Consider the following 144,179-nt stretch of genomic DNA (forward strand, 5'->3'; position numbering starts at 1 on the left):
ATTTGGATGCGAGCATAAGAGGTACAGTTAGTAAGTTTGCAGATGACACCAAAATTGGAGGTGTAGTGGACAGCGAAGACGGTTACCTCAGATTACAACAGGATCTGGACCAGATGGACTGAGAAGTGAGAGTTGGATTTTAATTCAGATAAATGCGAGGTGCTGTATTTTGGGAAAGCAAATCTTAGCAGGACTTATACACTTAATGGTAAGGTCCTAGGGAGTGTTGCTGAACAAAGGGACCTTGGAGTGCAGGTTCATAGCTCCTTGAAAGTGGAGTCGCAGGTAGATAGGATAATGAAGAAGGTATTTGGTATGCTTTCCTTTATTGGTCAGAGTATTGAGTACAGGAGTTTGGAGGTCATGTTGTGGCTGTACAGGACATTGGTTAGGCCATTGTTGGAATATTGCGTGTAATTCTGGTCTCCTTCCTATCGGAAAGATGCTGTGAAACTTGAAAGGGTTCAGAAAAGATTTACAAGGATGTTGCCAGGGTTGGAGGATTTGAGCTATAGTGAGAGGCTGAACAGGCTGGAGCTGTTTTCCCTGGAGCGTCGGAGGCTGAGGGATGACCTTATAGAGATTTACAAAATTATGAGGGGCATGGTCAGGATAAATAGACAAAGTCTTTTCCCTGGGGTCAGGGAGTCCAGAACTAGAAGGCATAGGTTTAGGGTGAGAGGGGAAAGATATAAAAGAGACCTAAGGGGCAACATTTTCACACAGAGGGTGGTCCGTGTATGGAATGAGCTTCCAGAGGATGTGGTGGAGGCTGGTACAATTGCAACATTTAAGAGGCATTTGGATGGGGACATGAATAGGAAGGGTTTGGAGGGATATGGGCTGGGTGGTGCCAGTTGGGACTAGATTGGGTTGGGATATCTGGTCGGCATGGACGGGTTGGACCAAAGGGTCTGTTGCCATGCTGTACATCTCTATGACTATCTACAGAGATACAGCGAAAAGCTCTGTCTTTGAGCAATACTGGCAGATCACATAGTTAAGTAGCATAGATAGTAAATAATAGGTAAACAGCAGCAAAAACAAAAACACAGGTAGAGGCAAATGTTAACAGTTTGAGAGTCCATTCAGTATTCTAACAACAGGAGGGTAGAAACTGTTGCAAAACTGACTGGTACATGTGTTCAGGCTTCTGTACCTTCTCCCCAATGGTAGAGGTTGTAGAAAAGCATTGCCAGAGTGGAATGGATCTTTAAAAATGCTGACGGCCTTTCCTTGACAGCGGGACTGGCAGATGGATTCTACAGATGGGAGGTTGGCCTTTGTGATTATCCGGGCTGAGTTCACTACTCTCTGTAACCGTCTCCGATCTTGAATGGTACATTTGTCATACCAGGTAGTGATACATCCAGACAGAATGCTCTCGATGACGCACCTATAAAGGTTGGCAAGGGTAGTTGTCATCATGCCAAATTTCCTCAGCTGCCTTAGGAAGGAGAGACATTGTTGGGCCTTTGTAACCAGTATGTCCACATGAAAAATCCAAGAAAGTTTGTTGTGGATGACCACTCCCAGGAGTTTGACATGCTCCACTTGTTCCACTTTGATGCTGTTAATGCATAGGGGACATGAGTAACATCCTGCCAAAAGTCAATAATGCGTTCCATCGTTTTCCTGGCATTGAGGGCACCATTTTTCCAGGTTTTGCCACCTCCCATCTATCGTCTGTTTTGTCACCATCTGAGATTCGACCGACTATGGTGGTGTCATCAGCAAACTTGTAAGTGGCATTAATCAGGTATTTGGCAATGTAGTCACCTTTGCTTGCTGCAGCCACCGTCATGCGGTTTCTTGTATCAGCACTAATTTATCTGAATAACTGCAAATATTAAGTAGCAATAATAATTTTACCCTTCGGTGTTTTACTTTTCTTCTGATCCACCATCAACCTTTGGTTCTCCAGGGGTTCCCTTTGGATACTTTCCATCCTTCAGCATTTTGAATCTTTTTTAAAACTGTTGTTCCACTATAAATCTGTTGATGGAGCGCACCAACCATCCCCCTCACCCTATCGCCGTGGCTTTTCCCTGTTCCATCAGCTCATCTAACTCTGACAGGAGCGATTTATTTTGCCTAGTTGTGCTGTCCTGCCTTTCTGATCAGCGTAGCTATTCCATTAGTGGATCTTGAGGGGTCTGACCTCTCTATGTAGAATTCTAGCCACTCGTCTAACATTTTTCCATCCCATTAGTGCAGTTCTGCCTGCTAACCCAGTGCCTATTGTCCTGAGTTTTCCTTCAGATTCTTTGGATTTTGTCCATCTCTATCCAGTTCAGCTCTCTGCTCTAACTACAGCTAGTAAATTAAAGCATACTTACCCAAATGCAGTGCTGTCCTGGAAGAGTGGCACAAGATCTGGCCAACTAAGCAAGACTATTATAAAAATGCTTGACAAATTGATAGAACCCTCCAAGATCGTTTGTACTATGAATGCATGGCGATCGAGCTTTGACGCAGATTAAAGCTTCTCTCCAACTATATGTTCTCCTGGAATGCTCTATCATTTGTCAAGTATCCCTACAACAACCTGGAATTTTATCATGATTCCTTCAGTCACTGGGACATCACCTTGGAATTTCCTCCATATCAACACAGCACTCATACCTGCATTACATAGAGCCATAGAGAAGTTCAGCACAGAAGCAGACCCTTTTGTCCAATTTGTCCATGCTGCCCAGATATCCCAAACTAATCTAGTCCCATGTGCCAGCACTTGGCCCATATCTCTTTAAACCCTTTCTATTCATATACCCATCCAAATGCCTTTTAAATGCTGTAGTTGTCCCAGCCTCCACCTCCTCTGGCAGCTCATTCCATACAGCACCAACCTCTGCGTGAAAAGGTTGGCCTTTAGGTCCCTTTTATATCTTTCCCCTCTCACCCTAAACCTATGCCCTCTAGTTCTGCACTCCACCACCCCGTGGAAAAGACTTTGTCTATTTAACCTATCCATGGCCCTCATGATGCATGGGACGAGGACATCAATGGCTGGACTAGCATTTATTACCCATCCCTAATTATCCAGTGGGCAGTTAATAGTCAACCACATTGCTGTGGGTCTGGAGTCACATGTAGGTCAGACCAGATTAGGATGGCAGTTTCCTTCCCTAAAGGACATTAGTGAACCAGGTGGGTTTTTCCAAAATCAACAATGGTTCATGGTCATCATTAGATTCTGAATTCTAGAGTTTATTTTCAATTGAAGTCAAATTCGACAATTTCCCGTTGTGCAATTTCAACCTAAGTTCCCAGAACATTATCTGAGTCTTTTGATTAACAGTCAAAAAGGGTGGTGCTGGAAAAGCACAGCAGGTCAGGCAGCATCCGAGGAACAGGAAATTTGATGTTTCGTGCATAAGCCCTTCATCAGGAATGAGGAAAGTGTGTCCAGCAGGCTAAGATAAAAGGTAGGGAGGAGGGACTTGGGGGAGGGGCGATGGAGATGTGATAGGTGGAAGGAGGTCAAGGTGAGGGTGATAGGCCGGAGTGGGGTGGGGGTGGAGAGGTCAGGAAGAAGATTGCAGGTTAGGAGGCCGGTGCTGAGTTTGAGGGAATCGACTGAGACAAGGTGGGGGGGAGGAGAAATGAGGAAACTGGAGAAATCTGAGTTCATCCCTTGTGGTTGGAGGGTTCCCAGGCAGAAGATGAGGTGCTCTTCCTCCAACCGTCGTGTTGTTATGTTCTGGTGATGGAGGAGTCCAAGGACCTGCATGTCCTTGGTGGAGTGGGAGGGGGAGTTAAAGTGTTGAGCCACGGGGTGGTTGGTCCGGGTGTCCCAGAGGTGTTCTCTGAAGCATTCCGCAAGTAGGAGGCCTGTCTCCCCAATATAGAGGAGGCCACATTGGGTGCAGCGGATGCAATAGATGATGTGTGTGGAGGTGCAGGTGAATTTGTGGTGGATATGGAAGGATCCCTTGGGGCTTTGGAGAGAAGCAAGGGAGGAGGTGTGGGCGCAAGTTTTGCATTTCTTGCGGTTGCAGAGGAAGGTGCCGGGAGTGGAGGTTGGGTTGGTGGGGGGTGTGGACCTCACGAGGGAGTCACGGAGGGAGTGGTCTTTTCGGAACGCTGATAGGGGAGGGGAGGGAAATATATCCCTGGTGGTGGGGTCCGTTTGGAGGTGGCGGAAATGACGGCGGATGATACACTGTATACGGAGGTTGGTGGGGGGGTAGGTGAGAACCAGTGGGGTTCTGTCCTGGTGGCGGTTGGAGGGGCGGGGCTCAAGAGCGGAGGAGCGGAAAGTGGAGGAGATGCGGTGGAGGGCATCGTCGATCACGTCTGGAGGGAATCTGTGGTCCTTGAAGAAGGAGGCCATCTGGGCTGTACGGTATTGGAACTGGTCCTCCTGGGAGCAGATGTTGCTGCCTGACCTGCTGTGCTTTTCCAGCAACACATTTTCAGCTCTGATCTCCAGCATCTGCAGACCTCACTTTCTCCTTGAAGACTACACTTTTTGAATCTAATCTCCAGTTTCTGCAGTCCTCACCTTCTCTTCTTTGGATTAACCGTTCAGTGTGAAAACTACTGGGCCATCACCTTCCCATTTCAGCTGTTCAAAAGATAGCTCACTACTAAAATCTTCTCAAAGACAATTAGGGATGGTAATAAATACTAGCCTAGCCAGTTACACGCACATCCAGTGAATGAATTAATTCAAGTTCCCCAGTAAGTGAGCCCATTGTTATTACATTCTCTCAATTTGACTTAAGTCAGCCTGTTTCAGCCAACTTTGACTGAAAATGTTCAGGTTCAGATCAGCTCTCACCAGCTGTGACATCAGTTCAAAGTTGGCACCTTACCACAAACCAGAATTTAAACCAGACATTATGATGCTAGGCAGACAGTCTATTAAAAGTGGCATTAACTAAAGAAGCTTTTTCAAAATTTGTGCAGTACAAGCAGTGTGTGGCTATGGTTTCAAGTGAATAGCATATTATTTTTGTCAAAGTCAGATATCAGTGTATCTAGGTAAAATCAGGCTCACTGCCTTTATTCCTGATGAAGGGCTTTTGCCAAAACATCGATTTCGCTGCACTTTGGATGCTGCCTGAACTGTTGTGCTCTTCCAGCACCACTAATCCAGATATCAGTGTATCTATCCTACAGTCATTCAGTGAGTTATTGCAATTCTATCACTTATAATACATATATTTTACATATACAGTTGTCAGAAAGTTAGCATTAATTGTTAACAGAATCAAAACATAAAATGCTGGAGAAACTCTTCAGGTGTGACAGCATGAGGTTAATGGTTCTGGATCAGTGGTGCTGGAAGAGCACAGCAGTTCAGGCAGCATCCAACGAGCAGCAAAATCGACATTTCCAGCAAAAGCCCTTCATCGAAGTTAATGTTCGAGTCCGACATGACTCTGCTTCAGAACTTTGAGAGCTTCTCCAGCGTGTTCTCTTTTTATCTCAGATGCAGGATTTGCAGTGCAGACGTAATTTTCGAAATTGAAACCATGTTGTTTGATGTGATGTATTTATCATTAAGTGTACCTAAGTACAGTGAAAACCTTTGTGTGCGAGCACTGCAGACTGACCATCGTAAGCAAGGACATACAGATCACCAGCCCGGCCCCGGGTAAATGTATGGGCTGAACTCACAGACCAAGTCCGACAAGTGACCACGACAGCACTCACTCACTCTATCAGCCTGTGCATCTTTCTGGGGTCTGCTCCACCTTCCTCCATGATGGCCCCAGCGCCTTGAGGCCGTCTCCATGGAGACCGCCGCCTGCACCACGTGGGCCTGCCGGTCACGTGCCGCTAGGGTCAAAGGGCGATCGCCTGTCATTACTGTGGTTTTGTACAAAATAAACAGAAACTGAGGTGCGTTCTGCCTCATTAATCCTCCAGAGACAGAAACAGAGTTAATGTTTCCAGTCGTGACCAGAAACATTAACTTTATTTCTCTCTTTGCTGAGTCTTTCCAACTCTTTCTGTTTGAGTTTCTGATTTCCAGCATGCGCAGTTCTTTCTTTATTTTTGTTTATTTTGATTGCACTGCCCCGCCCCTCACTTTAATATTCAGAAATAGCCCCGCCCCTCATTTATATTCGCTAGATTCCCCGCCCATTTATTAACATACAAGGGAACCCCACCGTTATGAATATTCATGATACCGCGCCCCCCCGGTGACGTGTCCCCGCCACCGCTTGAAGTACCCACGTGCCCCCCCCGCTTGACCATACACAACTGGCCCCTCCCCGATAATGAGCGCAACGTCCCGCCCCCTGCGTGTCACGTTTCACAAGTGGCCGACTGATGACGAAACCCGATGGGCCGCCTCCTGTGTGACGCGAGTTGACGTCCTCCTGAGGACGAAAGTCGGAGGCCCCGCCCTCGTGAGAACGATTCACAAGTGGCTCCACTTTCTTCATGACGATGCTCAGAGGTCACGCCCTCTCGATTATGACCGGTGGTTCCGTGGCGACACGCAGGGGGCTCCGCCCACTAGCTCATGAATATTCAGTGACTCCCTCTCGCTTCTCTCGGTGTCATGGCCGCGGCTGCCCCATGGCGGTTGCTCACTGTGGGAAGAGGCGCCTTATGGCGGCCGATAGCCTGGTCTCCTGTTGTGGGTGAGTTGATGACGGTTCCTGGGGTCGGGCTCCCGGTGCTAATCCGGCTGTGGGAGGGAACAGGATTGGTTTGAGGTCTGAGCAAGGGGGTGTGGAGGGTGAGGGTGAGGGTGAGGGGGTGTGGAGGGTGAGGGGGTGTGGAGGGTGAGGGTGAGGGGGTGTGGAGGGTGAGGGTGAGGGGGTGTGGAGGGTGAGGGTGAGGGGGTGTGGAGGGTGAGGGTGAGGGGGTGTGGAGGGGGAGGGTGAGGGTGAGGGTGAGGGTGAGGGTGAGGGAGTGAGAGGGTGAGAGGGAGAGGGTAGGGGGGAGGTGAGGTGAGGGTGAGGGTAGGGGTGAGGTGAGGTGGGGGGGAAGGGGGAGGTGGGAGGTTGGGGATGGGGTGGGGGGGAGGAGAAGGTGTGTCCATCCAGTGAGAGGGGGTGGGGGAGGTAGCTGAGAGTGTGAGGGGAGGATGGAGATGGGATTAATGGCGATAGGTCAGAGAGGAGAGTGGAGTGGATAGGTGGGAAGGAAGATGGACAGGTGGGGCAGTTTCATGAGGACAGTGCTGAGCTGGAAGGTTGGAACTGTGATGAGATGGGGGGGAGAGGGGAGATGAGGAAACTGGTGAAATCCACATTGCAAACACATTGGATCAGAGTCCCAAGGCAGAGGATGTGGTGTTGGAGATGGCCCAGGACATGCATGTCCTTGGTGGAGTTGGAAGGGGAGTAGAAGTGTTTAGGCATGGGGTAGTGGGGTTGGTTAGTGCTGAGCATAGTCAGGGCCATATTAGTCACTGGAGTGCCATGAGGGGCTGACATCCTGTCTGTATCTTTCCATATTTTAGCCAAGTGTCAATATCAATGTTTTGTGAAAAGATGCACTCTGTGAGCCCTGCTGCCTTTGTCACAAAGTCTTGTGTTGCTCCCCTTGTTCATTATGCAACTAGACTCTATGCCAATATCTGGTTGAATCTGGTGCTTATTGTGATGGTAGTGCCACCTCTGTCAGCACCTTCTACTGCTCACACTGTGCACCATTTTAAACACTGGATGCCAGGAACTAGCTTTGGAAGTCTATTGTGACATGATTTTTTTCGAAGTAAATGGCCAAGCATCGGATGTTGGCACCTTGCTTTGTGGACATTCTGGTAGAGAAGGATGACTGTCCTCTTTCCTCAGGTGTTGTACCATATAAGCAGAGTGGGAACAGCAGTCTGGGTCAGAATGGCCTAGAGCAATGCTGCAAGGTTGGTAGTCACTCCTGTGCTCTGCAAGAGAAAGTGACAAAAAAAACTGTAGATGCTGGAATCCAAGGTAGATGAGCAGGAGGTTGGTAGAACAAAGCAAGCCAGGCAGCATCAGGAGCTGAGGAGGTCAATGTTTCAGGTGTAACCCTTTTTCAGGACCTGAAATGTTGACTTCTCCACCTCCTGATGCTGCCTGGCTTGCTGTGTTCTTCCAGCCTCTTATCTGAAATAGTAAGTGACACTATCTTCTCTCTGTTACCTTAGGTTTATTTTAAGTCAGCTATTGCACACCTCCCACAAAGGCTAATGGTCTAATTGCCACTATTATAGATAGCATCTTACTTTAGCGGCTCCCGACCCCATCACCCTCCTAAACTATGAAGATTTAGATTAGATTTACAGCGTGGAAACAGGCCCTTCGGCCCAACAAGTCCACACCGACCCGCCGAAGCGAAACCCACCCGTACCCCTACATTTACCCCTTACCTAACACTATGGGCAATTTAGCATGGCCAATTCACCTGACCCGCACATCTTTGGACTGTGGGAGGAAACCGGAGCACCCGGAGGAAACCCACGCTGACACGGGGAGAACGTGCAAACTCCACACAGCCAGTCGCCTGAGTCGGGAATTGAATCCGGGTCTCAGGCGCTGTGAGGCAGCAGTGCTAAGTTTGGGAGAAGATTTGTAGCTCGGGTGCTCGTTGTTGTGGTTCTGTTCGCCGAGCTGGGAATTTGTGTTGCAGACGTTTCGTCCCCTGTCTAGGTGACACCCTCAGTGCTTGGGAGCCTCCTGTGAAGCGCTTCTGTGATCTTTCCTCCGGCATTTGTAGTGGTTAGAATCTGCCACTTCCGGTTGTTAGTTCCAGCTGAGCGCTGCAGTGGCCAATATATTGGGTCCAGGTCGATGTGCTTATTGATTGAATCTGTGGATGAGTGCCATGCCTCTAGGAATTCCCTGGCTGTTCTCTGTTTGGCTTGTCCTATAATAGTAGTATAGTGCCAGTCGAATTCATGTTGCTTGTCATCCACGTGTGTGTGCTACTAAGGATAGCTGGTCGTGTCGTTTCGTGGCTAGTTGGTGTTCATGGGTGCGGATCGTTAGCTGTCTTCCTGTTTGTCCTATGTAGTGTTTTGTGCAGTCCTTGCATGGGATTTTGTACATGGTTTTGCTCATGCTGGGTATCGGGTCCTTCGTTCTGGTGAGTTGTTATCTGAGAGTGGCTGTTGGTTTGTGTGCTGTTATGAGTCCTAGTGGTCGCAGTAGTCTGGCTGTCAGTTCGGAAATGCTCCTGATGTATGGTAGTGTAGCTAGTCCTTTGGGTTGCGGCATGTCCTCGTTCCGTTGTCTTTCCCTTAGGCATCTGTTGATGAAATTGCGCGGGTATCCGTTTTTGGCGAATACATTGTAGAAGTGTTCTTCTTCCTCTTTTTGCAGTTCTGGTGTGCTGCAGTGTGTTGTGGCCCTTTTAAATAGTGTCTTGATGCAACTTCGTATGTGTGTGTTGGGGTGGTTGCTTTCATAGTTCAGGACTTGGTCTGTGTGTGTGGCTTTCCTGTATACCTTCGTGCTGAATTCTCCATTCAGTGTTCTCTGTACCATCACGTCTAGGAATGGGAGTTGGTTGTCCTTTTCTTCTTCTCTCGTGAATCGGATTCCTGTGAGTGTGGCGTTGATGATCCGGTGTGCGTTCTCTATTTCTGTGTTTTTAATGATTACAAAGGTGTCATCCACATATCTGACCCAGAGTTTGGGTTGAATTTGCAGTAAGACTGTTTGTTCTAATATTTGCATTACTGCTTCTGCTATGAGTCCAGAGATGGGTGAGCCCATGGATGTGCCGTTGATTTGTTCGTATATTTGGTTGTTGAATGTGAAGTGTGTTGTGAGGCACAGGTCCAGTAGTTTAAGTATGCCTTTTTTTTTGATAGGTTCAACGTCCTGTTGTCTGTTCTGTATGTCCAGCAGGTTGGCTATTGTCTCTCTGGCTAGGGTTTTGTCGGTAGAGGTGAACAGTGCCGTTACATCGAATGAGACCATGGTTTCTTCCTTGTCTATGAGTATATTTCTGATGATGTCCAAGAATTCCTGTGTTGATTGTATAGTGTCTGGATCCGCTGATCAGGTGGTTCAGTTTCTGCTGTAGTTCTTTAGCCAGTTTGTGTGATGGTGTCCCTGGTAGTGATACTATGGGTCTGAGTGAGATGTTTGGTTTGTGCACTTTAGGTAGTCCATAGAATCTGGGGGTGTTGTTGCTTTCAGGTTTCATTCTTTGTAGGTCAAACCTTGTTATCTATCTGTCTTTTTTTTTGTAGATTCCTCAGTGTGTTGTTTATCCTATTGGTGAGCTGTGGTGTGGGGTCAAACTCCCTCTTTTGGTAGGTGTTGGTGTCTGCAAGTAGTTGTTGTGCTTTTTGGATGTACTCTGCTTTGTCCAGGATGACCATCATTCTGCCTTTGTCTGCTAGTAGTATGATTTATGTTCTTATCGTTTCTTAATGATTTTAGTGCTTCCCTCTCCTTGGTGTTGAAGTTGTGTTTGTATTTTCCTTGTTATCAGAGGTACGATACTTTGTCTCACTGTTTGTTGTGTCCTTCTGTCAGTCCATTGTTTCTGAGTGTGCATTCTAGCACTGGTAGGAAGTCTGCTGTCTTGGCGTCCCTGTGGTTGTAGTTGAGTCCCTTGGCCAGTATTGTTCTTTCCGTGTCTGTGAGCTGTCTGTGGGATAGGTTTCTAACCCAGGTGTGTGTTGTGGTGTCCTCTTTGTTGTGTGTTAGTTTGGCCATTGTTTCTTTTCGTGACTTTTTTTTGTGGTGTGTGGTGCTGTTCTGTCCTATGGTGACGGCCTGTTCTATGGTCCGGGTCCATTCCTGATTGGTTTTTGAAATTAACAATTTTTGGCGTGCAATTTCTTACCTGTATTTGTGAAGTCTGTTGTGAGCATCTGTAATCATTACCCAGATCATCCTGAATCCGTTCTGTCTGGCTGTGTCCCTGGCTTGTGGATTGTTGACTGGTGGTCTGTATCTGACACATTAGATTAGATTACTTACAGTGTGGAAACAGGCCCTTTGGCCCAACAAGTCCACACCGACCCGCCGAAGCGCAACCCACCCATACCCCTACATATACCCCTTACCTAACACTACGGGCAATTTAGCATGGCCAATTCACCTGACCCGCACATCTTTGGACTGTGGGAGGAAACCGGAGCACCCGGAGGAAACCCACGCAGACACGGGGAGAACGTGCAAACTCCACACAGTCAGTCGCCTGAGGTGGGAATTGAACCCAGGTCCCTGGCGCTGTGAGGCAGCAGTGCTAACCACTGTGCCACCGTGCCGCCCATGATGGAAGGGTTCGATTCTTTCGGCATTCATGCAGGACCCAGAGTTGTTCGTATGTGGCGCTTAGGCAGTTGGCACAGGATTCCCACTTCCTGGATTGGCTTAGCGTCTCTTGCCCGTAGGTGTTCAAAGTTTGGGAGAAGATTTGTAGCTTGGGTGCTCGTTGTGGTTCTGTTCGTCGAGCTGGGAATTTGTGTTGCAGACGTTTCGTCCCCTGTCTAGGTGACATCCTCAGTGCTTGGGACCCTCCTGTGAAGCACTTCTGTGATCTTTCCTCCGGCATTTGTAGTGGTTTGAATCTGCCGCTTCCGGTTGTCAGTTCCGCAGATGACAAGCAACATGAATTCGACTGGGACAATGCTACTATTATAGGACAAGCCAAACAGAGAACAGCCAGGGGATTCCTAGAGGCATGACACTCATCCACAGATTCAATCGATAAGCACATCGACCTGGACCCAATATACTGACCACTGCAGCGGACAGCTGGAACTGACAACCTTAAGCGGCAGATTCAAACCACTACAAATGCCGGAGGAATGATGACAGGAGGCTCCCAAGCACTGAGGATGTCACCTAGACAGGGGACGAAACGTCTGCAACACAAATTCTCAGCTCGGCGAACAGAACCACAATATTTCCTGACCCATTTGCTCATTTGAACATCAGTAACAGCTCTTTTTTGTATATCCTGCCCTGGATATCTCATTTAAGACCTAATTCCTTATAATATGGTCAGGTGGTTGAGTGACTGACATTCATCTCCTTACCCCACATAAGCAGAATATAATTGAGTCAGTGGAAGAAAGTCAAGACTGCCAGTATACCTGGCACAGATCTCTAATATGTGGTAACATTGATCGCAGGTGAAATGGACCTTAATCTCGTGAACCATTTTCTACCCATGAATTTATCTAGGTCATAAAATGATGTTAAAAGTTTCAGTTTAAAGGGCCTTTACAGGGAAAAGAGATGAAATGATGAGATTTTGCACAATTTGGATTGGTAATATCCTTGATTATTTTTTGTGTGATGAGGTCTGGGAGATGCCATGCAGATTCTCAATTAAAGCTTGGAATGAGCCAGTCACACAAATGTTAAACATCAATCATTGGGATGGGATCAATGATTCTGCTTCAAATGATATCTGTTCTCCTCTGGGATCTTAGGACATCGAATGTGTTGATACACTGTGCTTATGTCATTTGGAGAAAATAACAGTTTAGCTGTATGTTCTTGGCCTTTTCATCCACCTCTACATCCTAAGGGGTACTTCTGTTGCTTTTTCATGCATCCACTAGGAGGTATTAAGGTGCACTTCTGAGTGAGTTTCAAGCTCTGGCTAAAAGTTAAGACTTTTTTTTGCTTTTAAGTCTTGTTAAAGCTGTGCAGTGGGGCACACTGAGATGGGAATAATGATTTGTTTGATTTGGATTAATGGCATCAATAACTGAGCTGACAGAGCAGACAAGCAGGTTGACACCATCAGAGCTATCATGGTGGCTGGGGAACCAACAGAATCAAAGTCTGAAAGGTTAGAGAAAGCATTATGAAGAACTAACACTAGTGCTTTTTCTTTTGTGTGGTGAGGGCGATCCGAATAAAATCAGGGAGAGGGTTGATATTAAATAAGGAGATAAGGAAGAATTCAAATGGTGCTTTATCAGTGATTAAAGATCCATAGGACCCCTGGAAGATAACCAAAACTTATGCTCGGAGAGTGAAGGATGGGATTAAGAAGAACGGGAGAGTGGTGAACTCTGAGGATAGCTGCCTAGTAGAATTGAGGTGTACGTTTTAATCAGAGGAAGAGTGGACGAAGAACATTTTGGGAAAGAAGTTGGCATTTGAAAACAATAAACTGATTTTGAATAATACATGATGGAAGAAAAAGGGTAAGCTGCAAAAGTGGGGTGAGGGGACTGGTGGTGAGGTATAGTGATAACATAAAGTAGTGAAGGCTTTTTAACAAAACCAGATTTGTGGGCATCGATTTTTAACTTTGGACGTGGCTCAGCTTTCATATCAAGGTTGACTGGGTTGTGACGTCACATAGCCAAGATCACTGCTTTTACCTCACGTTCCAAATGTTTCCATGAAGAAAAATATCAATGAAAGATGTTAGTCAGGCCAGGTCCAAAGACATCAGCCATGGAAATTTCCACTAGTTTCATTTAACTTAGATGAACCTCCCAGAACTGGGGTTTCTTGTAGGTTAGCCAATTCCCCGTGGTTAATGGTGAAAGACTTGTGTGGAATCTACAAAATTCCAAACCTGGGCAGTACAAATATATTTGCAGCTTCAGCTAGTATTTGTGTTCATCTGGATTGTGGCTTGGTACAGTAGTGAAGAATGATACTCTTAACAGTTTCCTCCCTCCCTCAAAGGATCTGTTTCTGTGCTGTATGATTCTGTGGCTCCCTTATCTGTCCAAGTAATGTAGGCAACTTCATATATCATATTCTTCTTGGACATTTGGTGAGTGGAGGAAGGTGTGCAGGGCACATCAGCAGTGTTGAGGGTGTTTTGGAGATGTGTGGGGAATGCCAATGATGATTCATTGAGGTGAGTGGAATTTTTGATTCTCCTTCAAGATGTCAGAATATGGATTTCTAGTCCTGTAAAATTGACCATAATTTACATGCTTGAGTAACCTATGAAATATGAATGTTGACTGCCACCATAGTACTCTTTCTCTGGTTTTGAGGTAGTAATTGCTATCATTTCTAATATGACTTGTTCATCAAAACACTTATCCAACAGAATTTTAATTCATGTCGATGATAAATTGCCATTCTCTCAACATTTTAATGTATTCTTCTGCTTTATCTGAATTTACACTGAAAATGATGATGTAGTTGCACATGTTTATTATTGTTTATACTTCATAAGCCTTGTTGCTTTGCTTCAAGCATTTCTGTGCTGTAATGAGCAAGATTGGCTGACAGAGAGTTTTGTTAACCAGCCAATTTTCATTAACTGCCAACCAGGTAATTCTGCAAATACTCAAGGTTGCCCTGTAGATGTCAAGACCAGAGTCCTAAGGTTATGAAGGATTTTTTTTTCCCTTGGAATCTGCAGCTTTTTGATTCATGTGTCACTGAGCAGCTAAGGACATAATTTAGTCTGACCTTTCAGTGCAATAATGAAGTCTGTATTGTCAGTTTCTGGTTTCAGATGGGACATAATACCAAGCTTCCATCTTTTGGCAGTTGTTGATACAACACTGACCCATTACCATTACTGGGAAAAGTGAGAGTAGCATTGTCATGATCTTTACCTATAGCAAGTCCTACAGCCATGGTAATAGATCACTTCCTTGCATGGTCTTCTCATTGCCTTGCGGTTTCCTTGCTCTTGTACTTCATAATGTCTATTCAATTTAACCCATCGTCCCAAACCTGATCTCTTCCCCGTGGTTTACTTTAAAGCCTTCTGTATTCGCTCCCTCCCTTCAGTCTGATTGGCTCAGCAGCCTACCTGCTTGTTTCCTTATTGCTAGATGCTGAAGGTAATGCCAGATTCAATGGCACTTTGGAGTAGAGGAAATTTACATGTTAGAACCCACTAAATTTTTATTAGAGCTTTCCTGATTCTATATTATGCACTGTCCATTGTCAGCTGACTGTTCCTTCTTCTTTTACACACAGGCTTAGGTTTTACAATGGTTAGTCACCTGTTGGAAGGGGGAAAGTATGTAGTAGAAGTTGGAGATGAGCACTCTAAGAACAATGTGAAAAAGTGAAAGAAAGACAGGGAGAAGTGAAACTTAGGTGCAAACAAAACTCAGTAAAAAGGAGACGTTATGGGCGGCACCGTGGCACAATGGTTAGCACTGCTGCCTCACAGCGCCTGAGACCCAGGTTCAATTCCCGACTCAGGCGACTGACTGTGTGGAGTTTGCACGTTCTCCCCGTGTCTGCGTGGGTTTCCTCCGGGTGCTCCGGTTTCCTCCCACAGTCCAAAGATGTGCAGGTCAGGTGAATTGGCCATGCTAAATTGCCCGTAGTGTTAGGTAGGGGTAAATGTAGGGGTATGGGTGGGTTGCGCTTCAGCGGGTCAGTGTGGACTTGTTGGGCCGAAGGGCCTGTTTCCACACTGTAAGTCTAATCTAATCTAATCTAATCTAATCTAATCTAATCTAATCTAATCTAATTGTAAGTCTAATCTAAACATAAAGGGAAAAATGTATTTCGAATGTCATATGCTATCAGGTAACAAATGTGCAAAATTCTCCATTGATGGGGAAGGCTGTTTTTGTAAGAGTTATCGAACATATGAAATTCCCTAAAGCCCTCTTCAAATAGCTCGATGAGTGAGTGCATCGGAGAGACCCCCAGGTGACCCTCCCCTCCTAGCTAAATACCTACCAGAGCTGGAGTGAGTTCACCCTCAATATTTTCCTACCTGTTAGTGGGGACCCCCGAACTTCCAGTTGAATTCAACCCTACGTTGCTTATCAATGTATTTCAGTAGACTTTTATTTAACCACTGCAAAGATTGACTGCCAATGTTGATCCATGTTTTTTGGTGTTCTAGGCTGCTGTAAGAAATCAACCAAATACCTAGCTCGTCCAGGTCAACCTAAATTAGCATATAAGAGGCTAAAAGGTAGAAGCCCGGGAGTCATTTTCCTGCCTGGATTTGCCTCTACTATGAAGGCACAGAAAGGAGTGGAACTTGAGGATTTCTGCAGATCACTTGGGCATTCATTTATAAGGTCTGTATGGAAAAAGTTACAGTTGAATCACATTGTAGGTTGTTTTTCTGAAGTGATATTTTGTTATATTAAATGTATTTTACAAATGAATGTTTGACCAATCTCCAATTTACTGTTCAGGTATGATATAGTTTCCCCACAAGGATTCATCTTTTCACTGTTGCAATGATTTAAATTAGAACTAATGTCTCATGTGAAATAAAGTCAATGTTGTACAATATAGTTGTGATTTCATTTGTAATTTATTTTCTCAACTCAACTGTGTTCCAGGACAGTGGAAAGGCAGCAAGCTGTGAGTTGTTCCATTTTTCATTTCTGAACAATTTGAGATTTTCTTTTCCAATCCCGGTCCAAAAAAATCATTTGATAGTTATTGAAATTAAATATATACAAGGCAATTTCCTGCATATGTCTAAAGTATTTTCTTCTTTTGTTCAGGATAGTGAGTGATTTTAGTAATGGAAATGCTGTTGAATGTGAAAGGGTGATGGTCAGATTATCTCCCTTGTTTGAGGTCATTATCTGACCAGTGTAATTATTTTATTTGTCACTTACCAGCCTAAACTTGAATGTTGTACCAGGTCATGCTTGTGTATCTGAGGATTTGCATGTTCTGTGAATCTTGGACATTGGGTAATCATCAGCAACCATTCTGCTTCTAATTTAATGATGGAATGAATGTTGTTGCTCAAGCAACTGAAGATGATTAGGCCTAAGACACCACCCTGAGGACTTCCTGAGCAATCTCCTGAGAATGAAGTGATTAATTTCCAACAACCCAGCCATCCTCCTTTGTCTTGGATATTCTCCAACCACCTGAGAGCTTTCTTTTTTGTGATTCTCATTAACTTTGGCTGTTTAATGCCACCATTGGTCAAATGCTGCCTTGACATGTTTCTCGCTCTCACTCTCTCTCCTTCTCCCAGTCTGTATGGAGCAGGCCAAATCAGGAGGAGAGTAACCCAGGCTGAACATCAGGAAACAGGCTTTTGATGTGTAAATAAGACCATAAGGCACAGGAACAGAAATTAGGCCATTCAGCCCATTGAGACTGTACTGCCATTTAATCATGGCTGATAGGTTTTTCACCCCAATTTTCCCACTTTCTCTTCGTAATGTTTAATCTCCTTCTCAATCAAGAACTTCCCTATCTTTTTTAAATATACTCAGTGACCTGGCATTCACAACCTTCTATAGCAATGAATTCCACAGGTTAACCACTCTAGCTAAAGATGTTTCTCCTTATTTTCAATCTAAAGGTCTTAACTTTACTGTAAAGCTGTACCTCTAACGGTCCTTGACTCTCCTGCAAATGGAAACATTGGGAAAATGTCCACTCTGTCCAGTTTGCTCAGTATTGTAAGTGATGGTCAGATTCCACCACCCGCGCCCCCCCCCCCCCCTGCGCCTCATCCTTCTAAACTCCATTGACTACAGTCCCAGATTCCTCATATGTTAAGCATTTCATTTCTGGGATCATTCTCGTGAACATCTTCTGGACGCATTCTAGGGCCAATACATCCTTCCTGAGGTATTTGGCCCAAAATTGCTCACAATACTCCTAAAAGTAGTCTGACCAGAGCTGTATAAAACCTCAGAAATATATTCCTGTATTTATATTCTAGTCCTCTTGAGATAAATGACAACATTGTATTTGCCTTCCTGACTATGGACTCAACCTGTAAATTTACTTTAAAAGAAACCTGGACTAGGGCGCCAAAGTATCTTTGCTCTTAAGACTTCAGAATTTTCTTCTCATTTAGAAAATAGTCCATGCCTCTCCTTCTACCAAAGTCTGTGATCTCACACTTTGCCACATTTGTATTTCATCTGCCACTTCTTTGTGCACTGTCCTAACCTGTCTAAATCCTTCTGCAGCCTCCCTTCCTCCTCAGTGCCACCTGCCCACCACCTATCTTTATGTCATCTGCAAACTTTGCTAGAATGCCCTCCGTTTCTTCGTAGAGATTGTTAATGTATGAAGTAAAAGGTTGTGGTCCCAACACTGACCCTTATGGAACACCACTAGTCACTGGCTTCCACCTTGAGGGATCATTTTATCCCCACTCTCTGCCCTCTCCCAGACAGCCAGTCTTCTATCCATGCTGTACCTTGCCTCTAACACTACAGGCACTTATTTTACTCAGCAGTCTTATCAAAAGCCTTCAGGAAATTCAGGGAGATAACATCCATTGGCTTTGCTTGATCTAACCTGCTCATTATCTCCGCAAAGAATTCTAACAGATTTGTCAGGCATTACCTCCCCATGATGAAACCATGTGGACTTGGTCCTATTTTAGTATCCACTTCCAAGTATTCTGAAATTTCATCTTCACAATGGACTCCCAAATCTTATGAATGACTGAGGCCATGTTAATCTGCCTATAATTTCCTGTATTTTGCATTGCTCCCTAAAACAGGGGGGTTACATTAGCGATTTTCCAGTTCTCTGAGACCCTCCCTAACTCTAGTGATACCTGAAAGATCTCTACTAAACCCTCCACTATCTTTTCAGCTATCTCCTTCAGAACTGAAGGATGTAGCCAATCTGGTCCGGGTGACATGTCCATATGTACAGCACGGAAACAGACCCTTCAGTCCAACTTGTCAATGCCAACCAGAGATCCCAACCTAATCTAGTCCCACCTGCCAGCACTGGCTTATATCTCTCAAAACCCTTCCTATTCATATACCCATCCAGATACCTTTTTAAATGCTGCAATTGGACAAGCCTCCACCACTTCCTGTGGCAGCTCATTCCACACATGCACCACCTTCTGCTTGAAAAAGTTGCCCCTTAGCTCTCTTTTATAATCTTCCCCTCTCACCCTAAATGTATGCCCTCTAGTTCTGGACTCTTCCACCCCAGGGAAAAGACCTTGTCTATTTACCCTATCCATACCCCTCATTATTTTATAAACCTCTACAAGGTCACCCCTCAGCCTCCAAAGCTCCAGGAAAACAGGCCTAGCCTATTCAACTTCTCCCTATAGCGCAAACCCTCCAACCCTGGCAACATCCCTGTAAATCTTGTCTGAACCATTTCAAGTTTCACAACATCCTTCTGATAAGGAGACCAGAATTGCATGCAATATTCCAACAGTGGCCTAACAAATGTCCTGTACAGCTGCAACATGACCTCCCAACTTCTGTACTCAATACTCTGAGAGAGAATGCCAAATGCCTCCTTGACTATCCTATCCACCTGTGACTACTTTCAAGGAGCTATGAACCTGCTCTCCAAGGTTTCTGAGCAACACTCCCTAGGAGACCTTACCATTAAGTGTATAAGTCCTGCTAAGATTTGCTTTCCCAAAATGCAGCAGTTCGCATTTATCTCCATCTGCCACTCCTCAGCCCATTGAGTCATCTGATCAAGATTCTGTTGTAATCCGAGGTAACCTTCTTCACTGTCCACTGTACCTCCCAATTTTGGTGTCATCTGCAAACTTACTAACTAAGCTCACATCCAAATCATTTATATAAATGACGAAAAGTACTGGACCCAGCATCGATCCTTGTGGCATTCCACTGGTAACAACACTCCATTCTGAAAAACAATCTTCCACCATCACCCTCTGTCTTTTACCTTTGAGCCAGTTCAAATGCCTGACTGAATTCCATATAGATTACACCTGTCACTCTGCCCTCATCAATCCTCTTTGTTGCTTCAAAAAAACTCAATCTTTGTGAGGCATGATTTTCCACGCACAAAGCCATGTTGACTATCCCAAACAGTCATCGAGTCATAGAGATGTACAGCATGGAAACAGACCCTTCGGCCAATCCGTCCATGCCGACCAGATATCCCAACCCAATCGAGTCCCACCTATCAGCCCCCAGCCCATATCCCTCCAAACCCTTCCTATTCATATACCCATCCAAATGCCTCTTAAATGTTGCAATTGTACCAGCCTCTACCACCTCCGCTGGCAGCTTATTCCATACACGTACCATTCTCTCTGTGAAAACGTTGCCCCTTAGGTCTCTTTTATATCTTACCCCTCTTACCCTAAACCTATGCCCTCTAGTTCTGGACTCCCCGACCCCAGGGAAAAGACTTTGTCTATTTATCCTATCCATACCCCTCATAATTTTGTAAACCCCCTATAAGGTGTTAGGATGGAGCTACCGTCCCTGTATTCGTTTGAAGGAGAGAGACACTGGATCTGATTCAAAATATAAGCTTTTACTGAGAGAGAGACGTACGCAATACAGTGAGATATTTACTGCTCACTGGAGAAAGCGCCTTCTGAAATCTTTTCAAAAACCCCTGTTTGATATATTGTTTGCTAAGCTAACGCTACGTAATCGCTCACACACATGATCTCTCACAGACAAAGGCCTCCTGTGAACAGGCCTTGGCCTTGGCAGGTATCCACGAGATGGTCTGTCTTGTAAACAAGGTTTCCGAGTAAAGGCTGCCATTGTATTGGTCTGACCTTGGTAGTCCAGCTGCACAGGCGGTTTCGGTAAACAGTCCAAACAGCAGTTCCGCAGCACCCCCCGATTTCCCAAGCAGCAACTACAGGTCTACCCTCCCTCGGCGTATAGATATACATCCCAACAAAGGTCACCCCTCAGCCTCCGATGTGCCAGGGCAAACAGCCCCAGCCTGTTCAGCCTCTCCCTATAGCTTAAATCCTCCAACCCTGGCAACATCCTTATAAATCTTTTCTGAACAGTTTCTAGTTTCACAACATCTTTCCGATAGGAAGGAGACCAGAATTGCACGCAATATTCCAACAGTGGCCTGACCAATGTCCTGTACAGCTGCTACATGACCTCCCAACTCTGGTACTCAATACTCTGACCAATAAAGGAAAGCATACCAAACATAGCTGAGCAATTTTCTAGTGTCTGATAGATACTAAAAGAGAAGATAGTATAGGCAATAAGAGGGACTGAAATAGAAAGCAGATAGTATCGGCAATGGGGAGGAAAATAAACAGTGTAGGTTTTTTGTAATCACAATTGATGTCCCAGCAATTAGAAGACTCACTAACTACTAGAAGATGTGAACATCTGGTTAATAGGCTAATATAATCATGTGGATTAGTTCAAAAATGATTGGTTAGTAGAGTCATATACATTAGTTTGAACATGTTTGGATGATATGGTCATGTTTAGTAACTTGGAATATGACCTATGCAAATATGATTGGGTGGAGATAGGAATGAGTAAATGTGTAACCTTTTGGGAATTATTACCTGTAAGAGTAGTCAATGGAAGCTTGTCTGTAACAAATAGTATAAAATCCTAGTTCTGGCATTAAAATTTGAAGAGCAAGCCATTTTTGGATATGTGCATCTTCCATGCATGCTTGAATAAATGTTTTAATAAGGAAACCGAAATCTCATCTGGTCGATGCAAACAAAGTGTTAAACTCGCCCTTTCAGGGCCAGTATTGTCGTTATATTGGAACAGCTTAGAAAGGAGAGCATAAAGATCTGAAGCACACAACTTCACTACCATTGCCAGAATATTGTCAAGGCCCATAGTCTTCAGAAATAATAAAGCTGAAGGACTGGTTACTGTTGATGGGCTGAATGTGACCATGTGAATGTTGGGTACATTAGTGACCTGAGATTCAGTGCTATGTGGCCAAGGTGTTGAGTTTCCAGACTTAGTACAGTACTGGTGTTAAATTTCTTTAAGGGGAGTCAGAATTTACAGATACCTATAGGAATCCAATCTAGTACACAATGGCTGGAATCTTTATTAGGCTTAAATAAAAGCTGAAAAAGAATGGGTGCAGTCAATATTGAAGCAATGTCAGCAAGCTGACAAGGATAGGAGTAGATTAATTATGTTGGGAAGAAGAAAATGGAAAATAGGATTGTACACAAATCATGAGAGCTGTTTAACCAGGATATGATTAGGAAATGAAGTTTACCTCAGTACAACTAACAGAGATACATAAATGCTTTGATTAACATATTCTTGCATGCTATACACGTGGAAGTAAAATCTGATAAATGCATATACGCCCCTACATGTAACAGAAAACAGTAAAAGAGCATTAACAGAAGTACTTAAACATGGCCAAAATTAAGATTTATTGTCCAATTCATATAAATATGGTAGTGATCTAGCTAATAGAATAATACAAATCAATTAATGAATGATTTTTTTTTAAAAGCCTTCTCCCCTCTGTCATTTAAAGAGCAAAATACTGAGACTGCTGGAAATCTAAAAAGCAGAACATTCTGGATGGACTTAACAGAATTGACCCTGTTTGTGGAGAGAGGAAGAGAGTTGCTATCTCAGTCTGTGACCTTTCACCACAGTGTCTGATGAATGATTACAGACCTGAAATGTTATTTCTGTTTCTGTCTCCACAGTGCTGCCAGATCTGAATATTTCCAGCACTTTCTGTTTTATTCCTATCCTCTCTTAGCCTGTTGTCCAGCAGTTATCGGGTCTGAAATCTGCATACAGTGAATTTTGTTTCTGGTTCATTGGCTTCTAACAAGAAAATGTGACACTTATCCCCTTCTTTTGTGGGGCCCTGTTCAAACATTGATATAACAGGTAGGACTTATTTGACTTTATCTTGGTGAAACATTTTGGATTAATGTAAATTTTGAGTTCTGGTCTTTAAGAATTAAGCTGCTGTTACAGTTTAGAAATCAATAGTTAGTCAATGTTTTGGGGGAGTGAAGCAATTTATGAATTTTTTTTATTTCTCAGTTCGGCTTATCAGCCATGTGGCAGTAATTTTGGCATCTCTCTGGATATAATTTTCCATAAATTTGTCTTTAAAACTGATTTAAACTGTAAGTTTGTCTTGTGTTTCACAACATTTTGGTTTTGCCACTACAAGGTTTGATTATTCGGGATGTGGAGCTTCTGGAGGAACATTCAGTGAGAGTACAATAGGACAGTGGAAGAAGGATGTTTTGGCTGTGCTTGATGAACTCTCAGAAGGACCACAAGTAAGATTTTACGGCCAAACTATTGGGAACTATTGAATTTACTGGAAGGCAATGGTACATGGTGAGAATTACCATTGGCTGTAACTGTTAAAGGCAAGTGTTCATATTCCCAGTTGCAGTCTAATTGGGTATATAGAAGAAAGAAATATGGGTTAACTTATACTTTTTTGAGGTGATAACTAGCTAAACTGGAAAACAAATTGTCAGGAAAAATTGGCTGTCTGATAAATTGTTGTCATCACTCTAGTTCATAGATGAAGCATTTCTGTACCATAAGTTGGACAGATGTTCTTCTCAATTTTGAAAGTAGATCATTTGTAACTTGATGTCAAATTCAATCCCTCCCCAAGCTGCATTTTTTTGACCTACGTTTCTGTCCATAATACCTTTTCACCTTGTTTTAGAGTTTCAGAAGCAGATATAACAATCAATTCAGAGATGATAAAAGGATTAATGCCTCTGTCGCCTTCCTCCTAGTTTGTTAATGTTCAGTTAATCTAAAGTTTTCTTTGTTTTGAAGAAAGACAGACAGTTTTTTTTTCAATGACATAGCACTTCACGCAACCACCAGATGCCTCAAAGCACTTTACAACCAGGGAAGTACATCTGAGCTGTAGTCATGCTGTTGTAATCTCGGGCAACACAAGGGCCAAATGTGTACAGTAAACTCCCACAAACAAGAGTGTGATTCTGTCCAGATAATCTATTTTTGTGATATTGAAGAATTATTGGGCAGGACACAAGGGACAACTCCAGACAAGTTTTGATGAATGCTCATCGACCTGAAATGTTGGTCAGTACTGGACTGGAGTGTCAGTTTGATAATTTCTTCCAAGCTCTGACATAGGTCTTGTCTGAGGTGAGAATGCTATAAACAGATATGAATACATTGCATCCTAGGCAAAGTTCTATTTAGTATTCAACTGTCGTAACTGACATCTATTGGCTCATGTTTTAAATTTAAAGTTCTCATCATTGATTTTGATCTCCAAAGGTAAATTTAAAACACAATGTCTTTCATTTTCCAAATTATTGTGCATCCCTTAACACCCCTGGTACTTTCTGCATTTCTCAACTTACTATAAAAATAGTCACAATCTCATCACAAAACAATGAAATTTTCATTTATTTGCAATTGCATGTGGATTGTGCTTTTGATGTATACAGTGTTAGTAATTATTACTACTTGTCCTCTTAATCTGTACATTACTGTTAATAAAAGAACTAGATTAATATTAAAATCTAATGTAGGAGAAAAGAATTTGGAAAAAAATTTATTAAAAGGTTTGGTTCTGTATTGACTGTCCAAATTCCAGCTCATGTTCTATCCATGTTTCAAAGCAGAGACCATCATTTTTCAATCCAGACAAAGGAATTGGTGGAAGGTAGTGGTATTGTGCATGCTGTACCCTGTTAGCACTAGATTGTGGAATCGCCCTTTTATTATTATCTTCTGTTGCCCTTTTTGGACTTTTATATGAAGATTTTAGAAGCAATTTTCTTTGTTTTCAGATAATAGTTTTCCATGGATGAGATTGAGAGTACAGTATTTTGTTAATATCCATTGTTTGCTTTATTTGCCAAAAATGTTATTATAAATCTGAGAACAAGGTTCACTAATTACCACGTCGAGTAGGACTACACTAAAGAAATTAATGGTGTGTTTTCACTGAAAAATTCCCACCATTGACAGGTGATGCTTGCTTTGCACTAGCATTAAATGCGTATCATTTAACCTGTGCATTGAAGCATACGCTGCTAAAGTGAAGTGGAGTAAAATGCTTTTTTTCTTGGGCATTTAAGCTGTTTTGTTCAAGTATCACATCAGGTTCTGATTCCAGAATCAGGCTGCAATGCTAATTGCAATGCTCGTGATGTGCTGATTGACCTCCAGCTTGTCCTGTTCTGTGATTCTATCGGTGCAAACCAAAACCATATTCACTTCAAATAAAGCAAGTCCCACCATTTGTGTTCATCTCATTGCAAGATGGCACACTAAAGCTAACTTTAGGAAATCTGGACGGGAGGAGACTTGGAAATGGTGTCATAACATTGTTGTTCTTCTCCTTCCATTAGTTGAGTTCAGTTGAGAAGTTGGGATGTGCTGTGCTGCCAATGACAGTGCAGGGCATCTTAAAAATGAAGTGTTTTGGATTCAGACATAATTATGATTGATGGAATGGATATTGAGTTAATTGGTAGGAATAGCAATCAAGCAATATCTTATCCTGTTTTTCTCTTTATTCCTTTTTCTAGCATGTAACAATCCATATGAAAACAGTGCTTTAGAAATGCCAACAGAAATAAAGCTGCAATAAAGTAGTGCAGTCGTAGAACATTGCGGCGCAGTATAGGCCCTTCGGCCTTCAATGTTACGCATGTAAAGTTGGCAAATCAACTACTGTTGTAGGCAGTGCATTCCACGTCCCTACTGCTGAGTAAAGAAACTACCTCTGACATCTGTCCTATATCTATCACCCCTCAATTTAAAGCTTTGTCCCTCATGCTAGCCATCACCATCTGAGGAAAAAGGCTCCTGCTGTTCACCCGATCTAACTTCTGATTATCTTTTATGTCTCCATTAAGTCACCTTTCAACCTTCTCTCTAACAAAAACAGCCACAAGTCCCTCAGCCTTTCCTCGTAAGTCCTTCCCTCCATACCAGGGAACATTCTAGTAAATATCCTCTGAGCCCTTTCCAAAGCTTTCACATCCTTCTTATAATGCACTGACCAGAACTGTATGCAGTACTCTAAATGTGGCCGTACCAGAGTATTGTACAGCTGCAGCATGATCTCATGGTTCCAAAACTCAATCCCGCTATCAATAAAAGCTAACACACTGTATGCCACCTTTAACAACCCGATCAATCTGGGTGACAACTTTCAAGGATCTCTATGTACCTGTACACAGAGATCACTCTACTCGCCTACAATACCAAGAATCTTACCATTAGCCCAGTACTCTGTATTCCTGTTACTCCTTCCAAAATGAATCACCTCACACTCATCTGCATTAAACTCATTTACCACATCTTAGCCCAGCTCTGTAATTTATCTGTGTCTCTCTGTAACCTACAACATCCTTTGTCACTATCTGGAACTCTACTGACCTTTAATGTCATCTGCTAATTTACTTTTCCATCCTTCTACACCCTCATCCCGGTGATTTTTAAAAGTGACAAACAGCAATGGACCCAAAACAGATTCTTGCGGTACCCCATTAGTAACTGAAATCCAGGATGAATATTTCCCATCGACTGCTACCTCTGTCGTCTTTCAGCTCGCTAATTTCTGATCCAACCTGCTAAATCACCCTCAATCCCATGTCTCTGCATTTTGTGCAATAGCCTACCGTGGGAACCTTATCAAATGCCTTACTGAAAGCCATATACATCACGTCACCAGCTTTACCCTCATCCATCTGTTTGGTCAGCTTCTCAAAGAACTCCATAAGGATTGTGAGGCATGACCACATGCCTCACTTCATAAAACTGTTGACCATCCAGAATCAACTTATTTCTTCCTAGATGATTATAAATCCTATCTGTTATAACCCTTTCCAACAGTTTATCCACAACCAAAATAAGGCTCGCATTTCTATAATTTCCAGGGTTGTCTCTACTCCACTTCTTGAACAAGGGAGCAACATTTGTTCTCTTTCAGTCTTCTGGCACTATTCCTGTAGACAATGACATAAAGATCAAAGGCTCGGCAATCTCCACCCTAACCAGGGAATCTTAGGATAAATCCCATCCGGCGCAGGGGACTTAGTCATATTTGGTATATAATTATTTAAGTTTTGTCATTTTAAATCTAACACTTTTTTTGACAACACTGAATTTTATCGCACAGTGGTACAGGAATCTGCATAGTCGCAGACTGACAGAATTGCCCAGGCAACTGAAGTTCCTAATGGGCAATTTCCCCTAGAACTCTTGAGACCATCCATTTATATCTGAGAATTTGGAGTATTCCACTAGAGTGAAGTAAATAGTTACTCAGGGAAAGTTAGTCAGTAAGTACCTAGTCAAGCTCCTGTGTAATATTTAACCTCATTCTTAAATCCCACCACCCTCCCAACTGCTACTGTTGCCAAGTAAAATACCTTGACTTCCCCAGTTCCCTGTAGAACCTCTCCACTAAACTCAACATCGTCCTGGGAGTCTCCACCCTTCTGTAATGTTACTTGCGTCCTCTACAATGAAAACATGGAAAATATACATTCAGCACATCTGTCATTTCTTTACATTCCATTATTAATTCACCAGGCTTGATCTAAGGAGGATCAACCCTCACTTTAATTCCTCTTTTCTTTTTCAAATAGACACAACTCTTACCTTTTTAAAAAATAATCTTTCTAGCTAGCTACCTCTTGCATTCTAATTTCACTATCTTTTTATTGATCTATGAGTCCGTCTTTGTTTTGTATATTCTGTCCAATTATCTGACCTTCCCCTTGTTCTTTGGGATTATATACACTTTTTCTTTCAGTTTGATTATGTCTTAACTTCTTAAGTTACTACAGATGGTGTGTCCTTCCCTTATGTTCCAATGAAAGGGGAATTGGATATTTTTTGAGTATGCTGAAGTATCTCTACCAGCCTTTGCGTACCCTAATATCCCAGTTCACTTTAGCCAGTCCTTTGTTTTTGTTTAAAACCCCAGTTTGAGAAAGCCACTTCGGTGCTAAATGTGTTCAGATAGAGAGCCTTTAGTTTTGTCTTTGTTTTGATTTTAATAATCGCTCGCCTTATTCTTAGGTTTGGGCACCCTGTCCTTTACTATCATGTTCTGATCACTATTTCCCTTATTACTAACTTGCTCTGTTGCTTTATCTCCTCTATGTAATTTATGTTTGACCCTTCACCCCCTACTATTTAGTCTGTTGCCCTAGTTTTGCAACTCACCAATGCACTGATTTCGGTATGGTTCAGATGAAGACAGTACAGATGCCACTTTATCCTGTGCTGTTGCAAGTGTCACAGGAAGCAACCCATTTTTCCTACACCAATCCAATATTACATATCCATGCCAATTTGCATAAAGAATACATTGATGCAACTAATAGGTTGTGGTTCTGTTCGCCGAGCTGGAAGTTTTTGCTGCAAACGTTTCGTTCCCTGGCTAGGGAACATCATCAGTGCTATTGGAGCCTCCTGTGAAGCGCTGCTGTGATGTTTCTTCCAGTATTCATCCACAAACTCCATTAACAGACACATGGACCTGGACCCCACATACAAACTACTACAGCTGAAACTGACACCCGGAAGCGGCAAGAACAAACCACTATAAATACCGGAAGAAACATCACAGCAGCGCTTCACAGGAGGCTCCAATAGCACTGATGATGTTCCCTAGCCAGGGAACGAAACGTTTTGCAGCAAAAACTTCCAGCTCGGCGAACAGAACCACAACAACGGATACCCGAGCTACAAATCTTCAACCAGACTTTAAAGCAACTAATAGGGTATGGAGACCTTACCTGAGTGTGGTGGAGGGAGATTCAATCATGGCATTCAATAGGAAACTGTATGGCTATTTGAAAAGAAACAATATGTAGGATTATGTAGAGAAGACAAGAAAAGGAACTAATGGAGGTGTTCATATGGAGAGCCAGCATGAGCATGATGATTTGAATATTCTCCTCCTTCTAGATTGTAACAGTTCAGTGCATTCTCCTTGTGCCTCGGATAATAATGCTGAGACTGTTACTCTTGAAATTTTAACTTGCCACCAGCTATTCATACCTCCCAATAGAAAATCTTTCAAATTTTGTTGTCCCTGGTAGACCACAACCACTGTATCCTCATCCCTTTTACTGCGTGTTCCTCTCCAGCCCCTCTCGGGGGACTTGAACCTGACACCAGGCAGATTTCACAACTCAATACAAGATTTTACAGCTGCCAGTTGAGACCATTATGCATATTCCCCATCGTTATGTCCCCTAACAACCTTACATTCTGATAACTCTCTCTTTTTACTTGAATGGCTTCTATGCTCAGTTTGATCATCATCCCTGAAGCCCCTGCTTTTGTCTGTAGAGGCTTCAAGAACCTTGAACCTGTTAGAAAATTGCAAAGTCTGAGGCTCCTCAACTCGCACCTTCATTGATCGCCTAACTTATTTCACTTGCTCCTTTCCCTGACTATAAACCAAATCAGAAGACCCTATTCTAAAGGATCCAATTACCTCCTGGAATAAAGCTTACACACTCTAGGATATGTCACGGAATCTGAAACACAGCATCCAGTTCACTGACTCTGACTCTGAACTGAATTTCATGAAACTACAATAAATAATGTAAATGAATAAAACACACCACATTTGTCCTGGATCTCACTAGCATCTAAATGTGCTCACGTCCTACAGTTACAGCACATCACCAACCATGCTATTATTCTTATGTGGCAATGTTTGTTAATTTATTGCTTAGACTTTAAGTTACAATTAATTACCTATTACAGCCAATAAATTTTACAACCCCCTAGAAACTTTACCAATTGGCTCAGTGGTTAGCACTAGTGTCTCACAGCGCCAGGGACCCAGGTTTGATTCCATCCTCAGGTGACTGTGCAAACTCCACACAGACACATTCTCCCTGTGGACTGTGGGAGGAAACCGGAGCAATCCACAGACAAAGATGTGCAGATTAGGTAGGTTGACCATGCTGAATTGCTCATAGTGTGCAGGCTAGGGGGAATAGCCATGGGAAATGTAGGGTTACAGTGATAGAGAGGGGTTTGGGTCTGGGTGGGATGTTTTTCAGGGGGTTCATCTGAACTTGATGGACCAAATGCCCTGCTTCCATGTTGTAGGGATTCTATGAAAACCTACAATTACTAATAAACTACCTTTGTTTTGAAAGATAAATTAGCAAAATACTTTCCCACTAATCCTTCACCAGTTTCTCTAGTCTCAACTGGTGTAACGAATTCTCTCCACTGTACCTGGACTCTGTCATTCTCATGTTGTTTTAATATCTGCTGCATTCATACTATTTAGCGAATCCTCTGCACTGCTGTTGTTCACTGGTCACAGGACATTCTCATACGTTTGTTCCATTTACTGTCTCTTCATTGATGTTCCATTTGTGGTCTTCTAATTTATTTGGACTATTCCAGATATTAGGGAACTTTTGGAAAATCGCAAATACATCCATTACTTCTGCAGTCATGTCTTTTCAAGCCATCAGACCCTAGAGATTAGGATTTATTTGCTTTTGGTTCCTGTTCAGCTGTAACTTCACAGATTCCTTCTGCAAACTGAGCAATCATGAGCAACCAACTACTGCAGCCATGGAAGGAAATAAAAGCCGACACTATTTTCAAATCATTCAAGAAATGTGAAATTTTGAATGCATTGGATAGTACAGAGGACTGTTATCCATGGAATGACAGATGAAAAAGAAGCAGATGATGTGCTACCTCTAACTATGGACAGCAAAGATGAATAGGATCCCTATGACGATATCAATCATTCATCCTGATGATTAAGAAGCTTTATTCGGTGCTGAAGATATTGAACAGTGTGATTTTGCAGGATTTTAATGAATATTTGACATCTTTGATTTAAGATGAACCATGTAACACAGCTCTTTTATTTGTTTAAAGATCAATTGTGCTTCTGCTACTGATATGGTATTTTGGATTATAGCATGAATCTCAGCCCCTCAAAAGTATAAAGTTCATCAAAGAAAAGAACAACAACAGACTCATCTTCGTAAATGTCACAATAGAACGAAAAGCCAATAAAGAGCTGCAGACCAGCGTCTATAGGAAAGCCACATGAGCTGACCAGATACTCAACTACCGGAGCAGCCCACAAACTGAGCTGCATCAGGGCGTTATTTATACAAGCTACAACACTTGAGAGGCCTGGCATTCATACCAGAGCTCCCATTAACCAACATATCGATTTGGACCCCATTTCCAACCTCTTAGAAAAAGAACCAGAAGTGATATCAACCAACCCACACGTAGCAAGCGGGTCAGAACAGCACTTCATCGGAGGCTCACTGATGATGTTACCGAGCGTGGTGATGAAACATCTGAGAACAAATCTATCAGCTCAGCAAGCAAACTTACAATCTGAGCTACAAATCTTTTCTAAAACTGCAACCGTATAACTAATTTAAAGCCATGTTACATATCTACTTTTTTTTATATGTATAAATAAAGCTTACTAATTCATTTTTGTTTTTATGGTTCTTTTATCTGGTAATTACAGTAAATTGTTTTTACTACTTTATTTGTTTAGAGATCAGTTGGGCCTCCGCTAATATGGTATTTTTGGACTATAGCATGAATTTCAGCCCCTCAAAAGTAATATCCATGTACTAGTTGACCCCAGAATTTAACCTTAAATAGTTTAAAAATTTTGATTTTTACATGAGTATATATTGTTCAATTTTTCTACAATGTTTCATGGACATGTGCAGGGTTCCTGTCACCTTCTGAGCAATTTCCTCCCATGTTATGTGCTGCATCATTTGCACATCTGTGGCTTCCTTTCCTGTGATTACAGGGCATACTTCCACTTTTGTATTACTTCCAGTAGGGCCTTCCATGTCTAGGAACCTGTGAGCACTACTTCAGACCTTGAGCCATTCTGAAACCTGCCGTTGTCTGTAAGCTAATGCCCTTCAGAGGAAATGTGAATAAGCCATTGCTCCACAGAAATTGCTCCTAATTGTTAGTGCTAACTATGCAGTTGTCGAATTTAGCTCCTCTAGGCAAGTCTACAATGTAGAAATAGCTAATTAGCTTCTAAATTGTAAGCAAAAATCAAACTATTAAACAACGTGTATTAGTATAGTACCCCCCTTAAATACCTCTTTTCTTTCATTTCCCAAAGTAGCCCTGTTAATCTCTTTCTTTAGGCAATTGTGTGGGAAATATGAATGCATCTCATTCATCTTGAATTGTGAATACATTTTTGTTTTTTTCGTGTGTGTATATTATAGGTTCTGGTGGGTTCCAGTATGGGTGGATGGCTTATGCTCCTAGCTGCAATAGCTCGTCCTGATAAAATAGCTGCACTTGTTGGCATAGCTACAGGAGCTGATTATTTGGTAAATGCTTTCAAGCAGCTTCCTTTGGAGGTAAGTGCAGTGCATCTTTAACTTGAGCTGTAATTATTTTTGCTTTTATATGATCATTTGAAATCCATAAACTCTTAATATGTTTTAAGCTTAACAATTCATCTGTCCTTTCTCCTCCTCTACACCATTGCACCTCATCCAACTGAACTAATCGCTTTTGAAAATGGTAAAGTCAGAATAATCATACCTTTCTACTAAAACAGTCATTTATACAAAGTAAAAAATAATTGCTAATGGGACTAAACTCACAAAGGCCCTGTTCAATAGTTTTTACCAACTCGTGTATTCCACTTCCTTTTCAATCAATGCTAATGATTCATTTGCCTTTCAAATTATTCACTGTCTCTGCCCAATAATTTTTTGTCATGTACCAGCTACCAGATTGTTCCTGATCTCTGATTTGACAGAAGGATACAAAGTCATGTGCAATCTCACCAATGTAGTGCAAATGTTACCACCAGTGACCAGATTGAAAACACGAGAAACAGGTTTAAAGTAGTTAGTAAAAGAATGTTTTGACTCAGAGAGACTAACTTAGTCTAAGATACACATTTAGCCAAACTAAATCAGCCTTTCTGCCTCTACATTTGCTATACAGTAAAATTTTTAAACCTTTGAAAACCTCCAAATAGTGATGCCTGTGGTTCCAAACAAGACTTTTGAACAGCCAATCCTAAACTTTGTAAATAATTAACTTTCAGACATTGGTTCATCTTTTAAATGCAAGATTTAACTACTATTAAACGCACTAAACTTTAGCAGGGGGCTGAATAATGTATGTGCTTTCAACTCAAAACACTTTCAGTTCCATTCACACAAATGTACACAATTGAGCATTAAATAAAAGAACAAAACTGACCAAATTACTTCACGATGTGTTGTTTCACAGGCATAGATATGGACTCTTGATTGCTTAGGATTACCTTTTTGTTCATTCAGACAAAGACAGCAGTATTTCTAACTCCGCTTTCTATTGTTTGGATTTCTGGAGGCCAGTGTAGCTGTTTAGGCAGGGAGTGCTCAGGTCTTCATGCTGCCTCATCAGCAATCCAAAAGTCACCCCTCAGAAAATATAATGGGGAAAAAAACAACTTTAATTCTGATTCCATCCTGAGATTGATCAACTCTTTCCAACACCTTAATTACATTCAGTAACTACCATGTGCTTGAACATGGGGTCTCTTCCAGACTTGCTGGAACCAATACCTAGTTATGACTTCATAATAGCCTACAATTGCTATCTATTTATCAGTGCTTTTCCTGGGGTCGGTGTGTCGTGTGGAAACCTTTTTAATCAGGTATCAACCTGCAATTAGCTTCCACACCAGGCCTCGGAAACAAATCTTGTTTGGTCTATTTTTGTCCTTTTACCATAAGCTGTCCCGAAGTCTACAAATCATTTCCAACTCACAATTTTTAATAACTAGAATAAAGGTAATCAAAGCTTTTGAGGGGCTATAATGAAAATCATGAGGAAAGTGTTCTCACATAAGTGGTTAGGGTCTGGGATGCACTGCCTGAACGTGTATTGGATACATGTTCATTTCAAACATTCAAAAGAGAATTAGACAGTTATTAGAAAGGGAAGAACATGCAGGGTTACAGGGAGTAGACAGGAGAATGGCACTAAGTGGGATGCTAATTTGGAGAGCCAGTGCAGACAAACTGGGCCAGATGGCTGTTTGAATTAGTGACAATTTAGTGATTCTATGAGCTCCAAGTTCTGAAATAAATTTTTAAATAAAATGCTTCTCTTCTGCCAAAGTGGACGGAATCACTTCCCACATGTATATATCACCTGCTAACGTTGCTAATCTATCCATATCCCTTTTGTCTACTAACTTTCTTAGCTATCTCAGTGTCACCAGCAAATTTAGCTCCCATGTACACATGATTAGATTAGATTAGATTAGATTACTTACAGTGTGGAAACAGGCCCTTCAGCCCAACAAGTCCACACTGACCCGCCGAAGCGCAACCCACCCATACCCCTACATTTACCCCTTACCCCTATGGGCAATTTAGAATGGCCAATTCACCTGACCCGCACATCTTTGGACTGTGGGAGGAAACCGGAGCACCCGGAGGAAACCCACGCAGACACGGGGAGAATGTGCAAACTCCACACAGTCAGTCGCCTGAGTCGGGAATTGAACCCGGGTCTCCAGGCGCTGTGAGGCAGCAGTGCTAACCACTGTGCCACCGTGCCGCCCACTATGTGTATATATAGAAACCAATAATTTAGTCTTGCTTTGAGTTGATTGACCATTTGCCTTTTTAAGAAGTTTTTGAAAACTTAATTTTATCTATTTTGACTGTCATATGGATTTAAAAAGTGACAGTGTTGCATAAGGGAAGCTGAATTATCAAAGTTGTGGAGCATACAAAAGCATATTTATGTAAAACTGAATGAAGTTTGTTCTGTTGCCTAACTGGTTAGTCTCAAACACAAGCTCTGAAATGCAAGCACAGAGTACCAGCTGATTTAATATATGCTTTTGTAGATGGTCTCAACACAACATACAACTGATATGAACAGACTAAAAAAGACCTTTTAAAAGTTTTCTTTGGCATGAATTGGTGTTTCTTTTCTCAGGGCAGCTCAGTAATTTCCAGGCAGTTCAAGTTGTGATTAGCACTCATTGTTATAAAATATAGCTTGTCTTTTTGAAAAATCACATTAAAAGGCATTCATTAACTAACGTTTTCAGTACAAAGTGTATCATAAAGCACAAGGATCAAGAGTACATTCCAATATCCCTGCTATAAAACGCATTCCAAAGTAGTGAAATGCAATATGGAATAGTTAAAATCCAAACAAGGATCAATATCTGATATAGAAATGAAAAATACTGGAAATACTCAGCAGGTCAGGTAGCATCTGGAGAGAGAAAGAGTTACTGATTTAAGTCAATGACTACTACTGATAAGCAATAATGTACAGAAGGGAATGAAGCTCTACAAAATGGTTAAAATTAATTCATTAAGTATGAAGGTGACTTTGGAATATACAGTATCATCTAAGAGAGAAATAAAATGAGCCTTGAATAATTGTAACGAATTATTAATTGGACATGGAACACAAGAAATTGACAGTGTTCCTAATCTATAAGCTCTAGCCTAGAAAACTAGCAGAAGCTAATTAACAAAAACATGGCTGTTTATGTCCATTAGATATTATGCTTTTGATTCTCTGACGATAAATGCTATTGAAGGGACTAATACATAGAAACATATATAGAATACATGTAGCGCTGGCATCATTAGTTAATTCTAGTGAACAAATAGTGATGTTTTCTTGTCCTGCAGCTGGTTAAGTATGGATGGTTATACATAAACTGGACAGTGAAGTGATGCAAACAATTATCAGTTAATGCTAATCATGACTAATGACAATGTATTGTGATAGCCTGGTGTGATATTTTCCAGTATTATCTAAACTACTTGTTGTTTCTCTTAGACGCAGAAAGAAATAGAAACAAAAGGAGAATGGTATTTGCCAAACCTTCAAAAGTGTTCAGAATTTCACAAAATTCCTTACACCTTTATTAAAGATGCTGAAAATCACTGTGTGTTGCACAGTAACATTCCAATAACCTGTCCTGTGAAGCTTATACATGGCATGAAGGATGATCATATTCCTTGGCAGATCTCGCTGAATGTGGCACAAATTGTTCTTTCTTCAGATGTTGATCTTATTCTGCGCAAACATGGTCAGCATCGAATGAATGATAAAGATGATATCAAATTGATAGTAAACATAATTGATGATGTAATAGACAAACTTGGAACATTGTCGTAAATGAGTAGGGTTAGAAATTGGTGCCACAAATGCGATAGTTAGCTGTACTCTGAACAAATGGAAGCCATTTTCATTGCCACTTCCTGTGATGTCAATATTCTATGCAACATGTTTTTAAACTGCTCTCAGCAGATATTTTGAACTATGTACCTTTTTTTTGAGCCAAGAAATCTGTTCTCAGCAGCAGAAAATTATGCCAACATTTTGGTAAATGTCGAATATGAGGTGATGTCTGATTGCATGCACTTTGAGCAGTGAACGTTGCTTGTAAAATCTAATTCCTCAAGATGTATAGCTAAACCTGTTACTTTTTCATGCTAAGTCATTGGTGGGCAATGACTTTGATTTTCCAGTGGTCATTTACATGGAAAGTTATGCCTTACATGATTAATGGGATATGTCTCAAAATGTTGCATTTGTACATAGATAATGTGAGGCATGCTGCCAGTTTTGAGCAAAATAATCCAATACTGTTGCCAGACACATTTGCTAACTACAATTCAGTATTATTTTTCTCTGTTCCTGTGTACATATTCTGCACTACTTTGATAATGTAATGTAAAGTGACTGATTTTCTAAAATAGCTAAGCTGAAAATCTCAAACTTTTCATTGTATAATAGTTGTGTTTTCTACTAGTATATGCTGGGAACATCCCTGAAAAAATAAATTGCTAAAGTTGATACTTTTACAACCAGTTTTATAAAATAACAAATACTTGATCATTCATAAATCATTGGAAATTTATCCCTACTGTCATGTTACCTGGAACATTGGTATCTCATCAGGAATGGTGTACGGGGGACGTATTGAGAGCAAATATTTGATTCTAAACATTTTATAATGAATTCTCGGTAATTTTGCTTTGGATGAAAACTAGTGTTACTTCAAATGTTGCTGAATAACATATCACCTGCCTTCTGAGACTTAGATGCAGTTTTATATCAAGGTATTTGCTAAATAGATGACTTTAAGATATAAAAGGTTCATTATGATAAAAGAGGAATTGATGAAAGTGTCTGCATTGTAAACTGGAAGGTCAGCCCTGTATGAAAGTTTTTTTTTATGTTCCATTGACTTCTTAATACATAACTTTATGGACAGTAATCTGTCAGATTAGTTCCATTTGTTGATATAGTTTAGATTTAGCATGTTTATTATTATTAACCTCCTGGAAATTGCAGCTTTTTGCTGCTTGTTTCAAATGATCAAGCTGGAGAAAAATGAGAATACACTACTAGTTTTTTTCTTTGAATTTCAGTTGGCTTACAAATGAACTATGCCATTACGTGGTCAGCCCAGACAAGGTAGATTGGAGAGGGTCGAGATGCTGAAAAAGCGCAGCTGGTCAGGCAGCATCAGAGGAGCAAGAGAATTGACATTTCAGGCATAAGTCCTTCATCAGGAATTTCCCAGTGAGGGGCTTATGCCTGAAACGTCGATTCTCCTGCTCCTCGGATGCTGCCTGACCTGTGCTTTTCCAGCACCGCACTCTCGATTCTGATATCCAGCATCTGCTGTCCTCACTTTCTCCTCTGTGGTGGATTGAAGGGTCTGTTTTTGTGCTTTTTGGAGGTTTTTTTGCCTGTTCTGTGTGACCAATGTGAGATCAGAGTGTGATTTTATTTTGAAATGTTTTAAACCAGGCCAACATTTGAATTAACTACAGAGAAAAAGTCAACAGTTGCACTTTTAGTTGTGCAGTAAATAGCAACAGAAAACGAAGCTAAAGTAGTTTTAAAGGATGTAACAGTAACATCGGAGTTTCATTTCACAAAAATAATGGAAACAACATTGCAATTAAGTACTTGAAATGTTAATTCAGTTGCATTTGATTCCTATTATCCATTGTGTAAAGCAAGAACATGTTTGAGTAATTTTAATATTGACTGCTTTCTACTTGAAATGCTTGAAATATTACTTTAATTGAGTGTGGATAGTCTGGTATTTTGTGCATTGAATCAAATATTCAATGGCTTTTATCTCCTTTACATTCCTATAATCTTGATTTTGTTCATTAAGACCATGTGAGCTGAGTAAATGGATAATGCCATTGTGTTCTATATGTGGATCTGAACTCCCACTCAAGCACCAGTCCAACAAAATGTGTAGCATGCCTCACTTCCTGGCAGTGCTTTAACTGAACATTAGAATAGGTACAAAGGTGGAAGGTGGAGCTTTCCAGCAAGCCTTATAGGCTTGTGACTATATTATAGAGAACAGAAGCTGAAACGTCCTGAGGGGTGGCATGCAGTGTCATCTAGATGGACCGTTCAGTCCATTACAGTTTATTTTATTGGAGTTTACTTTAATGGGCTGAGTTTAGAAGGCCAGATTGGCTGACTGTGGCATCAAGGACCACTATCAAAATAAATGTTGGTGGGACTAGAAGGAAAAAATGCTTCACCAATCGTTGTCATACCCACCACAAAAGATGATGGCTACCATAACCGTTGGTTCTAACCTTGCATCATCTATTGATATATCAGAGTGTAATTCCAACATGTGCTTTTGTTCAAAAGTAAATGGATGTGGACAAATAAGATATAAATTAAGTTGCTGCATAAAAAGAGAGAGAGAGACACCCAAGATATTCACCAGATGAGGTGTTAATTAAGCTTCGAGGAGATGGGACATCAAGGGGCAAATGCACTACAAGCTGCAATGTATTTTCCTAGGATTTATCTCCGATAGTGTACTTGGGTGAAAAGTAGTCTGAATGAGAGACCTGTTTTGTGCCTCTTTTTAAATATATTTGAAAACAGGGGTTAAAATCCAGTTCATACCCACAGCAAAGTGGTTGATGATTAACTGTCCTCTTATAGGTAATGCTGACCTAACCTGTAACACCCAAATTCCATGACCAATTTTTTAAAAAATGTGTGCTAGGAATGAATTGGGGTATTTGTACATCCTGGTGGCTAAGGTACCCATGATTACGAGTCTGGATTTGAGCATTAGTTTACTTTAAAGGTCACAGTCAAACAAAACACTTAGGAGTCCCCACTGTGTTGGAGTTAGTGCACGACGTTCTTTAAGTGCTGCCAATTTGCCATTGCCAAAAAAATCCAAGGCAAAGGAATTTCAACCAACATGTAAAGTCAAGAATCTCAAAATCTGCCGCCTCTACTCTTCACAAATCATCCTAATACCATTGATTCCAATTTTGCTACGGTTTCTGTCAACTGCAGCCTTGATATCAAGGACTGTTACTCTCACCTTGCTTCTGGGATTCAGCTCTGCTGTCCATGTGTGAACCAAGGCTTCACTGAGGTTAGGAGCTGAGTAGCCAATGTGGATACCAAAGTAAGCATCATTGAGAAGGTTATGATTAAGTATATGTCATCGAGAAATATCCTTTCTGCTACTTAGCACATATGCAACTGTAATGACAATATAAGAGTATATCAGAACTCCAAAATAACATTGCTTGTATAGAAGCAAGTTTGCAAGCTTTTTGAGATTGCAATCAGCTTGTTGTGCATGCTACTCATGGATGCTTATCTTACAAACTAAAATTTAGTACAAAATAGTGTCTGGCACACTTCACATCAGAAGTATGCATGCTTACCAAGAGCATCATTTTGGATTGCAATAAAAGTACAATACTCATTATAAACCAGGCCAGACCCTCTTAAGACATTTTAAGAAGGTAGTTCAGATCCTAACTTTTTTCAGTTTTTAAGGTGTAAAATGGATAGTCCAGGAGTGATGCTGCTGGCCTGACCACTCACTTTTAAACAAAACTATTTATATACTAACAAAAGAAAACCAAATTTAGAATAACATAATTATTTGAAAACCTAACTGACATGAAAGCGCAACTTAACAAAGAGTTGTTCCAAATACTTACAGCATCCCCATAAACACCCCCTTGGCAAAAAAAAGTTAAGTTCTCAGAGAAGAAATGTCAGAGTGGGAGAGGATCAACATGGAGCTGTTTCCTTGACCAGCAGCCTCAAGAACTAAACCCTGAAAAGGGAGAACTGACCACTCCCCTTTCACTGTACAAGTGTTTTAAAAGAAAGACTTCAAAGCATTCTCAAGTAGATCAAACCAGACATATTGGAACCTCTGACTTTATGACCCCCTCTGAAAAAAGGGCAACATCGACACATACTGAACATAAATTCTTGCCTCCTGTGTTTACAAATCACAAAAGAAAACTTGAGCAGACAGCATACATGAATAAGTATGCATGACGAACACCTAAGCATGCACGCTTTAGTGAATAAAAGCAACTGGAGAAGAAACAGATGCCTAATTTAAGAGTCAGTAAATGAAGGCTTTTTGTCTCTGTCCTTTTTCATGACCAGAGGAGGAATACTTGCTCAATGCCAGCTGGTGAACACCAGAGTTTAATTTATATGGGCAAGTGACAACTTTGGAAATTTTTTTGTGTTTCTGAGCAAGTTTTTTTTTCCCAATGAGCATATGTCATGAATTCATGTAGAAATAGACCTTCTATGGAACTGGTGACGTTATGATGACAGTTCATCGTTATCAGGGGCTCTTTCAGTGAACTCAATTCTCAGCAAACTTGCTACTATCACCCATATCATCAGTTGACTGAAATGCTCATGATGAGTCAGCAATTATTCAAAATGTCACAAATGACTGTGCCAATTGAGAGTCCATGTATGTTTTGTGCAGTCAGCTGACATTTTAAATGTTCTGACAATAGGCCATCAAGCTGAACTGTCCCTCCACAGGTACTGTAAAAAAAAGATATTTACTTATCATCCTGCAAACAACATTTGGTATTTCATAAAAGTAGCCTCCTATCATATTCAAAGTCAAAATACAAAGAACTGTCAGAGAGCATCGAACTGCCAATAGGTCAAGCACCATTTGCATCATCATAGATTATAAAAATAAAATCATTGCCTGTCACAAGGCAAAAATGGGGTGTGCAGCAATAGTTTGGGCAAGTCCACTTTTTAAAAAAATCATGAAATGAGGGCATTGCTGGCCAGGCCAGCATCTGTTGCCCATCTTTAATTGCCCAGGGGGTGGTTCGGAATCAACTATATTGCTGTATGTCTGGAGTCACATGTAGGCCAGACTAGGCAATGATAGCAGTTTCTTTCTCTAAAGGTCATTAGTGAAGCAGAAGTTGCTGAGAAAACTCAGCAGGCATGGCAGCATCTGAAGAGAAAGCAGAATTAACCTTTCAGGTCCAGTCACCCTTCAGAAGGATTTTCAGCATCTGCAGTTATTTCACTTTTTGTTTAGTAAACCAGTTGTTTTTTTTTCCCAATAATCAGCAATGGAATCACAGTAATCATTAGACTCTTAATTCTAGATTTTTATTGAATTCAAATTTCACCATCTGTTGTGACAGGATTCAAACCTGGATCCCCACATTTCCTGGGCCGCTGGATTAATAGTCCAATGATAGAACCACTAAGTGTTATCTCCCACTTTATTCTCATATTTTCTTATCTAACTGGAATGAGCTGTTTTTCACTTCTATATATATTGTATCGCTACTGGGTCTGACTGGGCAAAAGGGGAACATGAACTCAGCACTCATAATGACTCACTTTGTCTCTGTTGGGGAGATGAAGATGCCACAAACAAGATGGCAGCTACTTAAGATTCAGGCTGAGCAAAATAAGGTTTGCAATGTCATGTTTGACTGGAGGATTGGTATTACAAAAGAAGCCAGAAGATACCTGGGACAGGCTGAAAGGGCAAATCCTTGACGTTATACCTCTCAAGAAACTTCAGAGGCCACACATATCTTCTGCATTAAACGGTTTGGGAGCATGTTCTTTCATACTTGTGTCAACACTCTGAATTTATTAATCTCCAATAAATGAGTTCATTTTGGGGACGCAGAGTGTCATGTGCAAGCTGAAATAAGTAACCCCATCCAGAATATAATGGTACAAAATAGTTCTTGCGGTGCAGTCGCTGTGTCCCTATCTCTGAGCCAGGAGACCTGAGTTAAAATCTCACCTGCTGCAGGCATGCATAATAACATCACTGAGCAAGTTGATTAGAAAATAAAAAGATGCAAGGTGGACTAACTGACCTCATCCAGAATATCATGGTGCAAACTGATGTAACTTATTCTATTAATGAAGGGAGGGCTAAGGGAAGGTCACCTTTTTAAACAAATGGAGAAAACAACAGGAGTAGATGATGCTCAATAAGAATTGATTTATATTGTTTATATAGTCAGCTATATGGTTACCTTGTGATTGGTGGATCATTAACTGCATAGACATAGGAACATGAGAAGACCACTGACCCTCTCTATTGTCTTCCATCATTCAATTAAATGTTTTGTATATTAATCTCATTGATCCACTTATTATCTCTCAATGCTCTTCTGTCATTCTCATTTGTCTCTATTGATATTTTTGAACTAATTGTTCCAGAATTTTACTCTTCTGTAAGAAATAGCATCACTAAAGAATCTGGGTTCTAATTTTAAGATGACCCTATCTTGTTTTGGTCTCCCACACTAAAAATAAATAATTTATCTCTATCTCCTCTTTAAGCTCCTGACCCAGAGGTAGGGACTTCCTTCCATTCGTCTTTTTATAGGATCCTTGTTGCATCAGATGTTTTTTGAGAGTCATACAAGTCTTTCAGCCTTCCCCAAATATCACCTGACTTCTGTCATTATGAACTTGTACCTGCTCATTAACTTTAAGTATTTTTGGTAAATAAACTGCTAAATCTCTCTGCTCTTCCCTAATATCTCAATTCAGAAAATACTCTGACCGTCTGAATTGCATCGCCTTGTATTTCACCATGCGCTACAATTCTCCCCATTCACCAAACCCACCTTTGTCCATCTATACTTTTTTTTTAACATGAATCGGGAAGTCATTAAGAAGGAAGAGACAGACAGGAGGGGTAATAGCTATAACTTCCATTTGGCCAGGTCTTCCTAAAGGAATCTGTCCTGTTTCAAGAATCACAGAATGGCCACAGCACAAAAGGAGACCATTCAGCCCATGTCTTTGCTGGGTCAGAAGGAGTATTCAACTAATGTCACTCCACCATCTTCTCCCCATATCCCTGCACAGTCCTCTGTTTCATCTAACTCCCTCTTGAATGGCTCAAATGAACTTGCCTTCAGTACACAATGACACTGTGCAGGTCCCAACCATTGGCTGCAGGAAAAGGTTTTTTCATTATGTTTTCATTACTTCTTTTGCTAATTATCCTAAATCTGGTTCCTGATCCTTTTATTAAGTGGAATATTTTGTTTTTCCATATCTACTCTCTCCAGATCCCCTAATAACTGGACTAAATCCTTTTTCATGCAGAGGGTGGTGCCTGTATGGAATGAGCTGCCAGAGGAAGTGGTGGAGGCTGGTACAATTGCAACATTTAAAAGGCATCTGGATGGGTACATGAAGGGGACGATTTAAAGGAATGTGGGCCAGATCACAGCAAGTGGGACTAGGTCAGATTGGGATGTCTGGTCAACATGGATGAGTTGGATTGAAGGATCTGTTTCCATGCTATATGGCTCTATAACACCTAAAAGATTTTGGACAGGTATATGGATAGGAAAGGTTGAGAGGCATATAGACCAAATTCAGACAAATAGAACTAGTTCAGTTTGGGATATCTATTAGATTTATGATGAAGGGCTTATGCCCAAAATGTTGACTCTCTGCTCTACAGATGCTGCCTGACCTGATGTGCTTTTCCATCGCCACACTTTTCAACTCTGACTCTTCAGCATCTACAGTCTTCACTTTATCCTAATATGTATTAAATGGACAAGTTGGCCTGAAGGATCTGTGTCCATGTTATATAATCGTATGAGACCTCTCAATCTTCTCAAAGAAAAATGTCCCAACTTATCCAATCTAAGTAACCGAAGTTCCTTATCTCTAGAATCATTTCATAAATCTGTGATACACAATCCTCTTCTTAATAAAGTCCAGGGTATTAACCATGCTCTCAACCTACCCTGACACCTTTAATGATTTGCTGGACCTCAACCTTTCATTGTATTTATTAATAACAGAGGTATAGGGATAGAGAGCTGTATGTCCTAGTTTGTGAATGATGTGGTCAAATGGCATTGTCTAAATGTTGACTGCAATTCTGTGTTTTATCATTTTGTTGACAATTTCATTTGTGAAATCTTATCAAAATCATTATGGAAGTCTAGATGGATAACATCCACGGACATTACGTAACTTTATTAAGATAGTGACCTCCTCAAAACATTCAAATAAGTTTGTTAGGTATGACCTATCATTTACAGATACATAGATCAGAATTCTATATTTCCCCTCTGTGCAGGATGGCAGGCTAGAGGTATAAATTTGGATACCATGCCAGTTGTCTGTCTGCTCACTGCTGCTCCATGAGTATTTTGCCTGCAACGGGAGAAACTCCATATCAAGTCATCAGGCTGCCTGGCAAGAGTAGTAAGCTTGGCAGACAGGTTGGGGCTGAGATGACCTTCTGGTCAGGCACCCCTGTACTCATTGGAGGCTCTGGCCAATGATGCCCCATGGACCAGTCACACCCTCCATCCCATCCTCCATCCCTCCTTCCCAAATGGGGAAAGTGTTGATGTGTATGTATAAGCCTCCTGTACTTGAATTCAGTTATATTGGGAAGTTGCCTGTCCGCACAAATATCCAATATTGTCCAAGCTGCCAAGCTTGTGGACCATTCCTGATGAAGGGCTTATGCCTGAAACATCGATCCCCTTGCTCCTCGGATACTGCCTGACCTGATACTTTTCCAGCACCACACTTTTTGACTTGTGGGCTGTATAATTGTGGAGGCTTAGTGACTAGTTGGTGAGGGAGTGGTCACAATACAAGTTAAATCTATAATGCCAATAATTTGTTATTTTTCAAGTCTGCAATGCTTTATCAAGATTTTAATTTAAGATTATTTAACAATGAGGGTCCACTGCTAAATGCTTTCCTTTCCAAACTGCAAATACCTCAACCAAAATAAACAATCATAAAATATAACACAATATCACTGAATTTTGAGAGATGCATAATTTCTTGTAGTAAGGGATGGCTGTAGCATTGCCACAATGGTGTCTCAGTTGCTACTTCTGCCTAATATTGGAACTTTAGCCTACTTCATATGCTGCATAATCCAGATTGGTCATCTTAGGGTAACTAACAGGTGAAGCTGGACAAAAGGAACCCCTCGAGTAAAAAGTGAGGTCTGCAGATGCTGGAGATCAGAGCTGAAAATGTGTTTGTGGCATCTTCATCTCCCCAACAGAGACAAAGTGAGTCATTATGAGTGCTGAGTTCATGTTCCCCTTTTGCCCAGTCAGACCCAGTAGCTCTGGCCCGAAATGTCAAATTTCCTGTTCCTTGGATGCTGCCTAACCTGTTGTGCTTTAACCAGCAACACATTTTCAGCAAAAGAAACCCCTATTTGTTCTTGCTCCAGTGACGTAGTACAACGTTAAAAATGGTGGGTGGGGATGATCTGAAAGAAAATCTTGTCCTGCTGTCAATGAGAGAACCTGAGACTAAGGCATCAAAATTAAAAATTACTAAAATGAAGTCTATTTCAGTGCAGTAGGTTTTAGTGATTAAAACCCATAATTATTTTGTGTGCTGTGGGAGAGGGATGAGTTTACTGGGAAATTCTGCAAAGGTGTCAAACCGTTCTTATGTGAAACCTCGTGCTTAATGAAAACAAGGCAGCACGGTGGCACAGTGGTTAGCACTGCTGCCTCACAGCGCCAGCGACCTGGGTTCAATTCCTGACTCAGGCGACTGACTGTGTGGAGTTTGCACGTTCTCCCTGTGTCTGCGTGGGTTTCCTTTGGGTGCTCCGGTTTCCTCCCACAGTCCAAAGATATGCGGGTCAGGTGAATTGGCCATGCTAAATTGCCCGTAGTGTTAGGTAAGGGGTATGGGTGGGTTGCGCTTCGGCGGGTTGGTGTGGACTTGTTGGGCCGAAGGGCCTGTTTCCACACTGTAAGTAATCTAATCAAACTTGTAGCTTTCCTGGTGCAGTTACCTCAATTGTAGTGTTGTACTGATAACACTTGTTTCTCAGTAGGCCGTGAATTAGGTGCACAAATCAGGGGTAATGCAGCACTGCAGTGCCGGAGAAGTGCTGCTTTACCAGTAACACTATTTTTCGATTAAATCTTAAACTGAGTCTGCAAGGTGAGGTGAACCTAAAAGGATAACTGCACTATTGGAAGAACAGCAACGTATTCTCCCTGGCCCAGTTTTGTCCCATGAACAACATCACCTACAGACAGACTATGAGGCGATTAACTGATTGCAAACCGAACTGCCGTGTTTCCCTGCTTCAAAAGTATCTCTCAGTTAGGGAAAGGTGCTATCTAAATTCAATTTCTCTAAAGCGCCCAAGACACCTTTTCAAAAACTCCTTTGGGCGGGTACAGACCGCCTCCTGTGGTTTGAAGTCATTTGAATTGTTAGGAGAGTTAAGGAATTTCCACCCTGCCAGGTGCCAGAGGTGCCTGGGACTCCTGAGGAACCTTTGAACCACAACCAGGGAGTAGGAGCAGCGTCAATGGAGGTTCCTTGTGAATGGGCAGAGGCGGGGTCACTGTCAACTATCCAGTCAGTGAAAGAAGTCTGGGGGTCTCCGGGTGCGAGTCAGTTCGGTTCATGAGAAACTTGAGTTCGAGCATTCAGAGGGGGGAAAAAACGTGAGTTGTTCGCCTCCTCATTTTTCTAGGACTAATATAGTGGCTAAACACTTGATTTTTACTCTTAAAAACTGCGGATGCTGGAGATTACAACAAGAAGAGTCAAAACGTTAATTCTGCTTTCTCTCCACTGATGCAGTGGGAGCTGCTGAGTTTCTCTAGCAGGTTTCTCATTTTGCTTAATTGTATTTGTTCAGTTCTGTCATCACGTGGAAAACTTCCCTGATGGAATGGGTTTTGTGTTTTCTTACAGAATGTGGTTTGTGAGCTTACAACTGAGTCTCGGCGCCCTGCTCATTCATGGTAAGGTTAAAGATTATTGTCCCTCTCAACTACCTGTCGGTCCCAACAAACCCCCACCGTTGAGCACACTTTAGTCACTCAGGGTGTGAAATGTCAACAGCAGGACGTTTATGAAAAGTATCGTCTTATGTCTTCTAATCCACGACACTGAATTACTAAAGAGTCAATTTTGTACACTTTAATTATTGACACTTCTTACAAAAAAGTTAAATGCAATATAAAGACCACATCCCATTCTGCAAAATAAAATATCCTTCATCTGAGGAAGGGTCATTTGACCCGAAGCGTTAACTCTGATTTCACTCCATGGATGCCGCCAGACCTGCTGAGCTTTTCCAGCAATTTCTGTTTTTTTGTTTCAGGACATTAATCTCTTCAGGTTGTGATACAGACTCACAACACGTAATTCACAAACTAAGATGATGTGATATACATGCTCCACTGCAATTTATTCGATATTTAAAATACTTCAAAAATAAGATCGTCTGTATCCTGTTGTGGAATGGTGATTAGATCTTATATCATCAGTCTGCCATGCTCCACTTACTAAGAGCTGGAAACTAAAGGTTTGACCAAATTCTGATCAGGTTACCATTGGATTATTCGGTTTGGCATCTGTGTAATTTTCTGGCAAATTATGTGAATTTTGGAAACCTTCGCAATTAACAAATAGGTCTGGATGATCCATAGGTGTCTGGATTTTTCTATGAACACTGACCCTGAAGAAGGACAGCTGTCCAGGTATAGCCCTATAACCCTCTGGGTTTGAATGGCCATGTCTCTTTCAAGCTTGTTGCACTGGGATCCAGTCTGATGCAGGGCAGCCTTGACCTGTTTAATAAACTTGCTGGATGTGAAACCGTCACATGTCTGCACTGGGACACTGAAATGGGTTAAGTCTATAAAAGTTTAAGGTGACGATCATCTTCACTGCCACAGGCAATGGTTGACTCTCTGTTCCCACTGGTCATCCTCCAACATGGTACATTGTTAAATGACTATCAGGTTATGATACACAGTTCAGTGACTACCAGGTTTGACATTCACAGTCTGTGGTGACACTGTTACTCCGACAGGATGAGTGCCTTTTACTGAATGTAGCCCCTCAGTCATTCCCTTTGCCGCATCCAGATTCAGCTCCCTCTGTTTGATGCTGCAGATGAACAGCATTGTAGTTCCTTGTCAGTTTGCACATGGAACTCATGTCCTTGTTTACGGGTGTTGTGTTCAAGGTTGATGCTGCTCTTTACTTCTCTGGCTGATATCAATGTTATATCCACGATTACAGATTATAAGCAAGCATCTTCTAATCCAACAACCACAATTTAAAGCTGGTGCCTAACTCTCAGAGCACAAATGAATCTCAGTGTATGCCCCATTTGGCTTACAAATAAACATAATTAGGTTAATGTTTTGGATTAGAGGGCTGTTGTTGTACTGTGATAATGTCCCTTTCCCTGATCTAAGATGTGGAGCTGACAGTATTGGACTGGGATGCACAAAGTCTGAAGTCACACACCATCAGGTTATAGTCCAGCAGGTTTATTTGAAAGCACTCCAAAAGCTTGTTGGACTATAACCTGGAATCTTGTGACTGCTAACTCTGATCCAGGAGACCTAGGTTCAAGTCCTACTTGCAGCAGTGGTGTATAATATCATGTCTCCAAACAGGTCAATTAGAAAATATCTTAACATCTCAAACTGGACCAACGGTCAATTGTTATATTTAGTTGGTCAATCTTTTATAAACAATAGTATTGTTGATGCAGTTTTCCAGTTTCAGTTGTTTGTGCTTGTGACCATCATTCTCATTTATATTTCTGCAGAGAAGTCTGTTCAAATATTTGGCTTATGTTTTAAAATTACCCAGTCTACTGCATTTCTAACATTACTTGCATCACTGCACTTTTCATATTGACACAAATTACTATATTGTCAAAGACAGTGTCTTGCTCTGACAATAGTGCATCAACAAAAGAATCAATAAAACAATTGTTAGTAAATCATTTCACAATTGTCTTCTGTAACATTTTGAGGAAGCATCACTCTTGTATTGCACATTTTACTCATTCATTTCACTCTAATTCCTTTGTCAAAGTGTACAATTGAATCTGGTCAACTAACGTTCCAAATTATTGATCAAAAAATATTCAAATATAGCTCTTCATTTTACACTTTAACAATTAAATTGTGAAAATTCACAAACTTTAATTTATTCTTACACATACTTCATGTTAAAATAAAAAAAGAGAAAGTTACACTGTCCCCTACAGTGTTCACATTCTGGAAGAGAAAATCTTCACTTTGGTGTAATTTATTTTAATGAAAGCAACAAATTCTAAATTATCTGCTGTTTCTGCAAGTGTTTTATTAAATATCACAAGTAACCTACTATGATTATTAATATACCCAATAGAATTCCTCAAACACATCATAATCACAAACCAAAACCTGTTCTAATGAAGAATCACCAACTCAAAGGATTAAAGCAGTTATTTGTTTTACATGAATAATAAAGCATATTTTCATCCAATGTTGACTCAGATTATACACTACTTTCCAATTTATGATTTCCTACTGCTGGTATGCCCTTTTAATGTTTTGTAGCATTATTACTGTTTGTCACTCTGGGTTGTAGAAACATAGAATCCCTACAGTGTGGAAGCAGACCATTTGGTCCATTGATCCAAAGAATATCCCACTCAGACCCAAACACCCTACCCTATCCCTGTAACCTTGCATTTCCCATGACTAATCCACCTAACCTGCACATCTTTAGACTGTGAAAGGAAACAGAGCACTGGGAGGAGAACTACACAGACACGGGGAGAATGTGCAAACTCCACTTGCCCGAGGATGGAATCGAATCCAAGTCCCTGTGCCACCCTGCTGTGCCAAGTCTTCTAAAGTTAAGCTTAAGATCAAGAGCTAAGAGTGGTGTGGAATGGCCAAACTCCCCCACATGCTTTCAGGCCTTCATGTTGCATCATAGTGGTGACTTGTATCTGACTGATCTGGGTTCTGTGGACATTTCCCATTCAGATTGCTCTGTGGGCTTCGAGCAAAATGTTGGATATCCAATATGACCGATATTCAATATGACCAATATTCAGGCCATGGGGGAGTCTGGAAGAAGTAGTTGTGTTGCCCCGTACAATAATCTACTGAAGCCCAGTACCTACTGTCAGTTTGGTTGCATGGTATGTTTGTAGCTATGTGGTATTACATGGTACATCTATAGTGAATCCACAGGCAATGTTTCATGGACTATTACTATTGTAATGAGCAATTACTATTGTACAGTAACATTTAATTTGAGTTCAAAACTCCAAGTTACCTGTTTTCCCTGTCATCTTTTATTATATATCAGAGACGTTTTTGATGTGAGCTGTCTCCTACAGTCCTCACCTATTTTGTTTACATTTGTCACAGCCATGTCTAGGGCCAAAATCCCTGGAACTATTATCCTTCTACTACAGCATGGTAATCCACATGGTAAACATTTAAAAGCGACTTCTAAGTGCGAAGTCGTTCACTTTGGTAGGAATAACAAGATGATGGATTACTGGGCTAATGGTAGGCTACTTGGTAGTGTGGATGAGCAGAGGGATCTTGGTGTCCATGTACACAGATCTCTGAAAGTTGCCACCCAGGTAAATAGTGCTGTGAGGAAGGCATATGGTGTACTGGGCTTTATTGGCAGAGGAATTGAGTTCCGGAGTCCTGAGGTCATGTTGCAGTTGTATAAGACTCTGGTGAGGCCTCATCTGGAGTATTGTGTGCAGTTTTGGTCGCCATACTATAGGAAGGATGTGGAAGCTTTAGAACGAGTGCAGAGGAGGTTTACCAGGATGTTGCCTGGAATGGTAGGAAAATCTTATGAGGAAAGGCTGAGGCACTTGGGGCTGTTCTCATTGGAGAAGAGAAGGTTTAGGGGAGATCTGATAGAAGTGTATAAGATGATTAGGGGTTTAGATAGGGTAGATACTAAGAACCTTTTACCGCTAATGGAGTCAGGTGTTACTAGGGGACATAGCTTTAAATTAAGGGGTGGTAGGTATAGGACAGATGTTAGGGGTAGATTCTTCACACAGCGGGTTGTGAGTTCATGGAATGCCCTGCCCGTATCAGTGGTGAACTCTCCTTCTTTATGGTCATTTAAGCGGGCATTGGATAGGCATTTGGAAGTTATTGGGCTAGTATAGGTTAGGTAGGATTCGGTCGGCGCAACATCGAGGGCCGAAGGGCCTGTACTGCGCTGTATCCTTCTATGTTCTATGTTCTATTAAGGGGCAACATTTTCACGCAGAGGTTGGTGCATGTCGGGAATGAACTGCCAGAGGAAGTGGTGGAGGCTGGTACAATTACAACATGAAAAAGGCATCTGGATAGGTACTTGAAGGGAAGGGTTGAGAGGGATATGGACCAAATGCTGGCAAATGGGGCTAGATTGATTTAGAATATCTGGTCGGCATGGACGAGTTGGACTGAAGAATCTATTTCAGTGCTGTACATCTCTATAACCCTATAACTCTGATCAGATCTGCATAGAGTTAATTAAGTAGTAAAAACATCCAAATATGCCTTCATGCAAATTTCAATTTATTTTTATAGAACCAAGAGACCACCTGAGCTAACTGAGATGTCATTATTGCTGACCATTTCTGGAAATCAAAATTCCAAGTATGTTTGTGCAGTGATCTAATTTTGAAGCAAAAACTTAAAATTATTGATCCTTTTTGTTGCTGCATGTACATTGCTAATTTGTAAATAAATGTTTCCTGCAAAAGGGATCAAAATTGGATGAAGTTTGATGCAAGCATGAACAATACTGTTATTTAATGTACTTTTAACAGCTGCCAGCCCAGTAGGTCATACATCCTGTTGAGAAACCAATCTTCTGTAAATTGTTTAGATTATTCTAATTGCCTACAGCCAAGTCATGCAACTTTGGATATTATATTTAAATTAGTCATATCTATTCTATGTATTGTTCATAAGAAGTGCTAGATAACATGAATACTTTTGGTCAATAATTCAGAAAGATTGTTTTCTAGATTAAATTGTACTATGAATTCTAATATAAGGGAGGAATAACTTGCAGATAAAATTAAAGTGTCCCCTCTAATACATTCTTGTTCATTCAACAAAATCCTTCCAAAACAAATGAAGCTTCACGTCTTTTTTTAATTGAAAAGCCAAATCTTTCATCAAAGAATCACACGGAATGGTGACCGGACTGCCTTGTTTTCTCTTTGTCCATTAGATCTTATTGATACAGATTTAATTTTAATGTTTAAAATCTTACCTATAAAATTCATGGATCTGATATGCAATTAATGGGTAGTTTTGTCAAGTACTGACCCTGTTGCAAATCCCCATGACAGTGTATTTCCAATAAGAATGTAAATAGAGATGCTTTTTGCAAGTTTCCAGAATGTCACAGGGAGTATTAATGCAGTACATCAGGACTTCATCTGCTGAATTAGTAGAGATGGCTCATTTTGATCCAGGCTTTTATTAGGCTGCAAACTCCATGTTAGCTTTGTAAATATGTCCTGAGGTGTGGTGACCCTCAGCTTAAGCCATCTCCAGTCATTAATGTCTTTCATGAATGGATAGCGAAGAGGGTTCCTTCAGATTACAATAGGATCTTGACCAGATGGGCTAATGGGCTAAGAAGTGGCAGATGGAGTTTAATTTAAATGCGAGGTGCTGCATTTTGGGAAAGCAAATCTTAGCAGGACTTATACATTTATTGGTAAGTTCCTAGAGAGTGTTGCTGAATAAAGAGACCTTGGAGTGCAGGCTCATAGCTCCTTGAAAGTGGAGTCGCAGGTAGATAGCATAGTGAAGAAAGTGTTTGGTATGCTTTCTTTTATTGGTCAGAGTATTGAGTACGGAATTTGGAGGTCATATTGCGGCTGTACAGGACATTGGTTAGGCCATTGTTGGAATATTGTGTGCAATTCTGGTCTCCTTTCTATCAGAAAGATGTTGTGAAACTTGAAAGGGTTCAGAAACGATTTACAAGGATGTTGTCAGAGTTGGAGGATTTGAGCTATAGGGAGAGGTTGAATAGGCTAGGGCTGTTTTCCCTGGAGGGTCGGAGGCTGAGGGGTGACTTTTTAGAGGTTTACAAAATTATGAGGGGCATGATAGAATAAAGAGATGAAGTCTTTTCCCCGGGGTCGGGGAGTCCAGAACTAGAGGGCATAGGTTTAGGGTGAGAGGGGAAAGATATAAAAGAGACCTAAGGGGCAATTTTTTGACGGAGAGATTGGTACGTTTATGGAATGAGCTGCCAGAGGAAGTGGTGGAGGCTGGTACAATTGCAACATTTAAGAGGTATCTGGATGAGTATATGAATAAGAAGGGTTTGGAGGGATATGAGCCAGGTGCTGGCAAGGTGAAACTAGATTGGGTTGGGATATCTGGTTGGCATGGACGGGTTGGACCGAAGGACCTGTTTCCATGCTGTACATCTCTATGACTCTATGACTGTATGAGAGAGCAATCTTCTGATCTGGTATGACTATTGGCAACTTTATGGCAGCTACATCCTAAAGCACACTTTCGCTTATCTGCAGGTAAGAAAGATTTCTGTTGGAGGGAATTATATTGCCAGTCCCACTGAACATTGGGTAAATCTTTGACCTTCTTGTTCCTAAATTGTGGAATAAACCGGCACAGTAAGGGCCAACTTTGAGGACAAATGTCCAGCTCTCAAAACATATCAGTAAATCATCCAACCTGAGATTGGTGGAATTGATTTCCAGCATTTTGTGAGAATGTGAGCCTCGGGGTATGTTCATTTCCAAGAGGTGCACGATGGCAGAATTCACATCTGGTCAGCAATAGGCGTCAGGCATCTCACAATGCTTTTGATAGACCACTCAAGACAATTCAGGTTTACTGAAAAGGAGGTGAAAACTTCATGCTGTGCATGAGGATCTGGCTAGGAGATAGAGAGAACACTCAATGTCTGGGGTGGCTAAATTAGTTCTAAGGCCAGCGAAGCAGCCATATTGGATAGATTCCAGGTAAAGGACTCAGTGAGGAGTCAAGAGTAGTTGGATTGCTCTTTGCTCGGGGAACCCAGGGGGAAATTCAAGGAATCAGTAAGCAGCTAGATGTTGGAATCAGAACTCAGACGAAGCCTGGGAAGCTTAGAAAGAGGGATAGTCACTGTGTTTGAGAAGATGTGATGGGCTCAGAAAAAATCTGAAAGCAATAATGCATCAGAACAGCTGAGCCAGTGGGAGCTGAAAAGTTCATAAGTATTTGCTTGATGTAACTGAACGAAATTCAGGTATGGTGGATCACAGGGGCAGGTCTGTGTAAGTGAAGCTAGCTGTCAGTGAAGAGTTTTGGGTTATATCCCTGAGTGCTCAAGTGTAATTTCCAGAATCCAGGGAAGCATTGAAGCAGGATAGGAGACAGATGGACAGGAACGTGGCAGTCATGATGGAATGAAATTTGAGGGGAGTTTCAAGGCTAGATTCAAGAGAATTGTAATCTGTTGTGAAGGTTGATGAGATTTGATGGTCTGTTGTACCATTAAGTTCTGGGGATAGTTGTGGAGAAATTTTGATTGCATTTGCTACTTTTTGTGGAATGCTCAATCACTGTCAATTACCCATATTTACAATGTGTTAATTCTAGCTGTTAGAATATCAATTGTACAATTATTGCAGATTGATTTACTGTTCTAACTTTGTACAGTAGTCTATTGTTATTTCTTGATACCCATGGAATCTTGAGGCTTTATTCTCAGAGAAAGTCTCTTAGATTTCTCAATTTGTCTCTTGCAAAATGAAAGTTACTGCTACGTCATCAAATAGTAATAAAAATTAGGTCCAGGTTGCAATATAATTTGGGGATTTGTCTGGGATGTGGCTGGCTGGTAATTTACCAAAAATCCTCAGATAGCACCTTCCAAACCCACAGCCTCTTCTACCTAGAAGGATATGGGCAGCAGATATATGGGAACACCACCATCTGCAAGTTCTCCTCCAAGCCACTCACCATCCTGACTCGGAAATATATCATTATTGCTTCAGTGTTGTCGGGTCATATCCTGGAATTACCTCCTTAATGGCATTGTGGGTATAACTCCAGCTCATGGACTGCAGCGGTTCAAGAAGGCACCTCACCACCACCTTCTGAAGGGCAACTAGAGACAAGCAATAAATGTTGGCCAGCCAGTGACATCCAGGCACTACAAATGAATTTTTTTTAAAACCAGGTCAGAGAATGGATTTAAAGATGCATGTACTGACCTTGAGCTCTCATGTGAGGTCATTAAACATCTTGTGCTGCACCCAGGTCAAAGAACTTTGATTATTGGCATTGACTATGACAGCTAACTGTTCTTCCTGACTTTGGAAAGCTTTCTGACTCCCTGAGGATGATTTACAGGCAAACACAACTGCTCAGTGATAAACGAGGACAAAACATTTCTCATATAGCTGGATGTTTCTCAACTCATGATGCTTATTTTGTTAAGAACAAACTCATAAACTTTTACATTTAATTGTATTTATCAAATGTTCGTTGTTTAATGTTTAGCAACTTATCTGCTTCAATTTATTATTAGTATGTAGTAGTCTGGTTAAAATAAAACATTGGTTGCAATTAGAATGGTAATAGTTTGAGGACACATTTCTATCATTGTGACTTTGCTGTTTGAGTTTGCTAAAGAATCGTCTGTTAAGCACATATTGTAATTGAAATGAGTGAATGGATGCAACAATTTGTAATGTGCATCGGGTGGGTTAGTCCTTAATTGAGTGGGGTCAATTTTCCTCTATATAGTTCCTCTAATTTTTCTCTAAATAGTTCCAATCAGAACAAATACCTGTAACAAGAGCACCTTCAGTTTCCCCTCACGTACCACCTCCATTTGTACATATATTGATAACCTTTAGAATATAGAACATAGAATATTACAGTGCAGTACTGGCCTTTGATGTTGCACCACCCTGTGAAACCAATCTGAAGCCCACCTAACCTACACGGTTCCATTCTCATCCATATGCCTATCCAATGACCATTTAAATACCCGTAAATTTGGTGAGTCTACAACTATTGCAGGCAGGCCATTCCATGCCCCTACTACTCTCAGTAAAAAGGCCACCTCTGATATCTGTCCTATATTTGTGGGTGGCATGGTGGCACAGTGGTTAGCACTGCTGCTTCACAGTGCCAGAGACCTGGGTTCAATTCCCACCTCAGGCGACAGTCTGTGTGCAGTTCGCACATTCTCCCTGTGTCTGCGTGGGTTTCCTCCCGCAGTTCAAAGTTGTGCAGGTTAAGTGAATTGGCCGTGCTAAATTGCCCGTAGTGTTAGGTGAAGGGGTAAATGTAAGGGAATGGGTCTGGGTGGGTTATGCTTCAGTGGGTCGGTGTGGACTTGTTGGGCCGAAGGGCCTGTTTCCACACTGTCAGTAATCTAATATCCATCACCCCTCAATTTGAAGCTATGCCCCCTCGTGCTATCCTTCACCATCCTCAGAAAAAGGCTCGCACTTTCCATCCCTCTAATTATCTTTTATATGTCTCAATTAAGTTACCTCTCAACCTTCTTCTCTGTAATGAAAACAGCCACAAGTCCCTCAACCTTTCTTCATAAGGTCTTTCCTCCATACCGGGCAATATCCTTGTAAATCTCCTCTGAATCCTTTCCAAAGCTTCCACATCCTTCCTATAATGCAGTGACCAGAACGGTATACAATGCTCCAAGTGCGGCCACACCAGAGTTTTGTACAGCTGCAACAGGACCTCACAGCTCAGAAGCTCAATCCCTCTACTAATAAAAGCTAACACATTGTATGCCTTCCTAACAGCTCTATCTACCTGGGTGGCGACTTTGAGGGATGTACCGAAATCTCTCTGCCCATCTACACACTAAGAATTTTACCAATTGCCCAGTGCTCTGCATCCTTCCAAAGTGAATCACCTCACACTTTTCCACATTAAACTCCATTTGCCACCTCTGAGTGCAGCTCTGCAACTGTGTCCCTCTGTAACCTACAAAATCCTCTGGCACTATTCACAAATGAAACGACCTTAGTGTTATCTGCAAATTTACTAACCTCCTTCAGAGATGAGCCAAAATACTGTTACCTCGCTGTTGTTGTGGGTACATTTTCTTTACACAGATTGCAATAGCTCGGATCATACCAATCTCTGAGTAGAAACTGGGCTATTGGACTGTTGTGACTGTTCCATCATTCAATAAAAGTATGTCTGATCTGCCACCTAATTTCCCACATCCACTTTGTCTCACATTCCTTCTATTTTTGGACAATAAAGAATGATCAATCTCTGATTTAATATTTCCAATATCATCGAGCCTCATTTGCCAGTTGCAGAAGGAAGTTCTAACTGTCTATCATCTGTAAAATTCGGAGAGGTAATATCAACTCCCCTCTTGTTAACCTCCTAGGTTGACCACAACAAAGACTTGAATTCCTTTCAGAGCTCAGCTATATGGGACAGCAAACACACAAATACAAAGAAAAAAGTTTAACAATGAAAGAGGACAAGAAAAGGCAGATAAAAATGCAGTTTAAAATCCTTTGAGGATCATTGAGAGGCTAGGTTTTAACATGAGACCCTGGTTGTTTAATTAATTCTCAGCAACATCAAATACTGTCGATACAATCCTCGCTTTGAGTTGTCCCAGTTTAACATTGCTTTATTTTCATCTTATTTTTCTGACATGCATCACCCATTTGAACGTCTTTTGTGTGCATGGTTGATGTTGAGGTTGTATATCATTGTCATAGATCAGTGTACCAACTACCTCCAAGATACAGTTCTGGTGGAGGGAAAAAGGGGTGTCACCACACTGATGTATTCAGACCATTCCTGGCATCATCCATTTGCACTGAAGCTGGGGAGGGAAGTGAATGAGGATCAAGGTGAGAAGAGGGTATTCTGACTACTCAGTGGCAAGATAAAGCAAGGAGGAGATTCCTACCCAGGAACAAGATGGAATGTATAAATGGCTGAGATTAGGAATGGAACAGATGGCGCCAGAGGTGACAACTGGGCACTGTGGGCAGTGCTGTAGTCACAACTTCTTGTTTTCAGGGCCCAGCCTGAGGGTTCTTCACCCTCACATACCAGGAGCTGGAGGAGGGATGGGGGGAGCAGTAACTCCCATTGAGGAAACTTAGAGCATCCTCAATTTCCCACTCCTGGGTTTCTTGTGACTGTGAGGCATGAAACAGAAAAGAACATGCCAGGAAGAGAAAGACAAAGGTAGCTTAACATGATCCAGTCTTCAAAAAATGCAACTTCCTTCACATTTAGCTTTTCCTTCTCATTTTTTTTAGATTAGATTAGATTACTTACAGTGTGGAAACAGGCTCTTTGGCCCAACAAGTCCACACCGACCCGCCGAAGCGCAACCCACCCATACCCCTACATTTACCCCTTACCTAACACTACGGGCAATTTAGCATGGCCAATTCACCTGACCCGCACATCTTTGGACTGTGGGAGGAAACCAGAGCACCCGGAGGAAACTCACGCAGACATGGGGAGAACGTGCAACCTCCACACAGTCAGTCGCCTGAGTCGGGAATTGAACCCAGGTCTCAGGCGCTGTGAGACAGCAGTGCTAACCACTGTGCCACCGTGCAGCCCATTTTGAATGGCTTTTAATGGTTTTTAATTTTAAATTGGAGCTCTAATATTATTTGTTGATATCATCCTATTTGTTGGGCTCTCTGCTCTAAGAAAGATGTTATTAAATTGGTGAGAGCTCAGAAAAGATGTGTCAGGATGTTGCTGGGAATGGAGAGTTTGAGTTATAAAAATAGACTGGAACTTTTTTCACTGGAGCATAGAAGATTAAGTGAGTGACCTTATAGAGGTTTATAAAATCATGAAGGGCATAGATAAGGTGAATAGCAAGGGTCATTTCCCTAAGGTGGGGTGTTCAAAGCTAGAAGACATATGTTTATGGTGAGAGGAGGAAGTTTTAAAAGGGACATGAGGGGCAACATTTTTTGCACAGAGAGTGGGTCGTGTGTGGAATGAACTTCCAAAGGAAGTATTGAATGCGGGTACGGTTCCAACATTTAACAGATATTTGGATAAATACATGAATAGGAAAGGTTTGGAGGGATATGGACCAAATGCAGGCAGGTGGGACTAGTTTAGTATGGGAACTTGGTCAGCGTGGACTAGTTGGATCAACGGGTCTGTTTCCGTGCTGTATGACTGTATGACTCTATGGTAGAGAGACTGCCCACTGAGTTACCAGAAATGCCCATTTTAAAACCTATTCTGCAAATTGCAATGTTTTCTCTTCAATTAATATGCTAGTTCTTTATCAATTGGCAACCTAGTTCATTTTGCAAATTATTTCAGCTAATAATGCACAGCAGTGCACAGGTATAGTACAGTATATGGGCTGTATATTGTTTTTTCTATGCAAAATGTCCAAAATATCTTAAGTCTGACTTTAACATTGAATCCTGTGAATATGATTCACTTAAAGTTTTTCTTTCCCTTAAACAGGCAATCAAATTGAATGCAACCATAACATTAACATGATGTCATATCTTTAACTTTTTGGTGAATAGACGTTTTTTTTTCCGATTTTTTTTTTCCCTAGCATCAAGAGAAAGCCAGGAGTGGAAGGGTCTGCCTTCTCCAGTTCCACCCATAAATCTGTATGTTTTTCTGCTGCTGAGCTAAATCTGCTGCTTGAAGTGCAGTTCATTCATGTATTCCCATATCTGGGTCAAATGTTTTCTGAGCTGGATAATTTGACCCCTTTACCTCAAAAATATTTTAAAAGTCCATAGAGGTAGAAATCAAACAGGGAATACAGATCTCAACTTCAAAGCCTTTTGAAAACATTCATTTTGGCTTTGTTTATCTCATATGGAGCTGAGCTGACTTGTGGTGAGCTGATTGCTATGACCATTTTAAGTCAGTACTTTTCCTTGTACTTCCTGAAGGTGCTAAGTATTAAAATCAAATGATGGCAACTGAAAATCGAATGCCCTTATTATACAACTATCATTACAGAATGTAATGATTACTAATTTCAATCCTGAAAGGATTCGTTCCAATTTTTAGATACAATACCAGTCCTCAATTGTGCAACCAGCAATAATAGTTTATCTCAATCTACCCTTTCTGTTCTCCTTTAATATCTTGAAATCATTGAGCAAATTACCCTTCTAAATTTCAGGAAATGTTTCTCTAATCTCCTTTTGCAATTTAAACCGATGACATTAGATATCATTCTTGTAAATCAAGGCTGTACTCCCTCCAGGGCTAATGTTATCCTTCCAAAAATGTGGTGCACTGAACTGCTTTCAGTACTCCCAGGTGTGATGTAACCAGGAATTTTGTGTTGCTGCTGAATGGCTTCCAGTGCTTTGTTTCTCAACCGTTCAAGAAGAAAGCACATTATCACCTTTTAAATGTGTTTAGAGTTTGACAGTAAATATCAATCATAGCAAACCATAACAAAATCACAGCAACTTTTTAAAAATCCCTGTTCTTTGGATGGCACCTTCCGCAAGTCTAAAAGCTCTTTCACAACTGCTGAGCTAGTTTTAAATTCTAATTTAGCAGGGATGACTTGAGTGGCTCAAATGACACCACGCCTGGGGAAAGAGAATGCAACAACATTTTTGTTTGAGCAGCCAGGGCCAGAAGTTAATATTGTACATTAGGGGGAGTTGATGGTCCAGTGCTATAATTGATAGACTGTTCATCCAGAGTCCCAGTGTATGCTCTGGGGACCTGGGTTCCAATCCTGCCATGAAAAATGGTAGAATTTGAATTCATTAAAAAAAATCTGGGATTAAGTGTTGAATGATGACTGTCAGGAAAAAGGCTCATCTGATCTCCTCATGCCCCTTACGGAAGGAAATCTATCATCCTTACCTGGTCTGGACTACATGTGACTTCAGATCCATAGCAACATGGTTGACTCTGAACTTCTCTCTGGCCAGTTAGGGATGGACAATAGATGTTGGCCTAGCCAACAACACCCATATCCTATAAAAGACTAAAACATAGTTATTTCCTGCCTGAATTTGGCAGGAATGATGCAGAGTCAGCAGGTGTGAAGTGAATGTTGCGAGGACTGAACAGAGTTGACCTCGCGCTACGGTAGTTGGTGGAGGGAGTGTGTGTGGGAAGGGACTGCTTGCAGAGATGATGTAAATGTGGGAAAGGAGAGAAGTAATCACAGCAGGAGGTGCTCAAATGTTCTTTGAAGTGTTTAAAGATAGCTTGATTCTCACGGTGCACAATGTCCAAAAGATTAATTTGCATTTTGTGGTTGTTCTCCCTCCCACTGAGCTTTGGAAGGGAGATTTGTTATGCTGGAAATGTCTCCCTGATTTCCAGTGAACATCGTGTTGTGCTGGTCATGTCAACAAGTCATGGCATTTACATTTAAAATAGACACTTATCTTGATTGGGAGTATTGATTGCCTTGAATGTTGATAAAGGCTGAGCATGAATAGAGATTTCATACTGCTAAGTTACCTTCTCCAATTTAATGCTACCACTCACCATTCCCACCTGATCAAGTGCAGCATTCAGTGATTAAAACCACAGCTTTTTTTAGGAAGATGTTGCAGTCAGATCTAACAAACAACAACCTGAGAAATTGCTGGTTAATCTGCTCTTGGTGGCATTGGTCAAGAAGTGAACATTAACTGGGAGAACTTTCAACTACAGTGGAGTGGTGGTGGGAGCTGCAGTTGGCATTAGTTTCAGCCAGGTAAAAACAATGACTGCAGGTGCTGGAAACCAGATTCTGGATTAATGGTGCTGGAAGAGCACAGCAGTTCAGGCAGCATCCAAAGTGCAGCAAAATCGACGTTTCGGGCAAAAGCCCTTCATCAGGAATAAAAAAAACATGATGAAGGGCTTTTGCCTGAAACGTCAATTTCACTGCACTTTGGATGCTGCCTGAACTGCTGTGCTCTTCCAGCACCACTGATCCAGAATTAGTTTCAGACAGTCCACTCATCATCTACCCTCCCACCAGCGGAAGGAGATTGACTGGGCAACGTCAGTGGTACTGCACCCTATTTTGTTATTTGACTGACTAGCTTTTGCACCAATGGGTGTCCAACAAAATTTGGCCAATGATGCTGCAAAAATATATGTAGATGTGATAACTGTCACATGTTGGAAACAGAATGCTATGTCTCCAATTGCTCATATGGAAATGACCTATTCCTGATGTTCAAACTTCTAAGTGAAGATATCATCAATTAAGTTTGAATCTCACGTGAAAGACTGTACCTGAAAATACAGCAATCCCTTGGTACTACACTAAACTATTAATTTAAGTTATATGTTTGAGTAATGGATTAGGACCGCTACTCCCAAACATCTAATGCACAGAAAAGTGCTTTCAATGAAGATGAATTAACTGATGTCAGGGAAACTAGTTAAGGAAAGAGCATTTGTGGCACTAAATTCAGACACAATTAGCTTTGGGAGATCAGTTGTAACACTGTGGTATATGCGATAAGACAGTGGTTTCAAGAAACAAGCTGTTGTTTAAATGTGTCATTGAAATTCTAAAATTTCTGTAGCTAATGTGCAATGGTATTTTAGTCATTTTAATTCACAAAGTTAGCACTGTAAGTGCATACAAATTTAGTTGGTTCCTTGCTTTTTTGTAGACTTGGAACACATTTTGAAAATACTGCTGCCTCTGTTAGAGGTTTGTTTTTTATGTTTTATGTCTTATTTATTTAAGCTGCTTTAAGTATTCTGGAACAGCATTCAAACAGAAGTACAACCAAGACAGCATTCATGGTATCAGGAAAACCTCAGTATCAGTAAAACCTCAGCATTCACTTAACTTGGGCAGTGTGTGTGTGTGTGTGTGTATATTGGCTGGGGACAGCTTTGGACTCAGTTGTCATTTTCTGTCCCATAGCCTGCTGGTTCCTCCACTGAAGTTGGGACATGGAGGATGACAGGTTAAGCCAAGTACTGAGGAGCCTGTAGAATCTTAATCTCACTGTCACTTGAGGAAAGGCAAAGAGGCATAACTGGTTACTAAGATTTGAGAGGATCCTTCACCTGGACGTTCTTCTACGCGCTGAAGAAAACATCTCCAGTCTTTCACTGAAAGCCCAGTTGAGTACACATGGCCATTTGAAAGGCAACATCCCAGAACAGTGGGAGGCACGGTGGCTCTATGGTTAGCACTGCTGTCTCACAACATCAAGGATCCGGTTTCAATTGCAGCCTCAGGCGACTGTCAGTGTAAAGTTTGCGCATTCTTCCTGTGTCTGCGTGGGTTTCCTTTAGGTGCTCCAGTTTCCTCCCACAGTCCAAAGATGTGCAGGATACATAAATTGACCATGCTAAATTGCCCATGGTGTTCAGGGATGTGTATGTTATGTGCATTTGTGTAGGGTAGGGGAACGGGTCTGGATGGGTTACTCTTCTGAGGGTCGATGTGGACTTGTTGGGCCAAATGGCCTGTTTCCACACTGTAGGGATTTAATGATAACAGCAAGGAGGAGATTAGCTTGTGTAACGTTAATGCAATGAGTGCATGGACTAGAAGGTCAATCTTCTGAGGTAATTCTACTCAGTCCAACAGCACAATTATAGTCAAAGTTAATGTATTGTTGGACATCCCAATGAATCCAACCTGCATGTGGGACAGTCTAGTGGGCTGCAGGACACCTTGTTATTGCTAGCCATGCTGTAAAGTATGTTCTTGGGGAGACACCAGTTTGTAGTGCAATGATATAGTGATGGATAGAAGTCTTTCTATCTTTGGCATATAGTGTGGAATAGATCTTTGGATATCATAGTTTAGTTTGAATAATCAGTCTGAAAATTGTTCAACAAATATAACTGTATTAGTTACAAGATGCTGTCTGATATGGCAGTGATGCAGACCAGAAAATAAGGGCAGAGACCAGTGTGCTTTATTTGCACCATTCCCTCTTCTATTGTTATCTATCTTGTTCCTGAGGTTAGTGAAATCTTCTTGCTATACTTTTCCTCGCACTGTTTATTCTTCAACCTTGTCTCAATGGGTTGTTTTTTTCTTGGAAAGTCAAGATTGGACATGACAACAAACTATTTGCAGCTGCAAGTTTTCATCCAGTATCTGTTTCCACACATGATTGGAAATCATATAATTTTGTTGCAAATGATTTCAACCATTCGTCACGTGTCTAGCCTTTGCTGAGACTAGCTACCTCAGCACAAAGTGGAAATAGTTGTCTACATCAGATAGTTTTAAGTCTTCCAGAGATATTATTGTATTCCTCATGGGATGTGGACATTACTGGCTAGACCAGTATCTGTCTTTCATCCCTAATTCCCCAGAGTTAACCACATTGTTTAAGTGTGGATTGTGTGTAAGTCAGATCAGGTAAGGATAGAAGATTTCCTTCCTAAAGAACATTGGTGTATCAGATGGGTTTTACAACAATCAGCAATGATTACCTGGTTGCCACTAAGATGACCTAATTTTTAATTCTTGATTTTTATTGAATTTGAATTGCACCATCTGCCTTGTTGGGTTTCAACTTCATGTCCCCAGAACATGAGCCTCGGGTTCTGGGTTATTATTCCAGTAATGGTATCACTATGCTACCACCTTGCCTCTTGTTGTACAGTTAACATTAACATTATTGTCTGTTTGTCAGGAATTGCAGCTGCACCGTTTTTGACTGATGAGGAAGCCCATCACTTCATCCGGAACAAAAGGCAAGCTAATACAATGCAAGGATACTGGGACCCAAACAGTGCAAATAATGTATGGGGAGTCACTCATGCAGAACATGTAAGTCTTGTATATGATGATGCCCGAAATGTCAAATTTCCTGTTCCTTGGATGCTGCCTGACCTGCTGCGCTTTTCCAGCAACACATTTTCAGCTATGATGAACTCTGACCTGGTTGAGTAGGATAATTCACCTACATGTTCTTCAGAAATTGGGATGATTTGTGTATGTTTGTAAGAAATAACTTAAGTCATTTAGAGAATCACCCCCACAATACAATGGGCTGTCCTTTGGCACACTGAGGGAGATTTGAGTGGGAGGTTTGTCTGCCTGGAGGAATTTATCTGCTTGCTTGATCCCTTGAGTCAGTCACTGCAGTTAGGTTAAGTTTTGAATGAGAGTAATATAAAGACCAATTCATGTCGATAATCTTCGTATGAGTAATTGGAGATATAACATGCTGTGTCCAAACATGTGACAGTTATCCCATGTGAGTGTGTTTTTCCAGCATCATTGGCTGAATTCAATGGGACACCCACCAGTGGAAAATAGATCCATGAAATAAGGTGGAGTGCCCATTGTTCCCAGTCCCCCCTCAACCTCCTTCCATGCTGGAGGAAGCAGACTGCCTGAGATTCAAGCTGACTTCAGGTCCTTATGCCATTTAGCAGGAAGTAGGAGAGTCAGTAACTGACTCCCAGCCCAGCAGGATAGTTCTACAAGGTGCTCCTCTGAGAAAGGGGGAGGGGTTCTTGCCTCCTTTTTGAGCCCCATTGCAGATCTTCCATCATAGATTTCCCCCAATCGCCCACACCCCATCCAACATACCTCCACACTCACCTGCATGAGACTTTACAGAAAGCCATGGTAAGTTCCCAGATGATAACATAACAAAGTTTCTCTTCCTTCGAGACTTTCGGCTGTGCCGGCAGTGGTCACCACTCCTGGTGGTGATACCAGTACTTGCAAACTGACTTACCCCTAATTAGTTGGCAGCTCTAAGAGGCATGACCTGCTAAGGGAGAAACGCTGCAGTCTTACCTTATCGTAATTAAATAGGGCTCTTCAGCAAAATTGAGGCAGGCTTGATCCTGACATTTGAGTTGAAGCATGAGAAAGCTGCCCTGAATGTATAATCCAGCCTCCATGTCTCACAGACTTACTGCTGTAGTTTGTTAATGATCAATTTTATCATATACCTACAAGAGAAGTTGGTGGACTGGGTAGTTCTTTGACTTGCTAACAACAGTCATGTTTCTTCACATTACAGTCTATTTAAGATTCGTTTTGATCGAACTGTTTGCAACCAGTTTCAACAACATTGTTTGTGCTTCATGAGAAGATGCAAGTCAATACAACTTGTTAATTTGCCTTCAGTCGTTCGAAATAATTATTTAGCAATGGCACACTTTAAGAAGTGAGTTGTTAGACAGAGCTGCAAGTTAATGAATCGATCTTGCTGTATTGTGGCCTTAGTAACCTGTGTTCATGCTGAACTTTCTCTTAACTTCCACTAGGTAGTGACACAGTCCATCCTACTTTTCTTGATACATGTTAGAATGGTTTAAGCACTTTGCGAAATAGCAGATTTGCTAAATGACAATCATATTCTGAATGATATAATTTTTTAATAAAAATATAGTAATGGTGACATTTTGTCTTGACAATCTTGCTGATTCAAAAATGAAACTCCCAATACTTGGAAAATCTTTAGTAAGAGAAAGCAGATGGACTGGTTCACTGATTTAACCCTCTCTACCGAGAGTCGTCTTTGAACGTGGCCTGAGGTGGAGATGTGAACCTCAATTCTCCGATTTCTGCCATTATCAGGCTACACTCTCAACATGGATTGCAGAATCACATTTATTTTAGCTTTTACAAAGAGCACACTTGAATGAGAATAGAACAAGATGGAATCATTCTGAGTGGCTAATTCTTAAAATCTTTGCATTAATACCTTTTCACAGCTTTGCAAACGTTCACCGTATACTGAAGAAATATGAAAATGAGTTCAGATAGCTATCAAGCTTGAAAGCTTTGAAGTACCTGTCACAGTGTCCTTGCATCCACACAAAATTAAGAGGAAAACTTTACCAATTGCATCCACATGTAAATGCATCATATTGAATAGTGCATTTGTCCTATGTCTGACTCACTTTTCCTGTGAATGCAGTTTCCCCATTTTGATTACAGAATCAGAATACACCTTACAACAGACTATGAGCATAGAGCCTTATTGTTTAAACCCGTGCAGGTGATATGTAGTTCTTCATGTAGTTCTTAAGTGACATTATTTCTCTCATTTTGACTTTTGCATGAAGCCTTTCTAATCCCATTGCTCTTTCTTGGATTTTGTTGTGTTATTTGTGGCTGATGTCCTGGAATTTTGAGGAAATGTGAATGACTCTGATGGTGCAAACATCAGGCAGCCTTACTAAAGAAAGCCTGCTCTTAAACATACAGAATAAAGGATTGGGTGGGTAGGGTAATGTTAGTAACAATTGTTCAATTATATCCAGGGAGGTATCTGAAAGACACTCATCTTACACGGAATGAAAACATAATTTATACAATTTTGCTGAGCACATTAAAAATTCCAAGCTTAATTATTTCAGGTTGACATATCTTTTTATGTTCTACTAACTTATTCCTGTAGTTAATAACTGGTGTCTTTCTCACATTACCTCATAGTGCAAAATATGATGGGCATTTTTGAAGTGGGAATTTTTTGGAGTAACCATTTGAGTTTGCCCTCCTGACAAGGATGTATTCGAGGCCAAACAAACAGTAGCTGCAAATGCAGCCTGAGAAGCAGGGAGCATGCAGACATCATTGTAGCTGTTAATTTAAACAATTTTGATGTGAGTTTTAAACATGTGACCGAGCAGCTGGACATCTGAACAAGTGATGTGGAGAGTGATAGTCCATGCAAATAATTTCTCACTGCTCACTAGCAAGAATTCTCATCTCGCAATTCACCACTTGGTTGGAAAGTGAGACTTTTTTTTTGTTTGTGACATCATGAAGTTCCTGGCTGGACATCTCACCCGATTTTCCTAACTTTCATACCACGGCTCTCATCAGGCTGGGAAGATATTACACAAAGTTTCAGTTTGATGATCTTTTGTCGAAATTAAATTAAAGGTTTGAACTGTTTAATGGGCTAAAACTAAACTACACTACTTAATTCTTGCCTGGACCAGTTAAGCAGAGGTGTATTGTGAAAGGTGCTCCAACTGGGAAAGGGAGAAGGATGGCACAACATGATAGTATCGACTCCAAGATTTTCCCATGCTGGATTAGAGACTTTAAGGCAGAATGTGGAGAGGAAGTAACAAACCATTCATTCAGTCAAGGTTCTTCAGGCAAATTTTGCAAAGTCAGTGGAACTCAGATAGCTTTGGTGGTCAATGATAAGTGTCTAGACCCTGGATGCTGAACTGATGGAACATCAAAGACCTTACATAAAGAATCAAGACCAGTCAATATATTTTTCAATGGCAAAGTCTACTAACCAATGCCTCACATTACTCAATGCACCATACTTCAATAATTCATCAATCAACCACAACTCACATCTAATGTTCATAGCATCACTTCACTCACACCCATATCTCACGTCTTGCCAACACTGATACAGCTGCTAACAGCTGGATCAACCAGTCAGTTTGTATTAAGTTCAATGAAAGACGTCCTTATCTCTTGCAAAATAAGGTGATACTTTATAGTAATTGGCAGGTACAGGCATGATTGTGATCCTTTCTTCAAATGGTATGGTCAGTGCTTGCCATAATTAGAGTCGTCTTAACTGAGGTCATCATCAGCAGTGTGACTGGAACCAATGAATGTACTGGATCCTTATATGTGAACCTCCTTCTTCCATTGCATCTGCCCATCATCCCACAATTTTGTCTGATTTAGAATATGTTTCATGTTTTACTCTCCTCAACACAACTGAGCACTAATACCCTTCCTTTCTCAGATAGACCAGAATGGCCACTTCACCACGCAGTGGCAGAACAACAAGACAGTGATGAAGATGAAATTCTGTTTCTTGCTCTCACATTCCCAGTGATCATCTCAGATACTGATGCTGTGGGTAATTTTGAGTATGATTTTGAGTTGAGATTTGCACGTTGTGAGACATTAAAAATGAGTGACCAGTGCCGAGAGTAGGTGAACAAAGAAACAACAGTTCCTTGAAGGGTGAGGTTGCACAGACGTCCTGTTGTGGAAAACCCAGCAAGAGATGTTGCTGTGATGGCCTTCAACAGAAGAAATGTTTCAAAGATTGAGTGCAGGTTTTCTGACATGCTAATAAGGTCAAGAAACTTGGAAGAGCACCAACCTTTGCACAGAGCTTTGCAGATATATTGAAATCTGTTCCCCATGAGCCCACGTGTGAATCAAACCCTGATCCAGTGTCAATGGCTGATGTTATTTCCAAGATCACCCAACATCTTGTTCTTGTGATAGTAAATCAAACTGCTATCATGCACAGTAGTCCAGCAATCCATCCTCCGACAGATTACTCGGGTTGCTGACATTTGCGCATTGGGCAGTGGCAGTGTTTGTCTGCTGCCTTCTCTCAGGTATGTCAGTATTTACCTCCTACCATTGCCATTCTGCTTGTGTTTCTGTCTGCCAACCATCCAGCCAGGGTGGGTGCTGTCGTTGCTGAAGGGCTGCAGTTTGAAGCTGGACTGTCTGGGAATAGAGTTGCTCAACGTTTTTATGAAACCATCTGAAATCTCCCCTGCTGCAATGCACCAGCCATTCTACAATTACTGAAGCAGCACTATTCAGGAGCACTTGGGCGAGAAAAGGCACTTGGAAGGTAAGTATAAAGAAGGTGATAGTGTGATACGTGCACAGTTTGAAAATTCAGCCCGAGTTGAAATGCTTATTTTGAAGTGCTTTTGTTTTGTGTTGTGGCCACAGTGGACACTGTACAGGTGCAGCATATGGGTCTTCAAAAGGATAGTCATTTTGTGCTTGAATCCCAAAACCAGAATGGAGCAGTGTATGGAATTCTTCATCAAAGTTCCAGATTCTGTGATGCCCATGATCTCTGACAGTCCAGAATTTTCTTGCCTCTGCTGCTGAAGTCTGTGGTACCCAAGACCTACCAGTTTCACTCAGTGGAGCAGGCCTGGGTTTGTCATCCATCTTCTGAGTGGGACTGGCCATATCTCTTTGCTTCACTCTCTCCCTCTCCTCCTGCCTGCCGTAATGTGCTGCTCATCCAGTGCTCCCCAGTCTAACCAAGACTATGGGCTCATGCACTGAATGTGCCTGCATTGGTGGATGGTAAGGAGGGATGTTGAGGCTAGTTCTATCAAAGCTTGCCCCGCACACACTACAGGGGTGAGGGATGTTCAAGGTGGCTCCTTTTGTACAGCCCCATTAAGAGAGACAAGAGGAAGAAGAAGGGGGTTGAGAAATCACACAATTTAAAGGCCTCCTCCTGCTCCAACCTTCTGTGTTTTAAGTTGATATAGGCAGCTCACATGGAATACTGAAGGAGTTCTGAAATCAAAACAGAGTTCTGATGAAGAAGACATCCTCTCAAACCCTTCAGATGAGGAACGGACAGTTATTGATCAGTTGGTGGTACCAGCCAGGTATTGTAAAGAGATTTGGTGAAGAGAGCATGAAGGTCCAATGTCAGGACATGTCGACATGCAGAAAACCCAAGCAGTGAATCACAGGTATTTGACCTGGTCAAGATTTCATAAGAATGTTGGGCAGTTCTGTAAAATATGCCAGAGGTGTCAGGTAATAAGAAAACCTTCATCATTAAAAAAGATTAACTAGTTTTTTTCACAGTATTGGCTACCAATAGAAATACAAGCAGACTAAGGTTCTAGCCTTTTCTCGAACATTTTTGAGCACTACATAAGGCATTTAGGTATTTAGTCCACTGCACGTCATTTGCAAAGACAGGAAGCTGTGAAGAGATATCATCAGAGTCTCTGGATTATGATTAAAAGGAAATCCATCATAGTCCTGATGGATCATAGGGCTGCTATCTTATTAAAGTTAAAAAATCACACAACAGCAGGTTTTAGTCCAACAGGCTCATTTGGAAACACTAGCTTTCGGAGCACTGCTCCTTTGTGAGGTAGCTAGTGGTACAGGATCATAATTCACAGAATTTATAACACATGATCATAGTGTCATGCAACTGATACGATATAGTGAACAAACCTAGATTGCTGTTAAGTCTTGCATCTTTTAGAATGGGTTGCAGGTTTCAATTCATTAATATGTAAATCCCAGAACTTCTTTCAAGTCACAGTCACGAGATAACTTGTAAAAACAAGATGACATTTCAACTCAGTGCATGAGAGGAATAGATACAGCCTCTAACCTCATACCTTTCATGCATTGTCTGAGCTAAGATGTCACCTTTTTCTATAAAGCCTTAAGTCATCTCAGAACTGTGACTTGAAAGGAGTTCTGGGATTTATTAATAATTGGAAACCTGACAAAGGAGCAGTGCTCCAAAATAAACCTGTTGGACTATAACCTGCTGTTGTGTGATTTTTAACTTTGTTCACCCCAGTCCAACACTGGCTCATCCTCATCTTATTAGAGGGAGATGACCTGGTGATAGTTTAACCTGAGAGTCACCATGTTTCAAGTGAAGGGGTGAGGTTGAGAAGGAAAGTCCATCATGGTAATCTCGGCCATTATGGGAATCGAACATATACAGTTGGCATCGCTAACCAACACCCTTGGATAATGGTTAGAGCACTGCTAGAAGTTCTTTTTTATTTGACTTAAATTAGTACTTTTTTTCGCAAAAGAAGCTTTCATCTGCACACAGCAAGAGATGCTTGGGATGAACACACTACAATTAATCATTTTGCATCAATAATAACTCAACGAAAAACTAATGTAGTGGAGTGTAAAATGGGCGGCTGATTCTCTGTCACCATTCTGTCCTACTGTGCAGCAGTTGTTTGATTCTACAACACCTTTCAGTTTGAAAAATTATCCCTGGGTGTGGATCTCCACTGTAATTTTCTGAGTTCCTGCAAACAGCAGAGCCCCAAATGAAATGGGCATCTACCACTGATCCAAATTGTTTTTAGTTGTGTGAACATCTGATATGAATCAATTGGGCAGATGATAGTTAAAACTGAAAATTGTGCAAAAGCCATTTTACAATTCATTAATAGCTGTGAGCAACATGTGCAGCATTGTTGTTGGCTGCTGAGCATTATTAATTGTAGTCACTATAATTAATTAGATACTATTAATATTCTAGATGTCACTTGGGCAACCCTTGTGTCATAGTTGATGCATTACTGCTTTTTAAAGACTTCAGCTCCATTTCGATCTCTCACTAGGAATGCTTTTAACTACCAATTAAGTAACTGTGTTGAAATGGTGAACATCATTTTGCAATGCTGTTTCGTAATAATAGGTGTCAGGAATCACACCTTCACAAGTAGGCGGTAGGTCATGGGCATCCTTAGTATGAACCAGCAATCAATGTGTGACTTTTCATTGTCAGGATATTCTTCCACATGGTATGGTTGAGACATTGAATGATAGTACATTACAAATGAGTCCACATGGACCCAAAGCCATGAACTGCAGGAAGCCTCATTTCACAACCAGATGGTCTTCATATCAACAGTGCCGTTTGCCTGATACAGATTTGCCTGTTATAACTTGAATTGTTACTTAAAGACATTACTCCCTGCAGTGTGGTGTTGCACTTTGGAATATGTGAAAAGCAAAAGTACACTCCATTTTATTTTAACTATGTGAATTAACATAAAAAAATTAGACACTTTCTGATTTGGGCTGATGACAGCCAGAAAATAATCACAATACAAGTAAAAAAAACTATAATTAAATCATAGTTTTAATGCAAATCTGTCAACTTGTCATTCAAAGACAAAATTAGGTACTTACCATAATACTTTAATGTATTCATAGTAAAAGATAGGATAATCAGGAATTTTAGCATATAAGTCATCGCATGATACATCTCATACTCTTCCTGGTGTCCCCCTCATTAGAGATACCAACCTTCAGACAATTCAATTCACTCCATGTGATATAAAGAAATTACTGAACACCCTAGATGCAGGAAAGACTATGGACCCTGAGAGCATCCCTGTTGTGAGCACTTTGGTGAGAAAAAATAATGAGGTTGTGAATTGCTTCAGGATTGGACAGTAAGTCTTGGACAGTGTTGAACTTGCTTTGCTCCATTGAATAGGTAGCAGACAAAGTTATTGCAAGACAGGGCATTGGTGAGACCTCTAGTACACTGAATAAGTTGTAAAAGCCTTCAACAGCCATTTTAATCTAAGGAGAAATTGAACTCTGGAAAGGAAAATATCTAAAGAAGAATCTAGTGACTGGGTGAACCAGTAAATCAGTTTATTGATGATGTCTGAAGGATGTAATTATGAAGACCAAAACACATCATTAATGGGAGACCACATTGCTGTTGGTGTTGCTGACAAATCTCTATCAGACTTATTACAATCTAAAGAAGACCACACCTTAGGAAAAGTAATATAACTGCTGAGACAAACAAAATCCTTAGTCAGAACAGAGTAATATAACTGGCGAAGAGAAATCTTGGCTCAGAAAACCTACAGTTTTCGGCCATAATATTCCTTAAACACACGAGTATAAAAGAAGTCTCACAGTCTCACATGAATAGAATCCTGTAAACTTTGCAGAATACTTTTACAAAGAAAAATCTATCATTTTGGGTGGCATAGTGGTTTAATGGTTAGCACTGCTGCCTCACAGCGCCAGGGACCTGGGTACAGTTCCAGTCTCGGGTGACTGTCAGTGTAGAGTTTGCACACTCTCCCTGTGTCTGTGTGGGTTTGCTCCTGGTGATCCAATATCCTCCCACAGACCAAAGATGTGCAGGTTATGTGCATTGGCTGTGCGAAATGCAGGGTCACAGGTTAGGGCAGGAGGGTGAATCTTGGTGGGATGCACTTCAGTGAGTTGGTGTGGACTTGATGGCCTGCTTTCACACTGTAGGGACTTGATCATTTTCAGAATTTGTACTGGAGAGAAACTTCTACCTTTTCAGGTTTCAAAGAGCTATCATAGAGATACCAATGAAGTTGAATAATATCCACCAGAAGAGGAACTTTTTTTTTCTGGTGAGATCCTTGACCCCAATGATGTACCGTAGAACACAGATATAAAAATAGCAGTGGATATACCATCAACTTTAAAGATAAGACAATGAATCCTGGTTAACAACATATTGACTGAGCCAATGGAAACCCAATTACAAAGTCCAAAAGGGATCAAGCTAAGTGTAAAGAGAAAGTCTCAAGTGTCATCTAGTAAAGGGGAAAGTGAATTTTTGAAACATTATATATTATACAGAATCAGAAATTCTCTCTTTTAAGTACAAGATCTTGTACAGACATCAATCTTACCAGGAAAGTCAACAACATCAATGAGCAAGAAAAACCTTCCCAAATGATTTACTGGTCTGGGAAAGTTGCACATAGCATTATTTTGTGATAAAATGCTAAACTTGAGTTTTTTTCAGACCTCACAAGATACCACACTCATAAATGAAACAGTTCTAACTACAGAGTCAGGAGATGTGAAGCTGGACAGCACAGCAATTCACAAAGCATCTGAGGAGCGGGAAAGTCAGTGTTTCAGGCTGAAACCCTTCATCAGGATTTAGGCCCAAAATGTTGACTTTCCTGCTCCTCGGATGCTGCCTGAGCTTCTGTGCTCTTCCAGCTTCACGTCTACTGACTCTGCCTTCCAGCATCTGCAGTCCTTGCTGTTTCCAGTTCGAACTACAACTGGAAGAGATGACCAGGATGGGAGTCATTACTTCTGTCACCAAGCCTCCAGAGTCGTGTATCTGAAATTATGATAGTTCCCAAACTTAACAGGACTTTGTTTACTTGCGGGCTTAAGTCAACTTAATAAGGCCATAGCAAAGGAAGGTCTTTCAATACTTTTGGTGAATGAAAGCTTGGCAAATTTCTCCCAAAGATATCCTGGTTACACAATAGGTTGCCAACATGCTCTTCTGGTAGGTGTCTTTGAATGAGATGACAGAATTACCAATGGTCTTCATTATTTGGCTTTATTTCAATTGCTTACCATTTGGAATAATTGGAAGCTTTGGAAGCAGTACTTTTAGAATTTTCTGCCTCAGAGGACTGTGGAAGCTCTGTCTTTGAGTATTTTTAAGGTAGACATTAATAGATTTTTGATTACAAGTGGCATACAAGGTTATGGGGATGGAGTGGGGAAAAGGCTGAGTGGTCAATCAGCCATGATCATATTGAATGGCCAGGCAGGCTCAGTGAGCTGAATGGCCTATTCCTGTTACTATCTTCCTAATTCCAATGTTGGGGTATCAGCAGTGGAAATTATCCAAAGAGCAATAAGTAACATTCTGCAGGACCTTGAAAGTGTCATCTGTCATATGGAGGACATTATTTAGTATTTAATAAACCACTTGATGGGATTGTTGTAGTAGTGTTCCTAACGGTAGGCCAGTAGTGTCATAGAGTCATAAGGATGCACAGCACGGAAACAGACCCTTCTGTCCAACTCATCCATGCCAACCAGAAATCCCAACCCAAACTAGTCTCACCTGCCAGCACCTCTCCAAACCCTTCCTATTCATATACCCATCCAGATGCCTTTTAAATGTTGAAATTGTCCCAGCCTCTACCACTTCCTCTGGCAGCTCAATCCACACATGCACCATGCTCTACGTCAAAACTTTGCCCCTTAGGGCTCTTTTATATCTTGCCCCTCTCACCCTAAACCTATGCCCACTAGTTCTGGACTCCACCAACCCAGGGAAAAGACTTTGTCCATTTACCCTATCCATGCCCCTCATGATTTAATAAACCTTTCTCAGGTCATCGCTCAGCCTCTACTGCTCCAGGGAAAACAGCCCCAGCCTGTTCAGCCTCTCCCTATATCTCTAATCCTTCAACCCTGGCAACCTCATTGTCAATCTTTTCTGAACCCTTTCAAATTTCACAACATCTTTCCAATAGGAAGGAGTCCAGAATTGCACGCGATATTCCAAAAGTGGCCTAACCAATGTCCTGTACAGCCGCAACATGACCTCCCAATACCTGTACTCAGTACTCTGACCAGTAAAGGAAAGCATACCCAATGCCTTCTTCATTATCCTATCTACCTGTGACTCCACTTTCAAGGAGCTATGAACCTGCACTCCAAGGTCTCTTTGTTCAGCGACACTCCTTAGGATCTTACCATTACATGCATAATTCCTGCTAAGATTTGCTTTCCCAAAGTGCAGCACCTTGCATTTATCTGAATTAAACTCCATCTGCCACTTCTCAGCCCATTGGCCCATCTGATCCAGATCCTGTTGTAATCTGACGTAACCCTCTTTGCTGTCCACTACACCTCCAATCTGTAAACTTACTAACTACAGGGGAATCTCGAATATCCGAACATGATGGATGGGCACAATTTTGTTTGGATAATTGATTATTTGGTTAATCGATTCAGTGCCTTTCCTCTGGTGATCGGAATTTTCTATTAAGTCTGCTCCCTGTTCAGGAGACAAAAAGTAGCACAGTGTGCACATGGCTCCGCCCCTCCCCACCCCAACCCTGTCCAACACTGCCCTAACCCCGCCCAACACTGCCCTCCGCCCACCCCCTCGTCCACCCCCAATACCAGCCCCGCCTGCTCCCCCATTCACCCCACCCCACACCCTCTGCCCACCCCCAACACCGCCCCCATCCACCCACACCCCCGACAACACCATCCCATCCACCCTCACCCACCCCCTGCCCGCTCCCCCATCCACCCCCAACACTGCCCCTCGCCCACCCACTGTCCACCACTGCCTGCTCCTCCACCTGTCCCCCCGTCTGTCACCCACCCCTGCCTGACCCGACTCTTTGAGGGGCTCTATTCTCTCCCTGGTTACCCTTTTGTCCTTAATGTATCTGTAAAAATCCTTTGGATTTTTTTTAACCCTAGTTGCCAAAGCTATCTCATGTCCTCATTTTACCCTCCTGATTTACCTCTTAAGTATACTCCTACTGCCTTTATACTCCTCTAAGGATTCACTCGATCTACACCTAACATATGCTTCCTTCTTTTTCTTAACCAAACCCTCAATGTCTCTTGTCATCCAGCATTCCCTACACCTACTAGCCTTTCCTTTCACCCTGACAGGAATATACTTTCTCTGGACTCTCATTATCTCATTTCTGAAGGCTTCCCATTTTCCAACCGTCCCTTTACCTGCGAACATCGGCCCCCAATCAGCCTGTGAAGGTTCTTACCTAATATCGTCAAATAAGCCTTCCTCCAGTTCAGAACCTCGACTTTTAGATCCAGTCTATCCTTTCCCATTATTATTTTTAAACAAATAGAATTATGGTCGCTGGCCCTAAAGTGCTCCCCCACTGACACCTCAGTCACCTGCCCTGCCTTATTATCCAAGAATAGGTCAGGTTTTGCACCTTCTCTAATAGGTACATTCACATACTTAATCAGAAAATGTTCTTGTACACACTTAGCAAATTCCTCTCCATCTAAACCCTTAACGCTATGGCAGTCCCAGTCTATGTTTGGAAAGAAAAAAATCCCCTCCCATGACCACCCTATTATTCTTACAGATAACAGAAATCTCCATACAAATTTGTTTCTAAATTTCTCTTTGACTATTAAGGTGTCTATAATACAATCCCAATAAGGTGATCATCCCTTTCTTATTTCTCAGTTCCACCCAAATAACTTCCCTGGATGTATTTCTGGGAATATCCTCCCTTAGTACAACCGTAATGCTATCCCTTATCAAAAACACCACTCCCCCTCATTTCTTGCCTCCCTTTCAGTCCTTCCTATTTGTACCCTGGAACATTAAGCTACCAGTCCTGCCCATTCCTGAGCCATGTCTGTGTAATTGATATGATGTCCCAGTCCCATGTTCCTAACCATGCCCTGAGTTAATCTGCCTTCCCGGTTAGGCCTCTCGCATTGAAATAAATGCAGATTAATTGATCAATCCTACCTTGTTCTTTGCTTTGTCCCTGCTTGCCCTGACTGTTTGAGTCACTCCGTTTCTCAACTGTACCAGTCTCAGATTGACCTCTTTCCTCACTGTCTTCCTGGGACCCACCACCCCCACCTTACTAGTTTAAATCCTCCGAAGCAGCTCTAGCAAATCTCCCTGTCAGTATATTGTCCCCTTCCAATTCAAGTGCAATCCGTCCTTCTTGTACAGGTCACTTCTACCACAGAAAAGAGTGCAATGATCCAAAAATGTGAATCCTTCTCCCATACACCAGCTCCTCAGCCATGCATCCACCTGCTCTATCCTCCTATTCCTACCCTCACTAGTTCGTAGCACCGGGAATAATCCAGATATTACTACTCTCAAGGACCTCCTTTTTAAATTCCTGCCTAACTTTCTGTATTCTCCCTTCAGAATCTTATCCTTATCCCTTCCTATGTCTTTGGTTCCAATTTGTACAATGACCTCCTGCTGGGTCCTCTCCACCTTGAGTACATTCTGCACCCTCACCGAGATTTTAAGTCCCAAATAGTCCCGAGGTGTTTAATAATGCCTCTAAGCTGGTTGGTTAGGAAATATCTAAACTACGTGTCCATTCAGTGATCATTCCAAGCTAAAGTAACCAGGTCCAGATTAATCTGGAGTCTTTCCCCTTTGCACTGTAGATTCAGACCTGGCTTACCCTGGTCATTGCTGTCTCCCCTGCAGGATTGCACTCACCCCTGGTATATTAGCGGTCACACTTTCAATCTCCTTCAGGTTCCCAATTAGTTCTGGTTTTACCCGGGTTTTGCCTCTCTCCCACATTTTTGATTTTAGCCTGGGTCTCCCCCCAGGCAAATATACACAACCAAGCGGATCTGTAATAGTGAAAAAAAGTACAAAATAATCTTTAAAAATGTATCTTATTCCCTTAAAACTAGATGGCATTATATCATTCACTTTACTGTCCATTTTTCCATTGTCCATTTTTTGGCTGAATGTGTTTAATATTATTTAGGCAAGTGAATACTGGACGTCATTAAGGGACACAGCGCAGTACTACATAGGATTAAGTTCGATCGGCTTTGCATCAGATCCATCTGTTGTGCAGTAAGTACTGGATCAGTTGTTTTATGTAAATATTGTGTTAAAAAGAAATAGCCTGTTGTGAATGGTAAGCTAAAGTCAATGGGAATGCGGACTAAACACTTAAAAAAATGCATCATATTTACATCAAGCAAAGCAGATACACTGGGCTTGTGCAAGGAGAGCAGCTTTGTGCCAGCAGTGCGCACGCTACTTGTAATGAGGCTAGTTGGCCTGATCAAGCCTGACATTTTAATTTCTAGCTGCAAAAGGCAGCAATTCCAGGAAGCTGAGATACTAGAAAGCACTGACTTCAAAAAAAAAGTTGATTATTCAACTAAATTTTATAGTGTATCCCATAATGAATTCCATAAGATCTTGTGAGGCGCATTTCCGCAGTCACTGAATGTAAAGTTGGGAAATTGTCCTTTATTTCTTCCAAGCTTTGTGGCCTGGCCCCATACAATACAACGACATGGGTATATGAATTAAGTAGGCGAAAACCTCCTGTGCCTCGTGGTTATGACACCACCAACATCAGATAAGTGGAGCCGCAGGACAAAAATCTTAAAATTATGTCCAAAAGTTATAAACAAGATGATGACTGTCCTTTTGCAAACAAAAACCTATTTCCTAATGCTATCTGCAATAGCTGTCTAACTTGGGAAGTTAAATCATTCAATCGAGTAAAACGTGAGTGATGAGAATAAACAGCTCAGATGTCATCAGCTTCAAGGTTGATGCTGTTTCTGAATTTTGCATAGAGGTGAACTTAAAGATCTGATAATGCGTGTTAAATTGAAATGCAGAGCTGATCAATTGTTTTGCATAGTTACGCTCGTGCACTGATATATAGTTTGCAGTTAGATCAGGTCTCACTCAGGAGAGTGAGCATGAACAGGTTTTATCGAACATAACCATACACAGGAATGGAAAGAGAGGACATGTCAGTGAAACTATAAATGGTCAGCTACCACTTCCAACTTGTCCCAACATCTTCATGATGCAACTGTTTATGCATGTACTCCGAAGGTACCACTAGAATGAAGTATAGTTAATCCTCCACTTCACAAAGGCATGAACTTCATATGAAGTTTTATATGAAGATTCATATGAACTTTTAGATTAAGAAATGATGGGAATTAATAGGGGCCCAAATAAAATGGATAGCAGGAATCTACTTCCCATAGAAGAGAGGTCAATTCAGGAAGGGCATGGATTTAAAGTAATTAATAGATTCAAAGGAATTGAGAAGCTATATTTTCACCTGGAGGGTGGTTGGCATCTTGAATTCTGCCTTAAAGGGTGGTAGAGGCAGAAAACATAATTATATTTAGAAAGTAATTGATTATCCACTTAAGATGCTAGAGACTGCAAGATGGGATTGGGAGAGATAACCCTATTGGCCTGTGGGCACTGCTGTTGCTCTCTCTTTTGAATTGAATACAAACTTGCCTCAATCCAGTAGATCATGGCTCTCCACAACTATAAGTTTCTACAGATCATCTCTTATATAATCATGAAAAGTGCTGAAAGAGATGAGCATTCCAAGCAGCACTGATGGTGAGGAATCGCATTTAATCATCGACCGTTCATCCAGAGCTGAAGAAAAATAAAAATGCAAGAGTTTTTAATCCGATCAAACTATGGTGGGAGCAGGTAGAACCATGGAAAAGCCTCAAACTTCAGCTCTGTTTTGCTCCATAAAGACCTGCTGAAGTTTTCTAGTATTTTTCTTCTTAAAGTTTGTGAGAAGATTTGTAGCTCGGGTGCTCGTTGTTGTTGTTATGTTCGCTGAGCTGGGAATTTGTGTTGCAGACGTTTCGTCCCCTGTCTAGGTGACATCCTCAGTGCTTGGGAGCCTCCTGTGAAGCGCTTCTGTGATGTTTCCTCCGGCATTTATAGTGCACTATAAATGCCGGAGGAAACATCATAGGAGGCTCCCAAGCACTGAGGATGTCACCTAGACAGGGGACGAAACGTCTGCAACACAAATTCCCAGCTCAGCGACAGAACCACAACATTTTTCTTCTCATTTCAGATTTTCAACATTTGTGGCATTTTGCTTTTGCATCTAACCTCTGGGTTGTTATTTTTTATAATTAGGGACACCTTTGTGTAGTGGAAGTTAGATTCATATCCCGATTAGCAGAAGCAGTGAACTTCTCCTGGTGACTCCCGCCTTTCAAAGTTGTCTGTTTCGGATGGCCCCGATGAAAGTTGTATTCACAAAGCTGTGGGATAAGAAGAGTCTTCAAATCTTCCTGCCATCTCGAGGTGTACTCTCTAGGAGTGAGGGTGGAATTAGGATTCTGAGTAGTATAGGGTGTTTCATTTCAAACTTTTTCCTCTATTGAACGTTAAGTTGCTGCACTGTTCAGATTAAAATTTTCTCCACGTCTAATTTGCCAAAGTGTCCCCTGTGCATCATTTCTGCAGCTTGCATTACTTTAAAAATCCTCCTTCTTTGCACGTTCTCTTAACAACCGGCATTAATATTGCAATAACCCCTGTCCACATGTTATCTTTTGAGCACAGAGTCAGTCTGACAGCTATCTTCCTCCAAAGGAATCAATTCATTCCTCAGGTCATGTCAGGCAGATTTCTGCACTGGAATATTTAGGTGAGGTCTACATAGTCAAGAAACCAGGCCTGTGAGTTTCTGAAATGCAATCTACTTAAGCAAAATCACAAAAGCTTCAGAAAATTCAAAGCCTGGTGTAAAGATTTATTTTGCTGTAGTATATTTGTTAGGAAATGGAGTGAGTAGCAAATGCCAGAATATACCTGGAGAAAATATGCAATACGTTGCAATATTGATTCCTATTTTATCTGAATATTGTCATTGTAGCTTGTTTGGAAAACTCTTTCTTTGCCTTCAGAAAGATTTGTGCTAACACAACCACTGTTGTCTGCCTAAACCTTCATTTCAACTGTCTTCTGTAGGGAACATATCAAAAGCTATATGGATTACCTGCGACAAACGAGCGTTTACCTTCAACAGCAAGCCACGTACAAATAATTCCAAAGAACTGAAGGATACAAAAGACGTCAAATATTTTCAACTGCATGATTAATTCAAAGTAGACTGTGCGAGCTCAGAAAGCATGTCATTACCAATCAATCCACCCTGACAACATGGAATGCCTTCTGCTCATTACAAAGCACAATATAGCCACAGCTCAATGAGCTCTAACTGTGCTGAGATTTATCCAGAGTAGGTGCATGTGTTAAGCATTTCTTGAAAAATGTTAATCAATAAATATTGATGGTAACAAGCTTCACTCTGTGTTGTGATGTTATTTGTCTGCACAGAACGGGATTTTATTTGGAATGATTTGTGATGTTTGCTGACATCTTAGAGCTAAATAAACTGACTGTCTTCCACAGCAAGAAAAGGATAACAGTTTTCCCTATGGCAGCATGTAACATGTTTGGCCTAATTCCCCAGTTGTGTGTTAATGATCATGTATTATCCGCCGCCATTTCCGCCACCTCCAAACGGACCCCACCACCAAGGATATATTTCCCTCCCCTCCCCTATCAGCGTTCCGCAAGGACCACTCCCTTCGTGACTCCCTTGTCAGATCCACACCCCCCACCAACCCAACCTCCACCCCCGGCACCTTCCCCTGCAACCGCAGGAAATGTAAAACTTGCGCCCACACCTCCACACTCACTTCCCTCCAAGGCCCCAAGGGATCCTTCCATATCCGCCACAAGTTCACCTGTACCTCCACACACATCATCTATTGCATCCGCTGCACCCGATGTGGCCTCCTCTATATTGGTGAGACAGGCCGCTTACTTGCGGAACGCTTCAGAGAACACCTCTGGGCCGCCCGAACCAACCAACCCAATCACCCCGTGGCTCAACACTTTAACTCCCCCTCCCACTCCACCGAGGACATGCAGGTCCTTGGACTCCTCCACCGGCAGAACACAACTACACGACGGCTGGAGGAGGAGCGCCTCATCTTCCGCCTGGGAACCCTCCAACCACAAGGTATGAATTCAGATTTCTCCAGCTTCCTCATTTCCCCTCCCCCCACCTTGTCTCAGTCGGTTCCCTCAACTCAGCACCGCCCTCCTAACCTGCAATCCTCTTCCTGACCTCTCCGCCCCCACCCCACTCCGGCCTATCACCCTCACCTTGACCTCCTTCCACCTATCCCACCTCCATCGCCCCTCCCCCTAGTCCCTCCTCCCTACCTTTTATCTCAGCCGGCTTGGCTCTCTCTCTCTTATTCCTGATGAAGGGCTAATGCTCGAAACGTCGAATTCTCTATTCCTGAGATGCTGCCTAACCTGCTGTGCTTTGACCAGCAACACATTTGCAGCTGTGATCTCCAGCATCTGCAGACCTCATTTTTTACTGTGTTCATGATCTGTCATGTTTCTGCAAACTTACAGTAAACTCCAGTGGCTGAATCTTACTGTACTTTGGAAAAATGTCATTTTCACAGAGTTTCTCTCTGCGAGGGCTGGTGGAATTTCTCACACAATAATCCAAAGCCTACCTCATTAACTACCTATCCTGCCCCATGCAACCCTCTAATCCAACGTTAGCTCAATTTTCCCACTTGTCAGGTTATTCTAGCATAAACCAGCATTCCTGGCATCGGTGTCATCTTGGAACCCCAAACATATACCCAGGCACATTTGGAGTCCAGAATTTCCCTTCACCGTAGCACCCACAGCAGCTGCAAACCAAAACTTCACTTCAAAGCACTTAAGTGGCTTACCTGCAACTTTTTAGCACATACCACGTCTCCCTACAGCTAGGGCTATTTATGCACAAGGCTACACTATTCACTTGTCCTTGGCCACATCCCATCTTGCAAACCTCTCAAAGTCTCAAAAACAGTAGAGGTGCGGTAGAAGAGTTAAGAATTGCTGCTGTCTGAAATGAGAAAAGGAAAAGGTGTTTAGAAGCAAAAACAGCAAAATTAAGGAGCAAAATTGGAATCAGGGGCTGCAACCTGAAATTATTGAACTGAGAGGTGAGTGTGTAAGATGTCCAGTGAGAAAATATGGTTCTTCAATGTCAAACATTATTGAAACATTGTAGCAAGACTAAGCCGAGATGTCGAATTGAGAGCAGAGTTGAGAATGAGAGTGACTGGTGGCTGAAAGTGTAGGTGACACCTTATGGAATGAATGGAGCTATTCCCCAAATGAGTTATGAAATTTGCATTTTCTCGTAACCTACTGAGGTAGTGAACTAAAAATAAAGCCCAATTCTACATATATGAAAAGATATTGTCAAACTACCCAACTTACCTAACTGATGAACTCAGGTAAAAGAAAATACTTTTCAAGTTTCTCTACTTAAGAAAATGACTATTTATTATGAACACATTGTTTTTAATCAATAGCAGTTTAGAAATATGAATTGATCACATAATTCCACAACTTAAATGCTACCCTTTCAAAGTTTCTCCCCCTCACGTACTGATGGGCATGAAGACAAACAAGGCATGAACAGCAAGGGTGAAAAAGGAAAAATAAAATCAGGAAGGCACAGTTCAATAACACGAGTCTAACCCACAGGATTCAATGAATTGCCTTCTTTCTCTTCCTTTCAATTCCCTTTAAGCTCTTTGCCAACAGACAGGATTGTTTGCTCCGTAATGTTCTCTTTCATTTGCTGATTGACAATAGGTCATTTCAGTGTCTTCAAAGATGTTTAATCCCTCCATCAATAGGCATTCTCAGAGAAAGGTGACAAGAAGACAGTTAACCATGACTGGAGACTTTCTGATACTCTACACAAAGAGAGTGAGAGAAAGAAATTTTGTATTTTGTTTTTTTACAAGACAACAGACTTCAAGACGATTTTGTCTCTCGAGACTCCATGGCATTAGTCATGAGAAAGCTTACCAAAGTATAAAGTCTGTCACAAGGCTATAGATGTGATTTGTTTGCTGATCCAGAACCAACAGCTGTCTGGGTTTCTGTTGCTGTGTTTGGCTTATATTAGCAACTGTCCTTGTGTGAAAATCAAATGACAAATGGAATAGGGCATTGGGCAGTAATGTAACCCATAAGAATAGCCATGGTGGGCAATATTCAGCATGTAATGAAGAAGTCTATCACAAAGTTCAGAGTTCGTTCACCTGTATTCGATAGGAGTGAAATCTGTGATGGGCTGTGGATTGGTGGCACCATTAACACCACTGAAGTATATTTGGAGAGGGTGGATAATGGTGGAATAGTTATCTATCTGCAATTTGTATCTTAAGCTAATTAACAAGAAAATTCAGACCATTTATGGGAGGCTGATTGAAATTTACCAGACACCCTGGACATACAAGTCTTCCCAGGCAGTGGGAGCAGCACTCCAGAAGGCAAACTGTGAGGGGGTGCTCCATAATGGCTAAGGACCCCAGCTCTTCCACAAGCCCGATCTCTTTCCTACCCCCACCACCCCCCATGCCACCACCACCTCCATTGAACACTGACTTCTGATACACAATGAAAATAAGAAGTGCTCAGAAGGTGATCCAATTCATCTGATCCTGTAAGTGCTGGAAAAAAACCCAGCAAGTCTGGCAGCATCTGTTAACGTTTCAGGGCCAGTGAGGCTTCTTCAGAACACAGGCCATTGGACCCGAAACATTAATTCTGTTTCTCTCTCTGTAGACCCTGATCAGTTTCTGCAGCCAGTTCTAATTTTGTTTCTGCATTTTTTTGACATCTGATCCAGTTCTCAATAGTTCACCAGCAGATATCACTGTTTGCTTAAATTAACTTTCCATCTTGGTGGAAAATGACAAATATTTACTGATGGAAATATTTTAGATAAGTTGGATTCAGAAAAGGTTAAAATAGGACAATATAACCATCTGTTCTGTCAATTCAATTTCATGTTTCCTGTGAGTAAAGAATTCATTAACATGAAGGTTCTGCCATTATCTCAAGACCCATTGGTTGATAGGGTCATCTCAGATTTATAGCATCCACAGATTTAAGTCAGAATTAAAATATTTGTGCATCAGCGCTCTGACTTTGCAATTCTTGTGACTCAAGTTCAAGCATGGAATATTGCTTTTCCCTTTAACAAAAAAAAATAATTCCTCATTACTGCCTGTTTTTTTCCACATGATTTGCAGATATATTCTGCTGGACATAAGGACAATGGGATGTCTGATGTGCTTAAGCTAAAGGAAGAACATATTATACCTTTTATAGCTTCAAGATGGTCCAAAATGACCAGATATCCCAATCTAATCTAGTCCCACTTGCCAGCACCAGGCCCATGTCCATCTAAGCCCTACCTATTCATATACCCATCCAGATGCCTTTTACTGTTGCAATTGTACTAACCTCCACCACTTCCTCTGGCAGCTCATTCCATACACATACCAGCCTCTGAGTGAAAAAGTTGCCCTTTAGGTCTCTTTTATGTCTTTCCCCTCTCTCCATAAACCTATGCGGTCTAGTTCTGGACTCCACCATCCCAGGAAAAGACTTTGTCTATTTATCTTATCCATGTCCCTCATGCTTTTATAAACCTCTATAAGGTCACCCCTCAGCCTCCGATGCTCCAGGGAAAACAGCCCTAGCCTATTCAACCTCTCCCTATGGCTCAAATCCTCCAACCCTGGCAACATGCTTGTAAATCTTTTCTGAACCCTTTCAAGTTTCACAACATCCTTCCGATAGGAGGGAGATCAGATTTCCACGCAATATTCCAAAAGTGGCCTAACCAATGTCATGCACAGCTGCAACATGACGTCCCAACTCCCGTACTCAATACTCTGACCAATAAAGGAAAGCATATCAAATGCCTTCTTCACTATCATATCTAACTGAGACTCTATTTTCAAGGAGCTATGAACCTGTATTCCAAGGTGTCCTTTGGACCCGTTCCTGGGTCCAAAGTTAAGACTATTTTTTGAACATAGTAACTGATCAATACAATCTTTGAAATGATGAGAAATCGAAGTACAATTCTTACTGACATTTGGGGTGTTGGGGTGAAGTGGTAAAAAATCTATATAGGAACATTGTTTGGGGGATTGAGGGGGCTTAGTTGACCAGGTTGTTGATCTGCAGAGCAGTGTGATGTTAACAGCATGGGTTCAGTTCCCATCACTGGCTTGAGGTTACCATGAAGGACTCCCCTTCTCAATCTCTTCCCTCACCTAAAGTCTGGTGGCCCTCATGTTCAATCACCACCAGTTGCTTCTCTTGAATAAGACAGCAGCCCCTATGGTCTGTTAAACTATGGCAACACAACTACATTGCAGGATTAAAGGTTGGAGATGGAATGGAGGATGATGAGTGTCATTAGAAGATGGCATTCTTTTCTTTTAGCTTATCCACCTTACCATTTTTACTGCAGGATCCAGGATGCAAGGTTGTGTAGTTTAGACAACATCCACACTGATGCTGAATTAAAGTTGCCTGGCAACTGCTCACTCAGTTAGAGCTGCAAGGCAGCCATTGCTGCTTCAGAGGTCATGACCTTAAAATATTACCCATGGCCACATTTGGTGTCACAGTTCCTGCTTTAGAAAACCCTGCCATACCAACCTGCTATGTTGGCTGCAAGTTGCGAGACATCGATGTTATGTGTGTTTTTTGCCTTTGAATCCAGTCCAATTGTATGAAAAGAAATAATTCCCCTTCCACACACACTCCTCTTCACTGCTATCCCTGGACTGATCACTGAGGCTGAAGATAATACTCTGGGGACAAGGATTCAAACACAGCCGTGCCAGCTGGGGGATATCTAAATTCAATGAAGTGGTGGGACTAGTGTAATTTATTGCATTATTGACAGTATAGACTTGATGGGCCAAAGGACCTCTGTACTGTATGATTCAAAAAAATCACCTGGTTTACCCATGTCCTTCAGGAAAGAAAATATGCCATCCTTACGTGGTTTGACCATCATGCAACTCCGGACCCACAGCAATGTTAAATGACTCTTTATTATCATCTAGGAAACCACTTAATTTGAAGGCACACTGGGACAGGCAAATATTTATCCTGCCAAGATGTAAACATCCTAAAGACTGAAAAAGCCTCTCTTTCCCTCCCTCCACAGGTATATAAAATGAATGTTATTGGACTATTTTCTCCCACGTCAGTGTAAACATATAATTCTTAACAAGAGACTGATCCACCGTAGCTCACCTTACACCTTTGATGGAAATTTATATTGCAGACAGGTTGAGAATTGTACCTGTTGCCCCTAATGATATTGTTACAAAATAATTAACAGGTTAATACTAAATAAAAACACAAAGAACTGTGGATGCTATAAACCAGGAACAGAAACAAAAGCAGGTCTGGCAGCATCTGTGAAGAGAAATCAGAGTTAATATGTTGGGTCCATTGACCCGTCTGAGGAAGGGTGCCAGACTTGCTGAGCTTTTCCAGCAATTTCTGTTTTTGTAACAGGTTAATGCTTTGTTAAACATTCATTAATATCTAGAGATGATAGTTATCACCTCACAGTCAATGTACAAACAATCTTTTACTGGATTTACAGGTCACAGTTAGAACAACTCTGCCTTTGAAAAGGAGAGGAGGTAGAAGAGGAAAAGAGATGAGAGAATGAAGGAGAGAAAGAAAAGATGACAAGAGTGGAGAGAGAAGGTGTAAATTGAAAAGACAAAATAAATGTTACCATATCATAGAATCACTACAATGCGGAAGCAGGCCATTCACCCATTGAGTTCATGCCAATCCTCTGAACAACATACCACCCTGACTCACCCCAAATCTGTAACTTTGTATTTCCCATGGCTAATCCGCCTAGCCGACACATCCCTGGACACTATGGGCATTTTAGCATGGCCAATCCACCTAACCTGCACATCGGTGGACTGTGGGAGGAAACCAGAGCACCTGGAGGAATCCCACGCAGACACAGGGAGAATGTGTAAGCTCCACACAGACAGTCACCCAAGGGTGGAATTGAACCCAGCTTCCTGGCACTGTAAGGCAGCAGTGCTAACCACTGAGCCACAATCCCACCATATTGCAAAGTATTTCACATACTTTAAATTATTTGAGATGCAGTAACTGCTAAAGACAAGCATGCAATCAATAACACGAGAGAATGACTTGGCTTTATATAATCTTTTTAATCACCTTCAGATATCCCAATTTGTTTTACAACCCCCTCCATTTCTCTCTCAGCCCCCTTGGGCCACCCCCACATTCCTGATGAAGAGCTTATGCCCAAAACGTTGATTCTCCTGCTACTCGGATGCTGCCTGACCTGCTGTGCTTTCCCAGCACCACACTTTTTGACTCTGATCTCCAGGATCTGCAGCCCTCACCTTTCCCACAGATGCTGCCAGACCTATTGAGTTTTTCCAGCAATTTCTGTTTTCATTTCAGATTTGGAATGTCTGCAATTCTATTATTTTCATACTTTTAAAAGCTGGAGTCTTACCTTTTAGTGCAGCTTTAAGTTGAGAACCAATTCTCAGCCATTCTGTCAGGCAGGCAACAATTAAAGATCACTTACTTTACCTCAAACAGAGAATGCAGATCAGGGTATGAATCACCCCAGGCTGTCACTCACATATCATCTGGCCATTGGCTTTATAGCATGATTGCAAAAGACCTGGGAACTGCTTACAAAGCTGCCACCTCAAATGATTCCAAACATTGGAAACATGGAATGAACTGTTACATAAGGCAAATATGGGGAAAAAAGTGGAAGAGTTAGGATAGGATTTCAATTTGCTGTTTCCATTTACCAGGTTGTCAAGTCACATACTGTCAACAAAATAGTTGATCCAGTAGAGAGTATTGTCGAATATGGCCTTTCAGAAGAAAAATTCTAAGATACCAGTTGAGAAGGATTTTTTAAAAAGCTAGATAATTCTGGCTATTTGGCCCTTGCCATGTGAGGGGTGTAACACACCAACAAAAGCATTTTGTGATTGTATGAGATGCATATATTTCATTAAACTTCATTATTTGGTGTTTGGTATTTATGGGAGAAAGTGAGGACAGCAGATGCTGGAGATCAGAGCTGAAAATGTGTTGCTGGAAAAGCGCAGCAGGTCAGGCAGCATCCAAGGAGCAGGAGAATCAACGTTTCGGGCATGAGCCCTTCTTCAGGAATGAGGAGAGTGTTCCAAGCAGGCTAAGATAAAAGGTAGGGAGGAGGGACTTGGGGGAGGGGTGTTGGAAATGCGATAAATGGAAGGAGGTAAGGTGAGTGTATTAGGCTGGAGTGGGGGTGGGGGCGGAGAGGTCAGGAAGAAGATTGCAGGTTAGGAGGGCGGTGCTGAGTTCGAGGATTTGACTAAGACAAGGTGGGGGGAGGGGAAATGAGGAAACTGGAGAAATCTGAGTTCATCCCTTGTGGTTGGAGGGTTCCTAGGCGGAAGATGAGGTGCTCTTCCTCCAGCCGTCATGTTGCTATGGCCTGGCGATGGAGGAGTCCAAGGACCTGCATGTCCTTGGTGGAGTGGGAGGGGAAGTTGAAGTGTTGAGCCACAGGATGGTTGGGTTGGTTGGTCTAGGTGTCCCAGAGGTGTTCTCTGAAACATTCCGCAAGTAGGCTGCCTGTCTCCCCAATATAGAGGAGGCCACATTGGGTGCAGCGGATGCAGTAAATGATGTGTGTGGAGGTGCAGGTTAATTTGTGATGGATATGGAAGGATCCCTTGGGGCCTTGGAGAGAGGTAAGGGAGGAGGTGTGGGCACAAGTTTTGCATTTCTTGCGGTTGCAGGGGAAGGTGTCGGGAGTGGAGGTTGGGTTGGTGGGGAGTGTGGACCTGACAAGGGAGTCACGGAGGGAGTGTTTTTTTTGGAACGCTGAGAGGGGAGGGGAGGGAAATATATCTCTGGTGGTGGGGTCCGTTTGGAGGTGGCGAAAATGATGATGGATGATAAGCTGTAAACGGAGGTTGATGCAGTGGAGAGCATCGTCGATCACGTCTCGGGGAAAATTGCGGTCTTTGAAGAAGGAGGCCATCTAGATTGTATGGTATTGGAACTGGTCCTCCTGGGAGCAGATGCAGCGGAGACGAAGGAATTGAGAATATGGGGTGGTGTTTTTACAGGGGGCAGGGTGGGTGCAGGTATAGTCTAGGTAGTTGTGGGAGTCAGTCAGTTTATAGTAAATGTCTGTGTTGATTCGGTCGTCCGAGATAGAAATGGAGAGGTCTAGGAAAGGGAGGGAGGAGTCTGAGATGGTCCAGGTAAATTTGAGGCCGGAGTGGAAGGCATTGGTAGAGTGGATGAACTGTTCAACCTTCTCGTGGGAGCACGAGGCAGCATCGATACAGTCATCGATGTAATGGAGGAAAAGGTGGAGGGTGGTACCAGTGTAGCTGCAGAAATTGGACTGTTCCACATATCCTATGAAGAGGCAGGCATAGCTGGGCCCATGCGGGTGCCCATGGCTACTCCTTTGGTTTGGAGGAAGTGGGAGGATTGGAAAGAGAAGTTGTTCAGAGTGAGGACCAGTTCATTCAGTCGAAGGAGGGTGTCAGTGGAAGGGTACTAGTTGGTACAGCGGGAAAGGAAGAAGCGGAGGACTTTGAGTCCTTCATGATGGGGGATGGAGGTGTACAGGGACTGGATGTCCATGGTGAAGATAAGGCGGGGACCGGGGAAGCGAAATTCATGGAGGAGGTGGAGGGCGTTGGTGGTGTCCCAAACGTAGGTGGGGAGTTCTTCGACTAAGGGGGACAGGACTGTGTTGAGGTATGCAGAGATGAGTTCGGTGGGGCAGGAGCAGGCTGAGACAATGGGTCGGCGGGGGCAGTCAGGTTTGTAGATTTTGGGCAGGAGGTAGAAACGGGCGGTGCGGGGTTGTGGGACTATGAGGTTGGAGGCGGTGGATGGGAGATCCCCTGAGGTGATGAGGTTATGGATGGTGTGGAAGATGATGGTTTGGTGTTGGGAGGTGGGGTCATGGTCAAGAGGGCAGTAGGAGGAGGTATCCACAAGCTAGCGTTTAGCCTCAGTGAGGTAAAGGTCGGTGCACCAAACTACCACCGCGCCTCCCTTGTCTGCCAGTTTGATAGTGAGGTTGGGATTGGAATGGAGGGAGTGGAGGGCTGCACGTTCCAAGGGTGAGAGGTTGGAATGGGTGAGAGGGGTGGAGAGGTTGAGGCGGTTAATATTGCAGGGGCAGTTGGCTATGAAGAGATTGAGGGCAGGTAAGAGGCCAGCATGGGGTGTCCAGGTGGATGGGTTGTGTTGGAGGTGGGAGAAGGGGTCGTCAGAGGGTGGGCAAGAATCCTGATTGAAGAAGTAGGCGCGGAGGTGAAGGTGGCGGAAGAATTGTTTGATGTCTCACCGCGTGTTGAACTCATTAATCTGAAAGCGTAGGGGAATGAAGGTGAGGCCTCTGCCGAGGACTGATGTTTCATCCTCTGCCTAAGACTGGTATTTATGTAAAGCATGCTTCACTAATTGAGATGGAGATACATTACTTTGAGACCCATTTCAAAATGTTTGAATAATTAAAGTCCACAAACAGCCATTGATTTGTTCTGTTAAACTGGAGCCTGTATAATACCTTTTGGGCCTTTTGAAGGAGGATTATTTTACCATGCCTGATCGGTTCTGATGTAAAAGTTGAGCAGGCAGTCATCATAGAATCCCTATAGTGTGGCCCAACAAGTCCACACTGATCCTCTGAAAAGAAGCCTAAACTGTATATTATTACTCTACATTTATCCCTGACTAACGCACCTAACCGACACATTCATGTACACTATGGACTATTTAACACAGCCAATTCACCAAACCGGCACATTTTTGGATTATTGGGGGAAAACTAGGGCACCAGGAGGAAATCCATGCAGAGAATGTGTAAATTCCACACAGACAGTCACCCAAGATTGGAATCGAGCCCAGGGCCCTGGTACTGAGGTAGCAGTGCTAACCACTGAGCCACTATGACTTGGATTGATGGGGTTAGGAAAATAAGTGAATCTTGTCACATTGTAGATTCTTGTACTTTGGTCTGCATTACCAGCTGTTCTGAAACAGACTACTTTTCTGTATAATCCAGATCTTCCCAATGCCAAGGTACATGTTAACAAGTCCTAAGAATCACATCAGAGCACTCTCAATCAGTATGTTAAGTATCAGAATGTTGGCATGCAATTTCCCTCCCTCCAACACGTGATTGCATTTATAGACCCACGGTGGGCGGCACAGTGGCAGAGTGGTTAGCACTGCTGCCTCACAGCGCCAGAGACCCGGGTTCAGTTCCCGCCTCAGGCAACTGACTGTGTGGAGTTTGCACATTCTCCCCGTGTCTGCGTGGGTTTCCTCTGGGTGTTCCAGTTTCCTCCCACAGTCCAAAGGTGTGCGGGTCAGGTGAATTGGCCATGTGAAATTGCGTGTAGTGTTAGGCAAGGGGTAAATGTAGGGGTATGGGCGGGTTGCGCTTCGGAGGGTCGGTGTGGACTAGTTGGGCCGAAGGGCCTGTTTCCACACTGTAAGTCTAATCTAATCTTGACTGAAATTCACACTCCGAACCAACAACTTAAAAGTACAGGTAAATGAACACGATGCATTATAAAGAATTGTCTGCTGCACTATTGTTCTTGCTATATTAACAAGAATGGGCAACATGGTGGCTCTGTTGTTAGCACTCCTGCCCACACAGTGCCAGGAACCTGCATTCAACCCCACCCTTGGGCAACGGTTTGTGTGCAGTTAGTATGTGCCCCCCGTGTCTGTGTGGGTTTCCTATGAGAGCTCTATTTTCCTCCCAATGATGTGCAGGTTAGGCGGATTGGCCGTGCTAAATAGCTTATAGTGCCCTGGGATTGCAGGGATAGGGTACCGGGGGTGGGATGCTCTTTGAAGGGTCAGTCTGGATTCATTGCAATGAATGGTCTGCTTCCACACATGTAGGGGATTCAATGATCTTAGCATGATATCAGTGAATTTGTTTGGCCTGATTAAAAAAGATTTTGACACAGCCTCAAAGCTAACTCTGCTTCTGTGTTTGTCAATAGTAATTTAAACAGAAGTCTGCTACTGGGTAAAAAACTGAAAAGCAGCTTTGTCCATAACAGTACTATATACAAAACAGATGACCAGCAGAGCATATTGCATGCTATACTAGGTAAGGTCATTTGATCTGGTGTTCAATTCACATTTTATGAAGCTCACTATAAAATTTGAGCTCATGACCTTTCCTTTCAGAAAAGCTCTATTTGACTTTGGGTTTTAACTGCGACACCCATAAGTGAGAAGAAATAAGTTAAAAATTAAATTCAAATAAAACATTTGTTGCTTTTCATAAAGAAATGTGAAATTTGCTTCCCAAATGTCAGAGAAATGTTGTGTTACAATCTGTTCTACTTACTTTTATTGCATTTCAGATTGCCTAAGTTTAAGAATAATCCATAGATATGCCTAAAATTGGGACCTTTCTCCCCTAGAATCGAACAAAATGTTCAATGAAGATTCCATTCTATCAGTGTTCTGCCTGACGGCAGGTTCCTGGCTCAGTCTCTGCTGATGCCTCACCTTGAGTAACTTTTCTTGGTGAATTTTGTTCAGGGTGGCTTACTATTGCCTTTCACCCTCAGGGCAGGATGCAGAGATTAGAATAGAATAGCCTTAAATGTCACGTGCACTCAAATGAGTGCAGTGATAAGTTTGTAATGTTGCCATCTTAGATACAGAGTACCTCGGTACAGATACTTCAAGCGTTGTTACAGAATAAAAACAAAATAAGCTAGCGTGGGAACAGAGTTTAAAAAGCCCAGAATGATAATAGAAAATGACCATAAAATAATAAGGAAAGGTAGGTTCCCCATCTATCTCAGCTGGAATAGGAATCAAATTAAGCTAACAGCATCACTCTGAACACTGTATATGCTAACCATCTGCCAACCAAGCTAGCAAGGCCCCTTCAGATAAGATGGAGGAGGACAATCAAGAGTGAAAATACCAAAAAAGGAAGAAATTGTCCTGTTGGAAAGAGGGATGTCCTTGAGCAGCAAGGGCAGAATCCATTGGGTTAGAATTGAGAAGCAATGCTCCTGGGGGAAATCTATGAGACTCCAAGTAGTGAAAAAGAGAGGAACAAATCTGCAGAAAAGGCACAGATTTGTGCAAGAAATACAAAGTGATGATATTTGGAGGACATTAATTACTCAAGTATTAATTGAGTTAATATTAGACCAAAGGGAAAGCTATGCCATGGTGGGGATGTGTTTGAAAGTTTTTGAGTGTTTTTTTTCAAAATGTTCTCAAACAATATGAAACTTCCTTGAACAGGATATGTCGTACAGAGTCATACAGCATGGAAACAGGCCCTTCGGTCCAACTATTCCATGCTGACCATGTCCCCAAACTAAACTAGTCCCACCTGCCTGAATTTGGCCCATATCTGTCTCAGCCTTTCCTATTTGTGTACTTATCCAAATGTCTTTTAAACATTGCAACGGTACCTCTACAGTAACTGGGAAGGAGGCATTCCTGGATCTGACACTCAGGAATAGGGTGGATCAAGTAGAGAAGATGATTTCGAGAGAATACATGAGTAAGAATGATCATGATAAGGTCAAAAGCCACATGACACCAGGTTGTAGTCCAACAGGTTTATTTGAAATCACAAGCTTGCGGAGCACTGACCCTTTGTCAAATGCACTGAGTTGAAAGCGGAAGAAAACGATAAGTTTGGTGAAGAAAGAATATGAAAATACAATGGTAGTTAGCATAAAAGATCATCTAAAAGTATTGTACTGTACGAGAATAGTTAACAGCTAACATCAGCTGAATTGAGTTCTATAGGGACAAAGACAGTGATATGCGTGTAGATGTATAAAGGACAACTAGAATGCATCATTTCTTTTATTGACTTGCAGGGAAAGGACACTGACTAGCCTTTTATTGGCACTCATTAGCCTTCCCCAATTGCCCAAAGGGCAGTTGAGAGTCAAGTGCATTGCTGAGGGCCTGGAGACACATGCATGCCAGATCAGGTAGGAATGGCAGTTTTCCTCCTACAAGGACATTAGTGAGCCAGGTGGGTTTTTTTTTCTGACAATTGACAATGGATTCATGGTCAACATTTTTCTCTTAATTCCAGATATTTATTGAATTCTGCTGTGGCAGGATTATGAACCCAGGTCCCCAGAACATTAGCTGGGTCTCTGGATTAACATTCCAGCAATAATACCACAAGGTCATTGCCTCCCCTCATGTTCCAGGTGTTCCTGAATATGGCAATCCTGGGCACATTACGCCTGCCCATAAAACATTCCCTGGGCCAACAATACCACCTGTTCCTGAAGCAAAAATGCAGGTGTCGCAGAGTTAAGGAAAATTGGAGGGGAGATTAAACTCATTTTTACAAAAGCAGTTGCCTTATTCAGGGAATTTTTAATAAGATTACATGTGAGAATGATTATAGTTTGCTGAATGGGTAGGTGTGTGAGGTCAATATGTGGTATGGAAATGGGTTGTGGTATAGTCACATGGTTGGGAATAGTTTATCAATCAGGGGTCTCGTCAGGTGGTCGTGGGTATCGGTGTACGCAATTGATCAGTGGCAAAGGCAAAAACCATAATCATGGGTCTAAATGATGCTCCTGAGCTGGGACACTCAATCTATCCCTGTCACCAAGCTGAATACAGAGTGCCCCACCCCAAGCACAAGCACATTGGGTCTCCTGGAGTCCTGTGCCCCAGTTATTGGGTCATGGTGGAACTATCTGTTCTGGGCTCTGATTATGGATGTAGTCAGGACAAGGACATTTCTAGCAATTATAGACTCATTATCAATGGAAACAATAGCCAGAGAAAAATTCAACAGGTTCTTCTAAAGGTTTGAGATAATTAAAGAAAATCTGCACAGATTTGTAAAAGGCAGATCCATTAGACTAATCTAATTGAATACTTTGATGAAAGGAAGTTGCATACAGAGGAAGTTTTTGACAAAGTACCATATAAAAAGCGACTTAAAAAAATTGAGGAACAAGGGAATTACTGTCAACTTGGATTTAAAGTCAACCTGAGAACAGAAAAATAAACTGACAGTAAATGGCTCTTTATTTGAATGGGAGATGGTAGACGTGTTGGAATCACTTTTCTTTGTTTCTGTACAAATGGTGTGGATATTGAAATACACATTTGTATTGTAAAATGCACTTGAGAGTGACCAAACAATGGCGATAATCCTAATTGAATAACAACATATAGCATACCGGAAACGTTGACTTCTCCACCTCCTGAATGGCTTGCTGTGTTTTTCCAGCCTCTGGCTGGTCAGCTTTGGATTCCAGCATCTGCTGCTTTTTTGTCTCCCACAGACAACTGGCAGGCTGATCTAAGACAGAATTGTGAGGTGATGGTTTTTGACAGATGGATATAAGGGGAGACAATATGGACTTAATTGCATAGCCCAAACAGCACGAATGGACAGAGGGATGTGGGGTTTATGTATGGAGTAAGTAAAATTATCATATTCCCAGTGCATGTTAGGGTTGCACTGTCTTGGAGAGACACATTTGGTGGTGAGTTTAACCTGAGGATTACCACACCTCAGGTAAGGAGCAAGATTAAGAAGACAGAGCCTTTACGTTAAGTTCAGCTGCTATAGGAGTTGAACTTGTACTATTGGCACTGCCATTGCAAACAAGCCATCCAGTCAACTGAGCTAACTGGTCCCTGAGCTTTGATGGCAGGACACAGACTAGTGAGAAAAAAGTTGCAACTTGTTGGAGGATTTGAGCTATAGGGAGAGGCTGAATAGGCTGGGGCTGATTTCCCTGGAGTGTTGGAGGCTGAGGGGTGACCTTATAGAGGTTTACAAAATTATGAGGGGCATGGATAGGGTAAATAGGCAAAGTCTTTTCCCTGGGATCGGAGTCCAGAACTGAAGGTCATAGGCTTAGGGTGAGAGGGGAAAGATACAAAAGACACTTATGGGGCAACCTTTTCACAAAGAGGGTGGTACGTGTATGGAATGAACTGCCAGAGGAAGTGGTGGAGGCTATTACAATGCAACATTTAAGAGGCATCTGGATGGGTATATGAATAGGAAGGGTTTGGAGGGATATGGGCCGGGTGCTGGCAGGTGGGACTAGATTGAGTTGGGATGTCTGGTCGGCATGGATGGGTTGGACCGAAGGATCTGTTTCCATGCTGTACATCTCTATGACTCTATGTCTCTAAATACAAAGACTCTGATTTTCCTCTTACAAGATAGTCATTGCAGAATATGTCCTGAAAGGATCCACTCAGATATCTGAAGCACTGACGACCCAGCGATTGTCTGGGAAATTTAACTCCTTATGGGCAAAGTCACTACACCTGTAATGTACAGAAAAAAATCCACACTCTTTGGAATGGAATTCCGAAAGTTTGCGATTTACCTACCCGAATAAATAGCCATGAAATGTTGGAGTAATACCTGCTTTAACTCCTGGGTACCTATAACACTGACACCACCCCATCTTTGACTCACCACTGACCCTGATGTCTTTAACCCAAGTAGCCCCAGACTCAAGACCCCTACTCCAACACCCTCAGCTTGACCTGATCCTTCAATTTGACACCTCATGACCCAAAGTCCTCCCGTGATCTGAAAGCTCCCGCAACCTCCCTGACATGGTTGCTACAGCTTCGCCAGGCTCCAGTAACCAACTAATCTGCCACCCTATCCGTCACATACCCACAGCCAATGTACCCACCTTACTTAGTTGCCACCCTTTGTCCCTTTTACCCATATCTTGACACAGTTAAGGTAGATCAAGAAAAACAAACGGTTCTCATTATCTGACCTGACAAGAACTTGGGGATAGAGATTTAATACAAATAAAAGCAAAAGGTTCTGGAGACACTCATCACCAAATGTGTCTCTCCAAGACAGTGCAACCCTAATATGCACTGGGAATATGATAATTTTACTTACTCCATACATAAACCCCACATCCCTCTGTCCATTCGTGCTGTTTGGGCTATGCAATTAAGTCCATAGGCAGGTCTGGCAGCATCTGTGGAGAGAGAAACAGAATGAAATGTTTTAAGTCATGTGACCCTTCTTCAGGATTAGATGGAAAAGGTGGTATTTCTATTGACGACGGTATGATGTCCCCTCAGAAGATCAGCTGGATGTTCCTGACAGAAATGTGTTTTACAAATTCCAGGAGAGATTAGTGCTTTAGGACTATAAACCTTTGGTGTTATTGTCTTTGTTTAATTTCCTACATTTTTAAATGATCAAAAATCACTTTAAAGAAGGGATTTATTCATCTGCAATATAATTTAATGTCTCAGGTTCAGGAAGTGAACAATTGCAACAATGGTAATTTATTCTAACAGATTGTAAGTTGTTGATGCAGACGTTCAGGAAACTTACTAAGTACATTCAAAGGAAGAAGAATACTCAAGTACAGATGTTAGATGCAAGAAAACCAGCAGCCTTAACACGATAACAATTGAAGGAGAAATTGAGGTTGAAGACAGGGGAGGGAGAAGAACTGATGAGAGTGGCTCTGTGCTTAGCACTGCTGCCTCACAGCGCCAGGGACCCGGGTTTGATTCTAGCTTCAGGTGACTGTCTGTGTGGAGTTTACACATTCTCCCTGTGTCTGCTTGGGTTTCCTCCCACAATCCAATGATGTGCAGGTTAAGTGAATTGGCTAAGTTAAATTGCCTGTTGTGTCCAGGGATGTGTGGCTTAGCCATAGGAAATGCAGAGATGGGGGGATGGGTTTAAGTGGTGATCTGCAAAGGGTTGGGGTGTGGACTTGTTGGGCTGAATGGCCTATTTCCACATTGTGGGGATTTTGTTCCATTAAAAATACCCAAATGAGTAGACAACATTGAGACGTGAATTGAGGGAGGCTTAAACAAGCTGAAGAAGAAGCAAAACATTGCCTGCAGGCCTGCTTAAGGCAAAGTTGAAAGTGAATAAAGAAGTAAATTATCTTTTGAGAAGTTTTTCTTTAAATATTTACAAATCTTTTTTGTACTTTGCCATTCTCTTCACTTTCTTTGCTTGAATTTTCTTAATCCAAACCTTTTATGGATCTGACTCTATTTCCTTTCCCGTTCAACCTGTTTCACAATCCTTAAGGTCACACTAGTTAAGGAGAAGATGTGTGGCTCTGCTAGTCACTGTGATTCCAAATGTCCCAGTCACCTTCAGCACAGATTCCACCTTGCAATCCCAGCTTACCTAGTTGCCACCTTTTGCCCCTCTTACCCACATCTTGACACAGATAAGGTAGATCAAGAAAAAAAAGTTCTCATTATATGATCTTACAAGAACTTGGGGATAAAGATTTAATACAAATAAAAGCACATACTGAGCTGAGCTGAGCTGAAAATGTTGTTGTACAGCAGCAAGAGATAGCCCACTAGCAAGGCCTGTTCTAATATCTTTCCAGTGCCCTTAAAGTCTGACAAAATTCAGCTGGACTTCGAAATCTGTGAAAATAAACAAGCTACAAGGTATGCATGAGCATAAAGGAGGCATGAAATTATCACTCATTCTATACCGAGGTTATTAACATATAGCATTTGAAGATGCATTCACTAATCTTTGCCATTCATCGGGTCATTGAATGTTTGCACCGGGGACTAGGTCTAGAGACCAGGATCCGATGCCCAGCATTGGTCTCTAAGGTTATTCCTTAGCAAGACCATTTCACCCTGTGTCTGAGTGGGTCTCCTTACTCTTTGCAAAACCTTTTGCAGTTCCTTCATTCTCTCTTGTTCTCTTAGTCTCCCTCTCTACCAGGTCAAGGTTCTGTTTCACTGTGAATCCTAGTTCCCACTCAAACTGCAATGTATGCTCCTTTAAAAGGCAGGCTGGTTTTAAACAGTACACATTAATGTTAATTGATACTAGAATCTCATTATTGGCCCCTGCTTATGCAGACAGCAAATGAACAGTGCGGTCAGCACCGGCGAGACGCAGAGTTATAAATGAGCAGGCAATGTGCATGCTGTCTGCATTACAATTAATGGTATGGGTTAATCACACATCAAGATTCCTGCACCACGTTTAATGGAAATTTAATTTAGCCCGATATAGTGTTCAAGCAAGACAGCATCATTCACATAAGATGAACCCATCAAACCGACCCATTACAATTCTTGAATCACAAGGAAGCTTACATTTCATTATCCACATTTACAGATGCACAAAAATGGCTGCATTTGACCATCTGCAGATGACACACTCCAGCAGACCTGAGGAGATAGGTTGAGTGAGTGGGGCAAAAAATGCCAAATGGTGAATAATGCGGGATAATGTGAAATTGTTTACACTGGTAGAAAAAATAAAAAACAGAGTATTCCTTCAACCACTGGAATTCCAAAATGCAGAAAGATCTAGGTGTTCACAGAATACTCAACCTATCCCTGTCTGCAATTTTCTATGTCCTCTTCACAATATATTTTCCAACCTGTCTTCGCACCATCTGTAAATTAATAATTTGCAATCAATTGTTCATGAGTCACAAGACATTAAGATGCATGTATGTAGAAGCCTAATGAATGCTATCCTTAATTGTAAGAGCAGCATGGTGGCTCAGTGGTTAACACTGCTGCCTCACAATGCCAGGAAGCCAGGTTCAATTTCAGCCTCAGGTGACTGTCTGTGGGGAGTTTGCATGTTCTCCCTGTGTCTGCGTGGGGTTTCCTCCGGGTGCTCCAGTTTCTTCCCACAATCCAACAATGAGCAGGTTAGGTGAATTGGCCAAGCTAAGTTGCCCGTAGTGTTCAGGGATGTGTTGATTAGGTACATTAGTCAGGGGTAAATATAGGGTAGGGGAACAGGTCTGGATAGGTTACTCTTCAGAGGGTCAGTATGGACTTGTTGGGTTGAAGGGCCTATTTCCACACTGTAGGGATTCTATGATTGAACATGCAAGCAAAGATGTTATACAGGATGTATTGGACTGGGGTGGATGAAGTCATATGACACTAGATTATAGTCCAACAGATTTATTTTAAATTGCAAGCTTTCAGAGTACTGCGTTTTCATCAGGTGAAGTCACTTTACCCAAAGGAGCAGCTCCGAAATCTTGTGGTTTAAAGAAAAACTTGTTGGTCTATAACCTGGTATTGTGTGACTTTTGATGTTACACAGGGCATTGACGAGACCACATAGAGTCATAGAGACGTACAGCATGGAAACAGACCCTTCGGTCCAACTCGTCCATGCCAACCCAATATCCTAACCTAATCTAGTTCCATTTACCAGCACTTGGCCCATATTCCTCCAAACCCTTCCTATTCATTTACCCATCCAGGCGCCTTTTAAATGCTGTCATTGTACCAGCCTCCGCCACTTTCTCTGGCTTGCGGAGTTTTTGTCTTCTTATTTAAAAAAGATGAAAATATGTTGGAGACAGTTTAGAAGATGTTTAGTAGATTGATACCTGGTGTGAGTGAGTGAGTTGTCTTATGAGGGAAGATTAGATATTTCCACAGGAGACTAGAAGAATGAGGAGTGATGGAAGTGGATAAATCCGGAGCAATCCTGACAAGGTAGAAATGGAAAGGTTTCCTCTTTAGTGGCTTCAGAACTAGAGTACATTATATAAAAATAGTGGTCGCCCATTCGAAACAGAGTTTGGGTGACTTTCTTTTTCTGAGTTGTGCAACTTTGGAATTTTCTGCCTCAGATGGGGTAGAGGCAGGGTCTTTGATTATTTTTAAGGCCAAGGTAGATAGTCTTGTTCAGGTAGAGCACCAAATGTTATTGCATTAGATGAGAATGTGGAATTCAAAATACAAACAGATCAACCATAATGTTATTGAATTTTGGGACAGAATTGAAGGGCTGGATGATTTGATTCTTTTAATTAGTGTACATGTTCTGCAATTATTATTATTAATATGAGTAATGAACAACATGCCTAGAATAGCATATGATCAATGCTTAATAAGAAAGAAAAGCCACAGGGCAAGGCTAAAAAGGTTGGGGCTATTGTCCATGGAGCTTCGGAGACTGAGGGATGACCGTATAGAAATTTATAAAAATATGAAGGGCATGAATTGGGTGAATAGCCAGGTATTGTTTCCCCCAGTGTAGGGGAGACCAAAACAAGAGGGCATAGGTTTAAGGTGGAAGGGGTAAAGGTTTAAAAAGGGCAACTTTTTCACACAGACGGTGGTGCGTGTATGGAATGTGAAACCAGAGAAGGTGATTGAGGCTGGTACAATTGCAATGTTTAAAAGATACCTGGATGGGTAAATGATTAGGAAGGGTCAAATTTTGGCAAATGGACTAGATTAATGTAGGATCTCTGATTGGCATGATTGAGTTGAACTGAAGGGTCTGTTTCCAAGCTGTACAACTCGATGACTCCAAAAGTCTACTAACCAACTGGGCTACATCTGTATTCAAGGAGAGAGTGAGGTCTGCAGATGCTGGAGGTCAGAGCTGAAAATGTGTTGCTGGAAAAACGCAGCAGGTCAGGCAGCATCCAAGGAACAGGAGATTCATCGTTCCTGAAGAAGGCTTATGCCCGAAATGTCGAATCTCCTGTTCCTGGGATGCTGCCTGACCTGCTGCGCTTTTCCAGCACCACATTTTCAGCTTACATCTGTATTCAATAGACCACTAGGTGGCGCATTCAACCACAGCATTGTGGATTAAAACAATGTAACATTGACTCTACGTGTTACATTTGTCCAATGTATATGTAGTGCCACTCAGAACAGAAGTGGAGCCTGAGACTAAATGAGAAGGCAAGTGAGTGAGAGTAGAGTGGCCCTCTCTCACAAAGGAGCCATCGATTTCCCCTCCTAATCTCTACCAATGACTGGATCATATATACTTTTTATAAAGAATTAGCCAAAACAAAACTTGAGCGGCACGGTGGCACAGTGGTTAGCACTGCTGCCTCGCAGCGTCAGCAACCTGGGTTCAATTCCCGCCTCAGGCAACTGTCTGAGTGGAGTTTGTACATTCTCCCCATGTCTGCGTGGGTTTCCTCCCACAGTCCAAAAATACGCAGGTTAGGTGAATTGGCCATGCTAAATTGCCCGCAGTGTTGGGTGTAGGGGAATGGGTCTGGGTGGGTTGTGCTTCAGAGGCTCGGTGTGGACTTGTTAGGGCGAATGGTCTGTTTCCACACTGTAAGTAATCTAATCTAAACATGTAGTGAAGACAAAAAAGAACATATGAGGGAGGAAAGGCTGAAAAAGTATAAAAGAGAAAAGTTCAAAAGCTGAAAGCGTCAAAAATAGAATCATTGCAATTCTACAAAATCTATCAAATTTTATAAATATACTGCGCTTTTAAATTTGTTGAAGATGTATTTATATCTGTAAACAGGTAGATATCAAAGATTTTAAAATGAGCATGTATCTTAATTGTGAGCGTCTCTCTCACAGTCTGTAGCCGCAGGCTCCTGTCTCAGTGGAGACTAGCGTGAGAGTGCACTGATATGTATGAGGAACCTCTCAGCTCTCAACCTTTTCGTATTGAGCTGACAACCTTGGCCAGGCACACTGAAGGACAGACATTCCTTTCAAACCGACCATGCAAATTATCAACCGAGCAGACAGGGAACTATAACGCAAATCTAGCACCTCATCTCGCCATCATGTCTTAATGGAGTATGTCAATTGCTGTGACATATAGTCCTAAATAATTCTTGATTCTAAGGTTGAATCAGTACCTCTCTCTAAAACATTTCTGTGGATTATTTTTATTTCTCTCTATGCCTACTCACAATCACCTTTATCCAACACAGTGACATGTTCTCACAATTTGCTGGGGCAAGGAGTTAGCAAATAGCAGACAAAAACTAAATGTTTTCTAAAATAAGATTGATAAGCACAATAAATTAGTCATGAAGTGATATTTTTTCTGCCATTTAAATTGATATTTCTTGTTCCAAAACTTTTGTGATCTGATATCAACATGCATGCATCCACATTTTAATTGTTTTTATTTATTCATTTGTGGGGTATGGATGTCGCTGGCTGGCCCATCGTTTATGGCCCGTCCCTAGTTGCCCTTTGAGAAGGTGGTGTGAGCTGTCATCTTGAACCGCTGCAACCCACCTGCTGTGGGTTGACCCACGATGCCATTAGGGAGGGAATAAATTGCCAATTTAATATTTATTTCCCTTTCCACTCTCCTAATTATGTCTTCCCATTGCTTACCTTTGGGTTTAGGTGAGTCTTTTGATTTTGGTTTTCAATTGCTCCTGGTGACCAGGAACCATAGTCAGATGTATTCCCTTCAATGATCCTTCCTATTAGCAATCAGCACCCCTTATCCTCCAAAAAAAGTCCTGTCTCGTCAACATGTAGCACGATTGCTTAAATATGTCCAAAGTTCATACAGTTGTCATAAAAATTGGTCTTGCCTTTTACAAGCTGACATTTAGGTAATCGTCTGAAGTTTAAATCAAGCAATCTAAGATGACAATAAGTACCATTCCAGTTTTGCCAATATAGCGCCTGACTGAGGACAATTGAAATTAAGGATGATTCTGGGAACGACAGTTTAAGTTAATCAACATTAAAATATTGTTCTTAACTGACAAATACCCTTGAAAAATCAGGCAGAAATCTTTTTTTGTTTAAATGAGCAGGTGGAAAATTGCAAATAGCTTGTGGTTGATTGAGTGATTGAGCTGGTGAAGGCCTCACAGCGTGTCAGAGGGATTGAAGGAGGACATCTACATCCTTGTATTTGTATAATACAGAGGATCATATAAATGCTGGCCTCTAAACTTGAGATTTTTGGTTTAAAATAAACTAAACATTCAATAGGATAACAATGCTTCAAAAAATAATAGAAGCAATATAGCATCTGGAAATTAAAAACTAGCTATTAATATTTTCACACATTATCCTACATACTGAATGTAATCCTTATATTACACTGCATCACAAATGGCATACGTCTCTAATCTATCAAATTTGATCTTTTTTCACATAGTGACTGGGCTCATTTACTTGGGGTCAATATTGTATTGTAGACTGTATCCACTGAGAGTTGACAGCAGCTGTTTAACCACCTGCAGTCATGTCATCCATTTCCTTTCATCTGTAGAAAGACTGTCCACCACTCAACTGCTTGCTGTTGACAATTCAAATGACCACACGGCCACAGGGTTACCAATGAAAAGAATACAAATGTCTTTTTAATCTGTAAACTTGAAATTTGATAAATCCCTTAAATATTTGCTTCAAAGCTGATATGTCAGTGCAATATTGTTGATCAACATGGTAGTTGTTTGGTAACTGTGAGAGAAATTAGATTCAACAAGAGCCTAGGCTTATGTTAATTAGCAGAGCTTATGTTAACACAAGAGCTGCAATCCTGAAGATAAGCATTTACATACTGGAAAAATGAGGCAAAAAATAAAATTCGTGCAGAACAAAAATATGCACTTAAACTGGTGACTTAATCTGTAATTTGCACCAAGTGATTTTTTTTGTGTGAAACTGCAGATGTAGCACAAAACCAAGTGACACCAAGAACTGCTGCTGGCACTGGGGCTCAGTGTTTAGCACTGCTGCCTTGTGGCACCAGGGGCCAGGCTTAGTTCCACCCTCGGGTGACTGTCTGTGTGGAGTTTGTACATTCTCTCTGTTTTTGCGTGTGTGTGTCCTCCTGTAGTCCAAAGATGTGCATCTTAGATGGATTGACCATGTAAGTTGCCCATAGTGTCCAGGGATGTGTAGATTAAGTGGATTAGCCAAGGGAAATGCTGGGCTACAGGGATGGGGCGGCTCATCAGAGGGTTGGTGTGTACTTGATGGCCTGCCTCCACACTGTAGGGATTCTATGAATTGATGTTAATTATAATGTTCAATTTTCAATTATTACAATATCTCTCTCTTGGCAATTTTTATCATGCCTTGAACTAGCATAGAATATAAAGCATAGGTTATTACTCCCCCCACATTGTTTATGCTTCCTTAAAACGTTTCCCAGCCTTTCTATCTAACTCTGTCTGCTGAACCCTCCATTCCTTTCTCCCCCTTTTGCCTCAATCTGCCTCAACCAATCCCAGAATTCCACATCCTAACACTTCCCTGGATCAAGAGTTTTCTTCCAAATTCCCTATTAGATGTGCTGGTGACTATTTTATATTGATATCCTCTAGTTTTACTCTTCCCCACAAATGAATAAACATTCTCCATGCAGGCTAACAGCAATTCTCCCTCTGATTCCCCTATTAATTTTTACATTTAATTTAAATTTTAATAACTTCTATCAGTTCAGACATTAGCCTTCCCTTTCAAAGAGAACAGAGAGACAACCAAACATCCTTTCCTAATGTGTCTGACCATATATTTCTGGTACCACCTTGTAAACCATTCTGAAAATCTTTCTCATGTCTCTATTTCCTGCTGAATTAAACTATGCACAGTAATCCAAATCCTGTCCAAGTGTCATATTCTCCCCTGCAGTCTATCATTCGTAATGTATGCCTCTTTCCTCCCTCATAATTTTTCCCTTACATCTTTATTCATTCACATTGCCTCATGAGACTTTAGTTTGCTTTCATTTATTTGTGGAAAATATTTTTCCTTGATTTTGTTGAAAACCATTTTAAATGTTTAGCATTTTTGCTCGACATTCCTGTTTGCTCACATTCTTGTTCATTCAATTTGTGCATATTCTACTCTCAGCCCCTCAAAACTGGCTTTCCTCTAACCTATTTCTCTTTGTATCCTTCTCAATAATCATTTTGAAGCCTAATATGTCATGGTCACTTTTGCTTGGATAATCGCGCATATCTAAATTCCTTACCAGGTCTGCATTAGATCCAACAGGAATCTTCCCTTGTTGGGTTTCTTATTTACTGGGTTAGAAAGGCAGCCCATAGACTCCATTCCCTCATCTCCTTTGTTTGCCATGTCAGACCAACTACATTAAAATCCTCCATCATTATTAGATTACTTATGGTGTGGAAACAGGCTCTTCGGCCCAACAAGTCCACACCGACCCGCCGAAGCGCAACCCTCCCCTACATTTACCCCTTGCCTAACACTACGGGCAATTTAGCATGGCCAATTCACCTGACCTGCACATCTTTGGACTGTGGGAGGAAACCGGAGCACCCAGAGGAAACCCACGCAGACACGGGGAGAACGTGCAAACTCCACACAGTCAGTCGCCTGAGTTGGGAATTGAACCCGGGCCTCAGGCGCTGTGAGGCAGCAGTGCTAACCACTGTGCCGCCCTAATTATCTTATGTCACTTACTCATTTTCCTCATTTGTTGAGTCTAGACTAGTGCCCCGAACTAGGAGGCACTGTTTTAAAATTAGAGGTTATTTTAGACAAGAGATGAAGAGATTTGTTTTCTCTCTGAGGGTGATTTTGGAATGATGTACCTCAGAAGGTGGCAGAGATAGAGTCATTAGATATGTGCAAGGTCAAGATTGATAGATTCTTGGAGGGCAAGGGAATCAATTTTAACTTATAGCGAATAAGTGGGAAAGTGCCATTTAAACACTAAACAGTAATGATTGTAATGAATTGTGGGGTAGTTTGAGGGGTATGATAGTTTATTTTATGTTTTTACTTAGTGTATTTGCATTTTTCCCTCCTAAACTCTCCTCCATCATTAGCTGGTTTGTTGATTATACCCTTTAATTACTTGGCAAGGTTATAAATCCTCCCACTCGTTGCTGTTTATCATGTAAGATCATTGAATCCCTACAATGTTGGAAGAGTCATAAAGAAAGGCAGGAGAGGCTGGGACTTGTTTCAATGGAGCGGAGGAGGTTGAGAAACAACCTGGTAGAAGTTTATAAAATAATGAAAGGTATAGATAGAATTAATGGTAGTTGTCCTTTCCCTAGGATGGGGAATTTCAAGACTAGGGGTTTATTCTGGAGGCAGATTATGGCTATGGCTGTAATATGAATGTTCAAGATCAATCTGCATTGGGACAGCATAGTGGCTCAGTGGTTAGTATTGCTGCCTCATAGTTCCGATGACCCAGGTTCAATTCCAGCCTCGGGCAACTGTATACGTGGAGCCTGCACATTCTCCTTAGGTCTGTTGGGTTTCCTCCAAAGATTTTTAAGATGAGGAGGAGAAATTTTTTAAAAAGACATAAGAAGCAATTTTTTTTTTACACAGAGGATGGTTTACGTGTGGAACGAACTACCTGAGTAAGTGGTGGATGTGGATACGATTATAATGTTTAAAGACATTTTGGTAAATATATGAATAGGAAAGGTTTGGAGGGATTTGGGCCAGGAGTAGGCAGGTGGTTTAGTTTAATTTGGGATTATGTTCAACATGGACTGGTTGGACCAAAGTGTCAGTTTTTGTGCTGTGTGCCTATACAAGTCTACACAGACCCTCTGAAAAGCATTCCACCCAGTCCCCTACTCCCATAACCAAACCACCTAACCAACACACAGGACAACTTAACACAGCCAATCCATCTAACCAGCACATCTTTGGACTATGGAAGGAAACCGGACCACCAGAAGAAATCCACACAGGCAGTCATCCGAGACTGGAATCAAACCTGGGTCCTCAGAACTATGAGGCAGCATTGCTGACCACTGAGCCATCCTGATGCATATTGATCTTGAACATTCAAATTACAGTCATAATCTGCATCCAGAATAAATTTTGTCAAGAATCTTAGAAACGTACAGCACAGAAAGATTTACCTCGTATCAGAACTTTGAAATAGCTTTCCCAGCAGCCTCACTCTCTTACCCTGCAACTTTTTCCTTTTCAAATATCTACCACATTCCTCTCTGAAAGTAATGAATTGAAGTCAATTCATTTTGAAATTTCTTGAATAGTTTTGTGTGGTTGTCAACAAAAACTATGCTCCGCACAGGATCTAGTGTGAACTAAACTAATATCACTGTCCAATATAAATCTCACTGGCTGTGCAGTCAATTGTAAATGACACTGGTTGTATTGACCATCATAAATTGCATTGAGAAAACAAGGATGCAGCTGAACAATTAATTCAAGTCTGGCATTCATGGATTGTTTCTGATTCCAACAATCCAGTTTTTCATTCACCACTGTCCCACAGCTTACTTTCCCTTGTCAACAGCACATCTACAGAAACAGTAGTCACTACAGAAGAAACATTACAAGTCAAATTTGTAAATCTTATCACACCACATTGCATCCAAAATTTAAGAATCACAATTACAAATAATCCGATTTGTTTCTTCACTGTGCCATTGCTAGTCCTGGTGCTGTTGTGTGGTTTTACCTTGGTACCTGCAGTATGGCTGAGGGAAGACTATTGCCTGTCAGTGAGGTGGACACAGATGCCTTTGCAAGATGAACCTCGACCAACTCATTGCGAGAGTGGCACCACAATCCCAGTAATTTATTGCTGGGCTGCAGTGACAACCTACAAATCTCTTTGCATCCTGTAATCTATAGCTATAATGGGAATGGCTTGCATCGCAACACTTGGATGTGGGTGACATCTGCTACAGTAGAAGTGGTAGTCTCAGTTATCGGAATCTGCTTGGCCTTCATTTGCAGCATGGTGCCCAGGCTCCTACATGGTATGCCACTGTTAAATGTTTGTTTGGTCACTCACTTCCTGCAAGACTGCCAGTGCTAACTCTAGTCACAAAGCACCCGTACTTTAAGAGGTTAAAACAGAAAAGGTTAAAATACACAAATCAGACAGCAATTCCGGAGAGAAAAACAGAGCTAATAGATTGATTTTTTTGCCCAGACTTGGTGATGTGGCTTTGGAGATGGAGTATACAGGTAATGAAGAAAATGCATGAGGTATACTGTCAGATCCATGTGTTATATGTCAGGTGGTGGGTCATAGTAGCTGCAAACAGCTACAGCTCACAGTTCTCTGGTCTTGTCATACAGAAGCCCTGAATTCACTTCTTAGAGACTGATATCTGGCTAATGCAGTTCTTGCTGAATATTGGTAGCCACTGCACAAAACTGCACTGCAAATAATCACTAACTCTCATGTTGCTGGTTCCACAGCAGAACTTGCACTACACAGGCAGCAGCAGGTCCTCTCCATGAGGCCATACCGAGTTAGGATCTCTTAATATGTGGTAATCAGAATTAATGTTTGGGTTTTTCCCGAATTCACATTTTATTTACACGTCCATGACAGTTGACATTGGTCCGGTTTCCTCAGAGTCAGCTCTCAGAGTAAACAGAGCCTCTGACATTCCTGTTCTTATCTGTCAGCCAGGTCAGCAGCCCCAGTTAGGGAACTCATATTCTATGCGGTTCACCTGGCTGACCTCATTACAATCACTACACTCTGTATTTTTGAAGTTTTAATGGTTGACATGATATCACTTCTCTTGAAAGCATGACACATGTGCAGGAGTCATCAAAGAACACTCTGACATCATCGTCAATGGTATGTGCAAAAGACCAATTATCCAACTGGAATTTCAATGCCTGCTTCCATTACTTGGGTACATCAGGTGGTGCCTTACAATAGGGACCCAGGTTGTGGTTACATGTTGTCCACTGCTCAATTTCGCTTTCCAAAAAAGACTCACCCTTAAGTCTGGAGTCAAACTGAAAGTGCAAATTGTTAAGACTCATGTACGTCACATGGAGCTCAATGGAGTTCTGCCTCTTGGAGAATGGATGGCAGCACAAGCATCCACTGTCACTATGGCAGCGAGAGATTTGTTGGTTGCAGCAGCTTTTGCTGCTTAAATCCGCCAGATGGTTGCATCTCCCTCTGTAACTCCCTCCTTGTGTATGTCCATCCCCCACTGTGTATATTCCTTCTTCTCTCCTAGAATGATAAAGAGACTGCTGCTAAATATGTAAACAAATGGCTTTTATCTGGAAGTAGGAACCTTTTTCAGAGGTCATGTATCGCCTGTGCTTTTTTTTATTTCTGATTCTTTGATTGCGTGATGATAAATGAAAATATTTCCTCGCTGTGCAAAAGTGGGCTATTAACATTCGAACTGCCATAGCTAAAATACAGCTGTGCAACAATATTGTACAGAATCCACTGAAAATGCACTAAAAACAATGGAGATGTCTTGACGCAATGCAACTAAAGATTTTGAAATCCTCCTTAATGAATAGGGCCTTCAGGAAAGTGAACCATGAGATGTAAAAGTACAATGCTAAATGTGCAGTTAAAAGTGAGTATCAACGTAAAGGGCAAGCCATTAGAATAGGCAGAATATCCCCCATGTAGCGATACCCAAGCAGGGAAGGAGCTGCAGTAGCATTATGAGATGGAACGCTATTATTGATGTGGAACCTCAATCCTCCTCCATTTTCCTCTTGACCATGAAGGAACCTTCTCAGTCCTGAATGCAAGCTCAGGACCAGGTGTCTCTGCTTTGGTCAGAGGTTACAAGGGTTTTTTTTTATCAGATGGTGCAGTTGCTGGAGTCCCAGGCAAAATCTATTGCTGGATATACTCCAAAATCTACCTCTGGAATTCAGAGTTCTGCAGCAGAAATAGCCAAAACCAGTTCAAGGTGTCCTGTCACATTCTGGATGGACCATACCTGATCGATTTTCAATTCAAATGGAGGAATGCAGCTGAACGGTACACACATTTGTTGAAGGAGCACCATATCATTCTGAAGACCCTCATAATCGGTGTTGTGGTGATGCTGTTGCCATGGCAATAGTTCTTCCTGTGCTAACAATGACCCCAGTTAGACAATAGACAATAGATGCAGAAATAGGCCATTTGGCCCTTCGAACCAACACCACCATTCATTATGATCATGTCTGATCATCCACAATCAGTATCCTGTTCCTGCCTTATCCCCTAATCCTTGATTCCACTATCTTTAAGAGCACTATCCATCTCTTTCTTGAAAGTATCCAGAGACTTGACCTCCACTGCCTTCTGGGGCAGAACATTCCATATATCCACCACTCTCTGGGTGAAGAAGTTTCTCCTCAACTCTTCTAAATGGCCGACCCCTTATTTTAAACTGTGTCCTCTGGTTCTAGACTCACCCATCAGCAGAAACATGCTTCCTGCCTCTAGAGTGTCCAATCCTTTAATAATCTTATACGCCTCAATCAGATCTCCTGTTGATATAAGAGGACCTTCCATTGCGGCAATTACATTATCACACCCTGCACTCTCCTGAATCGTAGATGGATCTAAATTTAAAAAAAACACTGTCCTCATCATTAGCAGTTGTAGGTAAATGAAAACCAGGCTGCTGCTAATGCAGGTGCCAACAATCATTCATCCAATGCCTTAACTGGATATTCAAGATAAACAGTCATCTCCACGGTCCTTAAGAAAGTATTTCTTTCAGTCTTGCTCTGTTATCAGTCTAAAGCATTAATAAGAAAAGTCTAGGAAACCTTATTGCAGACCCACACATTAACACTACCCTGTGTGGAGTTTACATATTCTCCCCATGTCTGCGGGGTTTCCTCCAGGTGCTCCAGTTTCCTTCCACAGTCCAAAGCTGTGCAGGTAAAGTGAATTGGCCATGCTAAATTGCTCATAGTGTCCAAAGATTTATAACTTGGATGGATTAGCCATGGAAAATGCAGGGTCACAGGGTTAGGATTGGGAGTGGGGTGGGGGTGGAGGCTCTGGCTGGAAGGCTGTTTGGAAGGTTGGTGTGGACCCAATGGGCTGAACGACCTGCTTCTGGATCAGTGGTGCTGGAAGAGCACAGCAGTTCAGGCAGCATCGAAAGTGCAGCGAAATCGACATTTCGGGCAAAAGCCCTTCATCAGGAATCATCAGAAACCTGATGAAGGGCTTTTTGCCCGAAACATCGATTTTGCTGCACTTTTGATGCTGCCTGAACTGCTGTGCTCTTCCAGCACCACTGATCCAGAATCTGGTTTCCAGCATCTGCAGTCATTGTTTTACGTACGTGAACGACCTGCTTCCACACTGTCTGGATCCTATGATTCTATGATCAATGTCAGAGGCAGGCGTGTCCTCAGAGTGCCTCCCACCCTCCCTCCTTCACATCACTGGGTTGTGCTCCCCTCTGTTTCAACCACAACACTTTCTGATCTGTCAGCATGTGAAGGCAATGGATGTACACTGTGAGTCAAGGTCCCTGCAGGCTGTGTCAGAGAACAGAAATTATGCACATTTATTGTTTGTCACAAAGACTGGTGCAAGCATTACTCATCTGATTGACTCATCTCTGTTAGCAATGTACGAAGCTCCACTGGTCACAGTGGGATTCTCCAGGCACTCATTCCTTCTATTTCAGCAACTCCTCCATCAGCAAAACAATGTTCTTAGCATCACATGGCAACTTCAACTAAAGAGGCATATGGAGCGCATGTTAATTAATTCTCCCATGAAATGTAACTGAAGTTAATTTAAAAAAAACACAAAGGTACCACTGTGAGACCTCCAGACCACATGCATTTTACGATATCTCATAAAATCAGTTACTAACACTGGCCGTTCAGCATCCAGCCCATTAATAATGAGGTTCAAGTGAAGTTACAACCATCTCCAAGACAACTGCATTTTCTGATCTGCCCGCCACACCCAACTCACAAAGCAGGAGAGTTGGCTTTTTAAAACAACTGAGATTTTGACTCATAATTATTGCAGTGATGATGGCAGATATTTCCTTCCACTTTGAATTTCCTTGGCAATCCAGACTTTGAAATACCAAAATTTCTCCTTTGGCTTCAGTCCATTTCAGACGAAACTGGATTTCTGTCTTCGTTGGTGACACAAAGTCATTGAGCCATACAGCACAGAAACAGACCCTTCGGTCCAAACAGTCCATGCTGACCATAATCTCACACTAAAATGGTCACACTTGCCCACACTTGCCCCATATCCCTTCCAAACATTTCTTACTAATGTACTTATCCAAATGTCTTTTTAAATGTTGTAACTGTACCCACACCCACCACTTCCTCTGAAGGTTCATTCCATATATGAACCACTCTCTGTGTAAAGAAGCTGGCCCTCATGTCTTTTTTTAAATCTTTCTCCCTTCACTTTAAAAATATATCCCCTAATCTTGAAATCCCCAAAACGAGGGATTTACATGCTATTCACCTTACCTACACCCCTCATGATTTATAAACTCTATGAGGTCATCACTCAACATTCTACGTTCCAGCCCCTTGCCTCTTTATACATCACACTCCTGTAAGCCCCCTCAGAAATGTATTTGTTCCAGAAGATGACCTGCTTTATTCCAGAGTATGGGCCCAATTTTTCCACACAAGTCAAATCCTCATTCCTGGGATCAGCCACGTGAGTGTTCTTGAACTGCCTCCACTCAAGTTTATCCCTCCCTAAGTAAGTAGACCAAAACTGTACTCTTGTTGCAGTCACACCAATGTCCTGTACAGTTGAAGCAAGACTTCCCCAACTTTATACATCATGCCCCTTGCAATAAAGGTCAACATTATTTGCTTTCTTATTTACTTAGAGTCGTAGAGTCATAGAAATGTACAGCACGGAAACAGACCCTTTGGTTCAACTCATCCATGCTGACCAGATGTCCTAACTTAGTCTAGTCCCATTTGTCAGCACTTGACCCATATACCTCTAAACTCTTCCTATTCATATAACCATCTAGATGCCTTTTAAATGCTGCAGTTGTACCAGCCTCCACCACTTCCTCTGGCAGCTCATTCCATATATGCTCCACCTTCTGCGCGAGAAAGTTTCCTCTTCGGTCCCTTTTGTATCTTTCCCCTCTCACCCTAAACCTATGCCCTCTGGTTCTGGACTCCCCCACCCCAGGGAAAAGACTTTCTCTATTTATCCTATCCATGCCCCTCATGATTTTATAAACCTTGTTGATTCATGAGCAAGGACGTCCAGATCTCTTTGTATTTTTCAAGCTTTCTCAATTCAAAAATTTATTCTACCATTTTTTAAAGTTATTTCCATGAAAATAGACAATCTCATGTATATCGACATCATTGTCCAACTCTCAAATGTTTTACTTGCTCAGTTAATTAGATTACTTACAGTGTGGAAGGGCGGCACGGTGGCACAGTGGTTAGCACTGCTGCCTCACAGTGCCAGAGACCTGGGTTCAATTCCTGCCTCAGGCGACTGACTGTGTGGAGTTTGCACATTCTCCCTGTATCTGTGTGGGTTTGCTCTGGTTTCCTCCCACAGTCCAACGATGTGCAGGTCAGGTGAATTGGCCATGCTAAATTGCCCATAGTGTTAGGTAAGGGGTAAATGTATGGGTGGGCTTCACTTTGTGGGTCAGTGTGGACTTGTTGGGCCGAAGGGCCTGTTTCCACACTGTAAGTAATCTTAATCTCAAATACTCCTTTTAGACTCTTTGCATCCTCCTCACGACTTGTTTTGCTCCCTGTCTTTCTATTGCTGGGTTACAATATAGTCAGCCTCTTCACCCAAGAAATCAATACAGATTGTAAGCAGCTAAGACCCAGCCCTGATCCTAAAGGCAGTCCACTGCAGTTGCAATTCCATTACTTTTTGTCAACCTTAAAATGGCACATTTAGTCCAACCTCCTATTTTCTGTTAGATCGCCAATCCAAACTGATTTACCATCCCCAACACCATCCTGTGACCTTTTTGTATGGAATCTTCTCATTTTTGTTTTGAAAATTAAAGTGTACCCCATGTCTATTGGTTCCCCTTCATCTACCTTGTCTATTATATCATAGAATCATAGACATGTACAGCATGAAAACAGACCCTTCAGTCCAACCCATCCATGCTGACCAGATATTCCAACCCAATTTAGTCCCACCTGCCAGCAGCTGGCCCATATCCCTCCAAACCCTTCCTATTCATATACACACCCAAATGCCTTTTAAGTGTTGCAATTGTACTGACCTCCACCACTTCCTCTGCCAGCTCATTTCATACACGTACCATTCTCTGTGTGAAAAAGTTGCCCCTTAAGTCTCTTTTATATCTTTCCCCTCTCACCCTAAACCTATGCCCTCTAGTTCTGGACTCCCCCACCCAGGGAAAACACATTGTCTATCTATCCTATCCATACCCCTCATAATTTTGTAAACCTCTATAAGGTCACCCCTCAGTCTCCGACGCTCCAAGGAAAACAGCCCCAGCCTGTTCAGCCTCTCCTTATAACTCAAATATCCTCAAAGTATTTACTAAACTTGTCAAGTTCAACACTCAGTCCTAAGTAGGTAACCTATAACACTAAGATTGCAAATCTCTAATCCAACACCAACAGCCTGAGAAAACATCCAAGATTGTCCCTCCACAAAATGTTAAGGATTTTATATGTTTCAATGTGGTCATCATTCATTCTTGTAGAGTCTAGTAATATAGAACCACTCTACTCAATTCCTCCTTATCAGATAACCTCCTTGCTCTTAGTATCAACACATTGAAGTAGAATTAGAAAATGCTAGAAACAATCCAAAGGTCAGGCAGAGGCTGTGGAGAGAAACAGATAATATTTCATGCCAATGAGCATTGGGGTTAAAGGATGTTTTGATCAAAATTTTCAAGAGAAGCAAGTAACAGGTAAGTAGAGGTTTCTTCTGCTAGTTTGGGGGTAAAGCACTCTGAGTTATAATAGCAATTAAAATTATCAAAATTGGAAGCAGACCTTTCACAAATGAAATTCAAAACACAAAGGAAGGTAGGATTGTAGAACGCTTCTGTAAGTGATCATTGATGCTCGGTCGATTATTAAATTTAAAACTGAGAAATTTGTTACCAAAGCTGTTATAGCTGATGGGTCAAATGTGTTTTATGGAGTTAGATTACAGATCATCTGTGATCTCATAGAATGCTGGAACAGAGGGGATAAATGATTTATTCGAATAAATTCTTTTTCTGACTTCTTATCTTCTATTTGTGATCATTAGGAGACTACATAGAGGTTAAAAGATCGAGTGCAAAAGAGCTCAATTTCTCACTGTCTCCAGCGAAAAAGACGCTTTTGTCATTTTGCATTGGGTTGAGAGAATTTTAAGTGGATTGGATTGAATCAGTCAGAAAGAAGGGAAGGAGCAATTGTCATTTATTTTATTGCATCCTCAGCATGCCCCAAGGTGTTTAACAATCAGTGGATTTCTTTTGAATTGCAGCCACTGCTATCATTTTGCCAAACACAATAGTCAAGATTTATTGACAGGCAGATCCCACAAACAGCAAATGAATGATTAACCAGTTAATCTGTTATTGCTCAATATCAGCAATTCCCCAGCCTCTGTAGATTGCACTGCACCGTATGTAGAAATTTAAGGCATTTAATCAGATGGTAGTTGACACTGATTTAATTTAACATGTTAGTTTATGCCAGTTACATGATGAAAACACCAGGAATGGAAAATGCTCTGAATGGAAGGTGAGAAATAACACAGGAGCTCACGCTTCAGAATAGCTATCTTTTATACATCTATTTTTAGCAGCTGTTAAGCAGCTGTCCAAGCTGCTCCAGCCACTTCACTCGACGATAGCATAACATATTCAGTATTATTAATAAGGTAAAATCTATAGAAATAGCCAAGTCCGTTCAACAACAAAAATCAGAACATGACAAAAAGATTAATATTATATCCATCTCATGCCACAACTGTGTTCGGGCGGTTAGTCACCTCAACAAAGCCTGGTCCTAAATGCACTACCAACTCTGCACAGCCTTAAAAAGGTTTATAAAATCATGAGGGGCATGAATACGGGAAATACCCAAAATCTTTTTCCCTAGTTGGGGCAGTTCAAAAGTCGAGGGCATGGGTTTAGAGCAAGAGGGGAGAGATTTAAAATGGTCCTAACTGGCAACCTTTTCATGCAGAGGTGGTGAAAGAGGAAGGGTGGAGGCAGGTACAATTACAACATTTAAAAAAGCATTTCGAAGGATATATAAAGGGTTTAGAGGGAAACTGGTCATATGCTGGCAAATGGGACCAGATTAATTTAGGATATCTGGTCAGCATGGATGAGTTGGACCGAAGGATCTGTTTCCATGCTGTAAAACTCTATGACTCTATGTGATCAAAATAGGAACCAGAAGCAGAATTGCCTCAATGGAGATTCATGTCCCATCCTCCTGCCAGGGTCAACGACTGTGGAAAAGAGGGCAAGACATATTGGTGCAAAGTGAAGGATGCCTTAATCTTGGGCAGCACGGGTGGCTCAGTGGTGGGCACTGCTGCCTCAGAGCACCAGAGATTCCATCCTCAGGCGACTGTCTGTGTGGAGCTTGCACACTCTCCCCATGTCTGTCAGAGGGTGCTCTGGTTTCCTTCCACAATCCAAAGATGTGCAGGTTAGTTGAATTGACCATGCTAAATTACCCATAGTGTTCAGGGATGTGTCGGTTACAGGTATTAGGCAGGTGTAAATGTAGAGTAAGAGGGTAGGGGAATGGGTCTGGGTGGGTTACTCTTCTGAGGGTCAGTGTGGAATTGTTGGGCCAAATGGCCTGTTTTCACACTGTAGCGATTCAAAGATTCTTTGATGAAACCCCTCAGCCAGAGAAAGCAGAGTTGATGGAAGAGAACAAGCAGCAACAGAACAAGGAGAGGTGTGACGAGCAATGGAAAGGGAAAACGTAAACAGAAAATTACAATAGAAACAAACATTTGCTGGCTAGCAAATGTTCCAGATGCTCCAACAGACATTGATGGCTTGAAATGAGGAAGGACAAGAAAGCTGTCAAATGAAATTGCTCTTTTTTGTGGCTTTCTGTTGTCCTTCAAAACTTTCCCAATCTTCTAGTTTCCCGCTGATCCTGGCCACTTTGTATGCCTTCACTTTCAGTTTGATAGCCACCCTTATTGCCTGAGACACCCATGGTAGATTACCCCTTTTCCTACAGTCCTTCGTTTTCACTGGTAGATACTTCTGCTGAGCACTTTGAATAATTGCTTTGAAAACCCTCCACTGCTTGCCAACTGTCCCACTGTAAAGTCTTTGCTTCCAGTCTACTTTAGCCAACTCCTCCCTCATCCTGCTGTAATCTCCTTTGCTTGAGGGTAAACTGCTTGAGTCTATAATCAAGGAAGAATAACAAAACATCTAGATAGAAATTCTCCCGTTGGACAGATAAAGCATTGGTTCATGAAGGGCAGGTCATGCTTAACTAATCTTTAAGGATCCTATGAAGATGTTTTAAAAAGCTGGACAATGGGGACCCAGTAGATGCGGTGTATCTAGATTTTCAAAAGGCATTTGACAAGGTGCAGCACAAAAGGCTGCTGCATAAGATGAAGATGCATGGCATTATGGGTAAAGTATTATCATCGATAGAGGATTGGTTGACTGACAGGAAGCAAAGAGTGGGACTAAATGAATGCTCTTCTGGTTGGCAATCAGTGACTAGTGGTGTGCCTCAGGGATCAGTGTTGGGACCTCAATTATTCACAATTAATGTGGATGATTTGGAGTTGGGGACCACGAGCAGGGTGTCAAAGCTTGCGGATGACACTGAGTGGCAGAACAAAGTGTGCAGAGGACTGTGAAACTTTGCAAAGGGATATAGATAGTTTAAGCGAGTGGGCAAAGATCTGTCAGATAGAATACAATGTTAATAAATTTGAAGTCATCCATTTTGGTAGGAGTAACAGGAAAAAGGACTATTACTTGAATGATTAAAAAGATGCAGCATGCTGCTGTGCAGAGGGACCTGGATGTCCTTGTGCATGAGTCACAGAAGGTTGGTCTATAGGTACAACAAGTAATTAAGAAGGCACATGGAATTTTGTCTTCATTGCTAAATGGATTGAGTTTAAAAGCAGAGAGGTTATGTAGCAGCTTTACAAGGTGCTGGTGAGGCCACTGTGTGTAGTTTTGATCTCCTTACTTGAGAAAGGATGTGCTAGTACTGGAGGGGGTACAGACTCCTCTGGGATTCACGAGGTTGATTCCGGAGTTGAGGGTGTTGGCTTATGAGGAGAGACTGAGTAGACTGGGATTATGTTCATTGGACTTTAGAAGAATGAGGGGAGATCTTATAAAAACATTAAACTATGAAGGGAATAGATAAGATAGCAGTACAGAGGCTGTTTCACTGGTGGGTGAAACTAGGACAAGAGGGCATAGCCTCAAAATTTGAGGGAGCAGATTTAGGACTGAATTAAGAAGCAACCTTAATTCACTCAGAGGGTTGTAAAGCTATAGGATTCCTGCCCAGTGAAGTAGTTGAGACTTCTTCAGTCAATGTTCTTAAAGCTAAAATAGATCATTTTTTGAACAGTAACGGGATTAAGGGTTATGGTGAGAGGACGGGTAAGTGGAGCTGAGGCCATGAAAAGATCAGCCATGATCTTATTGAGTAGTGGAGCACACTCGAAGGGCCAGACGGCCTACTCCTGCTCCTAGTTCTTATGTTCTAATGACAGGAGCAGCAAAGCATCAAGATGGCAAAGGAGTTTAAGGGGGCCCAGCTGAGAAACACAGGAAACGGTGAAGGGCTCGAAAAAGACCATCTTTCGGATGCAATGCAATCAGTGCACCCCAGCTCAGGCTAACTTGGAGCAGCCAACACCTCAGCTGGCTCAGTAAAATCATTGCAGTCTGACATTTGAGGAACAGCAAATCCTTTTTACAATAAACTGTACAATGCAGAGTCCCATAGAAGCACAACCTCCCTGTCGGTCTTCTCCTCTGTTACGAAAGGCTTAAGCATCATGTTGGAGAATCTTGACAAGCTGTTAACACTGACTGAGAGAGCTGACTAAGGCTCTCCTGTCTTTTGAAAGGGTAGAACTCCTGAGAGCTTAGTGTTGTTGAGTTTGCCCTGATCAGCCATAACCTTCTGGAGTTATACAGGGGTATGCAAGCTTCAGGTAGGCAATGTGTTCAAGCCATGAGAAAAGGCATCAGCACTCTCATAGACAAGTGGAGGAAGGAAATTACAAATTGCCTTGCTGAATGCAAACCACAAAGTTCTGACAAGGGTCAATTGTCAATTGGGTCAGATCTGACTTGGATTTGATAACAGACTTTGATCAGATGTTGTGTTGCACCCATGATTTGGAGCTGCATTGGGGTGTACAAAATTAAAAATCACACAACACCAGGTTATAGTCCAACAGGTATAATTGGAAGCATTAGCTTTCAGAGCGCTGCTCCTTCATCAGGTGGTTATGATGAAGGAGCAGCGCTCCGAAAGCTAGTGTTTCAATTAAATCTGTTGGACTATTACCTGGTGTTGTGTGACTTTTAACTGTGTTGTTCCCAGTAGGAAACATTCTGACAGCATGGGTTACTCCAGGGATAATGTCACCTCTTTATAGGATCAATCTGTTGGCTTATCAGGGAGGAGAAAGTGAGGACTGCAAATGTTGGAGATCAGAGTCAAGGAGTGTGGCACTGGAAAAGCACAGCCGGTCAGGCAGCATCTGAGGAGCAGGAGAGTCGATGTATCGTGCATAAGCCCTTCATCAGGAATGATTCAGAAACTCTTCATCAGTTTCCTGATTAGATTAGATTAGATTCCCTACGGTGTGGAAACAGGCCTTTCAGCCCAACAAGTCCACACTGACCCTCTGCAGAGTAATCCATCCAGACCCATTCCCCTTTCCTATATTTACTCCTGACTAGTGCACCTAACACTATGATGAAATGCTAATGCTCAAAACTTCGACTCTCCTGCTCCTCAGATGCTGCTCGACTGGCTGTGCTTTTCCAGCAGCACACTCTTCAACTGCTGGCTTATCAGTCTGGATCAGGAGAAGGCCTTTGGACAGAATATCACATATACTGACATGATGGGTGTGCTGTTTAAACTGGAGTTTGTGGAGCGACTCTACAATTGAATGCCACTGCTCACCACAAACATCAGGAATATTAATTTCCATCCCTGGTGGGAGTCAGAATGTTTCCCAGTCAAACTGGAGTCAGGCAGGGTTGCCCCCTCTCTCCCGCCTTGTTTGCATGTTGTGTAGATGGATTTACCAAGTCCGTCATGAAGGATACATGCCTCAGAGGATTGATGATCCCAGGCAGCAGAGGCTTGCAGGTCAAAATCTGCCTGTCCGTGGACAACATTATGTCATCTTCTGTTCGGATCCACTGTTGGTACCATTGGCCATTGACTGTCTACAATCGGGTTGAATTGACCTTGGATAAATTGAAATGAGTGCAGGGTCATTTTTTTTTGGGATCAAGGCAGACTGATCCTTTGTCCCCTTCATCATCACTTTAAAACGCTGAGGATGTGATTTCGAGGCAGGAACTGGGCACTTCAAGTCAGATTGTTCATGTGTTCCTGGGCTGTCTGTGCAATGGGACACTGCCCTTGAAACATTCACATTGATGGAGAGACTATTGGACACCTCTATCAGGAATGTGCCTGTACAATGAAGGTCTGCAGAGAGATGCAGTGAGTTTTATCCAGATTCATTCCAAGCAGTTCCATGATGCAGGATTCTGTGCTCTCCGGGCTGTTGCCAGGGATATGACCGAGACAAACATCAACTGTTGTTGACGGACCATCAGTTCTATGAAAGACATTCGTTGCTGTTGAGCAAGTGTTACACACTAGCGCATTCCAAGGTCCAGGGCTACGTGCTAAGGGTCAGGCTGAAGCTTGGGTCTGCGGCTACATACGAGCAGCAGGGAAAAGTCACCATCTAAGGCCTTTTATCCATAGAGGAGTTGGAATGTAGAGAGCCAGATCAGCTGCACCTTTGTTACTGAATGTACACAGTAAATGTCATGAATATTACAAATAGATTGAGGCAGGGCAACACACTAAATGGAAAAAAGATACGCTGTTGCATTTTCTGTAAGGTCCAATTCAAAATGTTTTGAAATCTACTTTTAGATATTCCATAAATAAAGTGTTTATGGGAGATCCACAAGCAAACTGCCCACAGACTTTACTTTCTATTTTTAAAATTCATGTGCACATTTCTTCCTTTTGTGCTGCGAGTTAAGACAGCACAGGAATATTGCACGCATTGCAAGTGGGTGTGGGGGAAGAATGGGAGGTGGACAGCTGATAGCCATTTTTTTCTTCCCTATCTCTCAGCCGACAGCTCCGAGAACATGCGTCCTCGGTTTAAATCTGTGGGCTGTGGATTGGGAGGAACATAGAGACAGATCTAAATACAAATTCCATCACATTCATTGTCTTTTTAAATAAAAAATGAGGCAGTAGCCCACAGTTTTGATAGTTCTGCCGCCCCCTCAGATCTGACCTTATTTGTTGAAAGATATATGTTATCCTGTGAAAGCTTTGAATACACTCCTACTTTGTGATGAAAGAGCAAGCTCAATTTGCATTTAATTACCATTTGTAAATAAACTTGAATAACTCTTTGAAATGTTATTTCCAAACTAATTCAAAATATTTGATATCGCGTACTAAGGAGGTATTGAAGAACTAAATACTGCTGTTTTCTTTGAGAAGTGCCAGATTTTGAAACAAGCTGGTCTAAGAGACATTTATTTAAAGAGACCTTTGATCCAAGGGGTTGTGGAAGATTGAGTAAGCAGGCGCTGACCTTTGTGTCTCATTGTTTATCTAAACGTGCCCTGCCATTGAACACTGAGCTAAGCTATTCAACCCACTTCATATTTTGCTGTGTTATTTGAAAACGAGCTGAGAACTCGCTTATTCTTTTTATTCAATTATACAATTGCAACATTTAAGAGGCAGCTGGATGGGTATCTGAATAGGAAGGGTTTGGAGGGATATGGGCTGGGTACTAGCAGGTGGGACTAGATTGGGTTGGGATATCTGGATTAAAGTGGTGCTGGAAAAGCACAGCAGGTCAGGCAGCATCCGAGGAGCAGGAAAATCGACATTTCAGGCAAAAGCCCTTCATCAGGATTTCTGAAGGGCTTTTGCCCGAAATGTCGATTTTCCTGCTCCTCGGATGCTGCCTGACCTGCTGTGCTTTTCCAGCACCACTTTGATCTAGACTCTGGTTTCCAGCATCTGCAGTCCTTGTTTTTACCTGGGTTGGTATATCTGATTGGCATGGATGGGTTGGACCAAAGGGTCTGTTTCCATGCTGTACATCTCTATGACTCTAAATTTGAGATGTGTAGATGGCTTTTGAACAACAGGTTTCAGTAAAATGCCTTAAAGATTGTGTGCAATAAGAGATGTCCTGTGGAACTGCCACTGTGCTAAATAGGTTATATTCAAATCAGATCCAGCAGATTGAGGCATTGAGGCTGAAGGCTACCGCAACTTGGTATCCCATCACAAGCTATAACCCCATGTCCTAACATTTCCTCCACTCTACTTTTAATGTCAAGCCATGGGATGAGTCCCTGAGGTGTCCAAGACAATGTGCCAGAAGCAGCAGCAGACATACCTAAGAATGCAGTACGGTGGCTCAGTGGTTAGCACTGCTGCCTCACAGCACCACAGTTCAATCCCAACCTTGGATGTATGCATGTGTGGACTGTTGCACATTCTCCCTGTATCTGTAAGGGGTTGTTCCAGTATGCTTTCCACAGTCCAGGGGTGTGCAGGCTATAGGATTAACCATGGGAAATGCAGAGCTACAGGAATGGGGTGAGTCTGGTAGGGATGCTCTTCAGAGGGTCGGTGTGGTCTCAATGGGCTGAATGGCCTGCTTTCACACTGTAGATATTCTATGCTCTATGAATGAGATACCAATTCAGGCTGACACAAATGCTAGGTGGCATAATAAGCATGCTAACTCAATAAAAGACCCCATAACTGATAGATCAGCACATCAGTACAAGAAGTAAAGCGGAAACATTTATAACCATCTTCAGCCAGAAGTGCCAAATGGATGATTCATCATGGTCTCTTCCTGAGATCCCAGCCAACACAGAAGCCAATCTTCAGCCACCCATCTGCTTCAGGATATCAAAGTTATGGATTTCAACAACTTCCTGGCTTAATATTGAGGATTTAAGCTCCAAATGTGCCCCTAGTCAAACTTGTAGAACAACAACACCATTCAGATCTGCTGCGAATGTTGAAAAATTTCCAGCCTTATATCCTGTCTGCAAAAACAAAGTTAAACATTACATAAAGCCAGGTTATAGTCAAACGGGTTTATTTGAAAGCACTAGCTTTCAGTGCGCTGCTCCTTCATCAGGTAACTAGGGGGCAGGATCATAGCATACAGAATTTATAGCAAAGGATCACAGCGTCATGTAATTAAAATGATATATTGAACAAACCTAGATTGCTGTTAAGTCTTTCACTTTTTAGAATGGGCTGCAGGCTTCTGTTTATTAATATGTAAATCCCAGAACTTCTTTTAAATCACCTTCTTGAGCTACCGAAAGATTATAACTTATATAAAAAAAGTGACATCTCAGCTCAGACACTGTGTTAAAGGTGTGAGGTTAGAGTCTGTCTGTATCACAATCTTGAGCCAGATTAGTTCTATTTCCAAAGTAGGAATTTATAAAATATTACATGGACTGACTGCCTGCAGATTGTGTGCTTTTTGAGCAAATATAGAATGTATCGGCAAATTCAATTATGTAAATGCAAATCCACCTCATAGACGTGTGTGTGTGTGTGTGTGTGTGTGTGTGTGTGTGTGTGTGTGTGTGTGTGTGTGTGTGTGTGTGTGTGTGTGTGTGTGTGTGTGTGTGTGTGTGTGTGTGATTGCACATGAGAGTGTGTCTTTGCTTGCGTGCGTGCTTGGTAGAGTGTGTGTGAGTGTGACAGAGTATAAGCCTGGGACAGGGTGTCTGCATGAGTGTGAGTGTGGGGGTGTACGTGTGTATATCTGAGAGAGAATGTGTGTGGGGGGAAGGGTCTGTGTGAGTTTGTGAGTATGTAAGAGTGTGTGTGTGTGTGTTTCTGTATGTGCGTGAAAGTGTATAGTGTAGTGGGGTCACCTGTAGTGTGACATGAACCCAAGGTGCCAGTTGAGGCCATCCTCATGGGTACCAAACTTGGCTATCAGCCTCTGCTCAGCCAATTTGTGTTGTTGTTTGTCTCAAAGTCTGCCTTGGAGGATGGTCACCCATAGGTCGGAGGCTGAATGTCCCTGACCACTGAAGCGTTCCCCGACTGGCAGGGAACACCCCTGCCTGGTGATTGTTGTGCGGTGTCCATTCATCCATTGTTGTAGTGTCTGTATACTTGTGTGACTCAGTCAACGTGGTCTATCTCATACACGGCAGGCAATATGCCCTGAGGCCTAGTACGTTGGTGAGACCAAGCAGACGCCACGCCAAGGGATGAATGGACATCTCACAACAATCACCAGACAGGGATGTTTTCTCCGAGTCAGGAACACTTCAGCGGTCTGGGACATTTGGCATCAGATCTTCGAGAGACAGTCCTCCAAGATGGACTTTGAGACAGACAACAGCAGAAAGTGAAGATTAGAGTGTTGCTGGAAAAGCACAGCAGGTCAGGCAGCATCCGAGAAGCAGGAAAATTGACGGTTCGGGAAGGAGCCCGTCGTCAGGAACACAGAGTGGCCGAGCAGAGGCTGATAGCCAAATCTGGTATCCATGGGGATGGCCTTAACTGGGACTTTGGGTTCATGTCACACTACAGGCTTTTACTCCTCACACTCACACACACACTCTACCAAGCATGCTCACATGCAAACACACACTCTCACACATGCACTCATACTCACACACACACACTTCAAGGGATTGGAGGAATTGTAAGTGATTTAGGAAGGGGGCAAGAGAATCCTTAATGCGCTATCAGAGTTAGTTCTCAAGCTCGTACCAAGTTAAAATTTAAGAATACTTTTGAGTGCTGGTTGCAAGAAAAATTCATGGCAACAGGGTTAGGAACACAGCATCAGGACTGATTTGGAGGTGCTGTTGTTTGACTGGGGTGTACAAAGTTAAAAATCACACAAAAACAGGTTATAGTCCAAAAGGTTTATTTGGAAGCACTAGCTTTCAGAGCACTGTATACTTCACAACCACCTGATGAAGGAGCAGCGCTCCAAAAGGTAGTGCTTTCAAATAAACCTGTTGGACTAAAACATGGTGTTGTGTGATTTTTAACAGTGTCAGGACAGCTATCATGGGAAGTATAACTTGCAACATGGATTGGCTAGCAGGGGCACCTTGGTGGAATTTTTGTGCCATTCTATGCAATTTCAGAAATTGTGAGACTACCTCTCTCCTTGTCTTTGCAAGTCAAGGGGGAGGTGCTGAATCCGAGGGTTGGGACTGAGATAAGGTGGGGGGAGGGGAAATAAGGAAGCTGGATGGAGGGTTCCTAGGCGGAAGATGAAGCGCTCTTCCTCCAGGCGTCGTGTGGCCAGGGTCTGGCGATGGACGAGGCCAAGGACCTGCATGTCATTGGCAGAGTGGGAGGGGGAGTTAAAGTGTTCAGCCACCGGGTGGTTTGGGTTGGTTGGTGTGGGTGTCCCAGAGATGTTCCCTGAAATGTTCCACAAGTAGGCGGCCTGTCTCCCCAATGTAGAGGAGACCACATCGGGTGCAGCGGATACAGTAATATGAAGTGTATGGAGGTGCAGGTGAATTTGTGACGGATATAGAAGGATGCACTGGGGCCTTGGAGGGAGGTGAGGGGGGAAATGTGGGCGCAAGTTTTGCACTTCTTGCAGTTACAGGGGAAGGTGCCGGGAGTGGAGGTTGGGTTGGTGGGGAGTGTGGACCTGACGAGGGAGTCGCAGAGGGAGTGGTCTCTCCTGAATGCTCTTAGGGGTGGGGAGGGAAATATATCCCTGGTGGTGGAGTCTGTCTGGAGGTGGCAGAAATTACGGAGCCCTGGTTCATGCCCAAAACGTTGATTCTCCTGCTCCTTGGATGCTGCCTGACCTGCTGCGCTTTTCCAGCAACACATTTTCAGCTCTGATCTCCAGCATCTACAGTCCTCACTTTCTCCTACCAGTGGGGGTCTGTCCTGGTGGCGATTGGAGGGGCGGGGTTCAAGGGCAGAGGTGCAGGAAGTGGAGGAGATGTGGTGGAGAGCATCGTCAACCACGTCGGAGGGGAAATTGCGGTCTTTGAAGAAGGAGGCCATTTGAGTTGTTTGGTAGTGGAATTGGTCCTCCTGGGAGCAGATGCAGCGGAGGCAGAGGAATTGGGAATGTAGGATGGCGTTTTTACAGGGGGCAGGGTGGGAGGAAATGCAATCTCGGTAGCTGTGGGAGTCGGTCGGTCTGTAGTAAAACCGCTGGTATGGACAGGGATTTTGCTGATGATTACACTATTCTAACAATATCACCTTTGGGGACAGGACAGTCTGAAGGACTGTTAACGAGGTTTGTATTGATTCTTTGACAGACCTGATAATTACAATTAGCTCATCTGTTGTAACAATTTGTGAACATTACATGTTTCAAACAGATAGGTGACTAAATGATAGAATCCTTAAAGTGTGGAAGCATGTCATTTGGTCCACTGAGTCCACACTGACCCTCTGAAGAGCAGCCCACCCAAGCCCACCTCCCCTTCTAACACTGCATTTCCAAATGCTAATACACTTAACCTGCACATCCCTGGTCTATGGGAGGAAACCAGAGGAAACCATGCTGACACGAGGAGCATGTGCGAACTCCATGCAGGCAGTCGCCTGAGGGTGGAATCAGAGCCGTGTCCCTGGCACTGTGAGGCAACAGTGCTAACCACTGAATCACCGTGCTACACCAAGTGAAGTAAGACATAAAATGCTGGGAAAGGACAGCAGATATTTGGCTTCACCTGTGGACAGAAAAATGGAGGTAGTGCTTCAGGTCAATGACTTTTACTCAGACCTGGTCAAATTAGATAGGAAATATTAAACTTTAATCAAGTGATGGTGTATTCATTACAAAGTCTTCACCGAAGTGAACCCAATACGGTTGCCCCATGGTTGAGGTCATGTGATTATGGCAGATGTTTGTATTTGGTGGCATTTCAATCCAAACCTCTCCCTTTTCATTAAAAAATGCATGCATTATCACATACATTTTTAATTACTAATGTTACCAAAGATAGCCAACTGTTCCCATGCATGAGTAGTTGATTATTCTCCTCAGTCTCTCATTGCATTGCACACAAAATCCTTAAGTCACGCTTGTCACTTAATGGAGCATGTGCATATTTCTGTGGTTGGCTGTTCATCTGGATGATGTGGTTTCCCCAGGGAGTGTGTACCAACAGTTGTAGCCGTTGCTGTTCCCTATCTTTTGCTGGTTTGCTGTGGACGTCTGTGTCTGATGGTTGATGGGTAATCTGTAAAGGTGGTGGATTCGCCTCTTGATCGGTGACTTGCAGCTGAGGAACAGTTTCTCCTGTAGTACCTGATGTGTTTGCAGATGTGCCACTCTGATCTTGTTGCTCACTCTGACTACATACACTTGAGCTAACAACTGCTAGATGCAGCTCCCAGGTTTCTTTATGATTGCTCTGGTGATGTTCATTGCCACCTCAGTCTTTCCATTTGGCTGAGGGATGGTGTGCATTCTGCAGCTTCATTTATTCAGTCCATCTGTCAATTGAAGTTACCCACTAGCTTTGTTTTATTCAGGTTACATCAGTTGCAATCACAGAGCAGACCACCAATTTTATGTACGATCCCGATGAGATCACCAAAATTATAAAACGATCTGGTCAGGCACTGAGCTGAACAGCAATGCAATCTGTAATACAGGTACAGTTTACGTCTAATTAATTCTGTGATCAAACTCCCTCAACCACACTTCTATTTATGATAAAGGTTTTCTTGACAATCCCTCCTTATTGTAGGATAAATTGAAATATTGCCATCTAGCAACCTTTAGAACTGATTGTTACATTTTACAGGGCACACCGGCTTGCCTGACACAATGGGACACTCAAGACCTGGATGCCATCACACCTGCCTTCATTTTGCTAATTTATACCATGCCCAGCATTGCCTCGATTGCTTGTTCTATGAGAAACTAATGTTGCTGCCCCTTATTGTTTCTCAGTCCTGCCCAAAATGAATCCACATTTAGACCTTTCAATCTAAGATCGTCTCTTACTAATACACTGTTTTCATCCCTTATTGTGAGTACTAACAAAGCCACGTTTTCTGATCATTCCTAAATGTGGAATATTCAGAAGCTGGAAGAGTTAGAAAAAGAATGGAACAAATTTTCCGAGCTCCTTCACTCAGTCCAGGTGTCACTCTAGGCAGGCTACAATCAGACCCCTGTCAGTAAACTATCTCTCGAGAAGGAACAGGCTAGTTGCAACAACTGAAACCAGATTAAACTAACTAACTGATCAATTAACTACAGGCGCTCTCCAGTTGAAAGCTGGCTTACCCCTGCTTCAGACTGGAAGAAACTTTAACTTTGCCTGAGCTTACAGTAAATTTCTCTTAAATGCAAAATACAGACCAGATGAGTTTTTTTTAGAAAGTGATTAACCCTAAGGATTCCTTCACTTACTAATTTCCCAAATTCTCAATCAGTCCAAGCTGCAAGGCGTGAGTTAAAATGAAGATCTGATTCTGAATTATGACAAAGTGTCATAAAACACATGGCAAGATAATACTGATGTTACAAGTAAATCCAGACTTTGCTTCAGGGGCTGAGTTGTGTAAAGCCAGGAAATCCAATTGTTGTAAAAAGCCCTTCAGAGTTTAATTGTGTAGTGAGAATAATGACATGAGTGATTACTCCTCAGTTAACACGCAGAATATACTGTCTTGGATTCTTTGTTTTTTAATTATATGAGGATCTGAAAGAGACCTTCTGGTTCCTGTGTCAATAACTCAGTTTAATTGTTCTCCAATCTATAGTTCAGAGATAGCTGCTTTGTTTTGTCTCAAGTGAGATTCCTGAGATGACTGGCTTGGGACATGGCACCTGTGTGAATGTAGGGTTTTCACTGACACAGGACTCTTCCCATTCAATGACTACATTTTTATATCAGATACCACTGTCACCTTTTGTTCCAGTATAAACACACCAGCGTTCTGTGAGCAATTTTGTGCAAAGACAGTTTTGCCATCTCATCCATTTCAATATTTCATCTTTCAATAAGATTATTTAATATTGATGCCAAAGAGCAGTCCAAAACAGAATCTTGTGTATAAAGAATTACATTTTTATAGAAAATCTTATGGTACAGTAGTAGTGTCCCTTCCCCTGGATTCCATGATGTGGAGGAGCCAGTGTTGGACTGGGCAAAGTTAAAAATCACACAACACCGGGTTATAATCCAACAGGTTTATTTGGAAGCACTAGCTTTCGGAGCGCTTCCATCACCTGGTGGTTCATAGAGTCATAGAGTCATAGAGATGTACAGCAAGAAAACAGACCCTTCGCTCCAACTTGTCCATGGCGACCAGATATCCCAACTCAATCTAGTCCCACCTGTCAGCACCTGACCCATATCCCTCCAAACCCTTCCTATTCATATACCCATCCAGATGAGTTTTAAATGTTGCAATTGTACCGGCCTCCACCATATCCTCTGGCAGCTCATTCCATACATGTACCACCCTCTGAGTGAAAAAATTGCCCCTTAGGTCTCTTTTATATCTTTTCCCTCTCACCCTAAGCCTATGCCCTCTAGTTCTGGACTCCCCCACCCCAGGGAAAAAACTTTGTCTATTTATCCTATCTCCCATACCCCTCATGATTTAATAAACCTCTATAAGGTCACCCCTCAGCCTCCGATGCTCCAGAGAAAACAGCCTTAGCCTATTCAACCTCTCCCTATAGCTCAAATCCTCCAACTCTGGCAACAGCCTTGTAAATCTTTTCTGAAATCTTTCAAGTTTCACAACATCTTTCTGATAGGAAGAAGACCAGAATTACATGTAATATTCCAACAGTGGCCTAACTAATGTCCTGTACAGCTGCAACATGACCTCCCAACTCTGGTACTCAATACTCTGACCAAGAAAGGAAAGCATGAACAGGGAGAACTAGCCATTTGGATACAGAACTGGCTCAAAGGTCGGAGACAGATGGTGGTGGTGGAGGCCTGTGACCAGTGGAGTATCACAAGGATCGGTGCTGGGTCCACTAATTTTCATTATTTATATAAATAATTTGAATGTGAGCATAAGAGGTACAGTTAGTAAGTTTGCAGATGACACCAAAATTGGAGATGTAGTGGACAGTGAAGAGGGTTACCTCAGATTACAATGGGATCTTGATCAGATGGGTCAATGGGCTGAGAAGTGGCAGAATGAGTTTAATTTAGATAAATGGATGTGAACATAGGAGGTACAGTTAGTAAGTTTGCGGATGGCACCAAAATTGGAGGTGTAGTGAACAGTGAAGAAGGTTATCTCAGAGTACAGCGGGATCTTGATCAGATGAGCCAATGGGCTGAGAGGTGGCAGATGGAGTTTAGATAAATGTGAGTTGCTGCATTTTGGAAAAGCAAATCAGACTAGGACTTACACACTTAATAGTAAGGTCCTAGGTGCATGTATGGAATGAGCTGCCAGAGAAAGTGGTGGAGGCTGGTACAATTACAGCATTTAAAAGGCATCTGGATGGGTATATGAATAGGAAGGGTTTAGATTAGATTAGATTCCCTACACTATTGAGACAGGCCCTTCGGCCCAACAAGTTCACACCAAACCTCCAAAGAATAACCCATTTCCCTACCCTACATTTACCCCTGACTAATGCACCTAACACAATGGGCAATTCAGCATGGCCAATTCACCTAACTTGCACATCTTTGGATTGAGGGATATGGGCCCAGTGCTGGCAAATGGAACTAGATTAGGTTGGATTCCTGGTTGGCATGGATGAGTTGGACTGAAGGGTCTGTTTCCATGTTGTACATCTCTATGACTTTATGTAAATGCGAGGTGCTGCATTTTGGGGAAGCACACCTTAGCAGGACTTACACACTTAATAGTAAGGTCCTAGGGATTGTTGCTGAACAAAGAAACCTTGGAGTGCAAGTTCATAGCTCCTTGAAAGTGGAGTTGCAGGTAGATAGGATAGTGCATTTGGTATGTTTCCTTTATTGGTCAGAGTATTGAGGTGGTTTTGGAGTATAAAATCATATGATACAGAATTTATAGCAAAAGATCTTTTGCTATAAACGGCAACTCTCCTGCTCCTCGGATGCTGCCTGACCGGCTGTGCTTTTCCAGCACCACACTTTTTGACTCCTATCTCCAGTACCTGCTGTCCTCACTTTCTCCCAGAGTGTGTATGCAACAGAGTGATGCAGAGGGACATGCAGCATGTGTGAGAGAGTGAGTAAAAGACTGAAAACTGGGCAGTGCACAGGAGAAAGGGGAACTGGGTGAGAAGGGATAAAAGAGATGGGGAGTGTGAAAGTGGAGGAATGTGTAAGGAAGTGAGCGAGAAATGAAGTGATAGAGAGGTGATTGAATATGTGGGAGGAAATAAGACAGAGGTGTATACAGGGTGACAGAGTGAAAGACAATGTGAGGGAGTGAGAGAGTGAGGGGGCAGTTGAGTGTGTCTGGGGGAATGACAGAAAGGCAGAATGTGTGTGACAGAGAAAGACAGAGCATGTCTGATGGAATGAGTTAAGTCACAGAATGTGAAGAAATGAATGAGAGAGAGAGAGTGTGAAGGAGTGAGTGTATGTGTGAGGGAGTGAGAGTGTAAGAGAGTGGTCATAAAAAGTCATCTTCGATTCTAAATCTCAATCTGTTAGAAGTACTGATTGAGTTGTTCCTCAAAGAGCATAGCAGTGGGAGAATCATACTGAGGTGGTACATTGGTGAGGCCTTTTCAGGAGTACTGTGTCCAGTTATGATCAACCTGCAAAAGGAAGGATATTATTAAGCTGGAGAGGCTTCAGAAAAGATGCACCAGGATGTTGCTGGGAATGGAAGGTTTGAGTTATAAAGAGAGGTTGGGTAGGCTGGGACTTTTTTCTCTGAAGCATAGCAGGTTGTGAGATGACTTTATAGAGGTTTATAAAATCGTGAGGATTTAAGATAGAGTTAATAGACGTTTCCTTACAATGAAGGATTTCAAGACTAGGAGGCATATTTTTAAGGTGAGAGCGGAGAGATTTAAAAAAGACATGGTGGCAATTTTATTTTACACACAGGGTGGCTCATGTGTGGAATGAGCTTCCCGAGGAAGTGGTGGATGTGCGTACTATTACAATGTTTAAAAGAATACATGAATAGGAGAGGTTTGGATGGAAATGGGCCAGGAGCAGGCAGGTGGGAATACTTTAGTTTGGGATTATGTTTGGCATAGACAGGTTGGACTGGAGGGTCTGTTTAGGTGCTGTCTAACTCTATGACTCTATGTAACAGTTAAATGATAGCACATAAGACATTACAGTTGTCAAGTATGTTTCTTTGCCCGTGATTGCTGGGTTTTCGTTCTTCTCTGAGATATTTTCATTTCAGTGTGGGGCTTGAAGTTCAGAAGTGCTGAGGGAATGCTGCTTGGCATTTTTGTACAATAATCCTCGAATCTACCACATTAATGGAGCACGCTATGGAGCAGAATGTGAAGCGTTGCACTCAGTAGGTCTGACAGCACCTGTGGAGAATGAGACAGAGTTAACAATTCAGGTCATTACCTTTCACAAGAATCGATTGATCAGAATTGCAACCTGACTGGGCAGTGATGGGAGAGCAAAAAATGAATCAGCAGGAAGACAGTGATGAAGAGAAAACAAAACAAGGGGGGTCAATGGCCTATTGGCTTTGCCACTAGACTATTAATCCAAAGACCCAGGTAATGTTCTGGGAACTTGACTGAAAATCCTGCAGTGGCAGATCTTGAAATTTGAAATCAATAAAAGCTGGAATTAAAGTCTGATGACGATTGTCAGGAAAACCCATCGGATTCACTGATATCCTTTCAAGAAATAAGAGTTCCATTCTTACCTGGTCTGGTCTTTGTGCGACTCCAGACCCATATCAATGTGGTCCCTCTGGGCAATTAGGGACGGGAATTAATATTGTCCCCTCAGTAATGCTCACAACCTGTGAATTGGAGAAAAAAATCTCACTCGCTCTCACTCTTACAGGCACCAGCTCAGATTCTGACACTGCATGTGCTTTAGCCACTCGTTTAAAGACTGGATCTATATATGATGATTTGTCACGTGTGTTTTGTTATGAAATAAATTTAAAAGTGTTGTATCGTGTCACTACTCTCCGGCACCATCTTAAGCTACAGGAAAACAAACTAAGATGCAGGCTGCACAGGTGGAAAATAAAGGAGTAAAGATAAAGCATTCCACTTTAGAGTCCTGCTCATTAAGTGCTCAGCCGTGGGACATAGGCCCGGTGGCCAGGCAAGAGTCCCCTTCACCGTGACAACGCCGCTGGGACAAATGTTGCCGCTCTTCAGTGCCACCTCACCTCCACTGATGAATCCTCACTGGATTCGTCAATGCAGATTCCACCAATGGCATTGGGTACCTCAATGCCACGAGTTGCCTTTGGGTCCACCTCGATGAGACGCAGGCGCAAGTGACTGCAGCTTGTGAGGGGCCTCAAGAGAGAGGCCTATGAGAAAAGGCTGACAGGAACCACAGGGAAATCCTTGGTGCAGCCAGAAAGTTGTCCATCATGACCAGGGAGCGTGGAGGAGACCGACACAGAGCTTTATCAGCAAGTGGAACTGTCATTGCCAGCATGGAGCTGGTAACCAACTCCCTCTACGCAATAACAAACCTGACTATAACGCAGAGCCTGGTAACTGCTCATTGAGCATCCATTGCAGCTCAAACAGAGGTCACCCCAAAGTTGATTGCTGTGATATTGAATCTCCAGTGGAAGTCATAATATCTTGGTTTTCAGTTCACGATCTGTCTCCAGCTCATTACCATAATTACTGAGGTAGTGCTGCATGATAGTATCCACCTTCCCACCACTGCCACCTTTCAGGGGCATTGCTATCAGCCAACCAGCCCAGACACCTGACTCCCAGAATGCCATTTGATAATATAGTCTCAGCCTAGTCTCACAAGCAAGGAGCGTGTGTGCAATGGCTCAGTGGTTAGCACTGCTACCTCATAGTGCTTAGGTCCTGGGTTCGGTTCCAGCCTCAGGTGACTGTGTGGAGTTTGCACGTTCTCCCTGTGTCTGTGTGAGTTTCCTCCGGGTGTTCCAGGTTCCTCCCACAGTCCAAAGATGTGCAGACTGGTGATGGGAAATGCAGGGTTACAGGAATAAGATAGGGATTGGGTCTGGATGTGATGCACTTAGGAAGGTTGGTGTAGACTGAATGCCGTGTTTCCACACTGAGGGAGAGGGTAAGGCATGAGACTGTTGATGAATGGAGAATTCTGTATTCTTTGGAATTGGATGAGCTAATCATGGAGAGCCTGTTCAGAAATGTGCTGCGTTGTTAGACTTTTCCATTTCTCATCTTCAATTTCTTCTTCCCCCTGAGTTCTCACTGTGTACCTGGCTCTTTGAAGATTATGAGATTAGATTAATTCCCTACAGTGTGGAAACAGGCCCTTCAGCCCAACAAGTCCACAAAGACCCTCCGAAGAGAAACCAACCCAGACCCATTTTCCTCTGACTGATGCACCTAACACTATGGGCAACTTAGCATGGCCAATTCACCTGACCTTCACATTTTTGGACTGTGGGAGGAAACCTGAGCACCTGGAGGAAACCCACACAGACACGGGGAGAATGTGCAAACTCCACACACAGAGTCACCCGAGGCTGGAATTGAACCTGGGTCCCTGGTGCTGTGAGGCAGTAGTGCTAACCACTGAGCCACTGTGCCGCCCCTAAAGGTTAGACCTTATCACACACTTTGGTTGGTATTACAGGACTCCATCAGAGTGGACCAAGAAATGGAAAGGTTGCTAATACAGCCCATTGAGGAACTCAGTTTTATTTTACAGCACAACCATGATTAACCAAACAAGGCGGGTAGGGAGTATTGTGTTCACATAACTGATTGTTCAGTTAACGATAACTTTTTTACGGGACCTTGAGATCTTGCACAGATAATCTGATATTTGGATACTTGATGTTCGAATAACCGAGGTTGTTCGGTACATGGTGACAGAGTTGTGTGTGTGTGTATGGATTCTGTATCAGAGTCATGATCCAGGTAGTTAGTGAGTAGCTCCTGTCACACAGCAGCCACTTTCTGGTGTGTTGGAATGGAGAAGGTGTATACAGTTCAGATGACAGTTGCAGAGTGAAATATCATGACTTTTATCAAGATGCTGGATGTTGATCTGGATTATTTCATTTAATTTTATTTTCTTTCAAGATCTGTGTGTGGCATCAACCGCAAGTTAATGCTGCAATTTACACCAGCACGCCAATTGCTATACACAGAACAGGCATACAACTGTGTACCATACAGGGAACCATACTGTGTACCATGCCAGCCTGTCACCGTCACCCTCACCTTCTTCCACCTATTGTGTTCCCAGTGCCCCTCCCCCAAATCCCCTCCCCGCTACCTTTTATCTCAGCCTGCCTGGCACACCAGCCTCATTCCTAAAGAAGGGCTTATGTCCAAAACATCGATTCTCCTGCTCCTCGGATGCTGCCTGGCCTGCTGTGTTTTTCCAGCATCACATTTTTCAACTCTGGTCTCCAGCATCTGCAGTCCTCACTTTCTCCAACATTGATGAGATGTTGTGTACATCTACAAAGCTGATAGTTTCTGAGGCTGGATCTCCTTCAGCTTGTGCTACATTGTCAGAGTTGGCAGGCACAGAGACCAAGTGACACGTGTGCAGTCACCAGCACCCTGCATTTGGGAAGGGTACAACCATCACACAGTCGCATGCTCCCCTCTCGCCTGCTTCTTTCCAGAAAGAGATAATAATATGTATCTAGTCCTATGTCAATTTCCTAGACCAGCCTTCTCCATTTCATTGTGGACACCATTCCTGATACACATCCATTCCCACACCTAGATAGCCTGTGAGTTCCCAAACTGAACAACCAAAACCGTCCCTATCCACAACCTTAAACCTTCACTTCTTCTACTGCAGAGAATGACAGCAATGTTTACCTTTTATAAGATTTCATGCAGCAACTCTCCAAGGCTCTGAACTAGAAGCCTCTACCACTGAGAAAAACGGGGGTATCAGTTGTAGGGGAACACCACCACTTGCAGATTCCCTTCCAAGTCAGGCACCATCCTGATGTGTAACTGCATCAATGCTCATTCTCTATTACTGGGTCAGACTTCTGAAGCTCATTTCCGAACAGAATGATTGATCTACCTGCGCCGCAAGGGCTGTCCCAATTCAAGAAGACAACCTACCACCACCTTCTCCAAGGCAACTGGCATGAGCAATAAATGCTGGTCTTGCCAGTGTTGTTCACATCCCATGAATAGAAACCAAATGTTTCACAGAAAAGGGTGCAGTGGCAGAAGAGTGGCACAGAGCTAACATTGTTCCATTAAACAGAGCAATGGCAAAGGAAACCAGGGCAGGACTTAGATACTTAATGGGAAGGACCAGGGGAATGTCGCTGAACAAGTGACCTTGGAGTGCAGGTTCATAGTTCCTTGAAAGTAGAGTCACAGGTAGATAGAATATTGAAATTTGTTTTACTTTCCTTTATTGGTCAGTGCATTGAGTATAGGAGTTGGAAGGTCATATTGCAGCTGTATAGGACATTTGTTAGGCTGCTTTTGGAATATTGTGTGCAATTCCAGTCTCCTTCCAATCGGAAGGATATTGTGAAATGTGAAATGGTTCACAAAAGATTTGCAAGGATGTTGCCAGGGTTGGAGAATTTGAACTACAGAGAGATGTTGAATAGGCTGGGGCTGTTTCCCCTGGAGTATTGGAGGCTGAGGGGGTGACATTATAGAGGTTTATAAAATCATGAGGGACATAGATAGGATAAATAGACAAGGTCTTTTCCCTGGGGTGGGGTATACCAGAAATAAAAAGCAGAGGTTTAGGATATGACGGGAAAAATTTAAAACGGACCTAAAGGGACAACTTTTTCACACAGATGAGCTGCCAGAGGAAGTGGTGGAGGCAGGTACAATTGCAACATTTAAAAGGTATCTGGATAGGTATATGAATAAGAAGGGTTGAGAGGGATATGGACCAAGTGCTGGCAAATGGGACTAGATTAGGTTGGGATACCTGGTCGGCATGGACAAGTTGGACCGAAGGGTCTGTTTCCGTGCTGTACATTGCTATGACTCTATAACGGCTGGCAACTAAGGATGGCTTCCTCTAGTCATCTAGCAAAAGGAATGAAATCTATACTAGATAATATGAGAAAGATAACCAGAGACATACAATGTGAAAATAAGTCATCATTGATTCTGAAAGGCTATCAAATCTGACAAACCTGATAAAAATATCTGACAAAGCAATCAAATATTTTTAAAGAGGTGTTACATATTAGGTGCACAGCAGGACACACCCAGCCTGACTAACTGATGCTCCACTGACCTCCTGTCAATTATCTGCAAAGCAATAGCTTGTGCCATAGACAGTGGCATTTCCACAGCGATAGCCTGCTCATGGATGCTCTGTTTGGGTTCTGCCAGGACAACTCGGGTCCTGACCTCATTATGGACTCAGTCCAAATATGGGTAAAAGTGCTGAACTTGAGAAAGGGGTGGAGACTGTCCTTAACAACGAGGTATCATCTGACTAAGAGTAGCATTAAGAAACCTGAGCACAGTGGGGTCATTGGAAATTAAGAGGAAACGTTTTCACTGCTAACAGTCAGATTTAGCACAAACAAATTTGGTGTGGTTGTTGGAGGGTAATCAGCCCCACAATAGGACATCTCTGCAGGAGTTCCTCAGGATACAAGGCACAACTCTCTTCAGCTGCAAGTCGGTAGTAATCCTGACTTCTGCCTGATGGATTGTGGATAGGCTTTGGTGAGTCAGGTCAGTTATTTGTCACAGTGTTTCTAGCCTCTGATCTCGGAGAAAGTGAGGACTACAGATCTGGAGATCAGAGCTGAAAATGTGTTGCTGGAAAGGCGCAGCAGGTCAGGTAGCATCCAAGGAACAGGAGAATCAACGTTTCGGGCATGAGCTCTTCTTCAGGAACCTCTGATCTACTCTTGTAGCCATGTTTGTGTGGTGAATCCAATTGAGTTTCAGGTCAATTTCCATCACTGGCATTCAATGTCAAGGGGCTGTGGTTCAATTGTCTCTTATTGGAGATGGGCATTGCCTGGCATTTGTGTGGCACAAATGTTACTTGATTTTAAAGGCTTCTGTCAATTTAGCACTATTCTCACGAAAGGACCATCATTCTGCTTTGTCTGGCCAGACAGTTGTGGCCTTTAGTTTCTGGCATCAACTTTGCAGATTTTTTTATAGGAGTTCTCCAATTTTCCTATGTTATTTGGAGGCTTGTGTTTTCTCCACTTGGCTGAATTGGGAGTCAGGGTGGGATTTCCTGTGCTGTTGCAGCTATTAACATCCTTTGAAGGGCCGTTCTGAAAAAAAGGTATTAGTACGAGGTTTTGCATTTTTGTCGGCGAGAAAATAAATAATAATGGAACAGTAACTAGCGGAATGTTAGATAGTATCAGAAGCACAATCATAACCTTACTCTTTTAATCCACAAATAGGTGCTGAACAGGTAACGCATAGAAAACAAATATGACACTATGAACTTGTAGAATATTACTAATCATCTACAAATATTCTAACTCATTAATTTTCAATTTGTATAATGGAATCTTTTAATTCAGGGGCAATCTACAGGCATGGAATCATACATCATTGTCAACATCTTGAGGAGTATAATGTATTGAAACAAAGCCTTGAAGGGGAGCAAAAAATTAAAAGACCAATGTTTGGAATTACAACAGCTCGATTTTTGAAGCAGGCCTGACCCGAGAAGGTATATTTTTAGCATTTAATTGCATTACATTGTGCAGACGGCCATCATTTCAATTGATTCACACCTGGCTGCTTTTCATTTTAATTCCTTCCAGGTCTGTTTCTGAGCTTATTTTTTATTTTGTATTAACGTTAGTCCTTCACTGTTTGTTTAAAAGATACTGAATGCAATAACACAAGAAGCAGGACGAGACCATTGCCTTCTTAAGCTTCTACTTCATTAGATAAGATAACTCAGCTGATTGTAGTCTTAACTCCAACTGCTTGTCTGGCCCCAGTTAGGGGTAGGAAGAGATGGTGGGATAACTTATCCCTTTCTCCTCACCTGGGTTATTAGATTAGATTACTTCCAGTGTGGAAACAGGCCCTTCGGCCCAACAAGTCCACACCGACCCTCCGAAGCGCAACCCACCCATACCCCTACATATACCCCTTACCTAACACTACAGGCAATTTAGCATGGCCAATTCACCTGACCTGCACATCTTTGGACTGTGGGAGGAAACCGGAGCACCCGGAGGAAACCCACGCAGACACGGGGAGAACGTGCAAACTCCACACAGTCAGTTGCCTGAGGCGGGAATTGAACCCAGGTCCCTGGCACTGTGAGGTAGCAGTGCTAACCACTGTGCCACCGTGCCGCCCGTTATCTGAAACAAGATGAAGAAGGAGGCTTTAAACGGAGTGTTTAAAGTCCTTTGGAGCACTGTGATCCTCAATAATAGACACAAGGCTTGATTTCATGTAAGTTTAAACCAGAAGAAAAGATCAGGTTTATTCACAAAACACCATGAAATGTAAAAGCAACAAAAGCACTTACTCTGTCATGCACATGGACAGATACACAAGTAGAGAAGAAAGCTTGCAGCCAGATTATTAACAGAGCAACAAGAAGTACATCACTGGACGAAAGAGTCCCATGTTTTGGTTAGCTCAGTTAGCTGGATGGCTAGTTGCAATGCAGAGTGATACCAACAGCATGGGTTCAATTCCCTCACTGGCTGAGATTGCCATGAAGGATTAAAAACTGAAAGGACAGTGGATGCTGTAAATCAGAAACAAAGACAAGTTGCTGGAAAAGCTCAGCAGGTCTGGCAACATTTGCGAAAAGAAATCAGAGTTAACGTTTTTGGTCTGAGGAAGGGTCACCAGACCCGAAATGTTAACTCTGATTTCTCTCTCTGAATGCTGCCAGACGTGCTGAGCTTTTCCAGCAACTTCTGTTTATGTATCATAAAGGATTCTCCTTCTCAATGTCTTCTCTCACCTGAGGCCTAGTGACCATCAGGATAAATCACCATCAGTTGTCTCTCTGTAACAAGCGTGCAGCCCTCTGGTCTGGTAAGACTATGGCAGCTTTACCTTTACCTTACATTTCGGACGCGGCTAAATTCTCTCTCTTGAGGAGAAATGAATGGAAGTTGCAAGTTTCTGGATTTCCAGACAAGTTTATGGCTCAGGTTTTGACGAGTGAACGCTTTATGGGTGAAAATGAATTAATTCCTTTCACACTGCCTGGGTAGGTTGGTTGCTAGGCAGTTTCAATTGTGTCACCAGAAATCAATGATCCTATTGTCCAGACAAATGACTTGAAGTTAGATGCCATTGCTGCACAATGGGGGATGAAGGATGGTTTTTCACACCTTTCTTTGTCAAGCTTTGAGCTTGCAAACACTGCATATTGGATTGTTGAGCTTTGAGTTTTGGTAAATATATGCAGACAATGCGGTTTTACATTTTAAAGGCAAGGCATCCAACAATGTTCATTTACATTTCAAGAATTTTCCAACAGCTTGTGTTAGTTTTTCGCTTGAGTTGAAACTAAAATTGACATGCTACAGCTATCTTTGCAACATTTTGTCTGCTTCTTAAAGTCAGTGTCAGAAAGTCCACATCGACGAAACGTACATTTGTTTAAAGTTAAGAAAATGTTAGAATTACTGGACATTACACCATTATAATTCTCTTGCTGATCAAAACTCAAGCTAAATCAGCTTTCAATGGCCCTGTCTCCACCGATGATGGGGAAGAGAATTCCACAGATTAATATCATGCTGAGAGATTAAAAACAAGCCCTCCTTTTCTCAGTGTTAAGAGTGGGGAGCACTCCTTTTTAAACATAATCTTTCAAGTTGTAGACTCCCCCATAAGACGAATCATTCTGCCAACAATCACTCTATTAAACAAATCACCTCTCATTCTTCTAACGTCCAATGGGCACCGGCTCAACGTACTCATCCCATTCTCAGAAGAGAATCCCTTCATCCCAGGAATTCATCAAATGAACCTTCTCTGAAATGGTGCTGAGAGTATCTCCTTCCTTAATGAAACCAACCTACACACAATATTGCAGTTGTGGAGTTACCAATATCCCAAACAACTATCACATAACATTCCTACATTTGCACTCAGTTTCCATTACAACATTCCTCTTACCTTCCAGGTCATCTGTTGTGCCTGTATTTTTGTGATACACCCAGTTGGATATCCAAAACCCTCTGTACCATAGGGTTCTGCAGTTTCCCTCCATTCAAATAATGTACTTCCTGTAACATTCTTCCTACCAAAGTGGACAAGTTCAGATACTCAATAATAAGGTGTAACTGGAGGTGTTCCTCTCATTACAGAAACCAGCTTGTCTGAAAACTATTGAGCTAAAACTGTTAATTTAATGGGCAGCTCAAGATTTTTCATGCAAGATTAGAGTGATGCTGGAAAAGCACAGCAGGTCAGGCAGCATCCGAGGAGCAGGAAAATCGACGTTTCGAGCAAAACCTCTTCATGAGGTTTTGTCCGAAACGTTGATTTTCCTGCTCCTTGGATCTGCCTGACCTGCTGTGCTTTTCCAGCAATACTCTAATCTTGACTCTAATCTTCAGCATCTGCAGCACCACTTCTGCCTACAAGATTTTTGATGCTCCTGTGCTGATTCATTGAAGATAGGCAGCTCACAACCATTGTATTTCCTCCTCATTATCCCAATGGTGGTCTTTAATTCACAACAATCTGTTCTGTCGGGGGGCTGCACACACAATAGGGGCCAATTGAAAGCATCCAGGTCTACCATCTTCCAGTTA

The 144,179-nt window shown here is 42.2% G+C and overlaps 2 protein-coding genes across 3 annotated transcripts; both read left to right on the forward strand.

Annotated features, from left to right (window-relative positions):
- The first annotated feature begins 6,507 nt into the window (after positions 1-6,507).
- LOC132816637 (palmitoyl-protein thioesterase ABHD10, mitochondrial-like) lies at positions 6,508-36,430 on the forward strand. The gene is made up of 5 exons (XM_060826460.1): positions 6,508-6,605; positions 15,724-15,904; positions 22,731-22,842; positions 31,807-31,944; positions 35,405-36,430. Exons 1-5 carry the CDS (start codon positions 6,524-6,526, stop codon positions 35,744-35,746), a joined length of 855 nt encoding a protein of 284 aa, XP_060682443.1. The 5' UTR covers positions 6,508-6,523; the 3' UTR covers positions 35,747-36,430.
- Positions 36,431-46,324: 9,894 nt separating this feature from the next.
- Positions 46,325-81,868, forward strand: LOC132816638 (uncharacterized protein C3orf85-like). Of its 2 annotated transcripts, none has more exons than XM_060826462.1 (5): positions 46,325-46,401; positions 46,655-46,704; positions 64,389-64,525; positions 78,517-78,608; positions 81,531-81,868. In XM_060826462.1, the coding sequence occupies exons 1-5, from the start codon at positions 46,361-46,363 to the stop codon at positions 81,604-81,606; spliced, it is 396 nt and encodes a 131-aa protein (XP_060682445.1). In that variant the 5' UTR covers positions 46,325-46,360; the 3' UTR covers positions 81,607-81,868. The 2 variants fall into 2 exon arrangements, with proteins under 2 accessions (XP_060682445.1, XP_060682446.1); XM_060826463.1 differs by lacking the exon at positions 46,325-46,401 and adding an exon at positions 46,509-46,566.
- Positions 81,869-144,179: the final 62,311 nt, after the last annotated feature.

The sequence above is a fragment of the Hemiscyllium ocellatum genome, chromosome 6 (genome assembly GCF_020745735.1).
Source record: "Hemiscyllium ocellatum isolate sHemOce1 chromosome 6, sHemOce1.pat.X.cur, whole genome shotgun sequence".
Taxonomy (NCBI): Eukaryota; Metazoa; Chordata; class Chondrichthyes; order Orectolobiformes; family Hemiscylliidae; genus Hemiscyllium; species Hemiscyllium ocellatum.

Coding starts and splice junctions, on each gene's coding strand:
- LOC132816637 (XM_060826460.1), top strand. CDS start 6,524: ATGGCCGCGGCTGCCCCATGGCGGTTGCTCACTGTGGGAAGAGGCGCC. Junction 15,905..22,730: donor CTTGGGCATTCATTTATAAG/GTCTGTATGGAA, acceptor TGCCACTACAAG/GTTTGATTATTCGGGATGTG. Junction 22,843..31,806: donor AACTCTCAGAAGGACCACAA/GTAAGATTTTAC, acceptor TGTATATTATAG/GTTCTGGTGGGTTCCAGTAT.
- LOC132816638 (XM_060826462.1), top strand. CDS start 46,361: ATGAGAAACTTGAGTTCGAGCATTCAGAGGGGGGAAAAAAC. Junction 46,402..46,654: donor ATTCAGAGGGGGGAAAAAAC/GTGAGTTGTTCG, acceptor GTTTTCTTACAG/AATGTGGTTTGTGAGCTTAC. Junction 64,526..78,516: donor GAGTCACTCATGCAGAACAT/GTAAGTCTTGTA, acceptor AATATTATTTAG/GCAAGTGAATACTGGACGTC.